General features: G+C 30.3%; 16 protein-coding genes and 1 non-coding gene across 25 annotated transcripts; 6 read left to right on the top strand and 11 right to left on the bottom strand.

The window, feature by feature from the left end:
• Positions 1 to 3,050: 3,050 nt before the first annotated feature.
• On the bottom strand, positions 3,051 to 4,137 carry LOC111240913. Its single transcript, XM_022776976.1, has 2 exons — positions 3,735 to 4,137; positions 3,051 to 3,358 (listed from the first exon to the last, which is right to left on the bottom strand). The coding sequence occupies exons 1-2, from the start codon at positions 4,057 to 4,059 to the stop codon at positions 3,327 to 3,329; spliced, it is 357 nt and encodes a 118-aa protein (XP_022632697.1). The 5' UTR covers positions 4,060 to 4,137; the 3' UTR covers positions 3,051 to 3,326.
• A 6,476-nt stretch (positions 4,138 to 10,613) lies between these two features.
• Positions 10,614 to 11,252, bottom strand: LOC106780322. Its single transcript, XM_014668598.1, has one exon. The coding sequence runs from the start codon at positions 11,250 to 11,252 to the stop codon at positions 10,614 to 10,616; it is 639 nt and encodes a 212-aa protein (XP_014524084.1).
• A 2,240-nt stretch (positions 11,253 to 13,492) lies between these two features.
• LOC106780323 lies at positions 13,493 to 14,140 on the bottom strand. Its single transcript, XM_014668599.1, has one exon. It carries the CDS (start codon positions 14,138 to 14,140, stop codon positions 13,493 to 13,495), a length of 648 nt encoding a protein of 215 aa, XP_014524085.1.
• Positions 14,141 to 18,067: 3,927 nt separating this feature from the next.
• LOC106780324 lies at positions 18,068 to 18,941 on the bottom strand. The gene has a single exon (XM_014668600.2). The coding sequence runs from the start codon at positions 18,902 to 18,904 to the stop codon at positions 18,272 to 18,274; it is 633 nt and encodes a 210-aa protein (XP_014524086.1). The 5' UTR covers positions 18,905 to 18,941; the 3' UTR covers positions 18,068 to 18,271.
• Positions 18,942 to 25,399: 6,458 nt separating this feature from the next.
• Positions 25,400 to 27,290, bottom strand: LOC106780329. Its single transcript, XM_014668603.2, has 4 exons — positions 27,012 to 27,290; positions 26,665 to 26,928; positions 26,211 to 26,370; positions 25,400 to 25,983 (listed from the first exon to the last, which is right to left on the bottom strand). The coding sequence occupies exons 1-4, from the start codon at positions 27,243 to 27,245 to the stop codon at positions 25,805 to 25,807; spliced, it is 837 nt and encodes a 278-aa protein (XP_014524089.1). The 5' UTR covers positions 27,246 to 27,290; the 3' UTR covers positions 25,400 to 25,804.
• A 10,342-nt stretch (positions 27,291 to 37,632) lies between these two features.
• Positions 37,633 to 39,612, top strand: LOC106780337 (AAA-ATPase At2g46620-like). The gene has a single exon (XM_014668613.2). It carries the CDS (start codon positions 37,919 to 37,921, stop codon positions 39,353 to 39,355), a length of 1,437 nt encoding a protein of 478 aa, XP_014524099.1. The 5' UTR covers positions 37,633 to 37,918; the 3' UTR covers positions 39,356 to 39,612.
• Positions 39,613 to 53,971: 14,359 nt separating this feature from the next.
• LOC106780327 (ras-related protein RABA3) lies at positions 53,972 to 55,844 on the bottom strand. The gene is made up of 2 exons (XM_014668602.2): positions 55,373 to 55,844; positions 53,972 to 54,756 (listed from the first exon to the last, which is right to left on the bottom strand). Exons 1-2 carry the CDS (start codon positions 55,648 to 55,650, stop codon positions 54,300 to 54,302), a joined length of 735 nt encoding a protein of 244 aa, XP_014524088.1. The 5' UTR covers positions 55,651 to 55,844; the 3' UTR covers positions 53,972 to 54,299.
• An 8,760-nt stretch (positions 55,845 to 64,604) lies between these two features.
• Positions 64,605 to 70,983, top strand: LOC106780357 (U-box domain-containing protein 44). Its single transcript, XM_014668634.2, has 5 exons — positions 64,605 to 64,830; positions 65,858 to 67,231; positions 67,879 to 68,182; positions 68,585 to 69,072; positions 69,446 to 70,983. The coding sequence occupies exons 2-5, from the start codon at positions 66,008 to 66,010 to the stop codon at positions 70,439 to 70,441; spliced, it is 3,012 nt and encodes a 1,003-aa protein (XP_014524120.1). The 5' UTR covers positions 64,605 to 64,830; positions 65,858 to 66,007; the 3' UTR covers positions 70,442 to 70,983.
• A 915-nt stretch (positions 70,984 to 71,898) lies between these two features.
• On the top strand, positions 71,899 to 74,238 carry LOC106780347 (pentatricopeptide repeat-containing protein At5g08510). The gene is made up of 2 exons (XM_014668624.2): positions 71,899 to 72,961; positions 73,401 to 74,238. The coding sequence occupies exons 1-2, from the start codon at positions 71,906 to 71,908 to the stop codon at positions 74,001 to 74,003; spliced, it is 1,659 nt and encodes a 552-aa protein (XP_014524110.2). The 5' UTR covers positions 71,899 to 71,905; the 3' UTR covers positions 74,004 to 74,238.
• Positions 74,239 to 74,347: 109 nt separating this feature from the next.
• On the bottom strand, positions 74,348 to 80,209 carry LOC106780362 (calcium-transporting ATPase, endoplasmic reticulum-type). 4 transcript variants are annotated; one of them, XM_022776966.1, is made up of 9 exons: positions 80,101 to 80,209; positions 79,928 to 80,023; positions 78,079 to 79,584; positions 77,858 to 77,979; positions 76,900 to 77,178; positions 76,400 to 76,783; positions 75,847 to 75,956; positions 75,539 to 75,767; positions 74,348 to 75,237 (listed from the first exon to the last, which is right to left on the bottom strand). In XM_022776966.1, the coding sequence occupies exons 3-9, from the start codon at positions 79,562 to 79,564 to the stop codon at positions 74,677 to 74,679; spliced, it is 3,171 nt and encodes a 1,056-aa protein (XP_022632687.1). In that variant the 5' UTR covers positions 79,565 to 79,584; positions 79,928 to 80,023; positions 80,101 to 80,209; the 3' UTR covers positions 74,348 to 74,676. The 4 variants fall into 4 exon arrangements, with proteins under 4 accessions (XP_022632687.1, XP_022632686.1, XP_014524131.1 ...); XM_022776965.1 differs by having other exon boundaries at positions 79,842 to 80,023; XM_014668645.2 differs by having other exon boundaries at positions 79,928 to 80,207.
• Positions 80,210 to 83,547: 3,338 nt separating this feature from the next.
• Positions 83,548 to 86,651, top strand: LOC106780363 (serine/arginine-rich splicing factor RS31). The gene is made up of 6 exons (XM_014668647.2): positions 83,548 to 83,688; positions 83,874 to 83,991; positions 85,275 to 85,387; positions 85,505 to 85,728; positions 85,801 to 86,193; positions 86,286 to 86,651. Exons 2-6 carry the CDS (start codon positions 83,886 to 83,888, stop codon positions 86,314 to 86,316), a joined length of 867 nt encoding a protein of 288 aa, XP_014524133.1. The 5' UTR covers positions 83,548 to 83,688; positions 83,874 to 83,885; the 3' UTR covers positions 86,317 to 86,651.
• Positions 86,652 to 88,301: 1,650 nt separating this feature from the next.
• LOC106780342 (calcium-binding protein KIC) lies at positions 88,302 to 89,097 on the bottom strand. Its single transcript, XM_014668619.2, has one exon. The coding sequence runs from the start codon at positions 88,947 to 88,949 to the stop codon at positions 88,560 to 88,562; it is 390 nt and encodes a 129-aa protein (XP_014524105.1). The 5' UTR covers positions 88,950 to 89,097; the 3' UTR covers positions 88,302 to 88,559.
• A 4,779-nt stretch (positions 89,098 to 93,876) lies between these two features.
• Positions 93,877 to 95,324, bottom strand: LOC106780339 (protein yippee-like At4g27745). Of its 3 annotated transcripts, none has more exons than XM_014668615.2 (3): positions 95,161 to 95,324; positions 94,863 to 94,988; positions 93,877 to 94,491 (listed from the first exon to the last, which is right to left on the bottom strand). In XM_014668615.2, exons 2-3 carry the CDS (start codon positions 94,953 to 94,955, stop codon positions 94,264 to 94,266), a joined length of 321 nt encoding a protein of 106 aa, XP_014524101.1. In that variant the 5' UTR covers positions 94,956 to 94,988; positions 95,161 to 95,324; the 3' UTR covers positions 93,877 to 94,263. The 3 variants fall into 3 exon arrangements, with proteins under 3 accessions (XP_014524101.1, XP_022632698.1, XP_014524100.1); XM_022776977.1 differs by lacking the exon at positions 95,161 to 95,324 and adding an exon at positions 95,081 to 95,158; XM_014668614.2 differs by lacking the exon at positions 95,161 to 95,324 and having other exon boundaries at positions 94,863 to 95,074.
• Positions 95,325 to 96,132: 808 nt separating this feature from the next.
• On the bottom strand, positions 96,133 to 100,353 carry LOC106780368 (probable serine/threonine-protein kinase WNK10). Of its 4 annotated transcripts, none has more exons than XM_014668653.2 (7): positions 99,595 to 100,353; positions 98,903 to 98,940; positions 98,437 to 98,664; positions 98,127 to 98,347; positions 97,873 to 98,030; positions 97,383 to 97,782; positions 96,133 to 97,243 (listed from the first exon to the last, which is right to left on the bottom strand). In XM_014668653.2, the coding sequence occupies exons 1-7, from the start codon at positions 99,709 to 99,711 to the stop codon at positions 96,414 to 96,416; spliced, it is 1,992 nt and encodes a 663-aa protein (XP_014524139.1). In that variant the 5' UTR covers positions 99,712 to 100,353; the 3' UTR covers positions 96,133 to 96,413. The 4 variants fall into 4 exon arrangements, with proteins under 4 accessions (XP_014524139.1, XP_022632690.1, XP_014524138.1 ...); XM_022776969.1 differs by having other exon boundaries at positions 96,133 to 97,246; positions 98,616 to 98,664; positions 99,595 to 100,351; XM_014668652.2 differs by having other exon boundaries at positions 96,133 to 97,246; positions 99,595 to 100,351.
• A 2,150-nt stretch (positions 100,354 to 102,503) lies between these two features.
• TRNAV-AAC lies at positions 102,504 to 102,577 on the top strand. Its single transcript has one exon. It is a non-coding gene; the product is annotated as a tRNA-Val (tRNA).
• Positions 102,578 to 104,567: 1,990 nt separating this feature from the next.
• On the top strand, positions 104,568 to 110,560 carry LOC106780355 (ORM1-like protein 3). Its single transcript, XM_014668631.2, has 3 exons — positions 104,568 to 105,028; positions 106,842 to 106,990; positions 110,113 to 110,560. The coding sequence occupies exons 1-3, from the start codon at positions 104,843 to 104,845 to the stop codon at positions 110,249 to 110,251; spliced, it is 474 nt and encodes a 157-aa protein (XP_014524117.1). The 5' UTR covers positions 104,568 to 104,842; the 3' UTR covers positions 110,252 to 110,560.
• Positions 110,561 to 114,057: 3,497 nt separating this feature from the next.
• Positions 114,058 to 116,424, bottom strand: LOC106780312 (dof zinc finger protein DOF3.7-like). The gene is made up of 2 exons (XM_014668589.2): positions 116,226 to 116,424; positions 114,058 to 115,611 (listed from the first exon to the last, which is right to left on the bottom strand). The coding sequence occupies exon 2, from the start codon at positions 115,564 to 115,566 to the stop codon at positions 114,703 to 114,705; it is 864 nt and encodes a 287-aa protein (XP_014524075.1). The 5' UTR covers positions 115,567 to 115,611; positions 116,226 to 116,424; the 3' UTR covers positions 114,058 to 114,702.
• Positions 116,425 to 125,085: the final 8,661 nt, after the last annotated feature.

Consider the following 125,085-nt stretch of genomic DNA (forward strand, 5'->3'; position numbering starts at 1 on the left):
AGCTAGTGCAGAGATGATAGAGGAAATGTGTTGAGTGAGAGAGATGAAGGAGAAAGGGTTGAGAGGAATGAAGGAGGTGAGTAAGGGTTTGAGGTTTATTTTTTTTAATTTTGAGAATGAAAATTATTAAAATAAGACAAGTGTTTTTGATTTTTCTCAATTAGGGTAGGGATGACACAGAAAATGTTGGGATGAAAAAGATGAAAGAGAAAGGTCGAGAGGAATGAGAGAGGTGGATAAGGGATTGGGGTTTTTTTTATTTTTTTAATTTTGAGAATGAAAATTATTAAAATACCCTTANNCTTAAAACTTAGAATTCATGATATATAGGGGTATTTTTGTCTACTGAAACCCGATACACATTGCTAAAATGTACCAACTGAAAAACAGGCGTACACAAGTTAGCAAACCCCATATATATATATATCAACATAAAAAAATATTTAAAATATTACTTTAACTAGAGATAAAATATATTTACAATATATAAATATTTGATATAAATATTTGATATGTATATGTAGATGAGAGAAATTTCACGTATTAGAGATAAAATAGATTTATAATATACAAATATATATATTAACTTCAATTTATATGTTGATTTTATAAATCTTATACGTTTGCATAAAATTTAAAATTCATTTATTAAAAATTAAAGATGAAATTAAGTGAAAGTATAAGATGAAATTGTTGCAACAGTTGGTATGAGAAGAATAATAATAAGCGGTGGTGGAATGAATGAGGGAGAGCAAGATCCAAAACAGAAAGATATGTTAGCATGAAATAGAAGGAAGAGAAGTATGCTAAGTTGGAGAAGAAGATAGATATGAGTTATTAGACTTAAAGGAAAGGACAATTCATTTGGTCTATATATAACAATATAAATGTAGTCTTTAACCTTTGAAAAATATTCTCTCACACTTAAATTTTTTATATTTTACAAAAAAATTACAAAATTTTACAATTTTTTAAACTATTTTACCCTTATATTATATATCAAACGAGTGTAAAAATACCACATCATATTATTATTCTTAACCTTTTGGTGTTAGGCAGAGACAACCCTTGTGATGGACAAGTTAGGCACTATACCATTCCATCACTCGTGGGATATGCCCTTGTATTGCTGAATTATGAGGATATTATATTAGTTTTTTTGTTCAATGAATAATTCTGTGAAAATTTATTTCTTTTCTTGAAATTTCGGTGCAAGTTTACTTTATAACACACACACACACACATATATATATATATATATATATATATATATGTATGCATTGGTATTATATTTATTTTAATTTCCATTATTTAGGATAATATGGAAATATTTAATTATTTATCAATAATTAATTCATGTTAAGTTAATATAATTTTAGTTCATTAGTAAAGAGCCACGACATCAATTGGGATTAATTTTCTCTTTCATTCTAGTTTTAATTCATTTATTTAAATTTAGTTTTTTGTTAACTTATTTTGCTTTAAGACAACATAAATATTTTAAAATTACATTAAAATTGTGTAAACTTGTACTCTTCTTTAAGATGAATATATAACATACTTATATCTTCATAAGCATACATTCTAGTTTATTTTGAAGCCCACCCTTTAAAAGATTATTATTTAATTTTTCTTTAAAGTAAATTTTAGTCGCGGTTTTCTGTTTATTTAAAGTTTTAAATGTCCGTAGACAGTAGCATAAAAGGAATTTATTCAACACTAATGGATTTTATGGGTGTTTTTCGATTTGAGTTTGATAAAACCATACTCCAGTAAATAAATAAATAAATATATATATATGGATAATGATATTTAGACAATATTTTTTTGACAACATTTGAACATTGATTACGTGTCAATCTGTGATTGGTCAAAAATTACTCCACAATAATGTTTATGATTATTATTATTGATTGTGGTGTAATTTTTGACCAATTGACACATAATCAATGTTCAAATATTGTCAAAAAAAATATTGTCTAAATATTATTATCTATATATATATATATATATATATATTAATTATTTTAATTCTATTCGCGTTAATATAATTATTCATCTATGGAATAACGTGAATATTAACGCTAATAAATTATTAAAAGTGGAAATAAATTGAGTGAACAAATATTAGAGCAATCAAAACTGTGTAAATTTGTATGTTAATTTTTTTAATCAATGATTTGTACCGGGCTGGCTAAAAGATTAAATCTTTCTTTATAGTGAGTAAAAAAAGTGAATGTGGCACATCAATTTTAAATCTTCAACCCAACTAAAATGAAAAAAAAATAAAATTAACATAACAAGAAAACCTAGAAAATTTTAAGTTAGTGATGATTTATGAGTGAGCTAGTGTGATACTTTTTATTCTTTAATACATTATTGCATTAAATAAAAATCTTTATTGTATTAAGGATTCTTTGTATCATAGAGACCACAACCATTTAGATAATTATTTGGTGAAGTTATTAGTTATTTAAATTTAAATTTATATACTTTTTTCTAAATAAAACTCTTTAAAAGAATTCTATATTTTTTTTATTATTTTCTTTAAATAATTTTTTTATAAATAAACCTAAATGTTTTATATATTACTAATTTTAACTTTATATTAAATTGTTTTTAAAATATTTTCACGTATAATTATATTTTATTTTATTTTATTTTTCTCACTTATTACACACACAAATTATTACATGGATTATTTTAATCAAATAAATATATATTTATCAAATTTAATTTTATATGAAAAAAACATAATTAAAATATTTTATTATAATAATTTTTCTATTACCATGATTACAATATATTTAAATTATCTTATTTATATAATCATTCTTCAAATTTTTTATTTCCAAATAATTTTAAATTTATATTCACATGAATTTATAAAAAATTATAAATTTTTAATAAAGTAATGTATTACAAATAAATATATAAATTTATAAAACTAAAATAAAATATTGTTAAGAATTAATTTTTAAACAACAGAATTCGAACATCAAACAACTTGAAAAAAAAAAAACAACAACCATGATGCTAATTTAATTTCTTTTAAAAAAAGGAATTGTACTTAAACAATAAAATTGTCTTATTTAGAAAAAAAAAATTATCTATAATGGAAAAAAGTCAGAATGGTAGTCTTCATCTTTCAAGTTTTTTTCCCATACAACATTCCAGCTTCTTGTAACGTTCTAGCACTCTCACTATCCCTTGCTGCCTTCTTCACCCAAACCAGTGTCTCTGTCATGCCGCCCCTCCTTATCAGAAGTTCTATAATAGCACCACATCATCAAAACAGTAAACATTCATCTCCGTTGAGCAATTCGTCACGGCAGCATCAGTCTCCCTTTTGAACTTTCTGAACATGAAAGATGCATTGTACAAGAGAAAACCGGAATAAAACTTCTGTGACTATTAACCCATTGCAAGGTTACTCTAACTTCTGTGACTTTTTCATGAAATTCATCGAGAATAAAACATGAACCAAGTTAATGTAAAGAAATAAATGTCATTACTTTGTACTTGTATATCTAATGTTTAACTTTCATTTTGCATTGATATGAAACTTAAATTGACAGTTTGATTCCTAACAATGATTCTGACTATTTTTTCTGCATAATACGTTTCAGCCAGTCGAAAAGTTCAGAAGAAAGAAGATAGAAGTAATAACTTGAGACGCCACCTTAGAACTTATCCTTGGCCAAATGGCTTCTGGGTGGTAATGAGATTCATACCTGGATTACGGTGAGTGCAACTGCTGTTGAAGACCATGGAGTTGTTCACACACAGCACGTTGCTGTTAGCGTAGACAACAGTCATATTAGGTCGTTTCTTCTGGGATTGATTTGTTTTCATTTCAGCACCTGTATTTTCCCCCGCAACTGTTACCACCCTTATGCCATTGGCCTTATCAGAATCCCACAGCTCTATGTGAATACCTTTGCTTTCCTTTTCTATGCTTCTCATTTCTTCTGCGGTCTGAGATGGCAGATGTGACTGTGGTGGAGAGTACAAGGACGCCAAGCGGGGCCATGGACGAATTGGGATTTCGTTTGGCATGCAAATTCTCTACTCAAGACAAAGAGAGAAAATGATAATGTAAATGAGGAGCTTCTTTGATGTGAACACGTACCCATAATAATATCTGACAACCTTATTTATAGAAGCCACAATAAAATCTAAAACCAGAAGTGGTTTGCATTAGATTAGGTTGGCATGTGGCACTTCCAGCCGAGAAACTATGTTAGTAAGTATCGCGTAAGATGCTCCTAGAATTTGCTTTTGATAACTCTACATTGATAAAAATAGATAAAATAATTAAAGTAAAAGTCTCGTTTCCATTAGTGATAGAAAAATAGGTAAAAATGTTTAATTGAAACATGAAAATAATAGAAAAAAAAAATACAGATTAAATACGGCCATATAATCTATTATGGAAGGTTTTATGTTAACTGCAACGATGAATTTTAAATTTAACTCAATTTCACAAAATTAATTTGTAAAATGAAATTTACACTCATCTATATTTTAAATCAATCTTATTTCTAATCGACACGAGACTTATAACACACTCTCTTACACCAAGGTATATACATACTATGCGTGAAACTAGACATTAATGAACAATATAATAATGACCTGATAGTTAATAAAATGATATGACCAACAACACAAATCTTGCTAGATTAGATTCTAACTTGGCTCTAATACCATATTACTTTTACGAGTTTAATATGTTGATAAATAAGAAAAACTAAAAATTCATTTCGAACAATTGAACCTTCTCAAATTGTTTCTTCTTTTGAGAACTAAAAAGATTTTTGCTAAAATAATAGATGCCAAAAAGAACAAGAAACATGAGATTTTAAGTCTCGCGTGTCTACAATTTCACCACCAAGATATCCTGAAAGTGAATCGTATTTCATGAATATGATATCATTTAGTGTGATGTGTGGAATATATGACAAAGGTAGAAAGTTAGAGTTTTTTTATTGATTGATCATGTTATATATAGACTTGAGTCGAACTTCCAATTGATTCAATTTGAATTATCTAGAAGATATATTCTATCTCTATAGATATATATAGATAAATATAATTAAAAAATGGACTTTAAATCTAATTTAACTTCACAAAATTGGTTATATATATATATATATATATATATATATAAGTAAAATATCGATCTTTTACCGCACACATTATGCCGCGGTTCAATAGAAACCGAAGCATAATATTATGCGGTGGCATTTTTGAAATTATATCGACAGTATAGGCCGCAGTTCCTCATTCAACCGCGGTCTATTCTCCCTGCAAAATTCTGACATTCCGCAAAAGTAGTTCTGAAAAAAAATTTCAGGGGAATATACCGCGGTATATTCCCCTACAATTTTTTTTCAGAACTACTTTTGCGGAATGTCAGAATTTTGCAGAAAAAAAATTGCAGGGGAATATACCGTAGTTCCCCTCAGAACCGCGATCTATTCCCCTGAAATTTTTTTTCAGAACTGCTTTTGCTGAATGTCAGAACTTTGCAGGGGGAATAGACCGCGGTTCCCCTCAGAACCGCAGTCTATTCCCCTGAATTTTTTTTTCAGAACTGCTTTTGGGGAATGTCAGAATTTTGCAGGGGGAATAGATCGCGGTTCTAAGGGGAACCGCGGTCATTCCCCCTGCAAAATTTTAAATTTTGAATATTTAAGAGAATAGGTCGCGTTTTGACGGTGAACCGCGACATAAAGTTTGAAAAAATTTCAAAAATGACATTTCAGATGTATTTTGAATTGTTTTTTCAGGAGAATAGGCCTCGGTTAAGCGGTGAACCGCGATCTATTCCCCTGCTTAGTTTACAAAAATAAAAGACACAGGATCAATGTCATCATCTTCGTTCTTCTTCACGCGCAAACAGTTTCAGAGCCTCCTTCGTCACGCGATCCTCTGCTTCCATTTTCAATCATTTTTCATCGTTTAAACCCATTTTTGTTCGGTGCTGTGGCCATTGTCAATGTTGGGAAAGAGTTTTAACCGATCAAAATCATTCGAAACGTCTTTTTATTGGTTTTTCCGATTCTTCCCCTTAGAGGTAAATTGCGTTTTGATGTTTGTTTTTATTTCTAAAACTAATATTTGTTTGTATATTTTTACAGGTTTGAATTTTTTAGAGTTGAATTTTCTAGCGTTTTGATCACGGGTTGTTCATTGTTATTGGCTTTTCACACTATCAGGTTCTTATATTAATGTTTAAATTTTACTTTTATTAGATTGTATAATTTTGTATGATTGAATATGTAATTGAATGATCATATAATTTTGTATCATTAGATTTTGTATGATTGTATAATTTTTATGATAGTATGATTTTTTATTTTAAAGTCAGAATATTTACGTATGGATCGAAATTGGATGTAAGTATTGATTATTGTGTTGAATCTGCATTGATATGCAGGTCTGTTTTTGTGATACTAGATATCACAAAAACAAACCTGCTATTAAAAAAAATAATTCAGGAGAATAGGCCGCGGTTGTGGCCAAAACCGCGGTAGAAAGTTAGACGATTTTTTTTTAAAAAACAAGGGAATAGGTCGCGGTTCCAGCAGGTCAATTACCGCGGTTGGAACCGCGACCAAAAGGTTAGACGGATTTTTTTTTTAAAAAAAATGGGTTTTGATCGCGGTTCAATAAAGAACTGTTGTTATATCCTCAGGTTATTACCGCGGTTGGAATCGCGGCCTAAAGTCCCGGACTTTTTACCTTGCCCGTATATGCCGAGGTTCTAAAACCGCGACGTATAGTCAAAAACAACCGCGGTGGTTTTCCTTTGCTGCACTAGTGATATATATATATATATATTAAATTGACTTTATTTATAGGAGTAATAGTACCATGACACACTTTTACATTCATTTGACACAAAATACAAGGGTAAAATGGTCTTAAAAAGTGTAAAGTTTTGTAGTTTGTCAAGAAAGAAGAAAGTAAAAAGTAAGAATAGTGTCAAATAAATGTAAAAATTTAGGTATATAAAAAGAATCTTTCTATTTATAAATGATCAAGGTAATGTGCAAATAAATTATTTTTTTATGTGAAATTAAATTATGCCTCATTCAGTCTTTAGTGATCAAATGTGACCATTTCTAAAATTTCAGCTGCCAGGAATCATATGTCTTGTGGAATGTAATAAAGATTCCTCATAGACAAGTGTACCAGGCATAAACTTTTATATCAAAGTCTTACACCATTTTCTAGCAGCTTTTCAAAGTCTTAAATACAAAGCGGAATATGAACAATTGTAATAAAATAAATTTAGACAACTTTTGTTTTTCTTAAAGTATCTTAAATTAACATCAATCTTGTTGAACCAGAGAGATACCTTCCGTGAAGAATTCAGCGTCTGTTATTGCAACTAACCGTGAAAATTCAGTGTACTAAGATGATTGATACGTTAAGTTTAAATTTTATATCAAACAAAAATGGGAAAATAGAGCACTATATAAAAATGAAAAACTCATTGTCTTAAGGTTGTGGGTAAATAGTGGTGTCAATCTCTTATGTGTTAGAAGTGAGTTTTAGGCCTACCTCAACCCCACAAAACCGGCTTGTAAGGTGAGGTCTGCACCCCACTTATATATTATAAATTGGCCTTATCTCTATAAGATGGATATTAATGCTAGGATAAGCTTTAACCATAGTTCTGATACCATGTTAGAAGTGGGTTTTAGGCCTAACTCAACCCCACAAAACCGGCTTGTAAGGTGGGGTCTGCACCCCACTTATATATTATAAATTGGCCTTATCTCTATACGATGTGGGACTTCCAACATTATGTAGTTAGACTCATATTTTATTAGTGTTTGTGTCTCTCCGATGAATTCCCTCTTTGATAGACCCAACATGATAATCCTTGCTATATTTGTATATCAAAGATTTATCGGTTAGATTCATCAAATTTTGTGATTAAAAAGGCTATAAAGAAACCTCTCAGAATGTACTCATTATTCATTTAGCAGTAATGTTGTTTAAACAACCATCTAATGATAATATATCCTAACAAATAATTCTAAATAAGTGCAGACATTTGTAAACGTTTCAGCCATTAAAGAATCGTATGTGTTCTTAGTAGAGATGGGTGCGGTCCTTCTCAGATGAAAGAGTGAGGTTCTTAGAAATCAGTTGATTGCTCCAATGATTAGTTTTCGAGTTAATCAAGAAGAGAACAAGTAAGACTTTAAATGAAATATTAAAATATAATGATATAAAAAGTAAGTAAATAAAAAAAGAATTAAGTATTGATTAGTAATTATATCATAGATTTTTTAGGGTAAAGATGAAAAAACAGATTTAGTTATCTAAAATCTTCTAGGAGATAACCAGTTATCATATCAATATATCTTAATTGTTCGATGAAAGAAATGTAGAATATCTTTAGGTGGTATGAATATCTCAATATTAGTTCTAAATATATTATATTCGAGTATCTCGAATCAGATACTCTTATAGGATCGGGTATCTATTGTATGCAAATTAATGTGAAATGTGGTTTCTGTTTATTCTAAACTGTAAGTATGATGTAGATTATGCTTTTTTATGTCCTCTTTCATTTCATATATTGAGCAGCTCCATGATGCTTCCAGATACCTCTCTCTCATCATAGTTACCCTTAAGATTTTCAATGGTGCATGATTATTACCAATTAATTCACCCACCGAAAAGACGGTTTTCTTTTGGGGTGAAAGGAACAAATTGGATTTGATTATGCATGCAACATCAAATATTCCTTTATGTTGTAATTTATGTTGTAATTGAATCATTTAGAATGTAATTCATTTATTTAAAAATTATAATATTATTATGAATTGTTTGAATTCTTTGAATAAAGTTGTTAGAAAGAAATTAAAATTTAAGAATTTCATTTATCTTAAAAAAAAATATGAAACTTAAATTTTTATTTATTTTCATTTTACTCTCACTTTATTTACGAAGGTCAAGTTAAGATGACTTAAACTAATGGTTTAGTCAAGTTAGCTCGAACTAAAAGCTTAGTCGAGTCAGCTCAAACTCAAGGTTCAGTCAAGTTAGTTCAGACTAAAAGCTCAGTCGAATCGAATAGTTCAGTTGGCTTAGAATAAAGACTCAACCGAGTCAATCAAACTGAAAGTTGAATCAATTCAGTCAAAGACAAATTTCAAGACAAATTGGCTCGAGTCAAAGACTATAACAAGTTAGCTTGAGTCGAATGTTAAGACTAGTCAATTGAGTCAAAGATTAAAACAAATTTGTGCCTGAAAGTCAAGTTGATTCATCACAGGCCAAAGGTCAAATTGATTCAACACAAAGTGAGGTCGAACTAATTTAGCATAGTTGAAGGTCAAGTACGGTCAACCTAAGTCAAAGGTCAAACCAATTCGACTCGAGGAGAAGGACAAGTCGAGTCAATTGTGACCAAAGATTGAGATGAGTTGTTTGATAGATTAGCCCAAGATGAAGATCGAGATAGATCAGCCAGAGCCGAAGGTCGAGATCAGTTTGTCAGACTAAAAGTCAGAAAAAGTCAATTGGACCAAAGGTCAAGATAAGTTGGTTAGGCCGAAGGTTGAAGTCATTTGGCCTGTGTCGAAAGTCAAGTCAACTTAACTCAAATAAAAAATTGGGACTAGTCGTCTCTAACCCAAAATCGAATCAAGTCAGTCTGGGTCGAAAGTCGAATACAGTTAATTCGGGTCAAACATTGAAATGAGTTAATCAGAGTCATTAGTTGAAATAAGTTGATCTAACCGAAAGTGAAGACAAGCCAACTTCGACTAGGAAGGCAAAACATGTTGAATAACCTATTAGCTTGCTCAAAGTGGGAGGGTGTGGGTTAACAATTTCAACCTCTCAACCCATTTTGGTGTGACTTGACCAATCCGTCAATTTAACTGCCCAAAATACGAGCTAGTCCAACCTTTCTTGTTGGCATTTTTTTTTTATTAAAAATTAATATAAACATAATTTAAAATATTATCTTCTTTATATTATGCTCTTCTTATATTTTGAAAATCAATTTTCACGAGTTTTTCTGTCTTTTCATTTCCTATCACTTTCACAAGAATATATTTTTTAACATTGAATATAATCAACTCAAAATTTAAGGAAGCCGTCCAATTAACACCCTTAAGGAATAAGTTCACCCAAAAGAAAGGTTTGACAATTTTTAGGAAGAATAACAAACTGAGTTTGAAAAGAACATTTTTCTAGCATGCTTTTGAAAGTAGATGAAATTTTATGCTAGTCCTTTACATTAGGAGGAAAACTCAACGAAACTTTTCTCCTCTTTATTGTCATTGATTATTCATTCTATTGGAAAGTTTATCAATGTTTGATAAATTTGTAAGACAGTGGCATAATGTTAAAAGCACATACACTCTTTTAAACGCATTTTCTCGTTAAAATTTATTGGAATACAAAATAACCCTAACAATATAGCAATTAGGGCTCTTACTCCTATAACACAATATCCTCAAAACGTAGAGCCGTATAATTAATTCTTTACTTATTTTTTCTAAGTAAATATCAACCACACCATATAAATATAAGCTTAGCGAAAAAAACCAACTTGATCAATTGTATTGAACTTCTCAACGTTCCTTGAGATGAAATCCTTTCCCAAATGCTTTTTTTGGGATAATAAGGTGCATTCCTAGGTCATGGTCGGTTAAACGAGTGTTCATCACAATTGAGTTGTTTACACACTGCACATTACTGTTAGCGTACACAGCTCTCAGTTTGTGATTGGGTTTCTTGTGGGGTGTGGTTATTTGCATGTATGCACCTTTGTTTTCCCCTGAAATTGTTATGACCCTTATGCCATGGCCATCAGAACCCTTCCCTTTAGTTGTCACCTCTTTTGCAATGACTTCATTTTCATCCGAATCATTCTTCAATGAGCCTATGCCATTTCCATTTCCATTAGGCTTTTCAGTGGTTACTTCTTCTAGCGCTATCTTAATCTCAAGCTGAGCTTGAGACTTCATTCTGGAAGGTGGAAAGGTCACTGGGGTTGAGAGTTTGAGCTTTTGTGACTGCATTGGACTGTGAACATCTGGTGTTTTTGGTATAGATTTGGTGGCATTTTGTTTTTTGTCATGAGAGGATGTGTTAGTTGTTTTGACAGAAAGTTCTGCAGACTGAGGTTTTGGAAGTGAGTCTGTAGCAGGAGGAGATCTTAGGGAGCCCAAGCGGGACCATGGACGAATTGGAATTGGATTGGTAGCCATTGGAATTGCTCAACTCAAACCAGAGAAATATCACAAATGAGATCAGAGCTGTTTGATGTAAGCACGAAAATGTATGAACTCATGCAGTCTTATTTATAGATGCATGAATCAATGCTGGAGCAATAGGAAATCGTATAAATCACAAGTTGTCCTATGGTCATGAAAATACCAAGGAATATTTATTTGACCATGTGAAAAATAGCTATTACCTAGTTCAGAAACACCGAATGACAGAAAATGTGAAAAGCATTAGATTCCCATTACAATTTGGCACTTTCCAGCTGACACAAGCTACATACATTGGTCCCCAAAGTGACAAAGAATTTCCTTTTAGGGCCTGCAGTGCGACTGATTTGCAGTTTCATACATTGTGCTTACAGAAAACACTCTATGCTCAAGTCGATTATATACGTTAATAAATAATAAATACAATAATTCATAAAAATTAATTAAAATATATTGTAAAATATATTATTTATACTATTGTTTGTTATCCTTACTTGGATGGTCTAGGACCATATAACTCAATTACTAATTAATCTTAGAATTATCATAGTTGATGGAGAACAATATTATTAATACAGTGTTATCATGGCCGACAAAGAAAAGTAATAGAAGGTAAAAGAATAATGTGTTGTATTATTCTCATAATTTCAAAGTACATATATACTAAAAAAAGATAGTAATATGTGATCTTATAATTAAAACTGGCATTAAGATATTAGAAGCAAATAAGACAACAATGTTGATAGTCAGTGATTGGTAATTACATTAATTACAGTGATTGAAAGTATCAAAAACAATTATAGACTGTACACATTAAGGATCTTGTCTCTAATTGACCAAAACAGGTAAAAAATGAATATATGTCGGATTAGTAGACCGAGATGTGCTCGGTGAGGGACAACTTTTACTGAGTCTGATGTATGTGCCTATTTGAGACTTTGACACTGTGTATGTGCCGGCGTGAAATTTCAATGGAAAGATGACTATTTAGTCACTTTTGCTACATTTGTCATCCTTGGTATATTGTACTAGACCATTTATCAGATTATAGTTATTTGATGGTTTATAAAAAGGCCATAAAACTCTTGCATAATGTGAACATGGTACTTAATTTGCAGTATTATGAGTTTAAACAATGTATAACAATGTTATGTCCTGCACCTAGCAAACTCTACTACATAGACCTAGGCTACTTTCAAACTTGTTCCTCTAATACAAGCATATGAGCAATTATAGAAGATTATATATCTTCATCAACTAGTTGACAATTTGATCAGGTGGCATCTGTAACTGTCTAACTAGCTAGATTCCTGTTATGAAATGAAATGAACTAATCGTATATATTATAATAGTGGGGTTTGACATGGATCTGATACTTCTTTCTGCTATTAGTAAATAGTATGCATGCATGATATTGGATAATAGTTTTTGTGATCATCTGAAATATTTTCTCATCATTTTATCTCTGCATAGGAAATGTTGTTCGTTGATGTTTGCTGATACTGGCATAGTTTTGTCTAAAGAGAAGTTCTGATAAATTGTAATTTAATAGAATTTACTGGAAAGATTAATGAGATAAAAACTACTTTAATATTAAGAATCAACATAAGGAACAATTCTCCATTAACAAAATTAGATTAAGGAAAGGAAAAACTTTCTTATTTGGTGAAAGGGAAAAGTTGGATTTGATTCTCACATCTCGTATATATATAAGGTTAGAAATATTTAATGGTAAGCACCAATGAGAGTCTTAAACAATGAACATATAATGATATTATATTCCACTTGCTTATACTGTCATTTTGATGCCATAGCGTTCCCTCCTATTCGTCCGTCGCATTCCATCATTTCTGCAACACATAATAGCATCAGATATGCATGTTTGGGAATATGTAACAAGAAGTTGCTTTTTATAAGTTTTCAATGAATATTTATATTCTTTTTTCAATTGCGAATAAGCTTACATGCACATAACAACTTACCATTAATTTGCTTCTTGGTGGCTGTATGAAGAAAATTTAATTAAAATACAATTTTTTTATCTAAATGTTCACATTATTATTTCACTAGGATTTTTCTTCAACTAAACATATAATTAACGGTCTAATTAAGGTTGTAATGCTTTTTAACGTGACATTTTCGCATTTCCTGCAAGAATATGAGTTTCTTTCTATTCTTCCTACTACACGAGCCCGAAACATAGATGAACTTAGTTAAACGCCACCTTGGAATCCTTAAGAAAATGGCTTCTTTGGGATAAAAAGATGCACTCCTGGATCATGGTGAGTTAAACTCGTGTTCAGCACTATTGAGTTGTTGACACACTGCACATTGCTGTTGGCATACAGAACTCGCAATGGAGATGTTAATTTCCCACTCTTGTTCTTCATTTTTCCATTCACTTCCTCACCACTGGAATTTCCCATCTTGTTAAAGGGTTTATTTTGAATGTGTGCTCCTTTGCTTTCCCCTGAAGTTGTTACGACCCTAATGATGCCACGGCCCCCAGCACCCCAAATACCTTTCTCTTTCATTTCGTCAATGCCTTGCTTTTGAGTTTCTCCATATTCCTTCTTCCATGATTCACTGCCATATCCGTTTCCAGTAGGCTTCTTCTCAAGGTGAGGCTGACCCTTCAGTTTGGACGGTGGAAAGGAAGTGGGGGTAGTGAGTTTGAGCTTTTCTGACTGAATTGTTGGACAGTGAACATCTGGTGTTGGTGATGGAGATTTGGTGGTACTTTCATTGCCATCATGTGAGGAAGTGTTAACTGCTTTGAGAGAAAATTCTACATGTGTAGTTTCGGGAAGTGTTTTTGGCGCAGGAGGGGGTCTTACAGAGACCAAGCGAGACCATGGACGAATTGGAATTGGATTTTCCATGGCTTTTGGGATATATAGCTCGACTTGATCGCAGAGAAATGTTAAGAGGTTTTATTAAGAAAGAAATAGGGAATGACAGAAAGAAGTTAAAAAGCATTAGATTCCAATGGCATATTAATTTGGCACTTCCAGCTGACACAATGTTCATCAAAGTCCTAAGTTTAGGTTAATTTTACTTTCCAAACTAGTATATAGATTTGATTAAATTTAAAATCTACAAAATTATTCAAAAATCTATTCTAATAATTTATTATTCAGTAGTTTTATCATTTTATCATTATTTGGATCATTATTAATATTTAATAAGTATATGGTTCGACGTGATGGAATGTAATGGAAACTACACGTCAACTTGAGATATGAATTAAAGATCATGTGGCATATATGTGAGGTGTCTAGATTTAGATTCCTGGTATGAAATGGACTATTGCTTTTCATGATTAACTTTGAATCTTTTTGACATTTCAGCCGCCGAAAATCTTCTAAATTGCGGAATGTTGTCTTTTACTATTAGTTTTTGGGTTATTCCACTCCTTCTTTACATGAAGAATAGGTACAAGTAGCGTGTATTATTATGTTTTATTTTGTTTTAGTTAAAAAAATCATATTAGTAAAGCGAAAAAGAAAAGTCAAGTAAGACATAAAGGAAGAGAGAAAGTCTTTCTTACATTATACAAAGTCTGCACTAATGTTTTCGTTATTGAGAAATCGTTCGTTCGTAGTTGGATAGGCTGATTTTTGGATAATAACTTGGTGTCTGTTTTGGATTCTGTTTTTTCTCCATTTGTTTTTTGTGCTCCTCACATATTATTGCAAGAAGGGAGATTGCATCTCCGTTGCATTGTTTTTGGTTTTTTTTTTTCATCATCAGTATAGTGTATGGTAATTATGCTAAATTTACTATGCATAGAGCATCTCCATCATGCATTCAAAATAAACTCATTTATGCTCTCAAGCTTTTCAATCAATCGCAAAAATATTCTTTTACATACCTAAGTTTTTTGAGTAATACTATAATACGTTTTGACATTCATTTGACACATAATACAAGGGTAAAATGGTCCAAAATTTGTAAAGTTTTGTAATTTTTCAAGAAAGAAGAGAGTAAAAAGTAAGTAATGATAGTATCAAATGAATGTAAAAAATTTAGGTGTGTCAAAGAATCATTTCTCAAGTTTTTTACATTTATTTGACATTACTCTTCTTTACTTTTTACTCTCTTCTTTTTTGAAAAAATATAAAATTATATACTTTCATGACTATTTTACCTTTATATTCTCTCTCAAATGAATATAAAAGTGTGTCATGGTATTATTACTCTTTCAATTGTACATGGTAACTATCAATTATCGAAGCCGGTTGTGGGGTTGAGTTAGGCTTAAACTCCACTTCTAACATGGTATTAGAGCTAGGTTAGAGCATATCCTAGCGATTTCTGTTGTCGTTGGGCACGTTGTTCCACCCGCTATCGGGCCGTTATCGGACCACCCATTAAAAAGTCTAATCCCACGTTCAAGATGTATATACCTCGGCGTGAGGGAGGGGGCGTTGGAAGTCTCACATCGACTAGAGATAAGGCCATTTAAGTGTATATAAGTGGGTGCAAATCTCACCCTACAAACCGGTTTTATGGGGTTGAGTTAGACTTAGACTCCACTTCTAACAAGAACAAGAAGTGAAGATAGACAATATTAAAGTTTCGGCTAACCAAATTCATCTACCCAAAAAGAAAAAAGGGTTTGTAAAAGTTTTCTTATTTGGACAAGAGAATTGAAAGCATTAAGCTATCTTAACAGTTAGATAATGTTAAGAGAGCAGCTGAGATTTTAGAGACATGTATATTTTCTTATATTAAGGATTTGGATATCTCAAAGATTATGTTAAATATATATAACTATTTTGTTGATAAAAAAACAAAGGAGCATTTATCAGAACTTGAGGATAAAGATGCTTTTGACTTAAATGTGTGAACATTTTTTTTTTCTAGTTGTTCTTCTTCATACACCGTTTATCAGTAATCTTATCTTGTAATTTTGCTTGCCATTAATATTATATTGCATTACGCATACGTTACATTAGCAGCTAGATTTTCCATTAAAATACTAGGGGGAAATGGAAACAGAAGTTTTTTATGGAAATCCTTTCTGTTTAGTCTGAAAATGCACACATCTAAGATATTTGTTGGAATAAAAGTAAAAGTGATTAACTTTTAATTTGTGCCAAAATGAAGAAAAGAAAGGAGTCGATGATTCAATTAATCACTATTTTTTTTATTATTAGAAATTTAATATAAATTAAAATTTTCATATCAAATAAAAATGAGAAAATTGATTAATGTATAACAAAATAAAAATTTATAAATATTAAATTTTAGATTTTATGTTAAAAGTAGTGTTATATATCTTATCTCTTATAATAATGTGATATTAGTCTTTTATCCCAGAAAAAAGAAAAATTGAACTTTAACTAAGTGAAAGTGTGTTGATATGGGTTGTGGAAACCGTTCAAGAATATCTCACTAAAACAATTTCAAGAGTCACATAATAATACTAAATATTAAATGTTTTAAAATTTTCATAATGTGCAATAATAATAGCTTAAATATATTTTTAAATAACTTTTAATATATTGTCACATGATAATTAAAATTCTTTTCTTCATATATATTAAATATTTGGTGGATTGTACATTAATATTTAATATCATATAGAGAATTTTTTTCTAATAATAATAATATTAATAATTTCAAGGTTTAAACTCTCCCTTGGTTCTAATATTTGTGTGAAAATCTTACTTCGGTCCTCAAGTTTTGAACTGTCTCAATTGGATCATAATTTTTGTAAACACGCACACATTTTACCACAACCGTTAACTGATCTCAAACGGCGTTAAGTTTAGCTGACGTGGTATGCTGACGTGTTGTCTTAATCCCTTCTTGGTCCTCGTATTTGTGTGAAAATCTCAGTTCGGTCCTCAAGTTTTGAACTGTCTCAATTGGGTCATAATTTTTGTAAAAATGCACACATTTTACCCCAATCGCTAAATGATCTCAAACGGCGTAAAATGTGTACATTTTTACAAAAATTATGACCCAATTGAGACAGTTCAAAACTTGAGGACTGAACTGAGATTTTCACACAAATACAAGAACCACGAAGGGATTAAGCCAACACGTCAGCATACCACGTCAGCTAAACTTAACGCCGTTTGAGATCAGTTAACGGTTGGGGTAAAATGTGTGCATCTTTACAAAAATTATGACCCAATTGAGACAGTTCAAAACTTTAGGACCGAACTGAGATTTTCACACAAATATTAGGACGAAGGGAGGGTTTAAGCCTAATTTCAAATATATAATCCTAATCTCCTTTTTAACAACGTAATTTTCGGACTTTGGTTTTTCATTTGTTTTCATAGCTTTGTGGTTCCCAGAAGTATTAATTATTCTATTAGCTCTAAAAGCTATCTTTATTAATTGAGGATATAAACATTTTTGTAATATCGAAAATGAGCACTAAATACAGTAAAGATTTTAAAAAAAAAAATTATGCATCACTTAGCAGTAAATAAAAATAAAAATCGAAGTCAAATCATAATAGAAAAATGATTGTTTGACACACCTAAATTTTTAAATTTTTAACATTCATTTAACATTATCTTTACTTATTTTTTATTCTCTTCTTTTTTGAAAAACTACAAAACTTTATATTTTTTCAACCATTTTATCTTTGTATTTCTTGTAAAATAAGTGTAAAAGTGTGTCATCGTATTGTTAGTAATAGGATCGTATGAAAAAAAAAACTGACGATATAAAGAAAGCTCTGTTTACAGTAAGGTGTCTCTTTCATTCATCACTGAAGACAACATATTATAATCACCTCATAATATAGCAACTTTGAAGACTCTTTTTATACATCAATGGAGGAGCTTTATTTCGGGGAAAACTAGAGTTACAACATCATGAATCTCAAACTGACATTCCTAACTTACGCTTAATATTTTCACTTTATTTTTACTTTATTACATATCAACCACACCATAACTAGCGTTAAAACAAAGAATAACAAGCTTAAAACAGTGCCTTCAAATCAACTGCATGGAACTTCACCACGTTCCTTGAGAAGCAATCCTTTACCAAATGGCTTTTTTGGTAACAAGGTGCACTCCTGGTTCGTGGTGGCTCAAACTAGCGTTGAACAGCATTGAGTTGTTGACACACTGCACGTTGCTGTTTCCATACAAAACTCCCTTTGGAGGAGAAGATAGTGTTCTCACTTTCTCACCGTCAGAATTCCCCGTCTTGTGAATGGGCTGTTTCTTGTGGGATCGTGCTATTTGCATGTAAGCACCTCTGTTTTCCCCTGAAATGGTTATGACCCTTACGCCACGACCCTCTGAGAGCTTTGTGTGAATACCTTTCCCTTTGGTTTCATTTGGGCCGATGACATGGTTCTGGTTTTTAGTTTCTTCTGATTCATGCTTCACTGAAGCATTGCCCTTGCCGTCAGGCTTTTCAATGGTGAGTTCTACCACCGGTTGAGGGTGAACCTTCAATTTGGCAGGTGGAAAGATCATAGGGGTGGTAGATTTGAGGTTTTGTGAGTGAACTGGTGTTGTTGGGAGGGATTTGGTGACAGTGGCATTGGTGTTTGTTGTTTCGAGAGAAGGTTGTGGAAGCTGAGATTTTGGTTGTGAGTCTGCAGCAGAAGGAGAGCGCAAAGAGGCCAAGCGAGACCATGGACGAATCAGAATTGGGTTAGCCATGGAAATGATGAACTCAAGCCTGTGGTGGAAGCTTGTTTGGTTTGAGTATGAAAATGTATGAGCCATAGAATGCTCTATTTATAGACAATGTTATATGATGAAACAAAGATGAACTTTTGTTACTGTACCTATTAACAACTAACCAACCTGGAATGACAGAAAATGTGAAAGCATTAGATTCTATTGACTTTTGCCTCTTCCAGCTGACACAAACTGTTTTTGCCTTTTGGAATCTACTCTTTCCCCATTTTTTAGTCTCAAAAGTCTATAACATCACTATACCTTGATAGAAGGGTTTTACAAATGGAGAATAATATTTTAACGATTCTTTTTTAACAATTTTTTGATAATAGGACACGTGTTATTATTTTATTGGTCTGTTTGAATTTATTATAAAAAAATATTTAAACAGATTAATCACAAATTGTCACCTATGTGTTGTCAAAAAAGAGTTCTTAAAAAGACTTTTTTCTTTACAAATAGGTTAGTGTCGGTTCTTATTACTTACATTGCATTTGTTTTGCTTGGTTATATGCATGAAAAATACAGTAAAAGTTCGTAGGCTTACACAAAGGACATGGTTTCTAGATGTCTAGATGAGACTCTTTAACCGAGTTTAAAATATTTTAATAATTTCTTTTAACAACTTTTTGATAATAGATCATGTATTATTACTTAGACTATATATGTTAACTATTTTTTTTAACAACTTTTTCACAACAGTGTCACTCTTTTATTAGTTTGTATATTTGAAAATGACCAATTACAAACTACTACATAGACAATAGTAAAAAGGTTGTCAAAAAAAGTTGTTAAAAAAATATTTTCCTTACTACTTCGTTGGTTTGCTTGAATTTATTTTAAAAAAATATATTTGAAATAAACCTATCATAAATCATTAGGTATGTATTAAAAAGTTGTAAGAAAAAATTATTAAAAAATCATTTTTCTTTTGTTTTATGTTGCATAAGATACCAAGAATTTAAGATAGAAAAAAACATTAATAAAGAGTCATTTATATAAACCATTTCAAAGTCTAAAAAATGGATTAAATATATTTTTAATTTTTATATTTAAAAACAAAATTAGAATTTTTTATATCACAAAATTTAATATATATATATATATATATATATATATATATATAATATAATCAGTTTAACTTATTATATCAATTTTTTTGTGTTAAATAGGTTGGTATTTGAATTTGAGTGTGTAAAATAGTATAAACAGTTAAAAAACTAACTTGAAACACAGTTAAACACGTAAAAAAAAAGGTTATAAATATTATTTTAAAAGAATTATATACATTTATTTTTTAAGTATAGAAACTAAAATGGTTTAAAGTTTAAAAGAGAGATGAATTTTAATTTTATATTCAAATTTAAAAAACTAAAAATATATTTAATATTAAAAAAATGAATAATACAACATTATTTTGTTTTTGTTTTTTACATCTGACAATAACATGACATGATGCAAACAATATTTGTATCTTGATTCTCTTAAACATCTTTTGATTCTATGCGTATTCCCGATTCGATTTGCCACAACACTACCACAATTTACAACCGTTCAATTTCAAAATTATAAAACTCCAAATTTCAGAGACTCCTAATTCCTAAAGCTTCAAATCCTTCCACACTTGTCACGTCCATGTAGCACTTGGAAGTTTAGGTGAAAAATGGAGTGGGAGAAAAATAGATGAAAGAAAAACTTAAAAACAATGGATTTACAAACATTATAATTGTTTATTAATTGTTACAATTGTGAGTACGACATTATCATTTCAACTAAAGTCTTTCTGAAACACGCTTAAAGGATATGAATATGTAAATTTGTGAACTGTAGCATGAATAAAAGCAAGAAAAATAAGAAAGATGCAAGGGTTCAACAATAGAGAAACAAAATTTAGAAGGTCTGTTCAACAAGAAATGCTACATGATGGAAAATGAAAGTGAAACCTTTTTAGTTGAAGTTCATATATAGGACTTATGCAAAATATTAAGATGTCTCAAAAAATATGAATAATGTACAGATCGGACGGTCCTACATAATAATATACAGCAAATAGGTCGGACGACACTTGAGAATGGAAAATGACTAAACGACGAAAGAATGTTGCTAGACGGACAGGTAAGACCGAACAGCCAGACTGAGGTACGTCCGACCTTATTTGATAGATAAGTTTTCACTATAAGGATTAAGATAAATGGTAATTAGTGATAATGGGCTGAGATTGGGCGATATTAGGATATCATTAATCTCAGACTCATCTCAAAAACTATAAATACAGGTGAGGTAAGAGATAGTAGATCGCATTTATTGTGCATTTAATACCATTGTTTTGACTTCCATACGAACAATTTGTTGACTTAAGCTTCGGAGGTGAAGTGAAGACGGAGAGTGAATGATTAGTTAAGAGACGATATAAAAGAAGAAATTGTAAGTGCTTAAAGTGATTCGATTCTACGTCTGAAACAAATAAGTTAGTTAATTACGTTTCAACTTAACAAGTGAATTTATTTATTTGAGTACTTTTTAATTTTTATTCTTAGTCTTTTTTGTTTATAAACCTTTGTTCATGTATTTTTTTTTATTGAATCTCAATAATATTTATTTTATGGCTAATATAAACAAAGATTATAATTGAAATTATGTTTACATTAAAAAAACTTAGTGATTTAGTTTATTATATGGTAATTAATTTAAATATTTTGGCAATTTTGAGTGACTGTTAAGGAAGAATCAATTATTTTAAAATGAAAGATGGTAATTGCGTTAAAATGGAAAAGACAGATACTATTTTAAATTACTTTAAAAAAACTAAAAAACCAACGGACAAATTTTAAAGCATAAAATATTAAAGTTGCAATTGCCAAAGCACAAAACATCAAAATAATATTTTTTATTAACTTGGCAGATGATGACATCGACAAAAGTGAAAAGAAAAAAAAAAGTAAAATATTAAAGTTAATGTTAACTTAGCTGAGTTCTATTCGCTCCTTTTAAAGATGCATCCATGGCCAACTTTCCCCATTTCTGCAACACAAAAATGTCAACCGTTGTGCGTGTCCGAGACTAGCTAACAAATAGTTATTTTTATTATTTTTAATGTAACACTTCACTCATTTTTCTAAGTGAGAATTATTTTCAAAGTATAAAACATATTATATGATAAAGGTTTGACTTTTTTTAATTTTATATATGGTTGACTATGGTACTCATTTATTCGATAGAAACTTGGCATAGATACTGTTTATATATAATATTAGAAATAATGTTGATGAAAACACAGAAACAACCGTTGAGTGTTGAAGCTTGAAACTTTTCATCTGGGGACATAGAATCTTTACCCTATCTCAGAATTCACACCTGTCTGAAAGATGACGATATTTAGATAATATTTTTTTATAATATTTAAAATCTACGTGTCATTATGTGATTGGTTTATGGTTTTGTTTATGATTATTATTGATTATAGAATAATTTTGAATCAATCACAAAATGACATATAAATAATGTTCAAATATTATTAAAAGATGTTGTCTAAGTATCATTATCCCACCTGAAAAATATGTTTGCATTGCATTTATACTTCCACACATTTAAAAGTCGATAATTTCCTTCTCGAAGAGTTCCTCACACCTTATAACTAACTGTTTTTCTGAAAGATGCATGAAAAAAAATAAATAAATAAACTAGTTATTTAAAAATAAATAAACCATTTTGATCCTTAAAATGTTTGTGACAGTGGTCCTTAAATTTAGAACATAGCAATTACGGTAATTTCTTTTAAAAAAATGATGAATATATACACCTTTACATGAGATATACCTATTCTACATGTTCACGTGTTGATAAAACTAGTGCAGTATATTAATTAATTAGTATAATTATAGGTTAACTTTATATTTGAACTAATATAGCAATTACAATGCAATTAAACATTACATAACCATTAAAGACCTTGATAACTATCACCAACCTTCTCATGACAAAAAATTTAAGGGTGGTGATACACAAACACCCCATCTTTCCCTCTAAATTCATCCAACACTGATAAAATAACACTTTTATGTTATTTATGATGAATCAACTAGAAAAGTAGAAAATATTATTTTTTTTAGTTGGTGTTGGTTTGGTGTAGAAAAATTAAAAGAGATACAAGTAAAATTTTCCGAAAATCAATTATCACTTTAGTACGATGAAAACACGTGATATTTCTTTTTGTTAAGACTATCACTACAAAAACGTCCAATTTTATCATAGTTTTTTTTAATGTTACCGGAGATTTTAACTCCTTCTAAATATGTTTCTCGCAATTACAAAATCATTGAAAAAAACAATGTCATAATAACCGACAGTTTTTGAAGCGGTTTTTGAAGGTTTTCTAATAATAGGGGTTTTTATAAAAATCACCAATAATTATTGGGAGTTTTGAAAGTACTTACAGAGATTTTCACGAAGTAATTATCAGGGATAAAATTGTCGGAAAATCATTTTTTTAAATGAAATAAAATTATATATTTACATTTAACATTTAACATTTGCAGTACACTTTATTAAACTAATGCTAAAGGTTTTGGTTAAATTAAATAGCTAGTGTGAAGTTGGTGCATGAGATTTTAGTGGTGTCTATCTATCATCATTCTTTCTAAAATTATGTGTGACATTGATTGATTTGATGTATTTTTGTATGCATATTTTTATGAATAAATAAATTATTTTATAATTTTAATTTTATTTTGTCTTCAAATTTAATGTGTTTTTGTTTTTTCTTTTGTATTTTAGTTAATATGTTTGTTTTATCTCTAATCTCTCTTTGAATGTATAAATTAAGAAAATAGGAAGTATAGGGAAGGAAAACAAGTTAGAACACATGGAAGCATGATTAAACAAAAAGAATTACTTTTAGACAAATATCTACTTCAAGGGCTATAAAATAGTATATTAGGCGTTAAACATGTAAAAAAAACTCACTTATAGGGTTATATGTTATGGATTGCCCAGAACGATCAAAAAATCATCATTAAACGTCATGTGGAGTGGCTAGGTGAGTTGGCTTCTAGTTGGGCGAAAATAACAATCCAAACCTACAATGTTTGAGTCATTGGGTGAAAATACGGCTTGTCCAACAAGTTACAAGTCAAAGAGTATCATTTTTTAGGCCTCATTTGGTGAGAATGAAATCGTTGAACTAGTCTGTATACGCAAAAGTAAGTATTTAATCATGTTTTCGCAAGGGTTTTCATTATTCCTAATTTTTACACGAATAGAATCACATAGGATGTTTGGGAAAGACTATTAGAGGTTGTTTAGGGTGTTCATAAGCTCTTCCTCTCCATATTAACTCCTTTATCCATGATAGTTTTTTCCCTTTTGGGGTTGAAGAGAGGAAGATAAACTACGAATTGGAGGTGTTGATGCAAAGGGAATGTGCAATTGGAACATGGAACAACTACCAAGAATCTTGGGAGAGGGCTTACATATATTTTTTTTGTAGAACTCTAAGTTATCTACCATGGAGAGTTATTCTTATTTATTGATATTAGTTATAAAACATGAAACTCTTGTGTTATTTTTTGTTCTTAATAATATATGTTTTTCCAATTCATGTTACTATTCAATTTCCATGCTTAATGCTTGATGTGCACTTATTCCATACTTGATTTATGGTTCTTGATGTATTGGAAAACATGACTTGAACCTAGAACTGAAACTGAAAACCTAATGAATGTTTGTAGGAATAGAACTTGATTCATTAGTAATCTTAGACTCTTAAAATTAATTTATAATTGTTTGTTGAGGATTCAAGAGATTGAAACTTGATGAATGATCATAGACTCAACGTTTTTAGGAATAAGATTTAAGTATAATAGTAAGTTGATTTTGACATCAACTCTAGTCTTAACAAATTGTAAATAATCTATATTACATTTCCTTATACACTAAATGTTTGATAAAAAAAAACAAAAAATGTTTTTTGTATTTTTATGAACTTTGTAGTCTTTTAAGTTATTGACAATAAGAATTGTTTAATGTTACACAAATTCATTGAGATATAAGGATATTTATCACTTATTACATTGCAATCAATGCACTTATCATTAGTTTTACAGGTTTTGCAACAACAATATAAATTTAACTCTTAATTGTTAACAATCTATCAAAGTTAATCACTTTCTTTATAAGTTTCACAGAATTGTTTCAAGGAGAGACAATAATGAGAATTTGGCACCAATAATCTGTACATAAATTCATAAAAAACTTAAAGATAATAAGTTTATGAATTTTTTTCCATATAAAACTCCTAATTCATTTTGAATTTATAACATTAACAACTCCAAATTATTTGTAATTTTTTGAATTATAAGAAAAAAAAATTGTAGACGAAGATGAGCTTATTACAAGAGACAAAATTACCATATTACAACATAGCTCCATTACTATATTACAACAGAAAAAGTTTAAAGATGTAAATGAAGATAAGGTTATTACAATATACAACATAGCTCCATTACCATATCATCGACAAACATAAAACGATTTACATTTACATAATATATTGCTCCATTACCATATTACAACATGGCTCCATTACTATAATACAGCAGAAAAAAAAAAGTTAAAAGATGAAAATGAAAATGAGAGGTTATTACAACAGACAACATGGCTCCATTACAAAATTATCATCGACAAACATAAAACGATTTACATTTACATAACAATATATTGTTTGAATCTGAATTTCACTACTCTAAGATTTCTCAATTATTAACAATGACACTTATGTTTGTCTCCTTCATTTCGATTAAACACACATTAGCACTTTGATTAAAAAAAAGTGTGATTATAAAATATGGATTTGGGATGATTGCAAAATGCAGAACATTCAATTCAAGGCCATTTTGTGAACTCAAACACTTTCAGTAAAATGTCAAATCCTGTGGGAAGTTGTGACACAAATAGAAGCACGTTTAACGTATTCAACGCAATGTGAAGACTTCTAGCTGTTTCACTCCCTCTCTGCATTGGTGGTACCAAAGCTGCTGCAAGTGCCCATAACACTGTAATTCCTGCTCACAAATTTGCCCATAACACTAACAATCACTTTCCATACCATTCACATTCATTTCTTAGATGGAAAGATGCATGTTTAACCATCTCAGATAACTTACTATTTTTACCAAATGCATTAAGAAACCTAACATTTCTGTCAAAATCTTCCAATTCCAGTTTTCCCCCCTTAAATTCTTACCCTCTTTGATCAATTTCATCATCAATTACAAATTTAAATCTTTACCTGCTCCTGCAAACAGATGTGGACCTGGGAATAACTTTCCTGTCCTGATCCACGTGTTCAATCCTCCACCAACAGCTTCAAGCACTCCAAATCCAAGAAGTATGGATCCTGCATTGTAGTGCCTATCCCTGTAAGAGCCTTTGATTAGCTCTTTCCTCTCCTGAATTTCATAAGCCAATGAATTAGGTTCTCCTCATATATCACCAATCTTGAAATTCAAGTGTTTCAATCAGTTCAGTTCTTCCATATGAAAACTAAAACAACAAATAGTTACTTTCCTTCAATTTTTGGTAGGTGCCTAGATATATAAGCTCCAATTCAAAAACATTCAGTATATCCCACAAACCTAAGACTTTGTAAAAGATTGAAAACAAGAAATACATGGAACAAATTTCCCAGCTAATGAAAGTAGAAAGACAACAATGAGAACAAAGGCAAGGATATATATATATACCTCAGTAAGTTGCTGAATTTTGAGTTCAATTTGAGATGGTGGCACTTCTAGTGGTGTACCTTCTGCAGTGACTGGTGTAGGTTTGAGTTGTTTCTTGAGCTGATTAATCTCATCCTGAATAGTCCTCACTCTCCTCCATTGCCAACCCAAATAACCTGCCCACAAGGTATACAAGAACAAGGAAGCCATGACAATGGGGTGTATGAGAGCAAACGTTCTTCCCTCAAATACACCAAACTCCCCATCAACAGCAAGGGCTAAATCCTGTCTAAACAACAATCATGCCACAAAGTGAGACACAAAATAACCCTTTTGATAAGAAAAACAACTGGGGGCATATTCCTTGCCTTTTGGTCTAACAAGAAGGGGAGTGTGAGTGATGTGAGTGAAAGAGAGGCAGTTTTGAGAACATTGCTGGATTGATCCAATACTTTTTGTGTGTTGAGAATGGGAGGATCTTTTGAAAGATTGAATCTTGAAGAGATTGGAGGAAGTGGATGAAGTTTTGTTGAATGATGATGGTGTCGCTTGTTAGGAAGAATTGAAAGTGTTTGGAAAGTGAGTGTGGAAGCCATCACCATCCCAAGAAGGAAGGTTGTGGAAGGAGACAAAAGAAAAAATAAAGTAAAATGTTCAAGAGTGGAACAGTAGAAGAAGATAAGGTACATAGATTCTGATATCTGATAGGGAGATTTAGGATTACACTTCAATCATTAACTTTACATCTGTCACATACTATAATTTAAATATAAAACTATAACTAAAAAACATTATTAATTTATAAAAAAAAATTAAAAAACATTCTTTCATAAATTATTAACTTAATTAATTTATATATTATATATTATTAATTATACGAATAATAATTTAAGCAAAATTTCATAATAACTGAATTTTAGTTAATAATATAATAAGTTACGATAAAAAAATATTTTACTTTTAATTAAAATATATGGTTAATATGACAATATGTGTTTCAAAGAGACATTCTCTTATATATTAATTAATTTATTTATAATTTATATATAATATATTATTAATTACTAATCATAACAATAATAATAACTTTAATTAATAATTAATAATTTAGACAAAAACTTAAAAATGACTGAATTTTAATCTCATGGACCTTTTTAATGTTCTTAAATAATTTTCACATATTTATCACCTATCATGAACATTCGTATTTAAGATGGGAACAATACAAAAAAATCAACAACTTTAATGGTACTTAAAAATTAATAATCTATTCTAACACGAAATATTACTTAATAATAATAACAAAAGTTAAATAATAATAATATAAAACAATAAATAAATAATTTATAATTACATTGTTAATAAATTAAATAATAATATGTTAGAAATTTCATTTAAAATTGCAATGCAACTATGATAAATTTAATATTATTTAAAAAATAATTTCAATAACGAAGACATAAATATATTATTAGAAAGTAAAAATTATAAATTTTTTAAACTTTTGAAGATAAAAATATAACTAATCATTTCTATTTCAGTTTTTTTTTCTAAAATAAGATTCATATTGTCAACCAAATGTTTGAAATCTAAGATTATGGGTAACAAATTTGGATTCGAAATTTAAAATTGCAAAATAGTGTAAAAATATAGTAACAAAAATTGCATTTGAAGTTCGAATAAAAAAGTTATAAAATGGAGTTTTTTTATGAGCATTTTTAATGCCTCTAACCAACTTTCACATATTCTTTACATTTAAAAAGAATTTACATCTGAGAAGAGAACAAAATCTAAGAACTCAAGAATATAATAATTATTATAATGCATAATATATATAATAGTAATAATTTATTAATGATACAAATTAATATATGCTATAAAATAATAAATAAATAATTAAGTAATGACGTTATTAATAAATTAAATAATAAAATATGAAAAATAATAATCATTTAAAACTGCAATATATTCATGTTAAATTTTGATAATAATTTCAATACATAAATATTATTAAAAAGGAAAAACTGTAAATTCTTTAAACTTTTGAAGATAAAAAAAAATGTCAAAATTAATGTCTCTTATTAAAAGTGAATATTATTAAGTTAATTTCTTTCATATATATCATCAATATTTAAAGTATAATATTTGTTTCTAACTTTATTTATTTATTTTTAATTGTTATAAAAAACAAATTCAGTAATTAAAAATAAATTGATGGTCAAAATACTAATAGATGACACAAAACACACATGTAACATGACAAAGAGCAAGAAACACTTAAAAATTGATAACACTAATTCCACAATCTTCAAGAGAGCAATTTCACTTCTACCCTTACTCAATTAGATTCAAGTGTGCATTTTTGTTTTTAGGTCTTGTATCATAATTATTCTAACTATCAAGATGAACTAAAACTATCTTATTGTAAACAAACACACAATCTCGCGTTTAGATCACTTAATGTAAACTCACACATATCCAACTAATAAAGTATAAAATCAAACATTCTAAATTTCTGTTAGTCAACTAATACAACACCATCACAACTTTACTTTACAACTCAAAGATTACTTTAGTTAATACTAAAGCGCCTCATTCCCATTAAGCATCCATTTCATACCACAACCATTTCATGTATTATCTCATTAACTTCATATTTTTTATGTCCCTCCCCTTTAAACATCTTATATTACAATGTTAAATTAATTTTCAGAAAAAAAAAAAGTATTCCAAACTAAAACATAGAAAACCCTTAAAATGCATTGGACTCTTCTTGCAATGGAAGTAGAGTAAGAGTACATGGCATCATACAAAACCTAACATGTTCAATTTTAGAATTCTAATTCAACGAGAGAGAAGACTCACCAGAGGAGTGTCGTTTTCTCTCAAGGTTTGCCCTAACAACAAAGCAAGTTAGAATGGGTTCCTAAACCTAGTACATGAACAAATATCCTACACCCAATACACCAATAGAGCTCTAAAACAAGTTCTTTAGAGGTAGTGGCGCGCATACCTGATGGAAAACGCATTTTTATGAAAATAGGGCAAAGAAGAAACGAAACAGAGAAGAGAACGAGAAAAAGAGAATGAGATATCTAAAACATCAACCCTGAAATGAAGGAAACAAAGGAGCCCTACAGCTTGAGACAACATGCACTGATGAAAACGGCAACTGGAACGGAACAAAGACGCCAGAGCCACACGAGATTTAAGATTGCAGAGACTGAAAGTAGAAACGAAAACGCATAAACACTCGAAGAAAAAGCGCAAACTAAAATTATTTTAACCCTCATAGATAACGCTTATTATAATAACGCTTATTATAAAAAGTGTTATCTATTGTATTCCAATAAATAACACTTTTTTAAAAAAACAATATCTATTTTTTCTCAATAATTAATTAAATAAACGCTATCTATTAGTATATTTCAATTAATAAATTAAAAAAAAATCATATAAAATAATAATGGATAGTACTATTTAAAAAAACGTTATCTTTTAACATAGTTATAAATAGCATTGTTTTTAAAAAAGCATTATCTATATACAATTTGCATTGACATATTCTAGATAGCATTGTTTTTAAAAAAGTACTGTTTATATACAATTCGCAGTAAAGAAATATAAAAGTGGTAAGAGATGATATCTCATAATGAAAGTGATTAAAATAATTATGTGAAACAAAGATGACTTTATAATCATAATTAGCAATTAATTTCAACAGGAAAAATAGGAATTGCATCATGTTAGAAATCTATATATGAATAGAAAGTTGTCAATAATAAAAACATGAAAATTTGAGTAATATATAAAAAACCAAAAAATACAACGATACTAAATTTTAAGGTTTTATGTTAGATAAGTTTTGTTATGTATATAATATAACTCATGTTTAGAGGTGTTACTATTCTTACTGTATTTTAGTAAAAATTTCAACAGTAATATTTAATTATTTATTCTAATGTTCGACTGTGACATGGATACGTATATCCCATTATAATAAGATTCAGACTTACGCCTACAAATTCTTTTTTAAATAAAGTTTAAAAGCTCTCTTGACTTTTCTTTTAATAACTTTTCTTTTTTATAATCTTGTTTTTTTAATTTCCATAAAGCATAATTATTTGGGTGTTACTTCTTCCACCATCACACATATAGCTTCTTGAACCTTTCTATCCTCTTTTGTCTTTCAGCTATTTTATTTCTGTTTTTATTTTTTTACCCAATACTTAACCACTTCATTAATGTCTCCACCTACCATCACAATTATGAATGCACCTCCACAATAGTCAACCACTTTCTTTTGAATGAAATTCCTCTCAAATTTCTTTTCTATATGATTTTTGTTTGCTGAAAGTGTGGTTGTGGGGATTGTGGTGTGTTTGGTTGGAGATAACAAAGCTTCATTATGATGCAAGAGGGTGTAGTGGTGGGAAAGCTTCGTCTTAGTAGTGATGGTTGAAGATTCATTGAATATATAAGTCTAAGAGTGTAGCGGATGTGGATATGAGTTGCTTCTTAAACGCATGCAATGATTCATGCTTAATGGCATTGCATGTTAGATTCTTTCAATATCACAATGGGATTCAAACACTTTCTCATTCCTTCTAATGCTTTGGGCATCGGAACTGAAGCCAAAGCGTCAAAATATCCCTCTAGTGGTTGTGATATTACTAAACCAGGATATCTCGGAGGCAAACCTGTCGGAGTATAACCTTTCCACTCAAATTCCTCTTCTGAAGAACCAATTGGCCGATGCTGGAGCCTCAATCGGGGGAACGCGAAGCGAAATTAGGAACTAAAGCAAGAACTGATTAGTTTGACGGCGAGTTAGGACTGCTTCTTGAACGAATCGGAGGAGCCAATTGTGTCGGCGAAGGCGAAGGAGAATGAGAAGGAGAAACGTTGGATCGGGGACTGAGAATTCCAACGAGGCCGTGAATGACAAAGTAATGGCCGTAATAGAGGTCGTGAAAAGCAACGTCGACACTGTCGACAACAATGGCAAAGGTATTGCGGTGCGTAAGTTGGAGAAGGTGCTAAGGGAGGAGAATGGGAAGCATGTAACCATCGCGGAGGAGGCAGAGGTGGGCGAGAGAGGCAGCAAGGGACAACGTGGAAATGGAGCGAAGAGGGATCCGTCTGTGGGAGCAAAGAAGGTGAAGACGCATAAGGTGGTGTTGTTGTCATTTTGGTGAGAGAGAATGTCCATTTAGAGATTAGAGGTGACGATTGAGTTGAATAGGTCGTAGCCTCTGACCTTACACCACACGGGAGTGGAGGGTGGGAGGAGGGGGTCTTGTGGCTGAATGAAATAGAAAGGATTAGGATTTTAAAAGTTAAAAAGTAAAATAAATAAAAGTAAAAGTGAAGAGGATAAGTTTAGAATTTAAAAAATATTGAGGAGGTGTTGGGAGAAGATGGGGTGGTAGAGGGAATACTTCTCTAATTATTTATATAATTTAATAATTTTCGAGAAAACACTAAGTGCAGTATAAAGTGACCCACAGTTTTTGAGCTTTCACTGTTTATTAGGCTTTATGAACTTCTGTAATCTACTAAGCTCAAAACTGATCCACAGCAATGCAACAATGGATATTACTTCCTACACCCCCATTAAATTTCTCATCCACCATCAGAAAGCTTTCCCAAAAAAATATCGCAATAGAAAGAGAAGATTACTGAACCGGAAAAAATTCGGAATTGGTCCAGAGTGATAGGATGCTGAAAAATTTCTGATGGGGTGCAGGAAGTAATAGCCTGCAAACTTAGAGCTGACTCGGAAAACAATTCTTGGTCTTCTCCGTCAAAAATATTAATGTGGTAATTTTTATTTTTAAAATATTTTATTTAAAAAATTTCTCCAAAGTATTTTGAAAAACCATTTCTATAAAAATAATTTTTAATTCTTTACTTTTAGAGCAGCGAAAATCAGTTATCACAACAACCAACACTTAGGATCTCTTTCAAATTTAATCAAAACATTTTTTACGACAAAAACTTTATAAAATATGAATTTTATTCTTTAACTAAAATTAACCTATACATCTAAATAATTTATAAAGGATACAAAATATTTATTATATGAATTATCTGAATTTAATTTTAATTTGTATATAAATAGAGTATAGTTTATAGAAAATTTTGTTTTATTTCTTTTAATTATTTACGGGAAAGTTTTTTATCCTAAAAATCGATATATTATAAACGAGAATGAGTACCCGATATATATTAAATATTTTTTTCAGTAAATTTGAGATAATTGTAAACATATTTAGTTCAAATATCATTCAGCTAAAAACATATTGTAAACATTTTTATAATATTAGATTATCTCTAATACGGATCAACTTAATGTTAAAATATAATTTCATACGATTATGATTAAATCATAATTAAATTAATGTTAATAAAAATTTTCTTTTTAAAATTTATAAATAAAAAATAACTTACATACATTTATTCTTACATTAATTATTAATCATTAAACATAAAATTAATTTTAATATCAGACGGTCTTGAATAGGAATTTAAACGTATACAACAGTTAAAATTTTAAATAATGATATTTTAATAATATTTTAACATGTGAATCAAAAATATTTTACAATCAATAATAATAATTAATAATAATAATCATAAATACTTAATATTAAAATATTATAAAAAACATATTACCAATATCATAATCCTAAAATTATTCAGACCTTACACTACATAACGCGAGTGGAACAATAATAATAATAATCAGTTGTTAATAAATTTCTGAGCATTGCCTGCAGCCTTTTGCCCTGAATAACAGTGACAGTACACTAATGCCTTTTTCTCTATACATTCATTGCTTCATTAATTTCATCAACTTTTCGTGCCCTGTGTCTCTCAGTTCCCTTTTATGTACTGCATTTCAAACTTCAACAAAATCTTCATATCAACGTACAATCATGCTAAAATCTGCTTCAATTTCAATCCTCCACTGACGTATGATCTTCAACAACTTCAATAACAAATAAAAAACCATCATGCTTCTCAATCTTTAAGAACTTACAATATATATATATATATATATATATATATATATATATATATATATATATATATATATATATATATATATATATATATATATATATATATATCTCACTGCCAACAATCATTGTTTATATAAGAGATATCATAACTATTTTTAAAACTTAAGAATCGATCTTCCAATATGTTAATACAAGAACAAGAAACACAGTTAATAGATTAATGCATGTTTCATGCATGCAAGCGGCGGATCAGTTCTGCAGAAATAGATACTATAATATAAAGAGTGAAAGACAAGTATAAGAATCTCATATTGAGCTGATGCAAATACACTAATTATTGTTGGATGCATTTGTCGTATTTACCACTGATTTCATCATTAATTTGCAGAATCATACGTGTCGGCAATACATATAGAAGCTCAGAAAGTTATTACTTAAAAATATAGCAAAACCTCAAATTCACGTGTTGTACGGAACATAAAGGAGATGCATGCAACAATTTACGAAGTTGTGTTTTATCTGCTGATGTATAACAGTTAATTACGACAAAAGCAAAGGATGAAACAGTCCAAAAAGAGATATTGCGATGATGTCTTGGAACTATGCTTAATTAATCAGTGAAGTGTGGTTGTTTTCTATTCTTACATGTCACAGTCAATGATGATGGGATGAAATGATGCAGTTTTTGCCCATTTTTTCAACTTTTTTTTTGGATTTTGAGCATAAAATTTCAATATTTCTCACCATATAAGAGATTCCTCTGCTTGACTTTTTAATGTTAAAATCAAACATAAAATAATGACACCTAGAAAAGTGTTATACTTACATAAGAACTGAAGGTTGAACAAGCAATAGTAGTTAGAAAGAAACCCACCATAGCTCATACCAATTGGAGAAGAACTAATATTATAGTCTTGTGTATTTGTGTCCACAATTTCTTCAGCTCTTCCATGTTACAAAGGGCTAAATTATGACAAAACAAATCAAGCCATGCATACCAAAAATTAAATAAGAAATAAGTGTGAACATTAAAAAAAAAAACTAGTTCATGAGAATAATAATTATTGTTTTGACTTTCTTTCTTATTTTTCAATCGGATAATAATATTTAGACAACTTTTTTTGACAACATTTGAACATCATCTACTTGTCATTCTATGTGATTGGTCCAAATTTACTTCACAATCAATAATATCATTATCCTTTTCAAAATTTATAAAACGGTTTCCAAAATATGAGAAATAAAGAAATAACACATGCTACGTTATTTTCATCATTTATGTAAAAATCCTTAAAAAATAATAAGAAACCAAATATACATGTGACGTTTTTATAATTATTAATTCAAACATAAAAAAAAAAAACATTTTCACAAAGGTACTTACTTATTTTCAAAAATACCTTTTCTGTATTTTTTTTTTATAGGGGCATTTGTTTCTTTACAAAAGAATACTTCAAACATCAAAGTGGAAATATTTTTTATAGAGATTTTTTATTTCTAATGTTTTTAAAACGAGATCAATAATTGAACAAGTAAACATATTACCATATAGTATGTTAGTGAGAAAGAGGATAGCAACTAGGGTTATCTTGTCTTTTGTTTACAACATGAATCATTGAATAATCGATTTCTTCAGTGGCAGTAAGACTCTTTCTAACAGTTAATTAATTACAATTCATTTTGCATAACTTATAGAGTTAGCACTTATAAAAAAAAAACGTAAAATTAATAAGTTAGAAAGTAAAATTGGTTTTCAGATGAATTAATTCATATAAATTTTATTATTCTATTTTCTATAAAATTCAACTATTAAATAAATTAATTATAACTTTATCAAACAAATGTTATTAATTTCTTCTTTTACTATTTTTACACTACAAAAATTTAGATCTATATAGAAGTTAAAATAAAATTGAAGAAAAATTAAGTAATTCTATTTATTTTAACTTAATTTCTATTCAAGTTTATTTTAACTTCTATATAAATTAATTTTAATTTATAAAAGAAATGTGACTTTCTTATAAATATTTGGATGTTTTATTTTACACACAAGTTAGTAGTCTTTTTATTCAGGAGAAAAGTTATTTAAATATACTTCTCATTGAAAATTAGGTTTAGGCCTGCTATAATTTTTTTGTGCTATAATTTAATAACATTATTAAATTGGAAAGATAGTAGAATGAAAAAAGTAGCTAGTCACGGATAACATTATTAAATGATGGAATTTGATGTCATGATTAAAGAAGCAAATAAAAGATATATAATTAATTAAGCTGAAAAGTTATCTTTATTATATAATAAGTGAAAGTTGATGACGTGAATACAAACAATAGGAAGCCCTAAAGAGAATTTCAATTCAGTTTGGGAATGGGTGTATTTTTAAGTTTTTTAAATATAATTCATAATTTCAACCAAAAGAAATTATGATCATATATGATCATTATTATTGACTGTGAAGTAATTTTGAATCAAAACGTATTATTTTATTATTGGTTAATATTGATGTTTATAATTATTATTATTATTGATTGTGAAGTAATTTTGGACTAATTATATATACATATAATATGTTAAAATTTTATCAACGTATCATTATTCTTAATATTACATTAGTTTTGATTTTCTTTTTTAAAGGCTTGTTTCTTAGTTTCAAAACTATACGATTTATTTATTTATTTATAAAAGATAGTGATATATAATTTTCACACATCAAAACAAATATTTAATTTTCCAAAAAAGTAATCATATTCCTCTTTAAGAAATAAGAAAGTTTTGATACATTTATAATGAAAATATTGATCAAAGTACACTATTTATTATCAACCAAAACCATCATGAACGTACATATTTTATATTATAAAAAATATATACATACTCTATATTATAATCAGAACCCTGCTCAACATCATTCTGAACAAAGACAAATTTATAGAATATTCGGGTAATATGATATTGATGAAAATATCTTTGAATTGGTCATATTAAAGAAAAATATTTTCTGTATAATCCTAACATGTTTTTCTATCGTTTAACTTTCACAAAGTTTAAAATAATGGTATTAGAACTTATAGGAAATGAATACAAGATAGCGGTGATAAGTGTTTTAATATGTCTCCCTTCAACTAATAACTACATGTTTATAGTAATTCACATAATTTGAAATACTTTTTAACATTTCTAAGTAAAAATATAACAATCATTAACAAAGAACTAAATGGATACATTCTTAATTCTTAGGAATCATGATCTTCTAAAAAAGTTACCTTGACGAAAGGCATCCATTTAAGAATCTGTTCAATTTTATAATATTTTAAATCTTAGTTATAATTACAATAGAATAGTCATTCATTATGGCCATGGTTGAAATATAAATAACAGACTAATCATGGTTGACCCCATGACTAATAATTGTTTTTAAAATTAATTTGAATTCATTAATTTTATAACTATTAGTTTATTATACATCCCCTCTCCCTCTTTATATCTATCATACATTCTATTTTAAGTTGTGTTCCGAAAAAAAAATAATATTGATTGAATTGAAAACTTAAAAATATAAGTTATAAAATGGCCCTTAAACTTGCTTATTTTATTTATCTATTATTAGTATTATTATTGTTTGTATCTTTTTTTCAGTTATACGCGTAATTGAGAAAAAAAAATGGCAATTATCTATTTACACAATAAATATTAATTATTCAATTTTATCATAGCTGGTCAATTTAAAATACATGGAAGTCTTGTATAGAAAATTCTTTAACTTTGCCCTTAATACATCTTCCTGTTTGTATATATAAGGTTTGACTGTTTGACTCATATAATTAATTACAAGTTTAATTAATTTATGTATTATGAATAAGTGGGAAATGGTTAGCGACGTGGCAGAAGCTGATTGGGTAATTAATGAAACAAAAATGAAGTTTTAGTTTGGATGGGAGGCAAATAAAACAAATAATTAGTTTTGAAAGGAAAACAAGTGTGATGGTTATTTCACCTAATTCCGTGTTGAAAGAAAAAATAATAAAGAGATTTCGTGACAGAAAGTGCTATATATTGAGTTAAAGAAGAAGGAGAAACACGTAGACGTTGAATTGAATAGAATTATAACACGTAGGTAGCTGGAAGCAAAGATTAAGGATTATCCTCAACACCACATAACTCTTTCTTCTCCTTCTTCATCCAAATCTTCACACCAAAATGCAAATGTGATTTTCTTTCTTTATTCTAACCAAAAAATCATTGTCGTCATGAGTGGTTACAACCCCATATTCCTGGTGATCCTCAGCTTGGTCATAGGTTTCGTAATTCGATGGTTGCTGTTCAAAACGGGATTGATACAAAGCATAAGAAAAGCGTTGAGAAGGGTGCAGGATTTGTTCCACGTCCACCAGTTCCTCAAAGTCCCCGAATTCAACGAAGCCATGCAACGGAATCACTTTCACCGTAAACTTTCTCTCTATTTGCATTCTCTTCCTTCCTTAGAGGACGCTGACTTCACCAATCTCGTTTCCGGTCACGACCACAACGACATCGTTTTGCGCCTCGACCCAAACCAAACCATCCAGGACAATTTCCTCGGGGCCACACTCTTCTGGTTCCAACAACCGGACCGGATTTCATCATTCGTTCTCAAAATCAGACAAACCGATAAACGCCGAATCCTCCGCCAGTACCTCCGCCACATCAATACCGTCGCCGACGAGATGGAGAACCAAAGGAAGCGCCATTTGCGGTTGTTCATGAACGTCGATCCCGGCGAAGGCAGCAGGGGAGAAACGCGATGGAGATCAGTTCCGTTCACTCATCCAGCGACTTTTGAAACGATAGCTATGGAGAAGGATCTCAAGAACAGAATCAAATCTGATATCGAATCGTTTCTCAAAGCCAAGCAATACTACCGTAAACTCGGCCGCGCGTGGAAGCGAAGCTTTCTATTGTACGGTGCCTCCGGCACCGGAAAATCGAGCTTCGTCGCTGCGATGGCGAACTTTCTCCGCTACGACGTGTACGACGTGGACCTCTCAAAGATTCGCTGCGATTCGGATCTTAAGTTTCTCCTGATGGAAACGACGGCGAAGTCGATCGTCGTGATAGAGGATCTCGACCGATTTCTCGAACCGCAAACGGAGTCTGCCGTTTCGGTGAGGGGGATCCAGAGCTTCATGGACGGGATTCTGAGCGCGTGTTGCGGTGAGGAGAGGGTGATGGTGTTCACGATGAACAGCAAGGAGTGGGTGGACCCGAACTTGATGCGGCCGGGTCGGGTCGACGTGCACATCCACTTTCCGGTTTGCGATTTCTCGGCATTCAAGACGCTTGCGAGCAGCTACCTTGGAGTGAGGGAGCACAAGCTGTTCGCGCAGGTTGAGGATATTTTCAGGCAGGGCGCTAGTCTCAGCCCCGCCGAGATCAGCGAGTTGATGATCGCGAACCGGAACTCGCCGAGTCGGGCGATAAAATCGGTAATCGGGGCGCTCCAATCGGATGGTGATGGGAGAAAGTACGCGGAGATGATTGGACGGCAGATAGGGGTTGATGACGTGGACGTACCGTCCTTTGGTGGGGACGAGTTATCTACGGTTAAAGATTCGCGGAAGTTTTATGGTTTCTTCAAAAAACGGAACGGCAGAAGAACAAACTATCCTAAAATCCAACCCCTTGGCCCGACAATAGATAAAAATTGAAAAAAAAAAATTCACTTTTTTTATTTTTTCTTTTTAATTAAAAATAATAATAATAATGTTTTATTGATAGGATACTTCACCGAAAAGTATCCATACTGTTCCCTCTTAAATTATTTCCAATGGGATGGGATATTTTTAGTGACATTGTAGAAATTTAAAGGATAGAAAAGATAGAAACTTAGCCTGCAAAAGAAAACTACTCAATTGTAAAGTTTATTACTATAATTTTAATAAATGAGTCAATTGTATAGATTTCACATTCGAAAAAGTATTACATGTTTTTTTTTATTTATTCTGTCATAAAATAATTTGATTTATTATTTTTAACTTGGTTAATGAAGATTTTTTTGTTATTTCTCATAAGAATGAATTAAGTAGTATAATCTAATAATGACATTTTTTTAAAAGAGGTCATTTTGGAGAAAATTAGAATAATGAATTCTATGCTAACATATCATAGAATCTAACACTGACTTTTTATATCTAATGAGAGAAAGTCATTTTCAATTTCTGATAAATATAGAAGATTAATTAAAAAATTAAATTATCTTGAAATTTATATTTTGACATTCCAAGTACATATCATTAAAATATAATTATGATATTAAAATACAATAAAAAATATATTGAAAAAAAAAATTGTTATAGAATTACAATAACCATATTAAAGTTGTTTATTATTTATGTATTGATTATACATTATATTTTCGGATAAAAGATTCAATTTAAATATTTATAGATACTTAAGAAGCATAAACAGTGATTATAATTATTACACATTGTTTAAATCTCACCTGCAACAATATGTACATATAATGTGTCACTAGTGTATCACTAAAGTAAAACTTAACTTAATAAATCTAAATAACTTAACTATAATTTTCAAAAGTTATATTATTCCTATATTTAACAATATTAGTTATAAGCACACAATTCCTATTATATCATAAGGTATCTATATACTTTCAAGTAATTATACATTTTGGCTATATCAATAAACTCCAAAAAAAAAAAAATATATTATGAACTTTCTATAATCAATTCATCAATTCAAATGGTATCCAATTTCACAATCCAAATAACCTCTCAAGTAATAAACTTATACACCAACGACATTTCTTTTTCTCAACCATTTGCTTAAAAAGATAAAAAAAGAAGAAATATGATAAACACGAAACAAGATTACTCACCAAAACTACTATCAAAACTTACATTTACTAAAAAAAGGAAGAATATAGAAAGAAAAAGTTTTGTATAAAGAAAATATTTTAAACTAAAAAAATGAAAGTTTAATTAGATACGATATCTAATTTATTTTAAATTTGTTAACAAAATAATACTTATATATTTTACAATGTTTGTCATTTTTAATAATTTTAATTTTCTTACCAATAACAAAAATATAAGGTGTAACATTATTGTTTTAGTTTCAATTTTCTACCATTGAAGATTTCTTATTATTCTTTTTCTAGTTCACATTAGTTTTGAAACTTTCCACGGTCAAAATTACTATGTTGATGACGAAAAAACAATAAAATCAAAATTAACGAAAATGTATTCAATGTAATGAGCAAATCATTCCAGAGTCAAACTGGAAATAAATAAAAAATTACATTTTAAAATTATCAATATATAAGTCAAACATCACATTATACAGAAAAAACGCTAAAAAAGTTAATGTTAAAACTTTAAGTAATGCTTTTACTTCCTACACTTTGACCCTATTAATTTAAGGATGTGTAATTCCAGAACTGTTCTAATATTTTCTGACATACTTTTAGATTTAGGTTATTAAATGTGAACATTACAATATCACAAACACACAATAATTAACACCAATAATTCTTTTTAATTTTTCTCTTATATCATATTATATCATTTGTAGAGTATGATATCTGGGCCGAGCGGTTACGATATATCTTATTAGAGATATAAAATAATCAAAGGATAATCAAGAATATCTTATTAAATATATTGATAAGCAGAAGATAAAATAATCAAAGGATAATCAAGAAGATATTTAGCAACTAACCAGATTTTCGGGTAAGTCTGTTTATATTATATTCTGTTTATATTTTATTCTGTTGGGCTTATATCGGTCTATGAGACAAATTATAAATAGAGAGTCAGGGCCACAAGCCAGATACTTCCAATCACCTTCCAATCATCTTCCAACTCACACTCAACTACACTCTACTTACAAGGAGAGCGAGTGGTCAAGACTCAAGAAGAACTAGCAATCCAGTCCGTCCCAGCACCAAAAAGAGATAAAGCCGCGTCATCCAAGTTAGTGTCTCGGTCCCCAAAAATATCTACCGAAACATCATTTATTATATTTATATTTTGTTTCGAAAGATACCTTTGATGTACGGGAAAGAGCCCTAAGAATGAAAAAATTAAAAGGTGATGTTATTCTATAAACATATTTATTTATTTATCATGTTTAGTTATTTATAATATAAAAATGAGAAAAAAAATATAGATAATTTATTATTTAAACCAAATTTTTATATATACTCTTTAAAATGTGATAATGTCTTAAAATACGTTATTCTCATACTTCATCATTAATTCCTAAATAAAAATATAATCCCATATTTATATCTTAAATTAATTTATAATTAGTTTTTATTTAAACCAGAAAGTTAATTAATGTGTATTGAATAATCGTAACACTTTTGATATAGTAAAAAGTGATAAAAGGTAAGAGTTGGATTATTAATGTAGTAACTTTCTAGTTGTAGAAGAAACTGATAGCATATCCTTTTCCTAATTCATTAAGAAGATTAACCCATATGGAATGAAGGTATAATGATTATATTTTTATTTCACATGAGTTTAGATTTGGAGTCTCACATCGACTAGAGATAAGACAAATTTATAATATATATAAATAAGGTGCAAACCTCACCTTACAAGCCGGTTTTATGGGGTTGAATTAGGCTTAAAATTCATTTTTCAATATGGTATTAAAGTCATGGTTAAAGCATATCCTAACAATATTTCTTGTTTCTGGGACATTTTTATTTCATCCGTTGTCGGTAGAGCTGTCGAATTGACCAACTTCATAGGCCCTGGCCCTAACCCATGTGGGTTGGGGCCAAAAAAGCTCACAGGACCAAAAAAATATTTTATTGAAAAAGCCCACAGGGCTAAAAAGCCCCAAAGCCCTATGGGTCAGGGCTAGCCCATGGGCTTTTCTTTTTACCAAATTTCTTAAACAATCAAATCCAAATAATTTCTAAAACAAATCTGCACTTCTAAAAACAACCCCTGCACAATTAAATACATCATCCAAGCAAAAGGAAACATGCCAAAAATTTGTTTATATATATATATATATATATATATATATATATATATATATATATATATATGTTTCTATCAAATAATAAACCAGTTTTCGTAGTCATGGTCTTATAAATAAAAGGAAAAGAAGTGTTGCTATAATTTAATTAAATTTAATGATGCTGATGAAAATTGTGTCCAAATAGAGTTCAGGTATTACAAATACGGATGAAAATTATTACCATATTTGAACTGATTGTGAAATATTGCGAAATTTAAAAAAAACTATTATTAATTTTTATAATAAAAATAATAAATATTGAGAAATTAAAAAAAAACATTCAATCAAACATTTATTATGTTTCATATAAGCGCAATAAGTTATTTATAATTTAAAAAAATATTATTAATTTTTTATAATAATAATAATAATAAATAAATAACAATAATATTGTTTAAATTTATTACTGTAAAATGTCGTTCATCAAAATAGAATTTTATTTAAATTTTCGAGTTTGAATTTATTCAAAAATTTTATCATTAGATTATTCATATTAAATATATCAACTAAAATCTACTTGTAAATAATTTTCACATTAAAATTGAATTATTAAAATTGAATTATGATTTATGTTTNATAAGTTAAAATTTAATAATTAATATTAAATTAAATATTTTCAAAACATTTAATTAAATATCTAATTAAGCATTTTAATTAAATAATATTTTTAATGGATATATTTTTAGGAAAAAGAAATTTCATATTAGAAAAAGTAAAAATAACTTAGACTGCACTGATCAATAAATAATAACAGTGATCAATAAATAATTAAGAAAATAATCAAAATATTATAAATATTGCATTGCTACAACGAAAAATACTGCACCGAAAAATTATGATTATAAATACTGTACTGAAAAATTAATAAGTGATAAGTAAATAATTAAAAAAAATAGTCAAATTCATAATTTTCTGAAATTAAACTTTTAACATAAAAAATAATTTCACATTTCTTTCTTAAATTAAAAAGTATATAAAATTTAATGATATAAAGAATTTGAGTCTTAAATAATTAAATTAGGAATTTGTGAAAAATAAATAAATTTAAAAATTAAAATAGACATAAGTTTATTTAGTGGGGCTAAACCCACTTTAACCCTGACCCCAACCCACTTGAGAAGGGGCTTGGGGGGTTGGGGCTTTTTTTGGCCCCCACTTGAGGGGCTTCTTAAAATGGGGCTTTTAAAGGAATGGGTTAGGGCTAACCCATGGGACATGGATCAAGTTGACACCTCTAGTTGTCGGGCTACTATATAAGTGTGTTGGTTTATCAAATGTATTTTTTTGGTTTTTTTTTCTAAAAATTTATGCAATTGTGATGAATTGACATGGTAATAAAGGTCTAATGTGAATGTGAGACTATAATCACATGGAATTTCTATGATGGTTAGCCATTTGAGAGATCCTCCAAAATAAAGTATTATTAATGAACATTGGATAGGGTTTAATAACCAAAGTGTCACAAATATGCCTCCATATCCATGACATTCATAGTGTCTTTAATAATCAAAGTTTTTGTCCAATATAGTTTAGCTTATTTTTCTCTTGTCATAACCAGGTTACCTTTAGTGAGTTTTCAATTTTCAAAACTAAAGTGATTATCATAACCACATATCATCAAGCATATACATAAAGATTAAGTTAAAACGAACAATAGGACATTTTCAACTCCTTTAAGCAACATATGCATTCCCATGTTGGTTTGCAAGAAAACATCACCAACACCAATCACTTTATAACACCATCATTATCCACCTTTAACATTCCAAAATGCAAGATGTGAAAAACTCTTTTTTAGTGTAACGTGCAATGTAGCATCATTATCAATAATTTACATACTCTCATCAGATACAAGATTAATTGAATCAAAGTCACGAAGAAGAGTAAGATCAACACTTGTAGTGGTAATGACATAGTAATTACCATGATCATTTTTTTCTAATTGCCCTTCTTATCTTTGTTGTCCTTTTTGCACTTAAAACAATATTTCTGAATGTGCCTCGTTTTATTACAATAATGAAACCATATTTTTTTTTATCTTGACTTGGACTTGCTCTTCTCTCTACCACCTTTTGATTCCCGTTTCTATATTTTTGTGACAAGCATCTCAGACTGAGATGAAGAATCATATGTCTTCCTTCTCATCATCTCTTCATTAAGAGCATTGTTCTATGCCATTTGAAAAAAAAAAACAATATCATTTGAGGTTGAGATTGTAATTGAAACCTGAAATTTCTCCCAAGACTTTGGTAGAGTATTCAGTAGCCATAGTCCCAAGACTTCATCATCAAATTTTATAGTCATTCCTCATAGTTGATCTAAGAGCCCTTGAAACTCATTTAAATTATCTGAAATAGAAGAATTCTCCGTATACCTCAAATTCATCAAGCAATTCAACAAATGCAAATTATTATTGCACAACTTAGAAGCATACAAAGATTCAATTCTCCCATAAAGTTCTAGCATGTCTCCTTTGTAATGTGATTATAAACATTGTCTTCAACATTTTTCCGAATAAAACCACACACTTGTGGGTGCTTAAAGTCTCATTCTTCATCAAAAATAGAATCTAGCTTCTGTGCAGAAAATATTGGAAGATGCAATTCCTTTACAAACAGCAAGTCTTTCATCATGCCCTTCCATAAGTGATGATTTGAACCATTCAAATCAACCATCTTTTCTTTGCCTCCAATATTCAAGTAAGTATAACCCTTAATTAAGAGCTCTGATGTCATTTTGATGGAAAAAATGACAACACAACTAAATATTCAAATAATGCAATAGATATAATTTTCCCCAACTTACAAGAATCTAAAAGGAGTAATTATCAAAGAACAACAACAATAAATCACAAACAAAAGCATCTAGGTTTTTAACGTGGAAAACCCCTCAAAGCAAGGGTAAAAATCAAGAGTCGTCTATCCTAAAGAAATAGCTCCACTTAACAAAGAGTACAAATGAGTCTTAATCAACTACAAAAAGTAATGCTAACATTCAATCAAACAGCAAAGCAACAAACTTGTAAATGCAGAACAAGAAAGATAAAACATATATACATAAACTAAATTTCTCCTAATTCAAATGTTGTATCAACAAGGTGGATGGTCAAAATAAAGAATAAAATATTTTAAACCTGATGTAATTTTTTTAATACAATCCAACAATGAACGAATCCGCATTGTCGATTTTACAATGACAACTTAATGTTATTCTCTCTTAATATACTAAGATTATAAGTGAATTTTGAATATATTTTTGTTATCTTTTACTTTTTAAAAATTAAATGAGACATAAACTTCACAATTTTTGAACTTTTCCCTTCGTATAAAAATAGAAAATAGAGCACAATATCCAATATCAAAACTAATATATATAAATAATATATATATATATATATATATATATATATATATATATATATATATACACGGGGTTTGTAATTTACGTATGGAGATTTTTTAGTTGGTACATTTTAGCAAAGTGTATCAAATTTTAGGTTACAAAAATGTTTCGGTTAAAAAAAGAAAACCAACTTTAAATTCAAGAGTATTTTAATTTTAAAATTTAATTTAAAATAAAAAAAATAAAAAGTAATTATTAAAAATCCTGATTGGTCCAAGAGAAGTTATTAGTTTTTATTTTATTTTTAATTTTAAAAAGCAACTACCTTTTTTATTTTATTTTTTATTTTAAAAAACAAACACCTATTAAAATATACCAACTGTAAAACTCTCTTACGTAGATGAGTAAACCCATACATATCACAACTTTATATATATGAGTAAACCCATACATACCAACTGTATATATATGAGACGCTACCCAACATTTTACTTATCACAACTTTATAATTTTTAACTAAATTGCTGAATCCATCCATATATAGATATTATATTTGAGTCAACAAAGAGTACAAGAGACAGGAAAAAAACTATTAGACATGCATTTAATTTTACTCTAACATACAATACACACACGAAAATATATTATAATCTTAATTATTGGGGTGCATGATTGACTAGTTTATTATAGAAATATTTATTTAGATAAGGAAAAAATTCCAAATAATTGCAAGTGAGATTCTCTTTCCTTGTACTTGTAATATAATTGAATATGGCACGTGCTGGTGAGAAATGTATATAAATTTTAGGTGACAATAAGAGGAGATGCATTATTACAATTTTAAACTCTTTTTAATTAAAATTATCAAAATAATGAATTTAGATGCACTTCTATTTTTTATTAAAAAAATGTTGTGAAAATGATGCATCTTTGCATGATACACTAAAGTCAACCCAGCATCACTGACATAACTTTAACAAGTTTAGAAAAATAATTTATTATTCTTGTACTTATTCTTAATTTAAAAAAATTATTTTTCATTTTTTTTCTTCAAAATGTTGTATAGAAATCAGGGAAAAGCCAATTTCAGCTTTGGACACACTGATTTTTAAAAACCCAATTTTATTTATTTGCAGGTGCAGCAATGAGTCACAACATTTATAAGCATTAAAATATTGGGACCAGTTTGTTCCTATTCTCTTCATTATCAAAGGAAAATCCAATGGTGAATTTTTTTACAAGAAAGAAAATAAGAAAAAAAGTGATATAATTTTTGAGCATTCAATTATAAAGAAAATAAACTAATAAATTGTCAAAATTTATTCAATGGTCAAGTTAAAATAGTGTGACATAAAAAAGGAACGAGTCAATTTATCTCGCACTCACTATTCAACACAATTTAATAAAGGAAAATTATATTTTAACACCAATTTTTGACACTGGTTGGATAATTTTAAATTAAAAAAAGCTGAGACTAGAGCATATTTGAAAGAAAAAAATCAAAGTTCTTTTTAAAATTTGAAATCGTCCAATCACATTTTGACACGTGTACAGTATTAAAATGGTGTCAAAAAATTGGTGTCAAAATATCATTTTCCTTTAATAAAAGAAGGATTGATTATTTACCATGATATCGTCATTATATTTTTAAAAAACTATATAAATAAAGATTTCATTTTAATTCAATTCGGAGAAATGAAAAGAAACCATAAAATATATTATTAAAAGTTAAATTAAGTTTGGACAAGTTTTTTTTTTTTTTTTTGTAATCTTTACTCGTTTAATTCCAAGTAATTTTAAGGTTTAATTAACTTTTAAATTATAGATAACTATGAATATTTTTAATTGAATCTCTATTGAATATTTAAAAAATTATATATTTCAATTAAGTTATTATTGTTTAAATATTTTGATAATGTGATACTTATCTTATTTCACTATCTTATTTATTTGTATTCACATATTAAAGAATTTTGAAATTTTGTTGTCAATATATAAAATAATATTAGATTAATATAAAATAATATTGTAGTTGATATAAAATAATAAATAATTTATTAAAAACGTATTAGATAACAAGAATAATCTCATTAAAAACGTGTTAGATAACACAGTACATTAGTTATTATAAATTATGACATATAAATAATCGATAAGTATGATGATCTTATTATCTCACACGTTTTTAATAAAAACAATAAAAATCAATCACCATTTTATATGAATAAGAAAAACGTTAGATGTTTTTAATATGTAAAAAAAATAAGAAATAATATAATATAAAGTTAAGCAACAACACACTAAACAAATAAAAAAAATTAACTAAAAACACATAAATTTATCAAATACTTGGAATATCATTAAATATATATATATATATATATATATATATATATATATATATAAACATATAAATAATATTGATATGAGCTTTTTAATATAAGATAAAATTTCTTATGTATTAGCCTTTTAAAAGAAGAAAAAACATACTTAATTAAGATCCTTTAATTTGTATCAAGGATTTAACAGGTCATTTTATAGTTTTATCATTATAACTTTGAGAAGAGAAAAGTATAAAAAAACATTTATCTTCATATATATTTAAATGAATTTAAGTTAAATTTAATCATAAAACATTAAATAATTCGTAGAAAAGAGTTTTCATAAATTAACTCATTCATACACTAATTTTAGTTCATTGAGAACCTTTATAGTACTTTTTCTAAAATTTCTTATAGAGAAACTTATATAAATATACACTCTAATTAAAATTAATTTTTAAAAACATTATTGTTGAAATATGTTTTGTTTAATTAAGGGGAAAAAAATTCTTACCGAACTAATTTCAAATTTATATTGAAGTTGTCTTTCTGAAGGGGTCAAAACTTCTTAAAAAAATAATTCTACATTTATATATATATATATATATATATATATATATATATATGTATGTATGGATGGATGTATGTATTTGACTTGCGAAGTTTTATTTCAAAATTTTTGACTTTTTCGAAATCATTTCAAACGTTTGATTTGATTCTTCAAAGTTTTCAAGTTCAACCGCTATCTTCACTAAAGAATGGTTTTTTTTTTTTTTAATAAAATATATTGAAATGATATTTGTTTTTCCTTTTTATTAATCTAGTGCATTAGAAGAAAAATATTTCCTTTAAGATTCATTAAGTAGTTGTTTTATTTTATTGATAATCTCTCTTATCATCAATTCAAATTAAAAAAAATGTATTATACAATCAGTACTTCACTTTCAAAGCGTTCATAAATATTATATATAAAATTATTACAATCAAATAATAATACAAAACATTATATTAATTAATTAATATATTACAAATTAGATTTTTTTTTATATAGTTAGGTTTTAACTTTGAAATAGCTTTTAAGAAATAAAAAAGTTCACATAAAACACAATGAAATAATATTTATTTATTGAATTAAAGGGGATTCAGTTGGATATTAAATGGTGTGTCTTTCAGGGTGGATATGGAAAAACATGTTTCATTAAAACTTGGGAAGATATTTAGGGACATTCAAGGTCAACAACTTACATTATTTTGTCTCTAAAATTGGAAACATATAGAGGACTCAAGTTATATTATTTTATTTTTCAATCAAATAATTTACTTTCTAACATTGTATTTTTATTGAAAATATATTATAATTCACTTAAAAGTTCATAATTTATCTTATATCTTTTAATTTTGATATTATAATTTTAATTGATTGTAAAACTAATTATTTTTTACTGTATATAAATCGAGATTTTAGGAGGTTGAAAGAAAATAATAAAATATGTTTCATATGTTTAAGAATTAATAATTATAATATTTTTAAATTGTATGTGATATTGAAAAATAATTACTATCTTTTTTTACACAATTTTAAACTAATAAAAATTTACAGTGACTAAAGTAAGACAAGATGATATGTACATAGTGTTAAACCGTATTTAAATTAATTATTTTATTTTATTAAGGATAACAAAATAAGAAAAGTGATGATTTATGTTATATCAGAATTTTAGTAGGTTAGAACTGTTAATTATAAACAAAATGAAAGATGTAATATCAATTATAATTCAGAAATTACACATAAGAAATATATATAGTTATTTCGTGTAAATAATTATATTAATATTAAGAATTCAGAATATTACATACGTTATAAAAATAAAATATCTACAAATAAAACATTTAACTAAAAGTTCTAAAAGATCACTCCACGACATCTTTGGCGTTTACCAAAAACATGTTATATTGTAAAAAAGAAAAAACACAAATAAAGATAAAGAAAAAGATACGGTAAGTTAGTATTCAAAAGAAATTTCATAAAATAATTTAACACATTATATATTATTTCAACATTATAGCGTTTTATAAATCATATAACAGTAAGATTTAATTATTCAATCTTTTATTATAGAGTTTGATTATAGATGTGGATCAGTACTAGTATTTATACTCTGTAAAGTTATAAGCATAGTTTTTATCATCTTTCCATTTACGAAATTAATCTTTCGCACCAAAGACTACAAGTCCACGGTAAAGATCTCCTACCATTTTCTCCACCACCTCATTCATCTCTATATGAGTTAAATGGTTGATAGTATGTTAGGATATCTACTTTTCGAACTCTATTATGACAAAGCACACATTAACCATTCACCAAGTCATAGAAGTTCTTTTATAAATTCTTCTCACATCACATAACATTTATAATCACAGCCATGTTTACAATTCATGAAGCATCAACAATTCCAAACAATCGTGCAACTAAATTCATATAAATCACTTCAAAATAGCAAGAATCAGAAAATCACAAAAACATGCATTAGCTTCACAACAAGGAACGCTCAACTCCAGGTCTGGAACTCAACAAAGCTCTCGCATTTTCTCTCACTTAGCAGAAGAAATCTCTCGCTCAATGAATTTATTATGAATTAAGTTTATGACCTACAAAGGTAATTGACGCTCAACGATACCCTATTACCGCTCAATGTTAGACCATTCACAAAATGGTCGCTCAACGTCATACCAACATCACTCAACATTGCATCTAAAACTAATACACTTCATTCTATGATTTTGGAGAAACAAGGACATGTCTAGATGACCAAATTGGTATTTTTGACTTAAGGTTTTGTTCAAAAACAGATTTCAAATGTTATATTTGCATACCAATTTACTCAAATGGCCAAATTCTCATTTCTTCAATTCAACATCAATTCAAGTAGTTACAATTCAAATACAACCTATTAAATCAACAACAATTCAACAAGTTTAACTACCAATATCATAATTTCAACCAATCTCAGAAAATTAAATATGTAGTTCAAACTTTCAAAAACATCAAAACTTAAAACTAGATAACTAGCTTTCGTTACTTGGTAATTGCCCTAAAACAGTCCAAGAACCTCCAAGCATCTTTAGATGCACAGATTACTAAGTTGTCATTGTGAACAAAGCAAACATGATCAGGACATAACACTAAGATCATTAATCAATAAGGATTCATAGATCAAACACTAATTCATCATATGCAAGCTAATAAAGAGCTACATGTAGGAGAAAGAATAAGTGACCAAGAAAGAGACAAAAAATCAACTTATTCTATTGGAGAAATAATCAAATAATCTTGTAAAGTTCACTGTTAAAAGAAATCATATGATCTCTGACCTTCAAAAGAATAAACAGTTGGTGAGATATTTTAGAAAAAAAAATTCAAGAAAAAATGTTTTAAAAAGAAAACATATTTTACAATATTGAAACTTGTTTATGAAATTTCTATTTCTATTTTATATTTTTAATATTAAAATAACTAAGTATCATTATTTTAAGGGTTAAATATGTTTTTAGTCCCTATACTTTGAGGCGATTTTGGTTTTAGTCCATTTTCAAACTATGGTAAAATTTAGTCCTTCAACTTTAGAAAACTTTGGTTTTAGTCCTTTTTACCAAATTTTTTTAACTTTATTTGTTGTTCCAAGCACGTTTCTCAGTTAACATTGAACCAAAAATGTGTCAAACAGTGTAAACAATCCAAATGCTATAATGAAACGTGTTTGAAACAACAAATAAAATTAAAAAAATTTGGTAAAAAGGACTAAAACCAGAATTTTCTAAAGTTGAAGGACTAAATTGTACCATAGTTTAAAAATGGACTAAAACCAAAATCGCCTCAAAGTATAGGGACTAAAAACATATTTAACCCTTATTTTAATCACATTATCAATTTTAAAAATATGAAATTTTTAAAACAATTATTTATAATACGATAAACAATTATTTTCTAATGATTCGATATTATGATTAAAAATAACATAAGTATGATATACTTATTATAAATAAAAATAAATTTTAAAATAAATTTTTAATAAAAAATAAAGATAATATATAAAATTTATTATTTATAAAGAATAATAAATATATTATTAATTAGTTAACTTATATGATTAAAATATATTACAACTTTGACATATATTTATTAATTTAATTATACTCATTAATATTTTTTATTTTAGTATTAAACCAATTATAAACTAACAGATAAACACTGAATAAGCAGAGTGAGGAAATATCAAGGGTTTAAAACTGGGACCAAGTGCACACATAATTACATTTACAAGGATCAGAAATCTATTTAAATATAAATTAACATATGAAAAATGAAAGTTAATTAAAATTTGGGTTAGGGTTTTTACTTTGAGTGAGGGTAAAGTTGGGATTTTTGAATTTAAGGGAAGCAGGAAGAAAAACTGGGGTGCAGGAAGAAATCTCTCGCCACTGAGAGTGACCCATTATATTTTCCACAAAAAGGGAATTGCCCATTACAAAACAAGTTTATATAGGCTATGTTCTTTCATTTATTATGGACCTATATTTAACTTTCGAAATTTTTTTGTTGGAAGAAAATTAGACTCCATAAATAACAAAAACCTCTCATTATGTCCTAAAATTGGAGCTGTCAAAATAGGAACTCAGCTCAACCCGGCCCGGCCCATCACGGGTTGGTTATTTAGTAAGTCAACTCAATCCGGCTTATTTATTAGTGAGCCAGAAAAATCTGAACCCGGTTCGATCCACCACGGGTTCGTGGGTAAACGGATTGACTCACTAACCCATTTAATTAGAGTTTTTTTAAATAAAAGAAAAATTCAAACTTTTTATATTCAAATTTAAACAAATTTCACTTCCAATGATGTTAAACTGAGGACAATTCAAAATAATAATAAAAAGTACAATATAATCCAAATGTCATCCAAAACACAAACACAAAAAACATACAAAATCCAAAACACAAACACAAAAAACATACAAAAATTGTGCTTCTTGAAGAATTTCAGTGAAGAAGTGAGAGTGACAGCACTGTACATGAGAACAAGTTCCGTGAGAGTGATTTGTGAGAGCAGAGGTTACTTTTTTGTTATACATAATGAGTGAAGAGAGTATTTTATTTTTTAGGGTTTCATAAATAAAATAATAAATTAAAAAAATAAAATTAGGTAGGTGGATTGACGGACCAACTCGGCCCACCACAGGTTCAACCCGCATGAGCCGGGTTGAAATCTGACCCACATAAAAAAATTCAATTTTTTCAAATCCAACCCGACCCAAAAGCCGAATTAACTCGCGAGTTGTGATCCATTTTGACGGCTCTGCCTAGAACTATCAAAAGTGCATTATATTAGTATTTTGTGAGGTACTGACATGACTGGTTTTATATATTTTAAACTTTTAGTAGTACATAAAAGGACTAATCTGAAGTTAATGGGAAGAATTAAAAGATTAAAATCACTAATTACCATAAAAAGAAAATAAGTGGCTGAGCTATAGAACATAATTTTACATTAAATTTTATGTAATCGTTAAGCAAAATCGCTAAGTTAGTGAACATTTTTTTCATAGGGAAGAACATAAAACAAATTTCCATTACAGAAGTTACATCTTAGGTGAATGTTCCAAATAAATACCATATATCTGTTTATATTTGAGACAACATTCCAAATGTCTATCAGTACATTTTTTTAGTAAATGTTCCATAACTGTAATGATTCATAATCTTGATCCAGCTGAACAACTATTACTCTTCAACAATTACCATGGAAAGCAATAGCTACTGAATCTATTTATCCTTCATCACTCACCACCACTAAGCATATATATATATATATATATGACTGTGTTCTTTTTTCCAAACTTAAAATCAAATACACTGTCTAAAATCTCAGTAGCAATATTAACAAGAGCAAGAAGACAATTTCTTGATCTCACTGATTTCCAATTCAGGAACTGAGAGTATATCAACCTTAGTTCCTTTGAATGAGGCAAAATTGCTGTCACCATTGACCTTTCCACAACCACATTCCAATGCCTTTTTAGACACTACACTGTTGATCTCCTCTAGCAGCTTGAGGAATGCACTCTCCACATTGTCACCACTGAGAGCTGAAGTCTCAGAGAAGAAGAGACCCTGGTCCTCAGCAAACTCCACTGCATCTTCAGTTGCCACCATTCTCTGCTCCACAAGGTCAGCTTTGTTACCAACCAACATGATCACAATGGAGCTATCTGCGTGTGCACGCAGCTCCTCCAGCCACCTCGCAACATGGTCAAATGATGTCCTCTTTGTCATGTCGTACACCAGCATTGCCCCTAATGCACCTCTGTAGTAGGCACTTGTTACAGCCCTGTACCTATATCACCATCAAATTTTACAACCACATTGTATGTTAAATAGGAAACAATTTATCTGCAACAGAATGATCATATCTTATATTATAGGTATATTCTACTGATATGCTGTTGAGTATCATAAAAGAGAATCATCATCCATGAGTCTAGTTTATTTTTGTGTTTTGCTCCTGATCTATTAAACAACAGCTTCAAGATGTTTTCCTTCCTCATTTACCTCATTCCATAACATTTTCCTTTATCATTAGTTCACACAGTTTTCAATTTTTAATTCATAGGATTCTACATTTTACCAAAACCGTTAGCTGTCTATTTAGGACCCCTTATGTTGAACCTTAATGTGACTTTTGGAACCCAATTTAGGAAAATGAAATACTTATAAAACAAAAGTCAAGAACATGTGCTTTTGGCCATGTGTGTTTTCTAAGTCAAATTGGTATCACGTTGAATAATCCATAGTATAATAACATTTGAATCAGTACAGTATCATCATTGAAACTCAATGTTGTCCAGCCATTAGTTCAAAGCAAAATGAGCATAAAAGTGGAGAAAGAATGAAACACAAACATGAATGAGCTATATAGATAGAGGTATATAGTGAGAGAGAATGTGATGAACCTTTCTTGGCCAGCAGTATCCCAGATCTGAGCTTTGATGAGTTTGGCATTAATAGTGACAGTCTTGGTCTGGAATTCAACACCAATGGTGGACTTTGAGTCAAGGCAAAACTCATTCTTTGCAAACCTTGACAGTATTTGAGTCTTGCCAACTGCTGAATCCCCTATCACCACCACCTTAAACACATAGTCTATTTTCTCCAGCACATCATAACCCATTTTCCCATTTCCATTCTCTTGCTGCTTCTCAGCCTCAACCCCATTCATTTCTTGGTTCATTTTCTCTCAATAGAAGGAAGACCCTGAGAAAAAGAAAGGTCAATGTGATCCTGTTTCTTCCTTGCCAAAAATCTTAGCTTTATGCTTCCCCAGCAAAACGAATCAACCCAGTATAAACTATTGGTCTATGGGGTGAGTTGAAGCAAGAAAAAGAACAGGAAACCAATGTAGAATCAGCAGTGGCAGGAAAGTATAGGCAAGAAAATGGGGTCCAGTTCTGTCTCACTTTTTAATATTATGTGGCACTATTATTGAACTTTATTGTCCTAATGCCTTATGCTGATGATACATTATGAGATGCTACTTAGCATATGGTTTTGCTCCAAAAGGGAAACATAAATATAAATTAATCAAACATTAACTAAAAAGCTATGGTGGTCTGCCTCAGGTTAAGGAAACCTGGAATCATGAATTTTTTGAATGCTTGCAGTGTCTACTGTTTCAGATTACTTTGATCTTAATTCAAGGCGCAATCCAAGGATTGGTGAATCCTCTTTCCACGATTTCTTTTTCCCTTTTCAATTTTCTCTTTTTCTAATATATATATATGATTGATTGATTTTGTTCTTGCAAATGGCCCTACCAGATTTTGATGATTTGGTTTCTTAATATAACATGTTTGTTTTTCTGTTTAAAAGATGTTCTATCAGAAGCAAGAATCTGTTTGGCCGCTCAAAAATGTGTTTTGAAACGTTTGTCCATGAATTTAAAATAATTTTTGATTAATTATAAAATAACACGTAAATAATATTAAAATATTATAAAAAATATGATAAATATCTTATCTTAAAGTGAAACGTAAAAACCGACACTATACTGCTTTGGCTTATGCATAATTTTTCTCACCGACAGTTTATATAACAGTATCCCTAATTAGACATTTTAAGAGTGGTTTTGGTTGTGGAGGGTTTCAAACACTTTTTTATTCAATAAATTTTAAGAAATAAATCTTTGATTATGTTTATTAAAGAAAATATAAGATTAAGAAATAATTAAGCATAATTCAAAACCTAATTCTTGGCAATATCTGTTATATTTAAACCAATTTATTCTTTATTAGAAACTAATTACATGGAAAATTTAAACGGAACTATTAACTATAGACCCGAAAATTGAAGACTCATTGAATTTATGTACGGCATGTACCATTTTGTTGGGAGTGGTAGGTATGGTTTGAGAGAATACGAAGCATGTGTGTATTTAATTTTGGTGTGTCCATATTTTATATTTTAATCTCTAATCTACAAATTTTACGTTTATTTTTAAATGAGTAATTTCTTTGTATATTTTAGTATTTTTCTTTTATTAGTTTTAGATCCTTTAACATTGTTAAGACTACGTCACGGTTGAATGTGTTTATTTTTTACTAATAAAAAATAATTAGATTTAAACTTTTTTTGTGCTTAAGTTAAGTTTTGATGTTCAGTTTAGTCTCCGCTTTTAAAAATGTCAATTTTAGTCCCTATGATATCAAATCAGTCCTCATGATAGCACTTAATGAACAATAAATCACAAGTTTTCATACATAGGTATCCAATATATTTTGTGATTTGTTAACGGAAGGTGTTATGAACAACAAATCACTTAATGAAAAACTTGTGATTTGTTAACGAATAGCACTGATTTGATAAATTTTAAAGTTGACATTTTTAAAAGCGAGAACTAAACTGAACATCAGAACTTAACTTAGGGACTAAAAAAAGGTTTAAACCAAATAATTAATCCTTATGTATCGAATAATTTACTGTAAATATTAATTATTTATAGTAAATTTTATACGTAAATATCCACCATATTTATTTATTATTGTCACAAAGTGTATATAAAACTGAAAGAAAAAAGAAAAACGTGATGAAATTTTATTGCTTTTTCTTAATGTATTAATACATTTTTCCCTTTTGTTAATCATGGAAGACGCATCATTTAAGTAGATTACAACAATCATTTTAAAGACGTGGCCAAGTATCCTAACTAACTTATTTACACCATCTTTCTAACATATAGTTAAAAATTGGCTAATTAATGTACATTGACCAAATGACATTAAATATAAATAATGTTATTGTTTTCTTTTCATTTATGAGACTTGAATTTGATATTTCTTTAAAGAAATTGACTCCTCTTTCACTGGAATCCATGATATTTTAGAAATTAACAACAATATAACTTACATATATTATTATATCATTCATAATTTTTTATTAAAATTTCATCTTAAAATCAATAGTTAGAAAGTTTAAATTTCTTTCATAATTTTAACATACAATTAACGTAATATATAGTGACTACTTTAGTCCTATATATACTTAAAATTATATAAACTGAGAGTAAACGGGTAAATGTACTATTCAAATAATTTATATTCCAATAAATCAATTAAATTATATTGTTTTTAACTTTTCCTGTTTCTCATATATTATAATGTACCATATAATTCAGTATTATTTCTTACCTCAATCTATTCCTTCTTTGTTTTCTTTCTCTCAATGCTTTTTCATTAAAAAATAAATAAATATAAATCTTATACAAGATTGGCCCACAAAGACGAGTTTAAAAGGAGGACTTCTACAATTAAAAACAAAAGAAAAATGATATTTTGACTTTCATAAATCTTTTATATTTATTTTATTCATTTTTTAAAAAAATACAAAATTTATTTATTTATAATTATTTTATTCTTATATTACATATCAAATGAACATAAATACGTATCATTACTCTAAACAAGGAAGTCCTACTAAGGTTCTGTTCTCTGCCTATTTGTGTTGGATGTTATGATAATTAATGTTGCTATAGTTGCATGCATCCTATTATAAATGGAACTATTGGAACTGTTGTTTGTGGGAAGGAGTAAGCATATATATATATATATATATATATATATATATATATATATATATATATATATATATCTACACGATCATGTTATCTTAATTTAACCTACTTCTGTGTATTATATTATTATATTAGCTTTATGTGTGTTTTATTTTTATGTTTTTGTTGAAGGAGTAACAGAATATACTATCTTGAGATTTTTAGAAAATTAATTTTGGTTAATGAAAGTTAATTGTTTGAAGAAAGATGAAAAAGAGTGGGGTAGTCTCATTGAATCATATAGCTGTGGTTGCACTGTCGACAAAGATAGTGACGCCAGATACGTTTCTTCCTCCACCAACTATTTTTAAGTCTTCCTTTTTCTTTTCATTTTTGGGCTTCTATACTTGCTTTTTAGCAACACAAATTCTTGGACCATATTCAACACATGATCAATACCTATATAATATAAAAGTTCATTAAAAATATTTTTAATAGAAGTGAAGATGTCAAGAATGTATTATTTATTACATATATATATTATTTCACATGCATATCTCAACTTACTAAGTATTAAGATATTTTTGCATACCCTTGATTGATGTTCAAAGTTGATGGAATTTTACTAATGGAAACAAATCATTTAGTAAAACCAAATATATTACAAATTTTTTTAAGCAGATTTCAAAATATTAATTATCAATAAAATTCTTTGAAGATATCGAATATGTTGGTAAAAATTGTCACTAAATTACAATTTTTATTATTGACAAAGTTTTTTCTTTTTTTTGAAATTTGATCATTTCGTGGTTAAATATGTAGATAACTAAATATTTTTAAACACTCATTGGTAATTTAGTTTTTGAAAATTTGTTGATAAAATATAAGTCAAATTTGAGAAAATATGTTTATAAATTAATGAGAGACGAGTAAGAAGAAAAAAAAAGGGGGGGAAGAAAGAGGAGGATGAGAAGACGACAAAGGTAGTAGTAACAAGAGACTAATAGTTCAGTGATAGAGAAGTGATGTTGACAATGGAAGCCATGGTGATAACGGTAGTGGGAGAAAAATGAGGAAGAAGAGAAGGAGGAGAAGAAAGATGCAATACCTATAACAACAAAGCCAAAGGAGAGGAGTATAGGAGAAAATAAAAGAAAAAGACAAAGGAAATGAGAAGGAGGAAAACGAACAAAATTATGACTTTTGTTGATAAATTTTATCAATGAACAAAATACGTCACTAATTACTAATAGATTTATGTCACCGATAGAATTTTTTATCGACCAATAAAATTTATCGACGAATATTCTACTGATATTTTTTTATCGTCGATAGGTCATTAGTAATTTTGATTTATCAATAGACTTTTGTGATAGTTGACAGATTTTTCCTGTTAATAATTTCATTTTTTTTCTTTTAGTTGAAGAAAAGAGAAATCTCAATCAAGTACCAAAAAGGATTTTAAACTCTAGAAAAATATTTGTTTAGTATAGTTATTTTGACCCTTGTATGAATATTTGGTTCCCACCGTGGATCAAGTTGAACTTTTCCAAATTGCATGATAACTAACACCAACAATCATTCAAAGTGTAAGAGAATCATATACAAAAGGGTTGTCGAACTCAAAAAGGAATTAAGCAAACTCAAGAAATGGGGTACAAACACAATATTTGCATTAAGAAAAGATGTCAAGAATGACCAAGAGTCTTAGTCTATGTCTAGAAACAATCTTCTTGGTTGTTCTATCCTATTCTAGGTTCCAAAACACTTTCCAATGATTAGACACCAACAAGAGAGCATATATATTTCATAATGCAAGTAAAAGCAAGGGATATAACACATTGTGTTGCAATAAATAAAAGTCATGTCATGGATATGAAGCTTGATAGTGATTTGCTTAACAAAATTATATTAGACAATATATACAAAGAGTTATTAATTTGTAAGTTCTTTATTGTTGTGAAATTATTATTTGGCGGCATACCTCCTAGTCATGGTCCAAGAACATTCAAGAATAACTAGAGTCATCTATGCAAGGTGAAGCAAAAATCTTTCTCTTAGGCCATCATGGAGCACCTCTAGTATATTAGGTGTATTTTGACCTTGTATTAAGGGTCAAGTAGTGTAGGATTTCTTGTTAGGCCTTCTATTAAGGACCAAGTAGTATAGGATTTTTTAACAATCTTGTTTAAGTTGTAGGGCAATATTTGTGTCTAACTTAAGCTAATCTTGGGTGATTAGTTTTGCAACCCTACCTTGGTGAAGGGTGTCCAACATGAGACATGGTGGCCACATGGTAAGCTCTTAGAGAAGAGTTTTCTTACAAAGGTAGTGGTTATGTATCATTTACTGAATGGGAAACTTTTGCTAAAGTGGTTTTCACATAGAAAACTTAATGGAGAGTTTTCTTACAAAGGTAGTGGGCATGTGTCATTTTTCTAGTAGGAAACTTTTGCTAAAGTGGCTTTCTACATGGAAAGCTCTTAGCAGAGAATTTTTTTACAAAGGTAGTGGGCATATGTCATTTTCATAGTAGGAAACTTTTGCTAAAGTGACTTTCTACATGGCAAGCTCTTAGCAGAGAATTTTCTTACAAAGGTAGTGGTCATGTGTCATTTTCCTAGTAGGAAACTTTTACTAGAGTGACTTTCCACATGGAACTCTAGGAATGGAGAGCTTTTCTAAAAGTTAGAGTGCCACATGATAAGCAAGATAGGATTTTTAGGATTTGGTGCAAGATATAATTTTAGGGTTTTGGTTCTACTTTGGAGACACCATCTATATTGTAAACCTAATTTAGGAATTATAATGTTATATTGCCAAAATATTTGTGCAACCATATCTTGTCTCAAGTTAAGATTAGAATAGACGACATAGGATGCTTTAGCCTTGACTTAATAAGTATCTTGGATGTATAGGGGACTTGGATAGTTGCACGTCATTGCAAGATATTATTTTGTTAAAAAAAAATGTCTAAAAGAGTTTGTAATTTTGTACATAAAAAGTTGTACAATAAGAATTTCCAATTTTGTCTACGAAAAAGCGTACGATAAGGGTTTGCAAGTTTGCAGATTTTCTTAGAGAACTTGTATGAAGGAAATAAGTTGTCACCATATTTTCCAGTGCAAAGTCTTTCCAAATATCAATGTGGTTGTAACTTATCAATCATATTTTTATCTTTCTATATGAACTTCGATGCTTTAAGTAGTTTTGTGTTCCTTAAGTCCCCGTCTCCTCCAAATTCATAATTGATAATGAACCATGAAGCTTTGGAAAGTTATCCAACTCACCAATATTACAACCACTATTTGTGCTTACAAAAAAGTTTTCAAAACTGAGAGGGTGCATATTAGACAAATAAGGTGACATCATGTATAATTAAGTTTGATAGAGGTTTATATGTTCCAGATTAACATGTTTGCACACATCATTCGATAAATGCTTAAGATTTTGGCAACCATTCAATAAAGATTCTCTAAGTTTTACATATAATCAATTGAATTTGGAATCTCATCAATTCAAGTTGTTTAGTGACCATAAGAACTTGAAATATTTATTTAATAAAAGAGAGTTATGTGTGAGACAAAAGAAGTGGATGAAGCCCTTAAAGATTTTACATCGAATTGTTATACCCCATGACAAGGTAAGTGTGGAAGAAAATGCTTTGAATACGAAGAGAGTTCAAATTGTTGTTTTGATAATCAAGGAGTTAGAGTTAGTGAAGAAGCTCAAAGATATGAAATTGGCGGCAAAACTATGGGAAGATCACTATAAATAATGGATTAAGGAAAAATAATCAAATAATCCTAGTTAGGATGTGCCATAGAGCTTTTAGGTAGACCTCAAGCTAATTATGTTAGTTAGGTGAAATGAACTTCTTTATAAAACCATTATTCGACCACTTATTATCGTTTAATAAACATATTAGCAAAAAGACTTTCAAACACAAATTTACGCAAATTTACGCTCTATTCAAACTCCTTCTAAGCAAACATTAATTTGAAACAACCTTACCACTAGAAAATTTACAATATTAACCAATCTAATGATATTATCGATCTATATAAACACATAGATGTGTACATCACCAAGTCAGTCTTTACACACCAAAGGTAATGTAATTTTCCAATTAAGTATTCGCACGTCCTCAAAGAATTAACATTGGATTAATTCACATAACTATCTACATATTTCATTGATTGTTTCATTAAAGTAGTAACCAAGCTAAACACACTAATTGAGACTATAGTTGATCTCACCATTTACCTCATTGAACTAGTGAATATTTAACAAAAGGAGATAAAAATCCTTAAAAGTATACATATAATAATTCAACAAGGTGACTTTGGATATACAACATTAATATAAGGTTTAAACCTCTTTTTGGTCCCTAAGTTATGAGTGGATGTTCAGTTTAGTCCATGCTTTTAAAAATGTAAACCTTTGATTCCTAAGTTATAAAAAGTGTATCAAATGAGTCCTTTTTTGATGTTAATGGTCAAAATACAAAAAGCAATCTAAATTACTCTTATTATTAAGAAACAAATCAGAGCAATCTAAAGATGTAGCAGTTGTTAAGAAACAACTAAAAACAGTATTTCAAGTTAAAAAATGACTCATTTGATACATTTTTTTATAACTTAGGGACCAAAGATTTACATTTTTGGGACAAAAAGAGGTTTAAACCTTAATATAATATTATCATTGCATCACATTATCAGGATACATTTAGATAAGTATATAAAACTGACAATTTTTTTTAAAAAGTTAAGTTTTATGGATGTTGAATTCATGTTGTTGTCTCAAACTTTCACAGCAAGCAACTTGATTTTACAATACAATTTTTTTTAGAAAAAGAAAAAAGCTGATCAAAACATTTTTTATTTCAATTTTATTATATAACTAAATTAAATTCATATATCGATTATCAAATAATTTTGAAAATTGAAAATTCGTTAGAGTTTAGTTTTTAAACATTTGTATATAATGAATGTTATTAGTTTTGACGCGTAAATAACTTTTTCTTTTCAAAAATATCTCTAAAAAATATTTAACAACACGTTAATTGATTGTGTTATATTTTGTAAATTGTAAAAGTGATGCATTGCAAATAATGGGTTATTTCATTCCATAATTGATTAAGTTAAATAACCTAATATATATGTAATGTATGCCTCAAATACGATAATCAATTATCATTAAATAATCTTTTCGAGTATTGTACTTTTACAAATCAACTAAGAATAATATAATGAATTAGATATATATAAAATTTATTTTTAATAAAAAGTTCTGTATACTTTTTAAACCAAACAAGAAGAACAATTACAAATACACTTTAACTTTTAAAAACTGTTCGATAAACAAAGACAATAATTTTGATAAAACATTTGATGAAAATAGTGTATGATTTATTAGTTTTAAATCCTTTTGGAATATCTGTCACTAAATTTTCTGATAGAATCGAGTTGATCTAAAAGTCTCTATGATGTCATCAGCTCGTGTATGCATATTTTTTTAATTTATTCTATCTGTATTTCTGTTTACTACAGAGAATTGATACATTAACGTTGATCTTGTAGGAACCCCAAGTTTACGAAATAAAAGTCATTATTCATATTATGAGCATGGAATATGACAGTAACGAGGACATTTTTGTTTCATAATCCTTTTTCATCATTCTGCAGAAAAAAAATCTTATAGCAGTAAGATAAAAACACGTGTTTTTTTGTTTATGTATCTATGTTCTAAGTAAGAAAATTAAATTTTTAAAAGTTGAGGATTTAAAGGTAAGAAATTATGTGGTTGAGATTGTATGATTACATATTTCTTCGAATAACAAAATTATTTAATTAAAACTAAAAAAAATTATAAAAAATTGTACCTTTTTAAATAGTCTGCATCATATTTATCTGAGGTGAATACCAGAATTTCTTACAATGTTTCAGCACTATTGCAGACACGGACAATATTTCAAAGGCTTATCCATCATGGTCAGAAGGGAATTTCTTCGAAAACCCTGTTACACGGTATTTATGGTTTTATATTTATGCATAGATTACATATTATAATGTTATATAACGTAATATAATAATTGTAATGGTAAAACCTTTACTTTGTGTCTGGTCAAACAATGCCAGGTAAGCTTGGGATGGGTGGAAAAGTCCCCTAGACTTAGACAAGAGAGGTCTTGTGTGGTGATAGAAGAGAAACACATGGATGGAAACCATACAAATACAACACAACACAACACAACACAACCTCTTTCAGCTTGTAATCTCAGCTTTTGTCATAGGATCTAGTTTCTCAGGGAAGTTTAGTTGCTTTTGCTGAAACTGGGTTCCTCAATTTTCATGGCTCTTTCAGGTATTTGTTGACTTTGACTCTTCCCTTGTTGCTTGTTCAAGAAATCAGAACATATATGTCAATGGGGTCATCCCACTTTTTTTTAGCTTTCTTGACCTTTCGTTTACCTGAAGTTTTTGGCACAAGATAGATACTTTGTTCACTTGCAGGTAGTTAGTGAGTCCTTGCTATTTTGAGATTGGTGTTGTTGGCTAACCAAAAAGGGTAGTTTTTCTTATAGAAGGGGTGGGGGGAGCTAGCTTTCGGGAGATGAATTTGTCTTTTTCTTTGGCTAGGGAACTGAGAAAATGTTAATGGAGAAAGATAATTTGGAATGGCAGTATTTGTCATCGTACGAGTACATGGAAGAGAAGAGGTGTCAATAAGTCAAGTCAACTGTACCCTTCTTGGACACAGTTCTCCAAATTTATAATGGCATATGCATTCTTCTTTTGAATATTGCAAATTGGAAAACATCAACTTCTATTGAATGTAGTCAAAGCACTTTTAGCTTCTTGATTCATCTGAATTTTCTCTTCTTTTCTTCCTTACAACTAGTTGGGCAAGATGCCAGGTCCAGAATCTGATGTTTGTGCTGAAGAAACTAAACTGAGAAATGTGACTTATTTTATAACATCTTAAGAGGTTGTTGATATTTGATCCAAGTTTGCTGTGATTTCTTCTTTCATAATAATATACCATCACAAACCAACTAGATACATTAATTGGTCTCTGAAAGATATAGCATCCCTCATGATTGTTTCTGGATGATGGAATATACTTTTATTTGTTATGTTAGTAATGTGTATTCCTTTGGTCAATTTAGTTTATAGGGTTCTTGAGGTAGGGAGTTATTTAACTGAAAAATGCACATTCAAGAACCTCAAAACATAATTCCTGTTCGAGAAGTAATTTGACCGACACTACTTTTTTGGGACTTGTTTGATTGTTTACTTATTATAAATTCAGTATTAGTCCGATGTATAAAATATTTGGTAAATGTATCTGATAAGATCTTCTTTTTTTAATATATTGATATCAAATTTAGGCATTTGGAATTGAATTGGAAGGAGTATGGAAGCGTATCTATCAGAAGTTTTGGGAAATTTCTGCTACCCTTCTTCCAACAATAGTGACTGTGTTCTTGTTTCATGGGAAGGAAAAGGGTTTTATTTCCTTGCCTAAGTTGTGTTGCACGATGATGGTTGTAGATCTTTTATCTTCTGGTTCTACTGGAACTGCCATTTCTCACACTGTAGAGACCATTGCTGAGTTTGTAGTTACTGCTAAAGATGTTCTTGTGAAAAAGGATAGTTTTAATGAACTTGGTGCTTACATGGAAAGAATTAAGCCTGTCTTGGAAGAGTTGAAGAAAGGAAAAGTCAGTGATTCTGAGTCATTCAACAAAGCCATTGAGACCATGAATAAAGAAATTAAAGATGCAAAGGTACTAGCAGAAGAGTGCAGCAAGAAGAGCAAGGTTTATCTACTAATGAACTGCAGGTCCATTGCTAAGAAGATAGAGGATCACACAAAACAGCTGAGTTGGGCACTTAGTCTTCTTCCTTTAGCCACAACAGGTCTTTCTTCAGGAATAGTTGAAGATATTGAGAAGCTATGTGACAGCATGCAGACATCTGGATTTAAAGAAGCTCTAGATGAAGAAGCGATTTTAGATAAAATTGACTCAGGGATTAGAGAAAATAATGTTGATCGTTCCCATGCAAACAAAATGCTACTTCTCATAGCTGAAGCTGTTGGGATTAGGAATGAGAGGTCAACAATAAAGTTGGAACTTGAAGAGTTTAAGAGTGAAATTGAAAAGGCCCGGGATAGGAAGGAGTTAGCTGAAGCTATGCAGATGGATCAAATCATTGCTTTGTTGGAAAGGGCTGATGCAGCTTCATCACCAAGGGAAAAGGAACTCAGATACTTTGCCAAACGCCAATCTTTGGGTAGTCAAATATTGGAGCCTTTGCAGTCATTTTATTGCCCCATCACCCAGGATGTTATGGTGGATCCTGTTGAAATTTCATCTGGACAGACATTTGAGAGAAGTGCCATAGAAAAGTGGTTCGCAGAAGGAAATAAATTGTGCCCCTTGACCTTGATTCCCCTGGACACATCAGTTTTGAGACCTAACAAAATGTTGAAACGATCCATACAAGAGTGGAAGGATAGAAATACAATGATTACAATTGCTACATTGAAAGAAAAAATCCTGTCTGGAAATGATGATGAAGTGCTGCATGATCTGCAAATTGTTCAGAATTTGTGTGAAGAAAAAGAACAACACAGGGAATGGGTTATTCTGGAGGGTTACATCCTAACTCTCATTCAAACTCTATCAAGAAACCGTGATATAAGAAGACATTCTCTTTCCATCCTTGGCATGCTGGCAAAGGATAGTGAAGAAGCTAAGGTATAATATTTGGCACTCCCTGCTTCTTCATTTTTTAACAAGCTGCATAGCAAATTTGCTACTTTCAGTATTTGGCTATCTAAAGATATATATTCATCAATGAGAGCAATTTTTTAAATAAAATAAGTTTATTCTAGAAATTTTGGTTAAAAGTGATTCAAGCTTCTCAATAACATGGACCTATAGCTCTCACTTTCCTTGTAAGCTAAATTCTACAAGTTAGGAATTCAAGTGAGTTACAAGTCTCACATTAAGTAGAAAAAAACAAGACCAGTAATATATAAAGAGAAAAACTCATAAATTCATTTTTTCTTTTAGTTGAAGGTGATATCTTCTTCTTTTATACAACTTTTGTTTATGACTAATTGGTTAGAATCATTTTTATCCACTACCATAATAATGAGCCTGTGAATTGAAAAAATCATTTTCAACACAATGGTATCTAGAATTTTGACCATGTTGTACTTCTTGGTCCTCTGTCTTCTATTAGCTAGCTTTCGTCCTTGTATTCTTCTCAGCATAATTAATCTTTTGTCTAAAAGATTGATTGCTTATACTTACTTTTTAAATGCCGCTTTACTTCATATTGAAATCAACACGACTTCAAAATGGACATTCAGCCATGTTATTGAATTTTCTTTCTGCAGGTAAAAATTTCAACCGCCGATGGTGCAATTGAATCAATTGTTCGGTCTCTTGGACGTAATACAGTGGAAAGGAAGTTAGCAGTAGCATTGCTGCTTGAATTGTCCAAATATGATTTGGCACTTGAACACATTGGAAAAGTTCAAGGTTGCATACTACTATTGGTGACTATGTCTAGTGGAGATGACAATCAAGCTGCTAGAGATGCAACGGAGCTATTGGAGAATCTGTCATACTCTGATCAGAATGTTATTCAGATGACAAAAGTAAATTACTTCAAGCATTTATTGCAGCGTCTTTCCACAGGTTTATCCTTTAACCTACACTGGAGTTAGTGTATTGATATTCAAATTACAAATGATTTTTTTATCTTGTACAACTAATAGAGTAAGAAAATATGTGATGTTTTGTTATTAAGTTTCTAAGAACTGAATACAGAAAATGGTATTTTAGAAATGATGATAGTTTAAAAATAGTGAGACTCGGTTATTTTAATATTAAATGATTTAATTATAAATAGTTTTGTTATAAACGAGTTTCATTATTTTAAAACTATCATCACTTCTAAAATATCATTTTCTGGGGTTTTACAGAATAAATTATAGTTAAGGATACTATAATCAATATAAATGTTGGCTAAAAAAGGACAAGGGTGATTATGTGAGAACAAGCCTTTGACATAATCCGTTTCTCGCTTTCTCTGTACAGGACCAGAAGATGTAAAGATGATTATGGCCAAAACTTTAGCAGAAATGGAGTTAAATGACCATAATAGAGAGTCCTTGTTTGATGGTGGTGTACTGGTTCCTCTTCTAGACATGTTCTTACACAATGATCTTAAGGTGAAAACAGTTGCTATCAAAGCTCTTAAGAATTTATCCAATTCAAAGAAAAATGGACAGGAAATGATAAGACAGGGGGCTGCACGGCCACTACTTAACCTTCTTTTCAACCAAAGCATATACACTGCAAGTTTGTGGGAAGATCTAACAACCATAATCATGCAACTTGCTGCATCAACTATCTCTCAGGACTCTCAAACACCTGTTTTATTGTTAGATTCTGATGATGATGTTTTCAATCTCTTCAATTTAGTTAATGTCACAGAGCCTGTTGTGCAACAGAACATTATCCAGACCTTTTATGCCTTGTGTCAAACACCCTCGGCTTCGTGTATCAGAACCAAACTAAAAGAGGTATGAATCTTACTGAGACCGAGTGCACTTACAGCATCTAGAAATGTTTTTTTGTTTAATCACTACACCAGTCCTCTAAATAGGTATCAGTTGAATGGCTTTTCATCCCACTTTCTTCCCATGCTTATGTTATCATTCCTTTGGGATTGTTTGGTTTCAAATGAAGATGTGTTAGGACTAATATTGGAGATCTTACATCAATAATATATTAGTAGGTTATACAAATATCTATTGTCATGCTGAAGATGTCTAGTTGTGCATCAATACTGCTGTTATGTCATTCCTTCACTTGTTTCTTATCCAAATGTTGGGACTATTTTCCAATTTTTGTTGCATTTACCATAACAGAATTACTCTGCTTATTTATGAACAGTACCCAGCTGTTCCAAAATTGGTTCAACTGTGCGAGAATGAAAACCAAAACCTACGAGCAAGTGCTGTAAAGTTGTTTTCTTGCTTGGTGGAGAATTGTGATGAAGCCATCATAGAGGAGAGCGTGAACCAGAGATGTATCAATACTCTACTCCGGATCATAAAATCTTCATCTGATGATGAGGAAAAACTTTCTGCCATGGGAATTATATGCTATCTTCCAGAAACTGACCAGATAACTCGATGGCTTCTGGATGCTGGGGCACTGGAAATCATTAAAAGTTGTGTCCAAGATGGGAAAGACAGGGATCATCAAAGGAGAACTTTAGTTGAGAATGCCATTGGTGCCCTTTGCCGTTTTACTGTTCCAAAAAACTTGGAATGGCAAAAAAGTGCAGCTGAAACAGGAATCATAACTGTTTTGGTGCAACTGCTTGAAAATGGAACCACCTTGACAAAACAACGCGTGGCACAGTGTCTTGCTCAATTTTCTAGAAGCTCATTTGTGCTAAGCAGGCCAATACCAAAGCGCAAAGGACTATGGTGTTTCTCAGCTCGTGCTGATATTGGCTGCATGGTTCATGGTGGAATATGCTCAGTCAAATCATCATTTTGTCTCTTGGAGGCCAATGCAGTGGGACCACTTACAAGAACTCTTGAGGAGCCTGATCCTGGAGTTTGTGAAGCTTCTTTGGATGCCCTTTTAACATTGATAGAAGGTGAAAGACTGCAGCATGGTAGTAAAGTGCTTGCAGATGCAAATGCCATACCACTCATAATCAAATATCTTGGTTCACACTCCCCTGGCTTGCTAGAGAAGTCTCTAAATGCTTTGGAAAGGATTTTCCGGCTTGTCGAATTCAAACAGAAGTATGGAGCCTCAGCTCAAATGCCTCTGGTTGATTTGACTCAGAGAGGTAATGGTAGTGTTAGATCCATGTCAGCTAGAATATTGGCACAGTTGAACGTACTTCATGATCAATCTTCATACTTCTAAAGAATAACGTTGGTGCAAGTTAGTGTACTGAGAAGCTATGCTTAACCATGTGAAATAGCCTTCTCTTGATGCATCTGTGCCTGACATCAACTACATGCTTCGACAGGAAATGCAACCTGTGCTTTTTTAACAGACATAACTGCTTTCCTCAGTGTAATACCATGATGTTTCACCTACCATGAGAACCCCACATGGTGTTCCTCATCATTCTTGTAGCCATTCTGCCAAGAACCTTGACAAGTGTGAAACTTGGCTTGTTCTCGTGAATGTCCTTTAGCCCTTGAACCAATGTGGCACAGGTTCAGTTTGGACTGTTATTGTGTCAAGGAAGCAGCACCATATTGAACATGCAGGGATTTATTTGAGGCCTATATTAAACGTCTCAGATAATATAGATTGTACATTTGGAGATTGATTGTTGTTATTGCTTGGTGTAAAAGGAATACAAAATAAACCTTTCGGGAATAATTGCATTCTTTGCTATTGAACTCTTTCTGATTCTTCTTACTTGGTGAAGATGTTTATCATCATCTCTTCTTTGCTATCATCTTATATATGGTGACTACTATAGTGTTATTCTGGTATCATGTCTTATTTTAAGTCAACTTAGAAAAGTGGCATTTAAATAAAATTGTTCTTAAGATTTATTTTAATAAATTGAAGTCTACACCAGAGTATAACTGGTTTTTCCTTTTGGATGTTATAATGAAAATTGTGCTATAATATCACTGCAGCATTGCAACAGGTAAGTTGTGTGATGTTTATATTTTGATACAGTTACTTCTAAAATTATTAATATTTAAAGAATATACTGATAGTATATGTTTTTAAAAATTAATGTAAAATTTTATTTATTGAAGTCTTAAAGCATATTCGTTTTTAAAGTATAAATATAGATATATTTTATAGATATTTTCACTTTGTAGGAGATCAAAGGAGATATATTAAATTGAGATTTCAATATTTTTTAATTTGTTTTACAGTGTTTAACAAGATTTTAATCATTAAAAAAAGTTGTGATATTCAATTAAAACTATCAAGAACTTTTTAGAGAGTAACAAAATAAGGTTGTATTTAATTGAGATCTAAAAAAGACTATAAATAAATAATTTGACATTCAAAATCATATTTATTATTTTGTTAATTTAATTGGTATGAATTTTGCATGTATAAATATCATTTTCATGACAAAAAATTCAGCCAAGTATATAATATTTCTCAACTCTTCCAATCTGATCAGTAGAGATAGTATAATGTTCTTTTTTCAATTTCAATTATTTTTTTCCTATTAGTTTGGATGAGTGATTTTCTACTACCAATTTTATATTTTATAGATCCTTTGAAATTTAAATTACAAAATCCTAATCATAAATGTATTTTTAAAAAACCATTACACTCTTTTTAACCCTAATTTAAAGCTATGGATAATCCCATTAACCGTTAGAAACCTGAACGTTCTCAAAAATGAATTTTGACCCTTGCTTTTGTAAACCAACCAAACTGTCTTTAGAAGTGAGATTATCTGAGACAACACAGAACTTCAAGTGTACAACATTTGAAGGACACAAACCCATAAATAGTTGTGATGTTATGAGGCAAGTGAAGCAAATCCATGGTTATACTCTAAGAAATGGCATAGACCAAACCAAAATCCTCATTGAGAAGTTACTTGAAATCCCAAACCTTCACTATGCACACATGGTGTTGCATCATTCCCCAAAGCCAACCCTTTTTCTCTACAATAAGCTCATTCAAGCCTACTCTTCCCATCCTAAACACCAGCACCAATGCTTCTCCCTTTACTACCAAATGCGCCTTCATGGCTTCGCACCAAACCAACACACTTTCAACTTCCTCTTCTCTGCATGCACTGCCCTATCTTCCCATTCCCTTGGCCAAATGCTCCATACCCATTTCACCAAATCAGGCTTTGAACCTGACCTCTTTGCAGCCACTTCTTTGCTTGATATGTATTCCAAAGTGGGCATGTTGGGACTGGCCCGCCAATTGTTTGATGAAATGCCTGTAAGAGGGGTGCCCACATGGAATGCTATGATGTATGGATATGCAAAATTTGGTGATATGGAGGGAGCGTTAGAGTTGTTTGGATTGATGCCTAAAAGGAATTTGGTGTCATGGACCACCATGATATCTGGTTACTCGCGAAACAAACGGTTTGGTGAGGCTTTGGGGTTGTTCCTGAAGATGGAGAAGGAGAAAGGCATCGTGCCCAATGAAGTAACCTTGGCAAGCATTTTGCCAGCTTGTTCAAATCTTGGAGCATTGGAGATTGGACAGAGGGTTGAAGCATACGCAAGGAAGAATGGGTTCTTTAAGAATTTATATGTGAGCAATGCTGTATTGGAGATGTATGCAAAATGTGGTAAGATTGATGTTGCTTGGCGGGTGTTCAATGAGATTGGCAGGTTCAGAAACTTGTGCTCTTGGAATTCAATGATCATGGGTTTGGCTGTCCATGGACAATGTTGCAAGGCCTTTGAGCTTTATGATCAAATGCTGGTAAGCAGCTTGGCCGGTTTTCTTATTTATTTCCTTCACAGATATCATATTAATAGTAAACCATTTTAAGGCACCATGTGTTTGGAACCGTGTCCGTACCTTACGTTAACATGCAATGACGTGAAAGATGCAACTGGTAATGTTGCACTTACTGTAAAAGCCAGTATAAATTTGTTTTTCTAATGCAAAAAAAGAAAAAAAATACTTAAATTTGTTTCAATTCAAAATAAACTGTGGACTCAGAATCATTTTATAACGCTGAACCAAACATTTGAACATTTACTTAAAATCACATTAATTCGTATTTCAATGTGATACTGAAATTATTTTATGTGAATCCGCTTACGCACACAGTTCCAAACACCCATGCAGTGGTTTTCAGCCTTGAGAAGTTGTAAATGATGCTAATTACGTGTATCTGTGTCACTGATGATGCCAGGGGGAAGGAACTTCACCTGATGATGTGACATTTGTGGGGCTCCTCTTGGCATGCACTCATGGAGGCATGGTTGAAAAAGGCAGACATATCTTCAAGTCAATGACCACACCCTTCCACATTATTCCCAAACTAGAGCACTATGGATGCATGGTTGATCTCCTAGGCCGTGCCGGCCTATTGAGAGAAGCCTATGAGGTAATACAAAGTATGCCCATGAAACCAGACTCAGTGATATGGGGGGCTTTATTGGGAGCTTGCAGCTTCCACGGGAATGTGGAACTGGCTGAGATTGCGGCTGAGTCTCTATTTGTACTTGAGCCTTGGAATCCTGGGAACTATGTTATTCTTTCCAACATATATGCATCAGCTGGCCAATGGGATGGAGTTGCAAAGCTCAGGAAAGTCATGAAGGGCAGCCAAATTACAAAGTCAGCAGGACACAGTTTCATTGAAGAGGGAGGTCAACTGCATAAGTTCATTGTGGAAGATAGATCACATCCTAAAAGCAACGAAATTGTTGCCTTGCTTGATGGAGTTTATGAAATGATAAATCTTAATAGAAGTGCATTTGAATATCATTTGGATCTTGATTTTAGCAACTAACTATAAAGAGTTCGATTCATAGTGGATATGGCAAAGGTGCAACCCTGAAATTTTCCTCCATTCACATTTCGGCCAACCAAACGTCTTTTTACATGTAAGCAATTTTTAATACTAGCAAGCAAATGGGTAAAAAAAAAAGTGTAGACTGTAAAATTAGTTTTAAAATTATAATAATTGATTATTTTAGTATTCTGAAAAACAAATTTCAATCATTGAAATTAGCACCCATATATCATTTTAGTTCCTAATGTTAACGATCCATCAATTTAATCCCTGACTTGTATTGTAACCATCATTAGGTATTATGCTAACCTACAAAAATATGCATTTTTCTGCAAGCATGCTAAAAAGGCAAAAACTTTTTAATATATTTCTTGTAGTGTTGAACACCAAAACATAGATAGAACTTTCTTTTTTATTTTTTTCCTTTGACTCAGCATTTAGCTTTTTCTCAAAGGAAAAAAGTAAAAGAGCAATTGAACAAAATGTTTATACAATATATTTACTACAATGATCATAAATAGTGACAAATTTCGTACCAGAAACTAATGAAACTCTAATTTCCCTAAAGTCAGAAAAATAAATGTATCAAAGAATTTGGATTGACACGTCATTTATCATCCAATCTTCATCTGGTCTTATTGCTTTCTATAGTGGTCACGTACCCAAGACTTCATGCCTTTTTCTCTTTTGTCAACCTCCTTTGACTCCTCGCTACTAACTTCAGAATCTCGTCAATAAGAATAACAGGTGCTGATATTAAAAGGACCATAAACCACTCACTAAAAGTAAGAGGAATAACTCCAAAAACTTCTGCAAGGAATGGAGTGTAGAGTATGAGGCAATGGAGTCCAAATGATATTGACATGGCTACCAAAAGCCAAGGGTTCCTCCAAGGTGGTAGTTTCCTCAAGCTATTATCTTCTGAGAGGGCATTCAAAGAGTTAAACATCTCAATTGCCACCAAGACTGAGAGAGAGAGAGTCATGGCCTTTACTTTGCCAACTGAGAAATAGTCACAAGGATCTGAAAAGGTGATCAAGCGACCTCCTCCAACATCAAATGGAGCAACAGTGAAATTAGACCATGAGGGACACTCCCCCCAGTTTCGAAGTTGGGAGAATTCTATAATTGTGTGACCATCACTCACAAGATTGATTCCAAGAAAAGATGCTTGAGTGTACCACAAAACAAAAATGCCAACTGTTGCTAGTCCCACATAGGAACCAATTACCTGAAACGAGCATTAACTTGGTTACAGTGTGATAAACGCATAGTTTAAATTAAATTAAACTATGTTAGATGTAATTTGTTTGATGAATTTGGTATTAATCTTTAAATAGAATTAAAGTTTTATCTCAATATTATGTATTGCAAACGTTTGTATTTAAGGTGAGGAACTCAAATTCTGATTTAAGATCAACACGCAAAAAGCATTTAAGGAATTGATATAAGTGTTGTACAGAATGAGAATAGACTTGAGCATTAATATGCAAAGTTGTTTGTTAAATTGAAGAGACTCAAGCAAAATTTACCAGATAACGGAAAAGAACCCAAGAACTTATTAATGCATCATCACTTCTGCGAGGTGGCTTCTGCATGATATCAACATCAGCAGGGTTAAAACCAAGAGCTGTTGCAGGTGGACCATCAGTAACCAAATTCACCCATAGAAGTTGCACTGGTATCATGCATTCTGGGATCCCCAATGCAGCTGTCAAGAATATGGATATTACTTCCCCAACATTGGATGATATCATGTACCTGAAGAAGATTGAACAAATGTGAAGGACTACTTTAGATAAATCAAATTTAAGATGAAATACCAAGAGAAATGACATACCTTATAAATGACTTCATGTTATTATAAATAGAACGACCCTCAGCTACAGCTGAAACTATGGTACTAAAATTGTCATCTGCAAGCACCATATCTGATGCTTCTTTTGCAACCTGCAGGATTTAGTGGGAAAAATAATCAGAATGCTAAAAGTTCAAGAAGACACGTCTCAGATCTCAACTTGTTCTTATTCAATGTACGATTCACACTTCATGCTGATGTTTCCAAAGAATAGAAATTGGAAAGACCTTATATACTATGTTTATATCCGATTAGAACTAGAATTTCACCTCCATAATCTATGTTCACGTTTAATACAAACCCTTTTTACACTAATTACGGAGATGAAACTTCAACTTTAATTGAAAAACAGTACCAAAAATACCTACAGAATTGTATCTAAGTTTGTTTTATTCATGTCAATATAGATTTCAATCAATTATGACAATACTCACATAAATTCAATGCCACACCAGAAAAAAGGAAAGAAACGTAGACCTATTAGATGACATTGACATAAAACAAAGTTGCACTCCACTAAAGCAAAAGTTGTTACCTCTGTCCCAGCAATGCCCATGGCAATCCCTATGTCGGCTAGCTTAAGTGCAGGTGCATCATTCACACCATCTCCAGTCATTGCAACGATCTCCCCCATTGCCTTCAGTAGTCTAACAATTTCTTGCTTGTGTCTAGGTTCAGCTCGGGAGAAAACCTTTCCTCCAGGTCTCAACAATATTTTAACTTGTTCTGAATGAGGAAGAGTGATGAATTCTTTACCAGTCAAACTTTGCCCTTTGAGATCCTCATCTTCAGAGAACAATTTGATTTCTCTACAAATAGCCTCTGCTGTTGACTTATTATCTCCAGTTATTACCATAACTCTAATGCCAGCTTCCTTACAATCCTCGATTGCTTTGTGAACTTCCTCACGAGGAGGATCCTGAATGATCAAGACAATTATTGTGAACTAAATGGATGTCCTCAAAATGTTGCATGACAAAAGAGTGATGATTGATTCATTGATTGATCCATAGGTAATGTATGACACAAACTTACTCTTAAGCCAACAATGCCAACAAAAATTAGATCACTTTCAATGGATGAATAGTAAATTGGATCAAGCAACTTCTTGTGAGCAGGATGAGTATCAGCATAATAGTCTGAAAATTCTCCTAATTCATCTTTGTATGAAAAACCCAAGCAACGCAATCCCTTCGAACTCATCTCCTGGAGTCTTTGAAGAAGTAGTTCTCTACATTGATTATCTATTGGAACCAGAGATCCATCAGCAAGTTGGACGTGTGAACTACGCTCCAGTAAACTCTCAACAGCGCCCTGTGATTCAACTACTTAAAAACTCAAAAAGCAGCAGTAGATGAAACCAGACACTAAAAGAAAAGGTCACAGTTTGTGAATAGAGAATACCAAAACAACCATCAATTTACACAAGGAGACAATTTACCATTAGCTTAGATAAATATAATCTTTCTACCTATTGAAACATACCCCACAAGTTAAGAATTGGTGAGACAAAATCAAAAGGCATAAAGTCAGTGAAAACTGAAAATGTATGTGACTCCGACAATTGAAAATATAAGAAAAGTAAAGATAGCATACTAGCCTCACGCTAAGAAAGTAATAATCATTAAAAAATGTATGAAACAAGAAACAAGAAAGATCCTGTCAAAATTTGAATCATAAGAATTCAAAAATCAGGCTCAGCATCACACACAAATCCCTTTTGGCCCCTTTTTGCCGAACTTGGAAATATAGTCAAATCATGTTAACCTTTCCATTTCTACCTGTATTAGTAAATTTCACTTGTCATCTCTACTTATATTAGTAAAACATGCTAAAATCCTGAAAGGTCATATTTTGAGTCACTTTAGTACATTTTTGTCTTTAAGAATACAACTTCCAGTGCATAGTGATAAGCTTCAGGTCAAACAACTGTTGATCATTTTTCTTCTTTTGATAAAAGCCAAAGTAGTGATAAAGCATCAGATGAAGTCACCTTGACAAGAAGCCGATTTTGACCATTTGGTTCACGAACAATAACACTCATTGACTTCCGAATGCGATCAAACTCCAACGTAGCTACCCTTTTGGATCTTTTATTCCACCACTCACAACATCCTGTACAACAAAAATTAAATAATACTTTGTCACACTCATGGCACTACAGCACTTCGACAATTTATTCACCTTTCATAAAAGTTGAGTCCATTTGCTAACCTAACTTCACCACAGTGTTGACATCCATCAAGTTGTTTGCAGCAAGTTGTGCATTATCACGAGTTTTGCTCCTTGACTTCACATCTGGAACTCCCATCTTTTCAACCAACACTTTGAGAGCAGCTTCGGTAGGCAAACCTGTGGCTCTAAAAAGGCGACCATCAAAGTAAATCCCAGCATCGTTACAAACAGCACATATTTCAGCCATGACTTGCAAATTAGCATCCATGTTGTAGCATCCCCAATCAACAATTCCCCCATCTTTGGGATCATAAGTTGTGCCTTCAACACTAATGAGTCGAGAAGCAGTGGTTTTCCCTCCCAAAGTAAAGAACTGTGTCACGGCCATCTGATTTGTTGTCAAAGTGCCAGTTTTGTCTGAGCATATCACTGTAGTACATCCCAAAGTTTCCACACTTGGAAGCTTTCTCACAATTGCATTCTTTTGAGCCATTTTCCGTGTACCGAGTGCTAAACAAGTTGTGATAACAGCAGGAAGGCCTTCAGGGATTGCAGCAACTGCAAGGGCAACAGCAATTTTGAAATAGTAGGTACACTTTTGGAATGAAAATTTTACGTTTGAGGGCCATCCATCCACAACATCCCAAGAAATGAAATTCTTGTAGTTGATAGCCCAAACAATGAGACAAACTAGACCAATTGCAGTGGTAAGCCTGTTACCAAACTCATCCAGCTTCTTCTTCAAAGGGGTGTCACTGTCCTCTTGAGAAGCCTCGTGTATCTGCTTCTGTATCTTTCCAATTTCAGTGTCCATTCCAGTGGTGATAACGATACATACACAACTCCCATTGACAACAGTGGTGCCTGCAAATACCATGTTTTCTTTAGCCTGCAACTCACAGTCTTCCAAGAAAACAGGACTTGTCCCCTTGAGAACTGGCATTGCTTCCCCAGTTAAAGAACTTTGTTCAACCCTCAATGTTGAGGTTTTCAAAGCCGCAACTCTCATATCAGCGGGGACCTTATCTCCAACATGCAACTCCACAATATCACCAGGAAGAAGCTCTCTAGCAGGCAAATCAGGCACAAAATAGCCATCCCTTAACACTTTCCCAGACTCACTCTGCAACTCTTTGAGGGCTTCAAGAGCCTTCTCAGCATTGTTCTCTTGCCAAACTCCAACAATGGCATTAAGGACCAAAATCAAAATGATCACAAGTGGCTCCACATATGCATCAAATCCAGACTTCCCAGAGTCACTTCCGTGAAAATAAGCCAAAAGAAATGATAAGAAGGCTGCAGCCAAAAGTATCTTAACCAGCATGTCATCAAATTGTTCCAACACTAGTTCCCACAACGGCTTCCCTTTCTCCTTTGCTAACTCATTCCAACCATACTTCTCGCGCCGCTTCTGAACCTCATGAGTACTCAGACCTTTGTCCAGTTTCACTCCATACTCTTTCAAACACTGTTCAACAGACCATGACCATGCAGGGAATGGTTTTTCCTCCATTGGAACCTTCATGAGCTTGTCCAAATTCACCACTGAAATTATACATTAAAAATGTAACAAAACGAAACCATGTCCTACATCATATTAAAAAATCACACACAATAAGGTAAACACTACAAAACAATCTCAACCATGTCAATTTGGACAAAATCACATGAAGGGAAAAAAAAAAAGCATTTCCTGTTTTTCAGGAAGTAAACTGACAAAGTGCTTGCAGAAGACATATTATGAGGGCATTATGGTACATGAAAAACATTTTGAGAGCATCAAATCAAGACAAATTGCATACCTTATCTCTCACACACAGAGAGCATAAAGTGCATGGTGAAGCAAGATGTTTGGTTAAGTAACAGATGAAAAAAGCAAATTTTGTACCATTACAAGAAGCAGACAAACGTTGAATTGTCTTAGCTTGGAAACCAAGCAAAGCTAAGGCCTGGAATTTTCCAAAGATGCTGGGGGATGAAAATCCTGTCGTCCAAGAAACAGAAGTTGTTAAGACGACTGAGGACTGGTAACTGGTCAATTAGTCTTGTCTTTGAACACACCTTTGGATAAATTGTCTTGTTTTGTGGTGTTGTGGGGTTAGGAAACTCCCATCTCTGAAAGAGAATTTTAGAATCTGATGCCTCAAAAATTCTTCTTCTTTTCAATATAATTTATAACCAGTGCTCAAGTCCAGTCAGTTACTTTAGAATTTTCTAAAGGGGTGTGTGAGTTGGAATGAACTGCACAAACCCACTTTCTGCTTTTGACTTTCCTTAACAGTATTTATTAATTGTAAATAAAAACAGCATTTATTAACTGCAACGTTCCACATTTTTGAAATTTGATTGTCTCTATATCTGATTCCATACAATAACACTCTGCTTTAAATACATTATTTGGTATTATAATTATACTTGGATGCATATTTTGTGTAACACTCATACTAGTTGCTTACTGATTCGTCAAAGATATCATAAATGAGAATATTGATTGAAAACGAAGATAATATTAACAGTTCAAGATCAGCTAACATTACTATCATTAAAAAATTGAAAAGAACAATAATGTCTAAGGTGAGAGAAGGTTGGTGAACAAACGCGGTGTCTGCAGATAGTGGGAAGCCCAACAACAACCACACAACACCCTTAACTTTCTCAAATGTATACGTTGTTCTCTTGAAATATGTAAATTTTAGGTTTTTGATGTTGAAGATCTAAATCATAGTAACTTGTAAGATAGCTTGAAACGTGAAAAAAAAAATTAAAAGCTCTTTTGGATGCAATTATATTATCTGTTATACTTTAAAGACACTGGTGCTAGGGTGTTGGCTAGGTGTTAATGTCATAATTATGACAAGTGGCAACTTCACTGTAATTATAATCAGAACAGCTTTATACCAACCACGTTTCATAGCAAATACAGATAACTGTTCATTTGCATGTTGTGATTATCGTTAGTTGGTATGAACAGGTGATCATGAATAATTGATAGACTATTCTTGGAAATGATTTCCTTGTGAAGAATTTTTTTGTTGAAGAAGGATTAGAAATTTAATTTTAAGTCTAAGATTTATATTAAATAAAAAATGAAAAATGAATTGAACATAATAATAGGCTCTTCTTTTTCTATGCTTTCTCTTCTTTTTAAAGTTCTTTTTATAGTTTTTTCCAACAACCTCATTTGGTAGTACCAAACCTAATTGTCAGATATAAGACTTTCTGAGTGTGGAAGCTTCCATGTAATTTCCTCTTTCCTTTTCTATCTATGATGTCTATCGTGTTTCGTGCTTTGCATTCTACAAAGATGACCAACCACATTGTCTCTGTGTATTTTTAACGTTAGAAACTAAAATAAGTTTCATTGACTTTTATGAACTCCAATGTCTTCCAAAAAAAACTCCAATGTTGTAGATTAAATATGATATTAGTTTTTAAACTTCAACTTCAACTTTTATATTTGAATTATTTATAGACATATTTAAATATTATTTTGAAATATTGGTTAACATATTGTTGAATTGAAAGATTATATTTATTAATTTTTAAATTTTAGATTAAAACAATCCAATTTAATGTTTAAATTTAAGTACTAAAAAATATTTAATCTTATTTATATTAAAGAGAAAATAATAGAAAAAGTAAAAAGATGGGAAGTTTAATTTATGAAAGTTTTGACTGATACATTAGTATATTTAAGGTTTAAACCTCTTTTTGTTCCTAAGTTATGAGCGGATGTTCAGATTAGTTCCCGCTTTTAAAAATGTAAACCTTCGGTTCCTAAGTTATAAAAAATGTATCAAATTAGTCATTTACTTGAAATACTGTTTTTGGTTGTTTCTTAACAACTGTTACATCTTTAGATTGCTCTGATTTGTTTCTTAATAATAACATCACTTTAGATTGCTCTTTGTACTTTGACCATGAATATCAAAAAATGATTCATTTGATACATTTTTTATAACTTAGGGACCAAAGATTTACATTTTAAAAAACGGGGACTAAATTAAACATCCGCTTATAACTTAGGAACCAAAAAGAGGTTTAAACCTATATTTAAATACTAAAATATAAAATTTAAATTTAACAATAATTTAATATAAAATATATTAAAATAAATTATCAAAATTTGAATAAAATAACTTTATTTTATTGATTGTTTTAATATTTTAATATTAATCATTTAATCATTTTAACCCATTACATATTTCGTCGTGATTATGTTGAATTTCCGCTACTTTCTCTATAATTACATAGAGTTTTCAAGAAAAATATATATTGTTTTTTGTTCATTTATTTCTTCACTTTTTTTTGTCCATTTATTTCTTCACTTCAAATATTAAAAAACAATTACTTTGATATAATGAACAAAGTACTTAAACTTGTTGGTAAAATGATGATACATTGACTGTAACATATTTTACATATATCAAATAATTAACATATGTCATTGTTTTAATTTTTTTTATTAAGTATCACTGTTAGTCTTTCAACTTCAGTTTAAGATGATAATTATGTGATTAAAATTAAAATATTTTTTATTTCAATATAATACAAAATTCCTTATGATAACAATAAAACTGGTATAATTTGTTTTTGAAAACAAATATAAAAAGAAAGAAACAAATAGAATTTATAAACCTAAATTAAATTATAAAAAAATGAAAAAAAAATCATTTATTTTGATTTTTCAACTAGGTTGGGTTGTATGAGGTGATATTACTGATTCAATATCAAAAAGAGATTTTCTTTGCTTATAACTATTATGCTTATATTAATATCTTATAAGTTACTCACTAATGTGTAGATAATAATGCAAAGCACTTTTTATTTTATTTTTATTATACTTTTTTAATTATATGAAAATCAATGTTTTTATAAATGTAGTCCATTGTTATTTGATATTGGTTTTATTCAAAATGTTGTTTATTTTTCATAACTTAATTTTTTCCTCTATATTTCTTGATTTAACTTTTACTTTTTTATTTCATGTTCTAGTGACTCTTATGGGAATGTTGTTTTATTACAATTCTTCTTGCTTTGACGAACATATTGGCACATTATATAATCATTATATGCTTTCTTATTTCTTTCTATCATATATGTTTTTTTTCGTATTTTTTCTATAACATCTTTGTACTTATTGACGAGTTAATTTGTTATTATTTATTTTATTGTAAAAGTTATGTATAATAAACTCATCTAATCTTAATCTTTGTAATTATTTTAAACTTATTGCACGGAACATTAAGTAAATTAAAATTATCATATTAGTTATAATCAAATTTTAGATGTTAAAAAACAAAACAAATATGTTAAACTTTTGTGGAACATAAACTTAAAATCACATAATAATCAATGTAATAGTTATATCATTACTTAGTAAGAAATAATAAATATTTTTAAAAAATAAAATCCATCAAATATTTATTTAGATAAAAAAAATAAATCTCTAAATATTAGTGAACGAAAATTATATTTTGTTCAAAAATAAACATCGCGATCAAAAAAACGAAATTAGGGTTTTTGGTTTTGGGCTCACGAGAAAATTGGATTAAACCCGATTCAGCAGGCTACCCTACCATATTTAAAGTTATCACTCTGAGCTTTCGGTACACTAAAAAATTTCCAAAGCCTTTATTTTTCTTTCAGGTACGCTCTCACTTTCTCCTTTTCCATTAGGGTTTCTGGGTAAAGAAGTTTTCTGTAATTCGTCTGGAATTTTTTGAAATACCCAAGTGGGGCTAGTGATAAAGAGGGTTTAGGGCATTGTGGGTTTTACACCCTTCTTGATTCTGTTTGTTGGGTTAGTTTATTGATGATTTTAATTTTGGAAGCGGGCAAAGAGGATGAGGCCGATTTTTGCTGGAAACTTGGAGTACGATACTCGTCAATCGGAGCTTGAAAGATTGTTTTCAAAGTATGGAAGGATTGACCGTGTGGACATGAAATCTGGTAAAGCACTCCTGGTTGTGTCTTCACATGAGCAATCAAAATGTTTTTAGTTGAATTTTGTCTGTTTTATTTTTTTCATTAGTTTTCCTTGCGATGTAAATGGTGATGATGAAGTAAAATTTTGTTTTTATTGACTTTATTGTTTTGTTAAACCTTTTGTGAGCAAACCCTACCCTAGTATCGAATTTTTATTTTTGACATGTTGAATGGTCAGTTCTCCAACTGATTTCGTGTTGTCTATATGCCGTGGCATTTAGTGTAAACGGCGAGAGTCTTTTAGGACAACTAGTTGTCATTGATTTTGTGAAGTTAGTGTGAGTAAAAGTGAGGGTGTGGCTCCTTGGCAACACACTGAGCTTGTGGGGAAAGACAATGATTTCATTCCCCACAGAACACATTCTTGGAGAGGGGCGAGGAACTTTAAGGGTGACTAAACCCCAGGTCTGAGTAGTGATCTCATAGGCGGTCCAAAGAGTGTGGCTTGTGGGGTTTGCCTTGGACTTCCGTTGGGGAGCCAAAGGACTTATTTATGGTGATAAAAGAAAATTAACAAAATAAGAGGTTCATCTAAATGAGGGCGGCCATGTTTTGGAATTTGGATGTGAGCATATGGCTGCTTTTGTGGGTTGAATCTGTAGTTCCTATGGCCTGGTAGGAAATAAATGGAAGCCACAATTGCAATGCCTTTGGAAAGAAAATCCTCTGGTTTTTAAGTGTTTGTTTTGGCGCAGGAACTTCTACTAAGGGGAAACATGCTGAGCTTCTGTCTTGGCTTGCCAACCTCTCTGCAAAATTTTTTTGGAAGAAAACCTTCTTGCTTGCCTGCTCTCCTTCTACCCACTGATCTGCATTTTCTCATCTGATCATTCGTCACTCACCTCACCATCTCCCAACATTGACATTTCCACCAGAATGTTCTTAGTGGGATCATCAATCAATTTATTAAGCAATGCATAGCTTATCTGAAAATAGGGGATCAATGAAATTCTGTCAAGTCATGCCATTCTATTTCTGAAATCACTTGTGCTGTCTGAATGGAGAAGCATGCTTAGCAGTCTCAGATCTGAATTTTGGATTTAACCTTTATTTGCAATCATGATTTTGTTCCTCATTCAACGCCTCTACAGCTTCATGTGCATCAGCCCTCATATATTCAGGTGTTGTATTCCTTTGTTCCTGACAGGGAAAATGATTTCCTGGTTTGGCTGATGTACTTCTGGTGAGGAATAACATGCTGATGTCTTTCATAATCATTTATGCCTCTAATACTAGTTTTGTTTCAGGTTTTGCTTTTGTCTATTATGAGGATGAGCGTGATGCAGAAGAAGCAATTCGTGCACTTGACAATGTTCCATTTGGTCATGAAAAGCGGAGGCTATCTGTGGAGTGGGCTAGGGTATGATAATGTTTTCATGATTGTATTTTGATTTTATTTATTGATGATAGCACACAAGAATAATAGTATCTTACCTGATTTTAATGGAAGTTTTTTCTTATTTTTTTCTATTGGCAGGGTGAACGAGGTCGTCATCGTGATGGATCAAAGGCAAACCAGAGGCCAACAAAAACCCTGTTTGTGATTAACTTTGATCCAATCCGAACTAGAGTTCGGGATATAGAAAAACATTTTGAACCATATGGAAATGTTCTTCATGTCCGGATTCGCCGGAACTTTGCTTTTGTGCAGTTTGAAACGCAAGAAGATGCCACTAAAGCATTAGAGTGTACAAATATGAGGTAAATAATGGAATTATATTGTCTTGTAGTATAGTTACAAATATTAATTTTTTGGTTTCATGATACTTGCAGTAAGATCCTGGACAGGGTGGTGTCTGTGGAGTATGCTTTGAGGGATGATGGTGAGAGGGGTGACAATTATGATAGTCCTAGGAGAGGAGGTTATGATAGATCACCCAGTCCAGTTTATCACAGGCGACCAAGCCCTGACTATGGTCGTCCACGCAGTCCTGTCTATGATAGGTATAATGGTGGACCTGACAGGCGGAGGAGTCCTGATTATGGCAGACACAGAAGTCCTGATTATGGAAGGCGCAGGAGTCCTGATTATGGCAGGCGCAGGAGTCCTGATTATGGAAAGCCAAGGAGTCCTGACTATGTGAAGCCAAGGAGTCCTGATTTTGTGAAGCCGAGGAGTCCTGATTTTGGGAAGCCGAGGAGTCCTGAATATGGTAGATATCGCAGGTATTATATTCTTATCAGGAAATTTAAACCTTTCATGCACCTTTTTTTATTCACTCTTTTCTTGCAGCTTATTTATTCTGCTTTATCTGCAGCCGTTCTCCAGTGCGCAGGTCTAGAACGTAAGGGATATCCGGTTTTAGAGTAAGAAGAAAGGCTACAATGGCACTGTCACTTTCTAGTTGTTAGAATAGCAAGTGGTACATTATGTAGTAAAAGGGTATTTCTGAGTTTAATGTGGTTTGCTTCTTTATCTAGCAATTAGTGCCAAATGTTCCATAGGGACGTACTATGAGACCCTGTTTAGTGTGGGATTATTGATGCATAATTTTTCAATGACATCTTGCTTTGCTACAGCCCAAATTCTCTTTCGTAGCCTAGTATTGACACTATTGTGAATGAGTGTGCTCTTGCAGTTAATTTGTAATCAACTGTGCTCTAAAAGAAATGTTATTTGCTAACCTGCATGTGCACTTATTCTACGTTGATATGTATTATTTTAACTACCCTCTTTTTGCCAAAGAAACAACATGTTTGCCAAAGAGACGGAAGATGCCACCACACCTAAAGACGCTATTAACATTTTACTGTTTTCAATCCTTTTTGGCTTCTTCCCTTTTTATTTGATTCACGGAGTTGTATTTTTTGTTCTTTCTCTTCTTGGTTAAAACTTTCGGATGATTCTTATATTTACAGTAGAATCTCAGTTCGGTCGACGATAAAATGTACTAGGATGTAATATTTATCGAAACACGGATCATTGTTGAATAATTTAAGTTATTGATATGTTATTTCATCATTTTTACTCATGCATTATTTATCCTAACATTTAAATTAAGTCCTAACATTGTTCATCTTCTTCGAAGATTGTTCAACGGAAGCATATATCGTTCTTCTTCATCCTGCACTTACAATGGTCAAAACATGCAAGTTACTATAATCTTGCCACCCCCAGAAACTCCAAGTCAGACCAGCCACCATTAACAACCTTCACTTCTAGATTAGAAATCCATATTTTAACGTGTTTTAACGGAAAAAGTCTATTTATTATACATTTTAAAAAATTAGGATTCAATTACAATTTCGTGTTTTTAAGTGTAATTTTGTGTTTGAAAGAAAAAATAGATTTGAAATTCGGAAATGAATGAACGAAGAAGGGGTGAGTTAAAGGTATTGAAAAATGACAAGTTTTTTGTGACCTGTTTTTGTCACTCTTAAATGCTAATGGGCTTTTATTTTGTTTTCATATATCTTTTTAAGAATGAAAATATATATTTAAAAGGTAAGATAATAACTTCATACTAGTGAAAACGAAAAGTCAACTTTTTATATGGCAGGCATGTTTGAAGTTTTTTATTTGCTTAATGTGGTCTTAATAAACTTCTATGGGAAAACATCAAACAATTAGCCGTCGGCCTTCGGCAAGTGTTGAAATTAGAGCAATATAACGAAAATTTTCGCATAATTCGGTCCAAGTTTCTCAAATTTCAACTCCTAAATAATAGGAGAACGGCTCTTGTTTTTATCTATTTAATATATTTTTTTTAAAAGAATTCAAATTTCATTTATCCATTTAATAGAATTTAAAGTTATTTTAAGTAAGTGAAATGTATAGAAATTTTTTACAATCTTAAATTATTTTTTATAATATATAAAGTATGCTTTTATTATGGGTCATCCATTAATTATATTTTCATGTTCAAAATGTTTATATTTCAGTGTAAAAATTGTATTAAAAATTTCGTATCGATTTAAAATAAGACCAATTTATAATATATAAATAAAGTGTAAATTTTACTACTTAAGTTAAAATCCTCTTTCTAATACATCTAAAGAAAATAAGAAAAAGCATCTACCATTATGTTGTCCTTTATCCTTTCACACATAACCACTGAATGTGATGAATCAGAATAGTCCTTTTTATCATCTCAATTTACTGAATTTGTGGCTCTAACTCAATGACAGTATTAACAGTCTCATGTCTGCATTTTCCACTTCAATTTTTCAAAACTCATTTCCTCTTTCATTGACTTTTCCTCTTTCAACACTCACTCAATCATTTCAATAATAACTATTGATAGAACATGAAACCATGAAATGAAACTAATATCAGATAAAAATGTAACAAAAATACCTTTCCTGAGATAAATTTATCTATAAACACTTACAAGATAACAGTAAAAAAAGATTCAAAATTTATCTGTTATTGGCTATCATTTGATGATGATCATATTGTTTGGAGAAACTGATTTCATTAATAATGAACAGCCCTTGAAGACAAACAAGAGTTTCATGAATTGCAGCACAGATCAAACCAGATAAGATTCTGATACATGATGGCAGAAGGAGCAATAACAAGAATAACATATCTAAGCTGAGGAGTTGCTGAGTTCTTGATGAATCGCCTTTTCCAGCCATGCCTCAGCATGTTCCATGATTCCAGGGCTGAGCCTTATCATGAGAATGCAAAATTCAGTTTGATTAAGCTTTCCATCTCCATCAAGATCTCCTTGTCTAACCATGGCATCTGCATCCTCCATAGTCATGCCCTCCATGCCAAGAAGAGCTGAATTTCTCCTCAGACTCTCACTTGTTATCAAACCTGTTTCTGGGTCTGATAGAAGCTTGAAACCTCCACAGAGTTCTGAAACAAAGGATTCAACATCAAGCTTCTCTGCCATAACTGGTAGCAAATCCTCAAACTCTGTCTCTGTCTCCATGCTGTTGCTTTGCTTCATGCTCTGTTGCTTGCTTTCCATTTTATGATACCAACCTTCCCTTTTCTTCTGCTTCTCAACGTTCCAAAGCAGAAAGCGACTTTTCAACACTCAATGAGAATTCGTTAGGACAAAGTCCTCTTTTATAGACATCTAAAAGTTCTTCCTTTTCGAACAACTTATGAGCTTCATTCAAACTCCAAAACCACCATATATACATTCCATTCATCTTAAGATACACTTGGATTTTTTATTTCTAAAAAACACTTACTAAAACTACTTTATTCCTTGCATAAATTTACTATAATATACGTTATTTATTAATTTTTTATTTTCTACTTACTATTCAGAAATGTAACTAATTATTTTTTACTCATAAAATTTAATATAAGAGAATTGAGAAATCATTCAAAATTGTAATTTGAGAATTTAGATTCTCTTCTGTTAGATTTTTTTTTTCAAAATATACTAGAGAATATTAATTTCTATATTTTAAACAATGTATTTTTAATGCTTAACAGAAAACAACATGTAAAAACTTTGAATTCTTAATTTGATATCATTATTAGTTTCTAGGAAATTTGGAAGTTGGATTTTTCATTGGCTTTAAACAGTTTTTACTAAAGGAATCAAGAACTAATATAAGACCAACTATTTACTTTGGTAGTTAATGTGACTAAGACTCTCTTTAACAATTGTTTTCTCTTAAATGTAACTTTATTTCTCAACACTTTCATGTATAGAATGGTAAGTCAAATAAATCATTTTATTATTAATGTTGAAAAGTAAATTTTAAATTTAATTTAATTTTATAAAATTATAAGATGATATTTATATCTATTTATATATTATAAATTTATTTTATTTAGATTCAACAAATAATAAATTTTATTAAAATAGGTTTTGAATGATTGAGAAGAAGAAAGTTGAGGAATTTAGTGAAGACAGTTATGTTATGTGTGTGATTTTTGATTTTGATTTTGATGATAGGAAGGTTTCTAGGAAAGTTCCTTTGGTGGGAACAAAAGGATATTCTATTTCAGACGTAATCTTGAGTTTCCATTGTTTAGCTTCCATGAAGCTTCCTCTTCCATTTCTATTTTTTCTTCTCTTCCATCAAATTTTCCTATTCTGTCGTCTTCTCAATCAATCATATATATGACAAACTGCCATAAATTATTTTTATTTCTTCTCATATCACAACCTTTCCACATGGGCCATGGGCCATGTAATTCTCAATCGCAACATTTTTTTTTCTTTTATATTTCTTTTTTCAAATCATATCATAACATCTTTATTTTAGTATGCTTTCTTTGCATTTTATTACAAGACGTTAACATTTTTTTTTTATAATAAAACATGTGTCATTATTTTATTAGTTTATTTTTATTTATTTTTAAAAAAATATTTAAAATTAATTACAAATCATTCAAGTTATAAATAAATTATTAAAAGAATATTTTTTTTAGTATATTTTTCTTTTTCTGTTTTTTTATGTTTATGTGTTTCGTACTGTACCAATCATAATTAATCATTGTTTAGTGATGATTTTTTATGGTCATGATAAACTAATTAGCAACTTTTGATGATTAAGATTTGTTGATTTTAGGTGTGAAAGATGAAAAAAGGTTGGATTTTAAAGAGGTAAAAAGAGAAAGTAGGTTTGAGGAAATGGTGTTATGATTGATAAAGGAAGTATTCTATTTCCACATAAGAAAACAAGAGAGTTGGAAATCTTTTGTTATTTTGGTTTAAATATTGTTCAAGTTGTTATAGGGTGCTTGGAATGATTGACGAAGACGCAAGTATCCAATACGATCGATCATGCAGAATGAATTACTATTGAACTGTTCGATTTAGGCATAAGAATAATGCTTTTGATTTTTGTGCCTAATTGCATAATAGTATTATAGTGATACTACGTGACACATTTTATATTCATTTTATACAAAAGTATAAAAATAAAATAATTATAAAAATACAAATTTTTATATTTTAAAAAAAATAAATAAATAAAATCAAATAAATATAAAAAATTTAAGTATGTCAAATACACACTGAGATAATATAAAAACACAGATCAAATAAAAATAAATTGAAGATTGTGTTTCTACTTTTATTTTTTTAAATTAAAGAAAAGATCGTCCAAGCATACTTAATAAGCATACTTAATATATTAATTAGTTTCATTATGTTTTATGAAATTGTTTAGGCAATTTACTTTTTAAAAGATTTAATTAAGTTTGGCGTTTTTTTTTATCAATGAGTATTTTTAATTGAGTGTTTAATAGAATTTTTTAGCTTATAATTTTAATTTATCTGTTGACATGACTCTTATTTTGTATAGTCGCTTTATTTATTAGTGTTAATAAATGAGGTTTTGTGGTTAATATGGTTGATAAATGATTTTGTTTTTTTTTTTGGTTAAAAATTTGTTGGATAATTCTTTCCACTAGTTCTCATGTTATTATTAGATAATAAAACTACTCGTATTCACATGTATATGTGAATAAAATCATATAATTATTACTTTCTTATATTTATTATTAACAAGTAATGACTATTTTTAAGGAAAATGATATTTAGACAACATTTTTTTGACAATATTTGAACATTGATTATGTGTCAATTTGTGATTGGTCAAAAATTACTTCACAATAATGTTTATGATTATTATTATTGATTGTGGAGTAATTTTTGATCAATCACATATTCACACGTAATCAATGTTTAAATGTTGTCAAAAAAAATGTTGTCTAAATATCGTTATCCTATTTTAAATAGGTTAGATGTGAGTAAGATCCTATAAGTATTTGTTATTTGTAAATTTCAATTTACTGCTACCATTACAATTCTAAACTTTCTAGCTAAATATAAAGCATGTTGAGCATTTTTTATGTTAAAAAAAAAATATATAAATATAAACCATTCACAGGACTCACATAAAAACACAGATTCACTGGTATAACAATGATAAGAACAAGAAAGTGTCAAAAGAATCAAAATAATTATATATTGTTCAAACTTAAATAGACTAGAATAAAATATTGTCAACATAATGATCTGGAATAGGATGATTGATCTAATAATAATGTTATCTTAACTTACATGTAAGAGTGAGATAAAAAAATTTGTAATATACTTAGCATCACAGCAGAGAGAGAAGCTTTGTTTTCTAACACTAAGACACATATCACCTTTCTTGATTCAATACAGAAGAACTTGGTCAGTTGAATATATTAAATTAATCCACTCCTGAGCAAAAACAATAGATAAATGTTGCAACTCTAGCAAATGCTGAGCTCTGTTAGCTGAACTTAGTTCTTGTTTGTTGGATCCACTTTAGACTATTCATTTTTTTTATACAGCCTCAGGAACATGTTCATGTATGTTGCTACAACTAAAGTATTTTCAAACATCAAGATCGGTTAAAAACTTCAACACTTTGAGTTGGCTCTCTGCTTTTAGGCTAATCAAAACACTAATATATTTGAAATATACACCATAAACTAATATATATATATATATATATATATATATATATATATATATATATGTATGTATGTATATATATATATATATATGTATGTATATGTGTGTGGGACAGGCAAGGCAATTAGAACAGAGAGGAAGGGATATGTTTCTGAGCTCTATTGACTAAAACGAAGTTTTTGTCTGATCAGATTTAGAAGATTCACTTATTTTATACAACTTTGGAAAACTTTTAGGAATACATTTATGTATGTTAGCATACTATAATATTAAACTTCAACAGATTAGGTTCATACTATAATATGTTTTGTACATATGTAACAATTTGTCTAAGGTGGAGTTTCTAAAGAAGAACCCTTTAGAATTTGGACTTTCCATCAGCATATATAACAGTGGCAGAAGCTATAAACAAATAAAGTATAGGGTAAAGGAGAGGCAAATGTTGAGAAAAATTACTGAACCAGTGTGAAAATGAATCAATGAAAAGATAGTTTGTTCAATAATATTTCAGAGAGCTCTTCAAAATTCCTCCAGCAGTTCCATATGACACAAGCACATTGGTAGTTAATTGACTTATTAAATGATGTTCTTCAACTCTAAAGTCCAGTGAAGATAAATCAGTTTCATATATTGACATATTAACTGTTAAATTTAGAAAGGATTGAGTCAGAAAACTGTGTCCCCTCTTGCTGGAGAACTTTCATATATATATACAAATAATTACAATCTTTCAAGCTAATTTCCAACCCACAAAATAAGCTAAATTGTCATATACATTTATTACAGCTAATTATCCTAACTAAGAGAATAACTGTTACAAACTTTTGTCATTTATTGCATATTTTTGTCATTTATTCTGTTGACATTAGCCTTTCACTTCATCCCCACAGCTCTTTATTAACTGAGTAGCAGGACTATTCTGATTAATACTTTATAATTATGGGAACTATTTTAACAAGTGATGGTATTAAAATAACGTTGCATTGGAATTAGTTTGGTGTGTTTGATTCAGATAAATAAATACTGCAAGAGTTCTGCACACAGAATGCCCCACAACTGAACATCAGTCTGAAGTAAATTGTTGAAAGAACTGACTCTGACAGTCAACACTTCCGTCTTATTCAACTATGACTTGTCATGCCAAAGCTTCATGTCAGTGCAAATAAACACCATTTTTCTTAACCACATTGGGACCATCTTCGCGTAGTTTATGAAATTCTTAAACTTTAGTTTGTATGTAGCTTTACTATTGGAGTAACTGAAGTGACAGTTTTTACATAAACAATTGTCTGGTCATCTTCAAGTTCTTGAGGATTATACTATTAGAGAAAAAACTGCTAAAGTTCTTAAGGATTATATATCATTTGAAATACTCCAACCACTTAGATACAGATGATTAGAGTCTGAAACAGCAAAAGATGTGCCATGCTTATACAGATTAATCAAGTATTTGTTCAATAGTATTTCAAGTAAAACATTTTACTAAATAAGCTTATAATATTTATTAAGAATCGATGCATAAACTTATATGTAAAAGCCTATACAGTCATTTTGGCTGATAAAATGCAAAAACAAGAGGCTTGTGCTAGTTGCGAAGCTTTATGTACCAGGAACAATAAGTGATGTTGGTAATTTTCTTGAAAAGAATCTTTTGTACATGAAAAAGGACCAACCAACTGTTCATACCTGGGGAGAAATCATTTAACAAATTATTTCATCAAGAAAAAAATTAGAGTGACTAAATTCACCTTTTGAGATTGAACAAGTTAAATTCCTATCCCCCCTGGTCTTTGCAAGAACTTCACAACCACCTATGAACATTTGAGATCAGATGGCTTGGATCTAAAACAGTAAAATCTGTTTACTATCCATTGCCCTTGACTATCTTGAACTTCTCTAGCACACATTTTCCTTCTTTGTACTTCTGTGTTTCCTCGTAAGCTTTGACATATTTCCAGCCAAGTTCCTCTCCACAATCAGAGCAATACACATCAGCCACTGTGTGAAGACCAGTGATAAGCTGTCTATCCTCTTTAGGACCCAAAATAATGTTCATTGCGTGAGAGAATAAAAATGCTCTACCATTTGTTGCCTGTTACAGATAACTCTTGAAAATCCTAGGTTATTCAAAGAACATAACAAAAACTCTGACCAGTTTGAAGGGAACTTAAAATGCTAAAAACTCAAGTGAATCGCTTCAGTATAGATAAGGCTAATTTCAGGCCGTGTTTGCAAGGTTTTTTACATGATTAATATGGGCATATGAATCTTAATCTTTAGCAAACAACTAGGTTAGAAACTTAATCTTTAAGTTTATTTTATTATTCTTTTAACATCTCAAGGGAATCATCTAACAGCTGCTGATTAGTTGAAATTTAGAACCAACAGATCCTATCATCCATTTCAATCTAGAAATCCAGCATAAAATTGGAGAAAATGCCAAAAATGCAAGAGAAAGTTCACCTGGAAATCTTTGGAAACAATATCATCATGGAAAGCAACAAGGTTCTGGCACCTAAAGCAGCAGTATGCCCGTGATCCCATCAACTCCGCCATTGATGTATTTGCCTAGCACTGCCACTTTCGCTCCTACTCATAAATAAAAGTGCAAAGGGAAAGGTTGGTCAAAGACTCAATAATAGAAAAGTGACCAAACAATAGAAGCCTCAAGCCTATCTTTCCAACGAGTGACAATGGCTATGATTTGTCAAATGGGTATCAAACAGTGTCTACAAGGCTGATTGAAGTGCAAGATACGTACCTAACCAAACTATGTGACGTCAATCACAATGAAACATTTTGAAGAAAAGAATATATCTAAGAGGGTAATTGAGTGACGCAGATTATAAAAGACTTTGATAATTGAAAGTTTTGTTTAAATAAAAGGTGTTGATTGTGATGGCTTGAGAAATGTACTAAAATGGTTCGGTAAGAAAGTGATACAATTCTTTAACAAATGTTGTGTGTTACTTGAAAAGCTACGTTTTCCTTTAAGCATAAACACATAAGAGAAGAAACGCATACTTTGAAAATGCAACAAAATGTAAAACTAGAATCCATGCAAACAAAGATTCCTCTGAAAATGTCACCAATTGGTCAAGGACTTGTGTATTCTATTAACGTGTTTGCATTCACCATCTTCTAAGTTGAAATAAAAATTGCATTTTCCCTTGTGTTTTTTGTAATGGTTTATGCATTGGGTATACCCACAGGTGAATGTTTTTAGTCTCTAGTTTTTAGAAACAATCAAAGTTCTTATATTCTTTTGTTCATAAATTTGACCTATAAATTTTAGAATGATACGAACTTATCACTAATAAAAAAAAAATAGAAACTTTGATCATATTTGATAAAAACATTTAAAACAACTGCAGTGTTAGGAATGGGTAGGTTGAGTTCTGATATCAAACCCCAACTAATGCCACATTCTTTTTTCTAATTATATTTGTTTTGGAGTTGTTTGTCATTTCTTGATATGTAAATTGAACCACTCAGCATTTAATATTGTTTCACGGGGCCAGATAACACACAAAAAAAAAGTATGCCCTCTTTTCAAAATTCAGACTTTAAATCATAGAAGAGTATGCTTTTATATACCAAAATAAAAAAAAAGCCTCCCACTTCCTAATTTCTTAACCAAATTTGCCTTGAAGACACATTGGTTTTCTTTTAACCCGAAAACAAAGTACTTTATGTGATTATATTTGTCTAATTGTATGCAAGAATCGTGGTATGCAAAGCTGTAATGGTGAAAAATATACTAAAATAGCAAAGTGTCTCCATGAGAATGTGTCTTCTAGAACTATAAAATTTCCTGAGACGCATCTCCTACATTAATTATGCTAAAGAGAGATTGAGAAATATCTCCAAAACAAGGAAAAAGTAGGTTGAGGGTAAGGACACTCACTAAAAAGAGCCACATCCAATATACAAAGTACAGTTAAGATCACAACACACTTTACAGTGAAACAATTTCGACAAGGGTTAACAAGAGGTCAATCAACAAGCTCAAAATCACCGAACAGCCAGTTTCTTCTTGGCCATCCATCTCCTTCTGGTGGATTCCAGTGCCTCCAACTTCATTTTGTTCAGTTCATCAATCCAATGCTGATAGTGAGTCTCAATAACAGCAAGTTCAAACTGTAGCTCAAGATCAATCTCTTCTACTGTTGAAGACACATAAGAACAGCTACTTCTTGGGGTCCCAACATTAGTAGATGTTCCAAGAACTGACCCCGAGTTTGCTGGGTATTCATTTATCACAACTTCTTCCCCAGAAGAATAATTTTCTTGTTGCAATTTACAGTCCTCAAAATATTCATCCCCAAGTTCAAGGTCAGAGATGGACCTACTACTTAAGCACTTAGAGCTTGCATCAACACTGGAATAATGACAATTGTCATCTTTCATAGAAGCATTCTCAACAACTACCTCGGAAGCTTTAGATCTTTGTGAATGATAATCACCCTCAAAAGTAGCCTTATCAGCACTTTCTGTTAAGCTGTTCTTCTCGGCTGCCACAAAATCTTCTTTGGGGGTTGTATCAATCCCAGAGTAGCCATCCTCCTCAATAGCCAATTCAGAGGGAAGACTTGGTAGGGCAGAAGCCCATGGCCATCCCATGAAGTTTTGGGCATCTATATTAGGATTTATTTCACCACATGCCCAACGATCATGCGAAGGATTCCACCAAGGGAGAAGTTTCATTATCAAATAATCAATAAGCTCAGCTATGAAAGGTACATCGTGATCTGCCAGCTCCAAATGTTCAACCATCTCTGTGGCCACAGAGACTGCGGTATCTGAATCAAGGTAAAAGAGAAAATGTATGTTCCTTACTCGACCTGCTAGTAACACAACAAACACCTTTCAGCATCAACTTTCGAGCCTGTCGAAAACTAATTCAGATGTTCTCTACTCACCGGCTCCTCCTTGAAACAAAACTAGCATAAGGTGAAGGCGAAGGAAAGAGAAAATACTCACCACATGTATCAGCAATACGCAAGGTCAATGATACCGAGTTATCATCATTTTTAGTCCCTTTCAACCTAAACTCATTGTTAATATTTGCCCTCTGAACCTCAAAAACAGGACAATATGGGCTTTCTTGGTTGCTTTCGGAACAGATACTCATAGAAAACTGTTTGTGGTCACCATCCAAGTCCATAGAATGAGAACTAGACTTGAATGAGTACGCTCTCAAAGTTCTTCTAGGTGGTTGTAAAGGATAAAGGACGGGATCCTTTGAATTCTCAACTTGTAGAAATGGATCTTTCAGAAGCTCCTCTGCTGACAATCTCTCAGATGCTGGAACCAAACATTTCTCAATAAACTCCCTAATTTGAGGATCACTCACCTTATTGAGGGAAGCAGGTTTGATGCCCTGCAATGACATGCATCACAACGCAGCAAGTTAAATTGTTTGTATTATAAGTTAAAGTGGTAAGAATATGCCAATAATTTATTTACTCACTGAGGTAACTTTCTTAAAGATTTGAGCTGGATTTTTGCATTCGGCATAGGGATACTCAAAAGTGACCATCTCCAATATGCACATCCCAAAAGAATAGATGTCAACCAGTTCTGTGTATGACTCTTCATATAGTTCTGGAGCCATAAACTCAGGAGTCCCTTTTGTAAAATAGAGAAACAACAAACACAAGCATAGCTCAGTGCCATTGGAACCAATATGATAAAAACATCACAATTCAGGAAGTAATATGTTACCAATAACACTTCGGGCGGTAGGTTGCTGCATGACAATTGCCAAACCAAGATCCCCTATCTTAACTTCACCCTGGTTTCCATTCACAAAGATGTTGTCACATTTCAAGTCTCTATGAATAATGGGTGGCTTGTGACTATGAAGATATAGTAAGCCATGAAGAATCTGCCTGGCCCAACCTTTTATAGCTTTCATTTCAACATATTTATGCTTCTTGCGATATCTGTCAGCCAAAGGTGTACATAAATTTCATATGTGCATGTTACAACCAAATAATATAAAGGAAAGGGGACAAAAATCAGGAGAACCTACTGCCTTAAATTTCCTGATGTGAACAGTTCAGTAATCATGTTAACAGTTTTCTCCTTATCATCAATCCAAGAATCACAGAACTTAATGATATTTTCATGTTTCAAAGACTTCAAAAGATTAACTTCAGAATACAATTTCGCAAGATCATCTACTGAATGCAAGAGGCCATCAATCTTAACTTGATTCCAAGCAACTTCAATTCCATCAACTTCATCAAAGGCCCTATAACTGGAAAGGGGAAAGAGATTAAATAGCATGCTTTCACAAGTAAAAACTGCCATAAAAATAAAAAAAAATGTTATTGAATAATAAATTTCCTGCAGAAATCATTCATAGCAAGTAAAATTGTGAATCAAATTAACCTAGAACACTAGGAAGAAAATACGACAAATTAGAGATAATGAGAACAAAGAATTATATGTAGAAAGAAAAATAGAAGAGAGAAGGATTAGACATTAAATCTTACACAGTTTTGAAGGCACCCCTTCCCAAGACTTCAGTATACTGAGACAAACAAAAGAGAGAGAAAAAATCAAACTAATAGCAAATATAATGAACAAAGTAAATCGTAGAAATGAAGTAAACAAATCCCCTTGAACAATGTGGGTATATTGTATTAAGTGCCCCTAGCTGTGCTTCACAGAAAGCAAATTTTTTCATAAAGAGGATTATTTGTAGTATTGAATCTTAAGTATGAAATAGGTTTTACACTTCTGCATTACAAAGTAAAAGTGGAGCTTAATTTGTGAAACTCTGTTTCACAGCTGATAACGGTGATTCATTACAGATACAGCAGTAATAAATAAAAAGCCAGATACCAAATTTAAACCGTTCTCCATTGATAACACACTTGCAAGTCATTTATTCAACTTATATACCTTGCATTTCAAGTTTATCATCCAGGCAAACAAGAAAAACGCGGCTAATCAATTTCAAAACACTATTACTTAAAAACTATCCCTCTGGCTCAACGAGCATATTTTCACCACCAACACAAGTAATTCAAACTCACCCGCCAAAGCCATAAAAAACACACCACAACAGTTCACACGCAATTATTAAACTTTAGAAGAACCACCGAAGTTGATTAAAAATGAATCCAAAAAACATATAAATGAATAATTGGTGAAGCTGCTTATGAGACTCGAGTCATAATACCCTTGTATACCGCCCGGTTGGATCTTTCTCCGCAAACTCGTCCTCAAAATCCTGAGGCTCCCTGGTCCCGAACGCATTGCACACGGGAGGCAGTGTCAAGATAGCACCAGAATTCATTCTGGTGGCTGAAACAATCAGAATTCAAGACAAATTGTTTCTTTTTTCTAATTATTAGTATATGTTTATCGGATGGGGCCTAGTTTGTGATTGGAATGGAGAAAGGTAGGAACGGAACGAAGGAGGAATCGAATGCCGACCGCAGCAGGAATCGGCATTCGATGACAATGGTTGGAGGCAATGAACCTAAATCCAAAACCCAACCTTCCATGTCATAACAAAAATTCATCCTCAAACCAAACCCACCACCTCCACCTTCCTCTCAAAGTCCATTCTTTCCAGCGACCCAGGTACCAAAACCTTCCAAAGGTTCAAAATTTACCAGATGGGTCTCCCATTATCCAATCTTCTGAGGAAAACTATCAAAAGGGGGAGATTGAGGAAAGGTGGTTGGCGGGAAAGAGAGAGAAAATGAGAAAACTGTGGAGGCGAAAGAGAAGCGGGGAACAGACAGGTGGATGGTGAATCAGAGTGCTAATTTTGTTATGAAATTTGCGTTTGGAAAGTTGAAAAAAGAGAAAGTTGGGAACTAACTAACGGAAACAAATCGTACATCTTAGCTATGCTGAGGTGAGAATCAGATGACTTTTATCTTTATGTTGATGGAAAGACAAAATATCACGGATGAATTCTTTTTATTGTTAGATTAAAATAAGACAAAAGGTTTAAAAAAAGAAAAACATCCAACAAAATGATAAACCTTAAGACAACTTATTTCCAGCCTATTAACAGAAACATAGTCGAAAAGAGTGACAGAGAAATATGTCACAGCATATCAGAATGCAATGCTTTACTCCAGAGCTTTAAGCTTAAGAACAACTCTAGACTATAAATTAGTTCATAAAGATGCTGCAAGATTTCTTCACTAGTTTCTTTAGAATGGTGAATTTTGAAAAGGTGTTTTAAGATTTCCATGTTGTAGAGAAGCTATATCCCTTCGAATCATTCTCACAAGTGATAAGTGCGAAAAAAAAATGTATAAATAAGTTTAATTTTGTAATTATTTGTTATTACTAAGTGAAAATTGTAATAGAAGATAGATGGTTATGTAAAACATTGTACAGGAAATAGTGTATTATTTGATCTGTTGTCAGTCAATTCTCGCTAAGTACAAGCCACAATTCATACACTCTTAACCTATGCGATGAGCAAATTGCATCAGTTGAAGTGCAATAGTTAAAGAAAATTCGCACAGTGCATACACACTTGTGCGCTTAGCGAATTAATTAAGTGACTTATAATACGTGACATAAAGATAGAAACTTTCTTCTGACACCAAAAACACGAAAAAGCTTTGGAGAACTTCAAGAAACTTTTCAAGACTTCAGGACTTCACTTTCTACTATGAATTGCTGTAAATAGTACGTTTTAGATGTATAGGAGAGACTAATTTTTCTTTTCATTAGAATTGATTGTGTGACGATTCAATAATGTAAATTTTCTATGCAATATATGTCTTTGTTCTTGTTTTTCTCTTGACTTGCTTGTGATTATACAGAAGTATTTTTAAACATTCTTTTGTACTGGGAAGTATTTTTAGAACAAAAACATAAGAAAAGAAACTAAAAGTAACTACGTTAGGAATAACTTCTGTGCTTTTGATCATTCTCAACATTTGAATCTAATGCAAAATTATTCGTTGAATTAATTAAGGAATTAATAATTTAATGGATAATTTTAGAATTTGTTTTAAAGAATTAAATCAAGATACACTTATGTAAATGCTTGAACATAGAACGTATTTTGTCCAGGATATTACTGTAATGTTAGTCTAAGACCAAGATCTTTATTCCAATTTTTCAATCCTAATTTTTTTGTTGATTAATTTCATGTTATTTTACAAAGTTAAAATCAAATGTTATCTTCTTTGATAAATAATCTTAATTGAATAACGTGACTCAAATATTCTTAGAATAACGATACTCTTAACTTAATTCACTGTATTACTTGAACAATTTGATATATTTGTCAAAAAGATGTCAACAGAACTCTCCTGTTGCTTTGAACCATTTCATTTAGTTTAGGCTTTTTGGTACAAAATATATACTGAGAACAATCTCAATTGAAAAAATTATTAAAATGATATTTTTTTTTATGAAAATTGGATAAAATTATAATAAAAAAAGTCTTAGTCAATGTGATCTAATGAAAACACTACTTTAAAATAAAATTAATTGGTATTTTTGTATGTGATTTTCTGGTTGAGTATTTATTTTGTGTGTTAAAAAATATGTTTGCATACATGTTTTTATTTATTTTTATATAAGTAGATCTTTTATATTTGATTTTATAGAAAACACATTTACAATTTTCAATGGGATTTGTGATTTCATATATGATTTTTAATTTTTATATTCTTATTATTTATTTTGATGGATAAGAAATTATTTTTAAAATTTTGATATAATATTATATATTTTGGGCATGATTCTTTTAGGGTACATGAAGATATAAAATAAATAAATAATTTTTAAAAATATATAAATACTAATTTTATAATTTTTTGTAATTCCTATAGAAGAAGGGATGGTGTTCACCCATAGGTGATAACATAACATATTAATTGCTACATTTTAAACTATTTCACTTATTCAAATAGTTGTTGGATTCATAAATTGGAAAATTTTTAAAAATTATCTATTAATTAATTTTTTATATTTTTTGTAATTGATTAATTTTAGTTGTTTTCGACATTTTAAATAAAATTTGATTGATCAAAATTTTTGGTTTTGTAGTTTAAGAAAATAATATATAAGTAAATAATAGATAATTTGAACTTTAATCCAAGCTGTGGTGTCGTGGTGTAGTTGGTTATCACGTCAGTCTAACACACTGAAGGTCTCCGGTTCGAGTCCGGGCGACGCCAATTTTTTTTTCTTAGAATAATTTCTTTATAACTTTTCCATTTTCATAATTACTTTATATTATTTAATTATTTTAGAATAATTTCTTTATAACATTTCCATTTTCACAATTCATTTATATGCTTTCATTAAACTAATAAACAGGGAACAACATGGCGGATACAATAATTTGAAATTTATTAAAATATAATTTAAAATAAATAAACACAAAAACCCAAAATGTCTTTTTTATGTTCATAAAAAAAATAATAACTTTATTTTAGCATACTTGGGGTGATTAGAGGAGAGTGATTAAGTGTATTTGAGAGTAATTTTTTTTGTTATTTATTTGAGTGAATTTGGAGGTAAACGAAACTGAATTTTGAAATAAAGTTTGTGAGATTTGATGTAGGATTTAGTTTATATGACAAATTAAAAAAATGTACTTCAAAATTCACTCCCATCTACCTTCAAATTTACTCAAATAAACAACACAAAATATTATCCTCAAATACACTTAATCACTCTCCCCCAATCACCTCCGATCACCCAAATGAACACACCCTTATCAAAATAAATTGCCATTAATTTCTGTATTTATATTAATTAGTAACTTTTTTAAAAATAAATAAATAATAAATAGCTATACATTCACTTATATATGTTATTATTTAGAGACACATTAATATGTTTTGAGAGATAGATATTAATATCGAGTTGTTTCACTATGGTTCATTATAAGATAACTCGAAGGAATTTTTGCCCGATTGATTAAAAGGAACTAATTATTTTTTATTCCTTTTAATATCCTTAGTATAGTTGGTATGTCTAACTAACATAATATTATAAATAGTTTAATTATAATGGGACAGTTAGATATATATATCACAATGTAGTAGTTTTGATGTAGACTCAAAACTGTCCTATATATAATTATTAATATTTTTATTTTTTATAATTGGTATTTAATTATTTCTATGATGTATTTCATGAAATGTATTATTTTAATAAATTTTATTTTAACACTTTTTGGTTTATAAGGTTATATATATATATATATATATATATATATATATATATATATATATATATATATATATATATTAATTATTTAATTTTAACAAAATTAAAATTTACTTTTGTTTGAAAATTTTTATATATTTTAATTTTTAAACTTAAAAAATAAATCAATACAATCATTTCAATTTAATTATATTTAATTGTTTTGTGTTAAATTTGTTTTTCAAAAAATATTAAAGTGATAATATATCAAGTGTAAATAATGTAAATATTATAATAAAATATTTTTGACACTTAAAAAAATTTAATGTAATTATATTTTTTAAGTTGAAGAACAAAATTATTAAAATTTCAAATACCAACTTTATTTTTAAGTTAAAATTGTATGATTAAAAATATATTTAACTTTAGATCAATTTGTTAAGTGTATTACATTAACTAATAATTATTTTTATGCATTTTAAGAAAATCAGAAACTAATTTTCATATATCTGTAATCGTGAAAATCAATTAATGTTATGGAAAGTTATTTAGAATAATTTGTACTTTAAGTTCTGTGTTTGTACTTTAAAATAAGACTTTGGTTGCAGATTAAAGTAATTAATATGTTTTTGAACTGTACTTTACCATTTATTTTTAAAGTAATTATTGAATTTTAAAGAGAAGTGTGATAAATGATCATTGATCATTATTTTCAACCTGAATGAATTTAAAAGAAAATAATTACATAACATTTTCATTAATCAAATTTTACAAAAAAAAACTGAAATAAATACAAAATCATAAAAAAAAATTCAGAAATCATCAGAAATAATGTTGGTTATTACAACTTTAGCAAAAAAAACTGTATCCAGCCTTGTAGAAAATGGGTGAAATCGCAAACGACGTCGTTGTGCTGCCCTGAGAAATGTATAAAAGTTAGGTTTATTCTAAAGATATTTCTTCCCCACATTAATTACGAGTCCTATTATTTACGAGTAAAAACCAATTTAAGCTTTCAATTTCAATTCCTCCACACACAGAAACACACGCCATCCATCATCCGTGATATTTTAATAAAAGAGAGAGAGAGAAGGAGAGAGACAAGGAGAAGGAGAAAGAGAGAGAAAGAGAAGAGGGTGTGTTTCTGGGTTTTGAAATTTTGAGGCCCCATCAATCAAAGCCCCATCAAATTGTCCAAGCATTTGAAAGGTGGAAACTTTTGCATCTGCGATCGTGTAATTGGGGTTTTGCGTCAAAAGGGTATCTATCAATCTATATTGGGTTTGATGGCAAATCTGTACGTGAAGGCGGTGCCACCGGCGGATCTGAACCGGAACACGGAGTGGTTCACGTACCCTGGCGTCTGGACCACCTACATCCTCATCCTTTTCTTTTCTTGGATCCTCGTTCTCTCCGTCTTCGGTTGCTCCCCTGGCATCGCATGGACCATCGTTAATCTCGCACATTTTGCTGTATCTTCCTTTTTCTACTTCTTTTAATCAATTAATTTAATCACTGCCTTTTGTTCTGAGAAAATGAAATTGAGTTCTGGGTCTTTGATTTGTTACCTGATTTATCCCTGGTCTTGATGACCTTGCAGTTTAAGGCTTTTTAGGGTAAGCGCAATATGTGAAGCTGAATGCCATCTTACATGGACTTTAATTGTGATTGACCTGGATAGAATTGGGGTGTGAATTTATTGTTTCATTCGTCGTTATTAAGTATGTGATTATAATCCCTTTGGCACAATACATGGTTTTAATATTCCGAAACATTGATTGTGAGAGAGGTTGGGTGGGGAAGGGAATTACCTTTATCATTCACATGCACATCAGAGGTACTTCTGTCATCTGGCAGGATCACAGACAATATGAGAGTTACCGTGCATTTACAAATTCCTAGTTTGTTACATCAGTTTTCTCTTGTTAAGGATGGGGGTGGCCCTAATTCCTAGTTTATATTACCACCAATGCGTATGCTTTTGTTCTTATTGTCTCATAGCTTGGAAGTTGGTTACTCTGCAATATTCTTGTTCTTGTTCTCCCTTGGTAGGAAGTTAGTTATTTGGAATTTGAGTACTCAAAGAATGGTCCGTAGACACTATATAAGGTTATTAAAATTCTACGTGTTAACCAATATATAATCTTAGCAAAAAGTTTAGATTATCCCGATAATCATTTGGCATTGGTCATTGGTTTTTGAGCTTCTTACTACTCTACTTCATCTTTTTAACACAGTTTTTCTCACTATTCATTAGATATGGTTTATTGTAAAGCTCAAGAAAACAATTGGTTATTAGAATATTACACAATTGTCTTTTCATTCCTATCTCCATGGCCCCACCCCACCATGTTCTAAACTTTGATAAGTATTTACTATATTACATGTATACACAGTCCCAGCTCTTAAATCATTATTTGCCTCTCTTAGTTGACAAAGACATTTATGCAGCTTTACAATTTGCTTAAAAATGCCCTAGGTTTCTGTGCTTCTCATAATCTCCGTCTGCTGATAATCATGATGATGGTCTGGCTTTGCTCCAAATTACTCGCCATAAAAATTCATTTTGCGTCTTACTTGTGAACAGTTGGCCTTCTGCATTCTGGATGATATTTGGAGATACATTTTTATTTTTTAGAAATTAGAATGGAAACTATTTCTGAAATTGTTAAAAGAAGTTGAATGGGGTTCTGGGAAGTGGAAATGCTGCAGAGCAGGGAGTTCTTATTTTCTTTGCTTCCTCTTGACCTAGAACTACATGTGCTTCCTCTTAATTGTTGTGAATCTTGTACTAGATGTGCTTTTATTTTACTGTATTTGCAAGTATCATTTTTCAATATTCATTTTTAGTTCTTGCTTATGCTCCGTTTGATTCTAAAAGTAAGCCATTTCAAGTTTCACGGTGTCTTTTAAGGTGTAGTCATTCTTATAAAGTATAATATTAGTTTATTTGATAGTGCTTTCTCATAGAACCTAATGTTTATCTTCATCAAATATTTTTCTTACTGATAGGTTTGGAATGAACGTTCTATCACGTTTGTTTTGTCCTTTTGTTTTTTGGAGTGGAAGTTATGTCTTCTAATCAAACACATTGAACATAATATTTGGAAAACTCATTTTTGATCATTTATTACTTCTTGAAGTAATGAGCAGGTCATTTTCTTCTCTACTTTCAATCAAAATTGATTGATTGTATCAGTCTATATATTAATATTGTTTATAGATTATTGCTAAAAATAATTTAATATCTCTAAATGGCTTAATTGATTATGCTGTGTCCATCAGGTAACATATCACTTTTTTCACTGGAAGAAAGGAACTCCATTTGCAGAGGACCAAGGCATCTACAATAGATTGACATGGTGGGAGCAGGTAGACAATGGAAAGCAGCTTACTCGTAACAGGAAGTTTCTAACAGTTGTTCCTTTGGTCCTGTAAGTTTTCTAATATGCAAGCCATAATTGGTATTTCTTCTGGTGATGTTATAGGATCTGTGAATGTGTTCGTGTGGTGCACTCATGGCTATGTAAATTTAAACAGTATTCCTTAAAATATTGTTTATACACTGATGTGAGCAAATGTATGTCATTCCTGTAGTGTTATTCAAGCATTCACTTCTTGTTGTGCTAGAACTTGCAAATAAGTTTAATGTTTATGTAGAAACCACGAATAACAGTTTATCCAATTCATAGTTGCAAATAATATCAACTAGTGCCACAATTGGCCATGCTATGTACTGAAATTGAATAGCGTCACATTTTAAAGTAGTCTCCATGACAGCTGTGGTAGATGACAAAATTGCAGAACATCGTTGCTGGAATGTGTTATTGGACCTTGTAGCTTAAAAAAAAAAACTTTTTGAGACAGCATTCTTTAGGGCTGTATTGGGGACAATTATGGGTTTCGCCCATATCTTTGAATCAGAACTGAAACACTACTTTGTCTGTCACATGCATGTTATGAAGTAGCACACCCACTGTTCTCCTTACCAACAAACTCCCACCACTATCCAACAACATTTTCCAGTATTTCTGGTTAGCTGTGACAGCTGTTGGTCTTCCATAACCTCTGTAGTTTTTTGTCATCCCAGATCCCTGCAGCCCTTTTCTGGCAAACCTGTCACTGGCTGTGGCAAACCATGACCTTCTGCCATAGTTCAGTTTTGTCTCTGTTTTTTAAATATCTCTAAAACAGGTTTATCGTCATGTCTTGTTATCTCTTCTAAGTCTTACCCATTATTCCTTTTTGTTCTAATTGGTTACAATGATAGTCATCACACTATCCTATTCTAGCATGCTCAGGGTCAGCCACTCCACAGTGCTTTTTGGAATTGGCCACTACAGTCCAATATATTAATTTTTTTTTTCAAAACATGTTTTCTTTGGTCGTAAGACTACTGATCAAATTAGACTGTCCCTTTTCACTCATTTTGTTTGCTGATTCTCTTCTGTGTACGAGAAGATGTCACTTAGCTGCAATGTAGCTTAATAAATTAAATGCCTCTGGAATTATGGTTATTTGCTTAGAAGTTCATTGTATTTGAAGGGTTATATCTGTATAATGAACGTTACATAATTTTTTTACAAGAAAAAGGAAACCAAGAATTTTTTTTGAGAAGAAAAGAAAAATATATATAAAAAAAGTAATGTAAAATGACTACTCATGAAAGTTTCTGCATAGCTCCATATCTATCAAATGGCTTTATATGTCATTGGACTGTGTCTGAAATCAAGATTAATTTCAGGAAGGGTGAGAATTTTATCAGTGTATAAAATCAATTGGATAGCTAACACCAAATGTCGATTCAATAGATAGTTTTTTATGCTCTCTGTGTGTGCCCCTACAAATTGCTATTATAGACATCCAAGAGCTTTATTGGAAGTGTCGGATATAAATATTGGGTCAAATATAATTTAAGAAGCCAGGGAGCCTTCTCGAATGAGTACTAATGTTTGCTAAAAGAATTATATGAAACAAATATAAGTTAGCATAAGATCTGGAGGTTTGTATTCTTCATGGTGTTTGGGGATTGGCTTGATCTGTTATCTACCTTGAATTTGGGGTGAAGCTATTTTTGTCTTTATAACTGAAATTTCCAGGGGCTTACATGGCTTAGTTTTTCCTGAGAATTCTTTTGATAGAACAAATATTGTTTGGTCTAAAAAACATTTTGACTCCTCCGAAACAAAGGATTCATTTATTGCTACTATATATATTTAATGTAAAACCAATGAAATAAATTTTGACATGATTTCTTATATATATCGATTTATTTTATCACAGTATCAGTAATTGGTTTTCCACTCAAATTTAAAACTGTACACATTTCTCTCTAAAGGTGCCCCCTACTTTGAGAAACGAAATCTTAATGAAAAACAAAATTACTTAAGAGGATAAGAAATCCACCTTAACAAAGCGCTGAAGAGAAATAAAGTAAAGAAATTTGAATACTTCAAATCAACCTTCTCAAAGATTCAGTGTAGTAAGCACCAGGGAGAGTCCAAATAGATGGTCATGTAAATTGGCAGATTTTTATTTTTCCCGAAGATATTCTTGAAAATGAAAGCATTTTTGGATTCCAAAAGCATTGCACATAGACTTACTTTTTAGTGCCGCCAAAATCCATGAAGTTTATCATGACTGAATACTGATCCTGTTCAAGTACGCATTTGGTTCAGTTTATTTTGGAGAAATCATTTGGGGGTGGTTAACATAAGTATTTTCCTAGAACTTTTCATTCCCAAAACATTCACTAAAATGGTACAACAATCTTGTTTTTCAACACTGAGAATTTCGATTGCTGAAGTTGATGCTTGTGGATATGATTTTTGCTTCAGCAATAGGATTGTATGTTTGTAGCTTTGATGTGATTCGGATTCTTGCAGAAACTGTCCTGAGCATTTAGGAAAAATCTACTGCACAGGTGTAAAAGTCGCAGTGTTGCATGCATTTTACTAAATGTTAGTTTTTATAAACAACATAAGCTTTGTACTGCAAATGTGAGGATGTTATAGTGGAGGAGCAGAAAATCATAAGAAGATGGCACCTGTTGAAAATATGGTGGATCTTACCTAAGGTGGTTTGACCTTGAGAGAGAAAAAAACCAAGTGGGGGAAGTAGTGCTAACATCTATTGAGGTTAATACGGTTGAGTATAACCTTAGGTTGATTTAAATGGACTTGCTGAGGATTTAGTTCTTGACATAACACAATGGTTTTGTAGTATTCCATGGCTGACCCTACTTAGTGGGGAATTGTCTAATTTGTAAGGTTGTCTAATTTGAGAGGTTGGATAAAAGTAAAGTCAAACTAGTTGTAGTTCATATTCTTTTAAAGATTATTTAAAAACATGAATGAGAATAAAACCTGACATAATTAAATAAGAAACGCATTATTAATATTCACATTTATGAATTTGAAGAAAATAAAAGATTTATTATCTTTTATACCTTGGAAGATGAAGATCAGTAATAGTTGATATTATGAAGTAAATTTCTATGACCTAGTTAGAATTTTAAAAGTGAATAGTTCTTTACTGTATTGTTTGTCATTGTCAGGTACTTGATAGCCTCCCACACAACCGACTATCAGAATCCAATGCTCTTCTTCAACACTGTTGCTGTGATTGTGCTGGTTGTTGCAAAGTTCCCCCACATGCACAAGGTGAGGATTTTTGGAATCAATGCTGATAAGTGAAAAGTTGAAAACCTGGTCACCTGCTCAAGAGCCTCTTGTCCTTTTGTTCTGGAAAAAGGTCACACCTTTGTATAGAAGGCAGAAGTGGAAGGATACTCAAGTAATGTTTTGTTGCCAACTGCTTTTTAAGCTGCTTCTAAAGTATTATTAAACAAATAAATATGTTGAGTTATTTCTGTACAGTAGAGAAGTATATGTATCGAATTATAACGGTGCTTTTAAAATGTACCTTTCTTTTCTTGCCTTTTTCCTTTTATTCATGCCTCCGAACTGAGATATACAAGAATCATCCTTTGCATTGGTATTCAAGTTTATTGGTATAACCTTTTCTTTTGAAAATAAAGGTCTTTGTCATTATGAGCATAAGTGGAATACTTACCTTGGACGTCATCTGAAATTTGACAAGTCAAATGCTGAGTTTTCGCCACAAAAAGAAAGTAAAGACATTCTGGTACGAGAGAAAAGTTTAATGAATGATCATCTTGTGGAAATTTGAAAACCCATGTCACACTATGTTGAAAACTCAAAGCATGTTTTTGTTTTTACGCAAAGCTGAATACTTTTATATGTTTGTGCTTACTTACTCTAAATTCCCCTTTATAATAATTAATGTTTTTATCATAGATTAATAAGTTAATTTGACTTCTGTTATGAAAAGTAATAATGTACAGATTTTGTTTTCTCATACAATTCCTATATTATATTCTTCCTTTCTTCCCTTCCTTCTTTCAATTTTATCTTATCATTTTTAAGAAAATTAAGAGGCTAAAATTGAATGAGGAATAAAATAAATGTCATACATAAGATATGTATTTAATGAGGAATAAAACATGGATACAATAGTCGTTAAAATTTAAATATTTTTTAACAAATAAGTCTAACACTTTTTTTCTCTCTCAACTGTAAATCATAAGAGGGTCAAAGAAGAAAGTATTCAACGACATACTCAGATAAAGAAAAAAAAAATAGTTTCTTTAAAGTCAGTTTTGTTTTATCACTATAAAGTAGATAATTAAAAAGTATTATTACCAGGTTTTAGTATTTCCTAAAACTGGAAAACATGTATTTTTATATTTAAATTTTTTACTCATATTTTTATGGATATAGAGAATATTTTCTGGTTTTGTACAATATTCACTTTAAGCAAATGTTTATGCATGTTTCTCTTGGTTTTGATTACTTTATCACAAAAGATAAAACAACACAACATTAAATGATATATTTTTTTGGATTTATAATACACATTAGTTTACCTTTTTATAGTCCTCTTATTATTTCCAATGTAGTCTTAAATCCTTTAAAATTATAATAAAATTCAAAATTACCTTACGATTTTTAATTAACAAAATCTATCAAGTTCTTCACCATTGTTTTATTTTATAGTAAATTATTTTTTTTTAACTTTTTAGAGTTTAAGAATTAAATTTGATTTTTATACCATCAATTTCATAACTTATCATTCCGATTCTCATATCATACTTTATGAATGTGGTGCCAATATTATCTCTAATCTAAATACATGTCTTTTCTAATTGCAGCAGATAATCTTAAGAAAGTATATAGTATTTTAGCTAAAATTGCCTGTGAGATTTTTGCTAAAATATTATTCACATGTTTTTTTAACATGCTTTGATACATTTTACAAAAAATTGCTATGATAATTATGTTACTATAGTTAGTAGTTGTTTTTCAATTTGCATACTTCATAAAAAAATGATTGAAAAATTACTAAAAAATAAAAACTTTATATATAATAATCTTTAATTCATAGTAAATTCTGGTAAGTATAAATTGAAATTCATTAATATCCTCTATTTACTTTCTAGCATTTTTTTGCATTCATTATTTTCATATATTATTTGCATTTGTGTCTCGCAGGAAGTTTGTTCCGTTATTTCTGTACATGTAACTTAAATATACTTAAAATTTAAATCCTTACATATCAAGTTTAGAAGCTTCAATACTCTTTTTTGTTTAACTAACTTTAAGAAATGCATCACCTTTATAAATATTTTTGAATGATATTTTTTTTTATTTTCATATATATATATATATATATATATATATATATATATATATATGAAAATAAACCAGCAATTCACCATTCTTATTTTATTTAATAAAAGTGGCACAAGCATGCATTCTTTACTGCTCTACGTAGGTATCATGTTATCTTTTTAGAGAACTTTTTATTCCTTTATTTATTTATTTTAATTTAAGATCAGTTTAATTTTATTAAACCTTATATAACTTATTGATAAGAAACAGGAAGATGTGTTATATTTCTTTATCAGTATAAAAAACCTTAAAAACATTAAAAAAAAGAAATGAAAATAAACCAAGTTTTATAAACAATATCTGATACATTTTTTAATTGAACATTTTGAAAGTTAAACATGCTTATTTCAGTCAACAAAAAATAGCATGCATGATTTAGATAAGCAAAGTGTTTGTATAATTGAAAGGACATGAGAATTGAGGGAACAAGAGAAGGAGAGACAGGTGCAGTTTTTCTGAATATCAGCGAAGACTTTTACGTGGCTGAAACTGTTATTTTAATTCACGAGTTTGAAGAGACGAACAGCGAAAAGAGAAGATTTTGAATTCGAAAGATGATGAAAGGGAATAACAATAATTAAGAGATTTGAGTAAAGAGGAAAGGTATTGTCTTCGGGTTCCCCAAAAAGGAAAATGATATTTTAACACCATTTTTTGACACTGCACACGTGTCAAAATATGGTTGGACGATTTCAAATTAAAAAAAAAAGATAAGGGTATATTTGAAGGAAAATAAAATTTTAACACCATTTTTTGACACCATTTTGACACTGTGGTTGGATGATTTCAAATTAAAAAACAAACTTTGGTTTTTTTCTTCCAAACATACCCCTGTCTCAACTTTTTTAATTTGAAATCGTCCAATCACATTTTGACACGTGTGTAGTGTCAAAATAGTGTCAAAAAATGGTGTTAAAATATCATTTTCCATATTTGAAAGAAAAAAACCAAAGTTTTTTTTTTAATTTCAAATCGTCCAACTACATATTGACACATGTGCAGTGTGAAAATCGTGTCAAAAAATTGGTGTTAAAATATCATTTTCCTTCGTATATTTGAAATAGACCAATCACAAGCTGTCACATTAGAAAACCAGACTACTATTGTATCACCTATTTTTATTCTTACACTCGAGATGTCTATACTTCAACATGAAAGAGATGTATTAAAAGTTCAGATCGACTAAAAATAAGATCAATTTATAATATATAAGTAGATATAAGCCTTACCTTACAAATTCCAATTTTATAGATTTGAGTTAGGCCTTTTCATTACAACCTAAATTAACATTAGCTGTTGTCAATGAATAATAACAGTGGAGATGTGAAGGAATGCATTGACGTAGCGAGTGGAAGAAACAGTTTCCACTTGCCCCAAGGGAATGTTTGAGGACCCCACAGAAATACCGAACGAAGTTGTGCTTTTGAGAAAAATTTGTAAGTCATTGGAAATACTATAATTAACAGCAGGTGGATGGATGACATAGGGCACACTGATGAAGTTAAATAATGAATGCAAGTGGATGACAATTATATATAATATATATGTTATTAGGTTAGTAGTATATTTAGTTGGGGCAGGTAATCCAATTTTCAAGATTTGTCCAATTATATATTATATGCTCATGCTAATGCCATAGTATTATTATTATTATTACATGTATTTGATTTAACTCTTTGTTTTATTAATCCTAGCTTGCATTAAAAGTGGGTGTGACATTAATTCCTGAATGAGCTAAAACACTGAGATCATACAACACTCCCTTGTCCTTCCTTTTCTGATTTCTTTTACTATAATTCCTCCGAATAATTCCACCAAAGTGCTTTCATAGTTGGAAGAATCTCAGATGTGATAATGAAGACAACAAAGCTGACAACCCACTAATTTTTGCACACACAGAGATAGAAAGAGTAGCTGGAAAGACCACAAAGCAACTCAACCAAATTTATAATTATGGTTACACTTACAAACTTGGAACACCTAACTCTCTTTCTCTTTCCTTCATCACCCCAAAAGTCCTTTCAACCAAACATTTCAAAAACCATACGTACAATGAACAACATCTGCTTCATTCCCACACAACAATTCAATGAATACAGCAATTGCATCTTCATCTCTCCTTCTTCTATGTCTATATATATATATATATATATATAATATGTAAAGTAAAAGAAATCGAGACGAGAACTCTCACATAAACAAAGGAGCTGTGTAGTAATAATAATTAACCTTGTGTGTCCTATTGTTAGTTCTGAACAACTTCAGGCCAACGATATCCATATTGTGGAAAGAGAAGATCAAAATAAAGATATTATATAAATAGTATGTTAATTATTAATGCATGTTCTCTTGATTTTTTTTTTCTTTTTCCTTTTTCCTCCCATTTTTCTTTCTTACCATGTCCCTTCACCTATCATTCCAGTCCAATATCCAGTTGAGTTTCCTTGCTGCTGCTGTTGTTGTTCTTTACTGTGTTCCACTTCAGCTGATCCTGCAGCAGAAAGCTGCTTATTGACATCTCCAAAAGGGAACAAAACTCTGCCACCCCTCTCTTGGACCTGATGATCGTATGATCTATTTCCCATCCCATCAACTGAGGAAAAGCTGAGGCTTGGTTTGACTTCTTGCATGGGAAACCCTGATGGGTAAAGGGCATTGTTGTTTCCTGAGTTTGGCATCAAGGAAGAAGGAGCATAAGGGTTCAAACCCCTAGATGCCATGCTGGACCTTAGCAGCTCAAGAGCCGAAAGAGAGGTTGGAGTAGCAGAACAAGAAGGAGAGTTTTGGTGATGATGAGTGGTGGTGTCACTGTTTTGCATCTCGACATAAGGGGAGATGCCATGATGATGATGATGATGATATTTGTCCATAGCTGGAAAAGCCAGGTTGAGATCCTGGCCACCATGTAATATTTTAGGGTTTTGTGAAGAGAGAGCTGAGAGGTTTGGGGGATTTAGGTCAGGAATCTTTGATGATGATGATGATGATGATGAAGCTGAGGCTCCTGCTCCTCCTGAAGTGACCTTCTTGTTCTTTCTTGAACCACCTCCAACCGGAACGTTTCTCAGAGACCCTCCTTCTGTCCAATACCTTCTACAAGTCTTACAGAAGTATCTTGGTTGTGTGAGGCTGTAGTTGTTGTAATAACAGAACTTTGTGTTAGTTGAATTGCACCTTGGACAATTCAGTTGCTCTTGTGGTCTTGCTTTCTTCTCTAAACCTGGCCTTGCACATGAATTTGGAGCCATCCCCTCCATGACTCTCACAACTCCAATAAACCCCAAAAGAGAGACAACGGACACCTACAGTTACAAGTGCTCATATGTGACAAGAATCTACACTCCACAACCACAAAAACTCACCTTTATCCAACCAAACAAAACTACATGATTCAGTGAGACAAAACTGCATACTGCTGGTGGTGGTGATTTGAAGTTTACACAGAAGAATTTTGAAGATATATAGTCAACAAGAAAATCAAAGACATAATACTAATTAACTAAGACAAATACAAAGTTTTAGAAAATGTAAAGGGGAATCAATAATCAATACTTTTCATTTTTTGTTTGGTTTAACAAATGATCGCAGACGAGAGAAAAAAGGAAAAGAAAAAGCAGTGCTTTCGTATATGGGATTTGATGAAAAACTTGGTTTGGTAGAAAAAGATAGAAGGTGGAATGTGTATATATATGTGGAGCGTGCAGTTAGCAAGAATGGTGTGGTATATATATCTTGGTAGAAAATGAATGAAATGAAAGATAGAAACAAGTCTGAAATCTAGTGGAAGTTGATATTTTGTGTCAGCTTTTGAAGAAGGCGAAACCCAGAATAAATAAGTGTTGAAAGAAAAGACATGCTACAGCCATGAAATTGAAAGAAAAGCAAAGGGTGATTTGAGAGAGAGAAAGAAATTCACCTTGTTTGTCTGGAACTGCTCCTTAGTGCAAGAAAGAATGTTTTGGTTGGTTTGTGGGGTGGCTTTATGCGTAGGCTTACTTTATGAATGCAACAAAGGAAAAGGAGAAAGCGAGAAGAGATAACACAAGTGTTTTCTTTCGTTTGACTACACTATCAATATCTCTTCACCAATCATCCATCTTTTAGCCTTTAGAGACTCGTTTTTTTTTTCTTCTTTTTTTTTATCTCTATAATCAACATATATACTTTCTTTTCATTTCTTTTTATATTTCATTTCTTTTTATATTTTATGTGTTACAACAAACTAGATGGAAAGGATTAAGCTCTTGAAGTGTCAAAAAACATGACCATTAGATCCGATAACCATTGATTAGAATTAAAGCATAATTAATGTGACAACGACTTAAAGTTTGCATTAATAATTATCAAAAGTTAAATTAATTAGTCATATTCTTAGAAATTTTATAAATAGTTAGGGTTTAATTTCGAGATAAATTCATTTTTACTCACTATTAAATTATTAAAAGAAAAATTCTAACTTAAACATCAAAGTATATTCTCCACGTCGATGAGTTGAACCAAAGAGCGAGACATACATTCCCAACATATACAATTTTTAAACATATCATGATCCCATTTCAACAGGAAGATAATGCTTATATCATATTATTTATTAATATTTTATTATTTTTACAGTTCTGTATTTATAAAAGTAATTGACACCATTTAAATTTGACCATTTTTAGAAGGAGAAAATGTCTTAAAAATATGAACTTTTCTATTTTTTTAAAAATAAAAGTGAAAGATAACTAGGAATAATGTCATTCATATAGATTTAAAAATGATTCTAGTATCAAAATACCATTGTCCGTTTTCAAATTACTTTATCTTTTACAAATTGTAATACAAAATCAATTTAACTTTGTCAAAGACAGTTCTTGAAAAGACTATTTTATAAATCTAAAAATGGTTTTAATATTTATCCATTCTTTTTTCTTTTTTTTTTCAGAATAATGAGTATGTACTGTGGAGTGTTTCAACTTTTCAAAAAATATAGACTCTTATTGGCGGTTCAAATAGTCAAACTTACTTTTTCTGTAATCAAGTACTCTTTATTTTGGGCCAGAATCGAAGACTATATTCTTAATTATTAAAAACATAAATACACACTTGATTTTATAAATATAATTAATATTTTAAAAAAATTCATTTCATAATTATTAATATTTACTATTTTTACTGATTTTAACGTCAAAAAATCTTTTATAAATATTTTTTCTCTCTTAATAATAAAGGGTTTAATTCTAATTACTAAAGTACTATTAAAATTTTACCGCATATTTACAAATTTGCATTTAAAATCACATTAAGATCAAAAAACCAATCTAAAAAAAAATTATCTGAATTATTGATTTTTTTTTCATATTTTATTTTAGATGAATAAAAGAGAGTTATGTAGTAACAGAAGTTTGTTTGGAATAATATATTATTCCAATTTAAAGTTGGGGTCCGCTTGGACCATTGGTCTGTGCTAAACATGATTGTTGTTTTCAACTTTTAATGTATTTTTTTATTTATTTTTAATTGCTTCAATACATACTGAATACATGTGCTAATATAATTTTATCTATTATATATGTTTTCAAAATTTGATTTTACTATTTACATTTAAAAAATTAAGCTCTGATTTTGTATATAAGTTCTAACTTTAATATATAAAAATTAATTTGTGTTGTCACACATATATTCGATTTTGATTTGTATAATGAAAATAATTTTTCTAGTTATTTGAATTATGAAAACTCAAATCATATGAGCTATATTATCTAGAAATGGTAAAATGGATTTCAATTTATAAGCAACTCGGTTTATGAGGGTTAGAAAAAATTAAAATATTTTAAATATTATATATATATATATATATATATATATATATATATATGCAATAGTTTTGAAAGAATTGTAAAAGTGTTACGTAATATAAAAAAATACTAAAATAACTTTCGTTTTACAAGTTATTTTTAAATTTACTTATTAATGTAATATTAGAGTTATTAAAAGTTTATTCTAATTAAGATCAACTATGCATGCATTGTATATTTGCTGTATAAAACTAAATTTTAATTTCATTTTATTAGATTAGTTTTTGAGATTAAGTTAAACTTATATTCAGTAACAATTTAATTAATTTGTATAATTCGAACATTTAAATGATAAATCCATTATTGATGTTACCATATATTTCTTTCCATATATGTTATTAAATAATATTTTTAATTCGTGAATCTTCCATTGGATTGTGCAATTGATTGTTCACTATCTTTCTCAATTGATTTTTCACATTTTTAACAATCTTAATGAGTGAATTAAATATTTTAATTAAGTTGATTGGACGGTAAAGGAAAATACCAAATCTGCCCCACGAAAAAGGAATACAAAAGTTGAATCTGGCTAGCGCATTCGAAATTATCGGGCCTAAAAATGACAAAATATAACTTATAATCTTAAAACCCTAATTGTAATTAACCATTAAGTGAAGGGGATTTACTCACCTAATACATATAGGAATAGCAACCTGTAGGGCAGGGATAGTGCCTATGTGCAACTTAATTGTAAAGAAAAATCTAACTCCTGTAACTCGTTTATTATCCACAGAGATATATGCTTATAAAATATACGCGAGTATTTTAAAACTATAAATACATGAAAAAATTAAGAAAATATATATAAATTTTTAAATAAAATTAATATATATATATATATATAATAAAGTAAATTAAATATAAATTATAATTTAATTTTAATTAAATTTAACCTAATAAAATATAAATTAATTTTATTTTTAATTAAATTTAATTTCGAAAATAAAAATTAATATTTTTTTATTATATTTTGCACGTAACGGATATCTGCGAGGCGGATAGTTTAATACCCGCGTCCGACCCGTTTAGAAGTGGTATTAAAATACCTGCTACTCATTACTCGCAGATAATAGATATCCAGAAGTAACTACCCGCTACGAATTTTATTGCGAATATCCATACCCCGAACTCTTTTGTCATCATGTATAAAAATGAGTTATGGTAGATCAAGACCAATTTATAACTTAAGTAACTAGTTATTCTAATAATTCAAGTTAGCTAACGAGTGACAAAAAAAACTTATATTACTACACATTAACTTAATTTATTATTTTTTTAAAGTAAATTGCTCTATCTTTTCTTTTTATTTTCACATTAGAATATTAGTTTCAGTATCATTAAATGTAACATCTCATTTTTAATAGTAAAATACTACTAAAATGAATATTATAATAATGATAAATTAACTACTATAAGAAACAAACCTACGAAAAACAATATATACCTGAAAGTTCCTTCAACTTCTCTACTGAATCCCCTCGATCACCTATCGTTGGAATAACTGAGACAAATGTCTCCCTAAGCTCACACCAATTATGTGATCACGCAAAAGAGAAAACATACAAGGACATACAATAGAAAAGCAAGGGTAAGTTAGACATAAATATACAAGGTTATACAATTACTCATCACAACTAATTAGAATTTATAAAACAATACAAAGTACACTGAAAACTCCATGCATCTATTACTCAACACGACACATCCAAATTTGTATAAATGTCGAACTATTGGTAGTCTTTGCACTTGTATAGTTTAGCTGGCACTCCCCAACACCATACAAGGTTAGTCATTCCCACTGTTTATGGCTAAACTCTAAGCCTATAGACTATAACCTCCCACTACTTACCATTCTTCTCTATTTGAGAATAAGTGATCCTTAGAGTATCGAAATAGATTTACCATTTCAAAGCTCCATACATTTATACAATCAACTGTCTCATTAACCACGATAACTTCCACGAATCTCACCCTGAGTCATGGAGTTACACTCATCAATCACACTAATAATGAAGCAAGCACATCATTAACATTCATCATACAATATCATAGATACTTTTACACCATTCTTGTAATTAAAACACAGCTCAAGGTTATCATAAAACAGGGATAAAAAGAATAAAAACAGGTTCTGGATTAGTCGCTCAACGCACCAAACTCGCTGTGCAAAAATAGAAACAGTGGGTTATGCTCACTCACCTCTTGCTCAGCGCACTAAGTCTGTACACTTAGCTAAAGCCCATTCACTTAGTGCACCAAGCATGTGCGCTCAGCTAAAGCCCATTCGATCAGCGCACCAAGCCTGTGCGCTCAGCTAAAGCCCATTCGCTCAGCGCATTAAGTTTGTGCGCTCAAATAAACTGAAAATTCTAATACACAGTTCAGACCCTAATCCCTCGCATAGCGCCCCAAATCGCTATGTGAGAATCCCAAACAGTGACTCAGACTCTCCAAACACTCCCAAAGCGCACTTATTCGCTATTCAAATTAATTGACATTAAACCCAAATCACTACTAGTCGCATAACGACTAGATTCGCAAAGCGAATCAACAGACAGAGGGCAACCCTCTTCAGTCACTCGCACAACGCACCAATTCACTATATGAATCACTAAACAGAGAGCACCTCGCTGTGAGGACTCGCTGTGTAGAAACATTCGCTCAGCGACTCTGCATAAGCTGCAGAACGAAAATTCTGCAGAATTATGCAACTCATACACCATTTACCATTTCTAACCATTTTTTCCAACTTCTAACACCCCTAGATTGTGTTTTATACCTAATTAAACTTATCTAAGTGATTATAAACCTCCCTACTATCAGTATAAAGTGTTTATGACTTAATTCCTACTCTGAAACACCAAATTTGACAACTTAAGGACCCAAATTCAATTCTACCACTTTGCACTTTTTTTTGACCAGTTTGATGACTCTAACAAGTCACAAATAGCATACTTAAATTGCCCCAACAGACCATAAGAGCCCTTGACCTCTAACTCTCAAATTTACTACCTCACTTCCTCTAAAATGACCTAAAACACTACTAAAACACTAAGTTTTCTATCTAATCAATGTTACAACATATTTCTCACCCCAATCACTTTCAACATGATCAATTACAACAATCAAACTCATCCAATCCAGTTTATGGCATCATAACATAGATTCACAAAATACACATACCACTCAATCTACTAAAACTTAGAAAATGACTCAAACGACATACCAGTTCAGAATTCAGCATATTTACATATCATACAACCAATTTAAAGCTAGAATCTAGCTCCCCTTACCTCAGCTCAAGTTCTACACAAATTACAGAACCTCGACTGAAGCTTGCACCACAAGGAAACTCAACAGAAACCTACAACTCACCGGTTGATGATAGGAAAACAACCTTAGAACCTAATTTGAGTTAGAAATTGAAGGAGACAACAACCAAACACGTGCAACCATAAACTCTTTGGATGATTACAGTTAAAAACGTAAGAGAAAATAGGAGAAACAACTCACCGAATCAGAACAAGAAATTGATTGGTCAAGATTGTTGCCTTTGACGCTGGGATCATCTAGGCGCTTCCTGATCATCAAACTGACAGCTCGAATGAGAGAAAACCTAGAGACCTAGAGAGAAGGCAGAGAACTCTAGGGAATAGTGTTCTAGAGAGATAGAAGTGTTTTAGATAATAAATCGAGCTTTAGAAAGTTCTATTTATATTATTAGATTATTTTAAAGTAACTTGTTCGTCTCGTTATTTTAATACACGTATCTACTCTAATACTTTATTTTCTAAGTCCTTACAATAAACCTTTCAAATTTAACAATTTTGGTATGGACCTTCCAATTTCTCAACTTAGTTTATCATTAATTAATTTTCAACCTGCTTAGAAGCTTAAGTACATCAAATAATTTGATCAAAAATACAATTTTATATGATTTTAAATTGAATTTTTTTTTTATGTCAAATTCACTTTCCTTTTATGATTATAAATTTATGATTTAAATATATTTTTAATATTTAAATATTTAAATATGTTAAAACTTGTTTATGTCTCAAACTTACATTTGCTTTTCAATTTTCAAAAGTGAATGAATATGATCTTTTAGTTCAATAATTTTAATTTTTTTACGTGTTAAACAATATTAAATTGAAATGTATTAAAAAAGTATAAATAATTTAAATACTAATTTGAAATGTAGTTTGACACATAAAAAACTAATGCAATTAAACTAAAAAAACTGTATTTATTCATTTTTATAGTTTTACAATCAAACTGAATCAAAGTTTAAAACAAAGCGCATTTTAACTTCACGTTGAATTTAAAAATTAAAAAAATTTATTTTTAAAATATATAAATGAGTGTAAATCTTATCTTATAAATCAATTTTATAAAATAAAATTAAACTTAAAATTATATAATCATGTTACTGTTTAAAATAAAATAAAATATATAATTAATAATATCACTACAAACTTTTTTTGTCTATACTAAAAACACTTTTTCAATATAAAAATGATATTTTGACACATATATCAATTTTATTATATCTCAAATTAATCTAAAAATTTGTAATTTTAGCCTTACTCTTTTCAATGTATATGTAAGTTTGTTATACACTAATTAAGTGAATTAATAATTTAAGAAGATAAAATAAGATGAAGAAAAATAATTTTGTTTTTTTTTTATAGGTATTTGTTTGTTACTATGTTATCCATAACTTGAAAAAATAAAAAATTGGAATGATGCCTTGATCTTGGAAGGAGTGAAGGATGTAAAGTTTATACTAAAATAAGTTGGTAAGAAAAAAATGAAGTGATGTGTTATTCTTTCGTCTTTTTGGTCAATAATACTAATAACTCTGTCCTAAACTCTGCTACAACATTGCTTTATGTGTTATCATTGTGTTCCTTTCTAATCCATCGAGATGACATTACTATAAAAAGGACAATCATAATACCAAAACATAAAGACAACAAATCATGGAACCTGTTTTTTTATTTTTTTATTTTATTTCATTTCTTTTCGAAAAATAGTCACATACCCGACATAGAGGTGACAAAAGAGCCTAAGGTGGGCCAAAATAATGCTAATGGATACAAGAAAATTATTTTTTTAATTAACTAATTAAGTTAATAATTATGTTTAATGATTTTAACTACACTGTGTTGCAACTTTAAAATTGTAAGAAAAAAAAATTCAAGTTTTAAAGTATAATATTTAGGATTGTTGACCAACTATTCCATTTTCCTTGATAAAATAATAGACTTTATAGAAGACAAAAACAGATTTCGTTTGGAAATGTTTTTTTTTTAAAAATAAATACTATTGACTCTCAAATATATAGTTATTTTATAATTATTATATTACTAAGAACAAATATATGAAAATTAAACCTTTTCAATTACTATGATGTTAAAGATTTAATAACTTTGTTATAATATAATTAAAGATATTTAACTTTTACAATAATGAATTTTAAAAAATAATATATAGATGCTTTGGTTCTTTAAGTATGTTTTTTTAGAAGAGACAAAATCCACTTTTGATAATATTTACTCCTTCGTGTAGTAAAAAAAGGATAAGAGAAAAAAAAAGGTGAAATATAAAATTGTGATTATATATGGTAGAAAATAAAAGATTGAAAATACAGAAAAAAAAAAGTGAAATTCATATGTTATTATTATTTTTATTATTATCTACTTTGATTTACCTATCAATTTATTTTATTTCCGTTAACTTAAACAGTATTATTTTATATTATTTCTTATTTATTTTTATTCATTTTTCATCTCTTCTGTTTTTATAAGTTTTAATTTATGAAGGGATGGCTTATAGAAGCACGTGTAAGTTCTTTCCATTTTCTTTTATTTATTTATTTCTTTAGTATTTTTTAAAGCAGTGCATCATAATAATAAGACATGGCCACTCCTGTTTAAGTCATTTCTTGTATAAAGTAGTTTTTCTTTTCTAGTAATTAATTTTTTCAAATATTGAAATCTTTTTGAGAAAAAATATTTTTTAGTAATTTTTTTTTCTGTTTAGACGTAATAAACTAAAATTAAATCATAAATAAGTAAAACATACCAATTTAATTTTCTTTTTCAATTTAGTTAATTAATAATGTATTAACCTTTTCCCATGTCTTACTTTAGAAGGGTTCAATCCATTAGTTTTAATTTCCTCAACAATCTTATACTTTTCTAAAAAAATATATATTATTTTTTAACTTGTTTTTCATTTTTTTATGATGTTTAATATTTATTTTTTCTAACTTAGAAGCCCATCAACAAAACCTAGAAGGAAAGCCCAATGATATTAGAAACCTCAAACCAGCCATTTATACAAGCTTTTTCTTCCTGCATTCTCACTATTACTAACTGCACCTCCACATCAACCCAAAAAGATTAAAATACCATTATTCAAACCCTTTTTCTCTCTTAATTCATTTTCATTAGTCAATTTATTTGGTACTATAAATCTACATTTTGAAGAGAAAGAAAGGATGAAGACACTCATCGCGTAGATCGGACCACCGTGCAAACAGATTGGACCATTGCATGAACATATTAGACAATCACAAGGGTGTTTCATCCTACACCTCCAAACTTTCATCTTGTACTTCTAAAAATTACCATTTTAACCTTAATTAATATTATTTTAATATTTTCTCTTTTTTCATAAAGTTATTTTGCACCTCTCTAATTTTTTCTCTTTCTTATTAAAGTCAACCTACACTCTTCTAATTTTTTTTTCTCTTATTATAATCATCCTACACCATTTTAATAGACTTTAAAATCTATACAATTTTTTTTATAAATTTTTTAAATTTCATTTTAAATTTAATAATAGTTTAATTTAATTTAAAATTTTAAAATTATTTAATATACATTTATTTTTTAATAATTATTAAAATATAATTTTTATTATTATAAT

This window comes from Vigna radiata, unplaced genomic scaffold, assembly GCF_000741045.1.
Source record: "Vigna radiata var. radiata cultivar VC1973A unplaced genomic scaffold, Vradiata_ver6 scaffold_179, whole genome shotgun sequence".
Classification (NCBI taxonomy): Eukaryota; Viridiplantae; Streptophyta; class Magnoliopsida; order Fabales; family Fabaceae; genus Vigna; species Vigna radiata.

What these genes read in the sequence shown, in the direction of transcription:
- LOC106780347 (XM_014668624.2), top strand. Translation starts at nt 71,906, where the DNA reads ATGAATTTTGACCCTTGCTTTTGTAAACCAACCAAACTGTCTTTAGAA. An exon ending in AGCTTTATGATCAAATGCTG is followed by an intron (nt 72,962 to 73,400) that starts GTAAGCAGCTTG and finishes TGATGATGCCAG; the next exon opens with GGGGAAGGAACTTCACCTGA.
- LOC106780362 (XM_022776966.1), bottom strand. Translation starts at nt 79,564, where the DNA reads ATGAAGGTTCCAATGGAGGAAAAACCATTCCCTGCATGGTCATGGTCT. An exon ending in TTGGCATTGTTGGCTTAAGA is followed by an intron (nt 76,784 to 76,899) that starts GTAAGTTTGTGT and finishes TTGATCATTCAG; the next exon opens with GATCCTCCTCGTGAGGAAGT. An exon ending in GGGTTCTTTTCCGTTATCTG is followed by an intron (nt 75,238 to 75,538) that starts GTAAATTTTGCT and finishes TGCTCGTTTCAG; the next exon opens with GTAATTGGTTCCTATGTGGG.
- LOC106780357 (XM_014668634.2), top strand. Translation starts at nt 66,008, where the DNA reads ATGATGGTTGTAGATCTTTTATCTTCTGGTTCTACTGGAACTGCCATT. An exon ending in AGGATAGTGAAGAAGCTAAG is followed by an intron (nt 67,232 to 67,878) that starts GTATAATATTTG and finishes TTCTTTCTGCAG; the next exon opens with GTAAAAATTTCAACCGCCGA. An exon ending in ATTGCAGCGTCTTTCCACAG is followed by an intron (nt 68,183 to 68,584) that starts GTTTATCCTTTA and finishes TTCTCTGTACAG; the next exon opens with GACCAGAAGATGTAAAGATG.
- LOC106780329 (XM_014668603.2), bottom strand. Translation starts at nt 27,245, where the DNA reads ATGGTGATGGCTTCCACACTCACTTTCCAAACACTTTCAATTCTTCCT. An exon ending in AAATTCAGCAACTTACTGAG is followed by an intron (nt 26,371 to 26,664) that starts GTATATATATAT and finishes TATGAAATTCAG; the next exon opens with GAGAGGAAAGAGCTAATCAA. An exon ending in ACATCTGTTTGCAGGAGCAG is followed by an intron (nt 25,984 to 26,210) that starts GTAAAGATTTAA and finishes ATTTGTGAGCAG; the next exon opens with GAATTACAGTGTTATGGGCA.
- LOC106780327 (XM_014668602.2), bottom strand. Translation starts at nt 55,650, where the DNA reads ATGAACCAAGAAATGAATGGGGTTGAGGCTGAGAAGCAGCAAGAGAAT. An exon ending in GATACTGCTGGCCAAGAAAG is followed by an intron (nt 54,757 to 55,372) that starts GTTCATCACATT and finishes ATGGTGATATAG; the next exon opens with GTACAGGGCTGTAACAAGTG.
- LOC106780363 (XM_014668647.2), top strand. Translation starts at nt 83,886, where the DNA reads ATGAGGCCGATTTTTGCTGGAAACTTGGAGTACGATACTCGTCAATCG. An exon ending in TTAGAGTGTACAAATATGAG is followed by an intron (nt 85,729 to 85,800) that starts GTAAATAATGGA and finishes TGATACTTGCAG; the next exon opens with TAAGATCCTGGACAGGGTGG. An exon ending in GAATATGGTAGATATCGCAG is followed by an intron (nt 86,194 to 86,285) that starts GTATTATATTCT and finishes CTTTATCTGCAG; the next exon opens with CCGTTCTCCAGTGCGCAGGT.
- LOC106780337 (XM_014668613.2), top strand. Translation starts at nt 37,919, where the DNA reads ATGAGTGGTTACAACCCCATATTCCTGGTGATCCTCAGCTTGGTCATA.
- LOC106780339 (XM_014668615.2), bottom strand. Translation starts at nt 94,955, where the DNA reads ATGGCGGAGTTGATGGGATCACGGGCATACTGCTGCTTTAGGTGCCAG. An exon ending in TTGTTTCCAAAGATTTCCAG is followed by an intron (nt 94,492 to 94,862) that starts GTGAACTTTCTC and finishes TATCTGTAACAG; the next exon opens with GCAACAAATGGTAGAGCATT.
- LOC111240913 (XM_022776976.1), bottom strand. Translation starts at nt 4,059, where the DNA reads ATGCCAAACGAAATCCCAATTCGTCCATGGCCCCGCTTGGCGTCCTTG. An exon ending in TTGCACTCACCGTAATCCAG is followed by an intron (nt 3,359 to 3,734) that starts GTATGAATCTCA and finishes TTTCATGTTCAG; the next exon opens with AAAGTTCAAAAGGGAGACTG.
- LOC106780323 (XM_014668599.1), bottom strand. Translation starts at nt 14,140, where the DNA reads ATGGAAAATCCAATTCCAATTCGTCCATGGTCTCGCTTGGTCTCTGTA.
- LOC106780355 (XM_014668631.2), top strand. Translation starts at nt 104,843, where the DNA reads ATGGCAAATCTGTACGTGAAGGCGGTGCCACCGGCGGATCTGAACCGG. An exon ending in TTAATCTCGCACATTTTGCT is followed by an intron (nt 105,029 to 106,841) that starts GTATCTTCCTTT and finishes TGTGTCCATCAG; the next exon opens with GTAACATATCACTTTTTTCA. An exon ending in ACAGTTGTTCCTTTGGTCCT is followed by an intron (nt 106,991 to 110,112) that starts GTAAGTTTTCTA and finishes TGTCATTGTCAG; the next exon opens with GTACTTGATAGCCTCCCACA.
- LOC106780324 (XM_014668600.2), bottom strand. Translation starts at nt 18,904, where the DNA reads ATGGCTAACCCAATTCTGATTCGTCCATGGTCTCGCTTGGCCTCTTTG.
- LOC106780342 (XM_014668619.2), bottom strand. Translation starts at nt 88,949, where the DNA reads ATGGAAAGCAAGCAACAGAGCATGAAGCAAAGCAACAGCATGGAGACA.
- LOC106780322 (XM_014668598.1), bottom strand. Translation starts at nt 11,252, where the DNA reads ATGGCTACCAATCCAATTCCAATTCGTCCATGGTCCCGCTTGGGCTCC.
- LOC106780368 (XM_014668652.2), bottom strand. Translation starts at nt 99,711, where the DNA reads ATGAATTCTGGTGCTATCTTGACACTGCCTCCCGTGTGCAATGCGTTC. An exon ending in AGGGGTGCCTTCAAAACTGT is followed by an intron (nt 98,665 to 98,902) that starts GTAAGATTTAAT and finishes TCCCCTTTCCAG; the next exon opens with TTATAGGGCCTTTGATGAAG. An exon ending in TACCGCCCGAAGTGTTATTG is followed by an intron (nt 98,031 to 98,126) that starts GTAACATATTAC and finishes ATTTTACAAAAG; the next exon opens with GGACTCCTGAGTTTATGGCT.
- LOC106780312 (XM_014668589.2), bottom strand. Translation starts at nt 115,566, where the DNA reads ATGGAGGGGATGGCTCCAAATTCATGTGCAAGGCCAGGTTTAGAGAAG.